Below are 144,179 nucleotides of genomic sequence, written 5' to 3'. Positions count from 1 at the left end.
ACAGGAGCTGAAGTGCTGCCCTAGTTTGGAAGCGGGAAAGGAGCACAGAGCAAGTTTGGCGGGTTCAACTTTATTTTCCCCAAACAGCGCCCTCAGTTAACTTGGTTTTGTTTATGGCTGTTGTTTATGAGTATCGTTAAATGGAACCAAGTCCTGTGCCATAAGACATCTTTCCTCCTTGCTCTGAGTCCTAATTTTCCTACTAGCTTGGGGGTGGAGGGGGGGAAAGGGGTGGGAGAAGATGTGAGAGAGATAAAAGGAGAAGATGCTTTAGAAACCAACCAAGAGACTCTATCTTTCTTGCTGTAATATTGGTTAAGCCCGTAGATTTATATCTAGATGAAACTTGATTATTATCCTCATGAATTATAATAGTCTTACGCTTATTATATATAATGTGTGAAAGCTGAGCCCCAGAGAAAATAAAATTCATGGCTGCTAAACGCTCGTTTCTTCTCTCCATCGATCACACTTTCGTTCTCTGTTGGTCGCATATTCTCGCTCTAGGGCACCGTCTCCTCTAGCCATCACCATGTCCTCTGATGCCAATGCGTCTGCCCTTGGGGGGGCCCAGCCTCTCCCTCCCGTGACAATTCCAGCGGTGATGTTCATCTTCGGCGTAGTGGGCAACCTGATCGCTATCGTGGTGCTGTGCAAGTCGCGAAAGGAACAAAAGGAGACGACCTTCTACACACTGGTGTGCGGGCTGGCAGTCACCGACCTGCTGGGCACATCGCTGGTCAGCCCGGTCACCATCGCCACCTACGTGAAGGGAGAGTGGCCCGGGGGCGATGAGCTGTGCGAGTACAGCACTTTCATCCTCCTCTTCTTTGGCCTCTCTGGCCTCAGCATCATCTGCGCCATGAGTATCGAACGCTACCTGGCCATCAACCACGCCTACTTTTACAGCCACTACGTGGACAAGAAGCTGGCCGGACTCACGCTCTTCGCGGTTTATGTCTCCAACGTGCTCTTCTGCGCCCTGCCCAGCATGGGACTTGGGAGCTCCACGCTGCAATACCCCAAAACCTGGTGCTTCATAGACTGGCGCACCAACGTGACCACCCACGCCGCCTTCTCCTACATGTATGCTGGCTTCAGCTCCTTCCTCATCCTCGTTACGGTTCTCTGTAACATTCTGGTCTGCGTGGCGCTCATCCGCATGCACCGCCAGTTTGTACGCCGCACCTCGCTGGGCACCGACAGCCACCACCACGCCGCGGCCGCCGTGGTCTCTGCTGCCTCCTCCGGTCTTGCCTCCTGCTCCGCCGTCCCTCGTCTCAGCGATTTTCGTAGGCGGAGGAGCTTCCGCAGAATTGCTGGTGCTGAGATCCAGATGGTCATCTTACTCATTGCTACATCTTTGGTGGTGCTCATCTGCTCCATCCCTCTCGTGGTGAGTTAGCCAGAATTCTACTGACTTAGCATCCCTAGGAATACCTGGAGTAGCAGGCATCAGCTAGACAAATCCGCTCATTTTACAGATCAGGAAGCCGGTTCAGACACATACACCGATTAACCTGAAGTGAGCGTGTTAGTGAACTAGACTAGACTAGAACAGGACTAGGACCCAAGCCTGCAGACTCACAGTCTGGTACTCTTTCCCTATCACCCAGCTGGCGCTGGGATAATTTGTGATCTTTACCTGCTGGTGGCTCCTCCCCTTATTTGCTCCTTTCCCTTTAGCAGGTATCTTATTTCCTTTGTTTTATCATCTCAACAAATCCCAAGGTTTTAGATACACTCCAATCCTCCTTGAATCAGTTTTGCCCTTATTTCACACCTCTTCATGGTGAACTTTGCCCACAAGGATTTGAGGGGGCTTTTCTACTTGTCATTTCTTTCTTTCAGAGTATTTTTTTTCCTTCCCTCTCCATGCCACTTAACCTTTCTCTCACTATCTTCTTGCCATTTGAGAAATACCCTACTCCGTCCTGTTGCCAGATGTGGGGAGAATAAAGTAGAATGCTCTTTTCCTTAGACAACACTCTTATCCCTTTCTTTTCCCACATTGTTAGGACAGAACCTGAACTTGGTAGTCTACAAAGATGGGGTTTTTTAAGAATTTTTTTAATTAATATCATAAAGAACAGTAGTTTTGAGCTTGAAAGGGACCTGATAGATCATCTGTAATTCAACAGAGAAAGAAACAGACTCAGACACCTGTATCCAACACAGAGTCAACACTCAAACCTGGGTCTCTTAACTGCCAAACTGAAGCTGTTCCAACTGTACCTCATTTTTCTCACAGAGAAAATTCCCTTAAATTTTCAGGAAGCACATATTTCAGCACTAATGCAAAACTGATCATTCACATACATCTTCTTTCACAGAACAAGTATGATTCCGACATCTGTATATGAATATCATTGGATTTTGGTATGTTTTATTTTTAAGAGAACAGGTTTCGTTTTTTTACCCTTTTTTTTTTTTTTGCCATGCTCACCTAAATAGGTGTAGATTAAATATAAACCTGTGATTTCACGAATAGGGAACTCCCTTCCAGGTGAAGGAGCTCCCTCTACAGATTCTCTGCATCTTGTAGCCTGAGAGCATTGTCTTGGAGAGACTTGGGAGGTTTTGTGACCTGTGTCAAAAGCAGGATTTGAACCTAGACTTTCTCGACTTTGAGGCTATCTCTCTAATTACCATACCACATAGCCTCTGGCAGATGTGGATTGTCAGGAAAGCTAATGCTAAATCTTAAAAATGATGAGATTTTTAAATAAGTGATTCTGTGGAAATTCGTCATCAGTTCCATCACTGGACAAGTCAGTTCTTTCTTGCACTGGTTGGAATGTATGATAATAAATATAATAAAATTATTATTATTTTCCACCAACCACTTAGGGATCTTGATTGTGAAAACAGAGAGTTTCTGATAAAGGTAAATGTAAATGGAAGTGACTTAAGAGTGAATGGGAGCCAGCTTACAGTAACATCTTATCAGAGTGTATAAATAGAAGTACAAAATGTGGCCAAAATGATCTATGACTAATGTAATCTGCAGAGTTAATTCACTTTTGCTATATAAATATGTTTCATAGTCCTTATCAGTAGCATGAAATGAAGTGAGATTTGGGGGGAACATTAGCTTCCTGCTGGAATTCTTTGATCTTTTCCCTTGAATTCACAGTATGGTAAATGACTGTAAATGGCTATTTTTTTTGGAACATCTACTTTCTAAAAGTAAGAACTAGAAAACTAAACACATAATTCAAAAATGTTTTGTGGTTGTTCTAAAAGGACATATATATAAAGAATAATGGTTTCCATTGGGATAATGCCTTCTTCTAAGATCTGCAAAGATCTAAAAATACTTCATCATTTTAATGGACACATTCCTGGTTGCTATAAATTTGAGAGTCAAACTATTTTCTGATACAGTTCTTATTCTCATTTGAAGTAACAAGGAAAAAACTCATAGATAGCAAACTACAAATGCACTTGGAGCACTCTCCATCCTGTTTAAGATTTTTAAAGAGAAAAGGAATTTCAGTCTGTCAGTGAAAGATATTTGAATAGGATAAGCAACTTTGTAAGGAATCTGTGGCTTACTTTACTTTAAAAAGGCAATAATGAAAACTAATAGGTTTTATTTACATTCATGATTTTAAAAATGAGACAAGCGATAATGAAAAAAAGTAACCAAAATTAACTATTTTGAGAGCTCTAAAAATTATTACAGTATAAGACTATGTACTGCTTGACAAGCTTATGAATTATGTAATGAGCCAAGGAGTAATCCCAAAGTGAATAATCATCAAGCCGAAGTTTCAATTTCAAGAAACCAGTAAATGACCTGTTGGGGTCAATGATGTCTGTCTGAGGGACAAAGCCTTCAAGTCATTTCAAGCAGATAATGGTGACAGGCAGTAAAAGTTTACTTGGATTTCCAAAAAGCTGTGACAGGATGAATCAGAATAACAAAATGCTATGAAATAAAATTATGCCTTGTATGGAAAAGTCGTTGACTACCAGAAAAAGATTAATAATGATAGTTTACTAGCTGTGATCTCTTTTGCTAGAGTACCAATGAAGAGCTGTTCCTGTTCAGGAGAATGGCTAGAAGTTATTCCAGGATTTAGTCAGGTCTTTGAAGGAATTTTTACCTGATAACAAACTGAACCTTCTTTATTAAACTGTAATAAAAAAAAAAAAAGCTACCTTTTCAGATACTCTAAGAAAACAACTGAAAAAATATTAGCTGTTCACACACTCTTGAAGAGATTCCAGTAAAATAATATGATAAACTAAATCTATAGAATCCTCTCATAAAAAGTTATAAAGAGAAAACAGATAGATAGTGGGGATGATACACTTATGATCATTTCATCCATTCCTCTATTTATAACCAGTTTCGAAACCCAGGAAGGTTTGAAGAAATGCTATCTCTACTCAAGGGATAAACAAAAAGAATTGCACCCTCTAGAAGGCTTTACAGAAGACTGCCACTGAAGGTTGCTTGAATGCAATAGCTTAGATCAGTTTCTGGCTGCTCATGTTTGCAGCTCTCCAAGCAAAGATAATCACTGTAATCAAATATCATGCTTCAGGGTATGAGCCAATTTGCTGGATCTGGAAAATATTTTTTTCATCTCCATGCACAATTAGTTGAATGTGAGGTGGTCTTTTATTTTCATTACTCTAAAATGGAAGAAAAATCCATCTCGCTATTAAAAGGATGGAGGTTGGCAAATTAGACAAAAGTAACAACTCTGCCTTGATATGTCCTTAGTCTAGAAAATGACTGGCCTTGTCTTGTTTTGTTTTGGGTTTACTCTGAAACCAATTGTCTCTGTAAAGCCTTCGCTGGCATGTGATTAGGAGAGGTTTAGAAAGACCGATGAAAACCAGGTAAAAGAATACTTCTTTGTTTATAGTAGGCTTACTATAAAGAGCAATAAAATGCCCTGGGAGGCGTTTCAGACTAGGTTAGATGGGGCAGGTTTAGGTAAACGAATAGCACAGGAACAAGCTTTGATGTTGTTCGAGCAGAACCTGAAATGTTTGGTTATTTTTCAAGTTTATTATCTCCTTAACTTGAAACATAGCACATTTTAAGACTGACAGTAAGCCTCTTGGTGTGTATATTTATATATTACTACGTTTCCATGACTAAGATGAATTTACACAACCTGTCTCAGAGCACCATGGTTGCAGTCCTCTCCTTTCTGCAAAGCTGAGTTTTACCCATCACTAGATAACTTGAAGCACTAGACGGGCTTTGCTTTAAAGTGGATGTCGATTAATTCATCGGTTAGAAATCAAATTTGGCATCATTAACCTTCTCCATCACATCTTTACTTTCTTCCTTATTGGTAAAGTCCATTGGTAATAATAATTGCTTTATCACAGTAGCATATTTGCTAATGACTTGATAACTTTGCAGTACTTTTCAACTCTTAGAGGCAGATATTTTTTTCAGATGATACCATACACTTGTATTATGTATTAGAGATTTCCAAAAGGTATTCCGATTCACTCTCTTTATCTTTAGCAGACATATTATTTCCATTATTTGTCACTTGAGTATCAAAGATTTAGATCTCTATATCTATGCCTCACATACTCAGATCTTGGATATATTCCAACCCCCTTTGAATCCCTTGCACCCTCATTTTACACCTCTTTATACAAACCTTACCACAGGTATGATTAACTTCATCTTACAGACCGAGAAGTTCGAGCTTAGGAAGGCTACCAAGGAGTGACACAGTCAGACTAGAATATTTGAACTCAGACCTTCTGGCTTCTAATCCAGTGGTCTTTTTGTACCACCACATGTATCCAACTGTGACATTTCTGTCAACTCTTTGGTGAACAAATACTTCCTAAGACATACTGACCGCAATATAATGGCTGGCATTCTCTTAGTGCTGAGGTAAAGGTTTTACTTAGAAGTATTTTTACAAAAAAGAATCTTTTTCAGGGACTTCGGTAACAGTTGTGCCAGTTAGCCTTTTCACAAGGTAGCTGGCTAGCTGAGCACACACATACCATTTCATGCTCTTTAAGTAAAACAAGTGCCACAGGACCTCAGTAACAGGCCACTCTCAGTCATTTGAAATCATAATTTCTTTGCTAGGTTATTAAATCATTTTAATTAGAATGTCAGCATCCTTTCTCCGTGCAACATTCCTTGCTTCCTGTTGAAATGATGCTAATTATGGACTGTTATTGTTACTTAGATGTTTTTTCAGTTGTGTCTGATTCTCCATGACCCCATTTGGGGCTTTCTTGGCAGAGATACTGAAGTAGTTTGCCATTTCCTTGTCCAGCTCATTTTACCGATGAGGAAACTGAGGGAAACAGGGTTAAGTGACTTGCCCAGGGTCATACAGCTACTAAGTTTCTCTGAGGTCAGATTTGAACTCAGGAAGATGAATCTTCTTGACTAAAGGCCCAGCACTCCATCCACTATGCCACTTAGCTCCCCAATAATGATGGACTGTCTATATTTTTGCAAATTGTGTTTCACCAAACCTCTGCTTTTTATAAAAGTACCTCTAAAAATTCCTAGAAAAGAAGCATAGTTATAGTAGCAGTGCTTTGTGACCATCCACTCCTCATCCCTACACTACCCCAGAGATTAAAGTTCAGGGACAGGGAAGGCAATACCAAAGCTTCAACAGATTCAACAAGTTATAAAGCTACTACCTGGCCATTGCCAAGAATAAACCACATGTATAAATCTGCAGTTACTTTAAGCCAGATTAATTTCTTAAAGGTGGATGGTAATAGCTTGTTTGCATTCTATTTTTTAACCTAAATTATTTCAAGATTTTTCTTTCCTGACTCAGACTGTTTTATCATTAGTGCACCTTCCCCACAATGAAAACTGCCAGAACATGTTTATTCTGCTTAACATTTAGGGCCTGTTAAACAGGAATCTCAGAAAAAAATGTTCTCAGTTTTCCCACATACATTGGATTGTTCCTCCAGATATATTCATTCTGATATAGGCTTTCTACCCTCTGGAAAAAAGCAGATCAAATAGCCATGAAAATGTATTTCTATAAGACACTATGAGATGCTATATCTTGAAGTAAAATCTTCACGGAAAGTAAGTTAGCGTGGAAATTTCAACATCAGCTTTGAAACAGTTCCATTAGCTACCACTTAGACGGTTTAGCAATAGTACATCCCCCTCAACTTTGACTGGTTTAACCATTCTTACCACAAAAGATTAAAATAGAAATGTGTTCTTAATATGACTGTCATCTCTCCATGGCCTTCTAGCACCATGCGGGCAGGCATTTATTCTAGACGTTACCACTGTAGTTTGACTACGAGGTAAACAAAAACACAGAGATGATACTCTCCTTGCCTGTGGTCCAGGTCAGTGATGAAAGGAGGCTTGTGTTCTGTGAGTTAGTACTAACTACCATCTTGCTAAACATTCAGTGACATTTCTAGTTCGCAAAGATAATGCAATGGATTTCAAAGAACTGTATTCTTTGATACCTTTATCTCTACCATAAATTTTCCAAGAGTTTGCCTTCTTTCACGAGTCTTTTGAGGTGGAAAGAGGGAACGCATGCAGCACCTGCAAAGGCAACACTCTTTGCTAGATACAGAGTTTACATTTAACGAAGGCGAATATTTTGGAACTGATTATCCTTAGTAGCTGACTTAGAAATTGAAAAACTAAGTTAGCTTTCTTTAAGGAGATAATTGGAGTAGCCCTGCCACCTAGTGGCCATAATTCTCCAATCTTGTTAAAAATCCTAGCCTACAAATTTACCACACACTAATATGTGTCACACACTAACAAAGCTTTTTTAAAAATTCAGTTACAGTATTTACAGCATTTACTTATACTTGGGCACCTAAGTGGTGCAGTGGATAGAGTACAAAGTCTCTGAAGTCAGGAACACTCACCTTCCTTCAAATCCAACCTCAGACACTAGCTGTGTGACCCTGGGTGAGTCACTTAACCTTGTTTGCCTCAGTTTCCTCATCTGCAAAATGAGCTGGAGAAGGAAATTGCAAACCACTCCAGCATCTCTGCCAAGAAAACCCCAACTGGGATCACAAAGAGTTGGACGTGACTTGTCAGTCAGTTTCAAAGTCAGTTTTTCAAATAATTGAACAACAAAAATTTATGTTACTTCTAGGTAATGGGTAGATAGGTAAACAAAAAGATACCTATAAATATATAAGTTGGAAGTGATCTGCTTTTCTGTCAAGAGCTTCAGTGTAGGGAAGCCATGGTAACATCTATCCTTATATAAATAAATAGACAGATAGATAAATGTGCCTGTCTTTTCATCAGTGGTGGGGAAGGGAGGAGAGAAGAGCTGGGGAACTGCCTCTATGGATGCAAATGGGAAGCTCATTTGTATTTGTGGTCTTAGTGATTGCTTGGGGATACCAAGGGGATAAGTGACTTGCTCGTGGTTACCCAGCTAGTATTTTTCAAGTAAGCCCTGAACCCAGGTCCTCTTCTCTCCAAGACTGGCCTTCTGTCTTCTTATGCTTCTAACAGTGACCAGGCTACAGACATAGTTCTGAGTGTTTTCTAAAGGGTTACTACATTACCTAGTTATTAAGGTTACTATGCCAAAGTCGCTGAAGTTACATGGGAAATACATGTTCATCTCTCTTCCAAAGATTAATTCTATATTAATCAGTATATCCATTTGGATTTTAGCAATAACGACAATAACTGACACTTATAAAAGCACTTAATAGTTAACTCTTGCCTCCCCACAGTCCCGTGAAGGAGGGCATTTAAGTTTCATTATCCTCATTTTACAAATAAGGAAGCAAGTCTAGGAGAGGTTACATGATTTACCCTTGGTCACAAAGCTAGTGTGCTGTAGTTTGGGGTTAATTTATGCTGAATGACTATTTAAAAACAAGAAATGTTTCAAATATATGGAATCTCATTCACTGACCTAACTGGGCAATCAGTGATTTTTTAAATTTAATTTTGTCAAAATATTTTTATCTTAATAACTTTGTGCAAATCTTTTAAAAATATATTTGCCCACTTCCCTGTCTTCCGAAGCAGAAGAAAATATCAAACATCATTTAATGCTTGCCTTATGATTCAGGGTCATTATTACGTAAAGTCGTTGCATTATTGTGCAATCCTGGACATGGAACAGACAATAACAGGTTCCTTGGCTACTGGAGATAATAGTGTGTTTGCCCTGATATTAAATAGTAAAATGTACTGTTGTGGGGTATTGAGTCCTTATGGGGTTTTTTGTAGTTTTTCGGTTGTCTCCATCATCCACTACTAATTCCTTGTTTTCAGCGTACTTTCCTCTAACAGTCTTCATCCAGCTTCTGTTTTGCTGCTTATAATCTGTTTTAACCTGGAAAAACTGGTTAAAATAATTCCTTACATATGAATAAATAGGCTCTGAGTATTTGATACACTGTGGCTTTTGAAACTTTGGTTATTAAATAAACTGTGTTTAAAAGATTTGGACAATCAAGGCTTAATTCTTTGTTTTTTACCTTTTCTTCTTTTTCTTTCTTTTTTCTTTTGCCAAAAGGGTCTCAAGTACAAATTACACACCTAATAAAAAATTATCACTATTTTAGGGTGTCTTTAAAATATTTATAATCAGATTGTATGTTCCCAAAAAATCCAGTCACCTTTAGAGAAAAGAAATACAAAATTCCCTTAAGTCATACTGGGTCCCAGATCACCGGGTCACTATGTGAGACAATTTTTTAAAAGCTCCATATTAGCCGTCCTTGTCATTCATTAAGCGGCTGCCTAGCTGATTAGTTCCAGTAAAGCTGCATTTGGAAGGATTAAATAGTTTCCTTGACATTTCAGGACTGAAAATTACAACAGCCATGGTAAACTATATATAAAAAAGGCAACTCTAGGCTTGTCTGAGAAGACATGTGGAACAAGAGTTTCATTTAAAATATACAATAATGAGAAGGGAGATCAGTGGTAAGAAAGAATTCACATTTCAGTGGTGGTAATAATGTGGTGGTAATAATGTGGCATGTGGGTAAGCCTCGCCCACATGTATTAATATAATAGAAGTGAAAGATAAAATCTCAAACGATTTAGCAAAAGTTTGATTGCACCAAATAGTGATCTAGAAATGACAGGATTTTAAACTCTTAGCTAAAAGGCAACACTGGCATAATGTGTACATTCTTATTTCTTATTTTACAAACCAAGTTCCTGAAGTTTTGGCCGGAACCCTTTGCTTCCCCTCCTGCTACAATGTGCCATGACTTAGCAAAGCTTTTTTTTTTCTTTAAAGTGCTTTTCTGTAGATCGAATTTAAGTTTGGGGTATATCTCCTTGTTTTAGGTGCGTGTCTTTGTGAACCAGTTGTACCAACCAAAACCTGAGACTGATGTCAGCAAGAACCCTGACCTGCAGGCTATCCGAATCGCTTCAGTGAACCCTATTCTGGACCCTTGGATCTATATCCTTCTCCGAAAGACAGTGCTCAGTAAAGCAATAGAAAAAATCAAATGCCTCTTTTGCCGCATTGGAGGAGGTCGCAGGGAGCAGCCAGGAGGCAACTTCAACTGTACAGGCCCCCGGACATCTGCTGGGTCCAGCCACTCAAGGTCATTCATTTCCCGGGAACTGAAGGAGGTCAGCAGCACCTCCCAGACTCTCCTTTATATGCCAGAGCTCAGTGAAGCCGGTAGCGGGGGCCGTAGTTTGTTGCCAGGCGCTGGGCCCAGGCTTCCCCCTTCAGAAACCACCTCACTGAGAACGATGCGCAGCTCAGAGACTTCAGACTCCTCCCAGGGGCAGGATTCAGAGACTGTAATATTAGTAGATGAAATTGACAGGAACTGTAGGGCAACTGGCTCTGCAGATAAGGGTGGCTCTCTGCAAGTCACTTTCCCTAATGAAACATTAAACTTTTCAGAAAAGTGTATATAGAGGCTATCGGACAAATAACCATACTGTTTTCAAGACCTTGTAAATAAGGTCCACTACACTAGACACACAAGGAGGGATTTGGTCAGGCTGTGAAGGGCTATTCTTGCCTTTCCACCTACTCCAGAGCAGTGTGTCCTGACTGTAGATCAGGTATGGCCCCTGAACTCCAGACATATTCAGTGCCATGACTGTGACATGTGACTGTGACATGGGACTGCTTCCAGGACTTGATGTCTAGAAGAGTCCACTCTTTGCCTCTCTCAAGATGGTAGACATTTTGTTATTCCTTTGGCACCAGGAACTTAATATCTGGCACTGAGCAATGGGTTAGATCCTAAGAGGCCTCCGTTCAGATAAACTACAAAGACTGTTTGGTAGACAATTTCAGTGTCTCACTAAAAGCATGAAAATGTGAATTTTTATTGCTGTATATATCATGACTGAAAATATTTAATGTATTTTCTTCTCTATGAGAAGGTTTTATTATTAATACAAAGTATGATGGAATAGCGGCATACCCTTTCCTCCCAATATTACCTGCTGATGTTACAGATGCTACAGGTGTATGATTTATTTTTCATGAGGCATGTTCAGGTTGAACTGTAATTGGTTGATTGTTGATGATGGAACCAGAAGATCTGAAATTTTAATGAGAGCTTTTAGCAATATCAGAAGGATAAAGAAAAAAAGTAGTGATTTGGCCTATAATTTTCAAATTTTAAAGTTCTTTCCAAAGTATATACTGAACATATTAAAAGAGAGAGAAATGTTCATCCTTCAAAGGAAATCGTTCTTTTAGGAAAGCAAAATATTCTGGTGAATATTTTCCCTTGAAATCCCCACTAGCACATTGATTTTGGCAGTGTGCTGTGAATCTGTATGTCTTAAAATGAATAAAGTCCAAACTGAAGTGTGTAATGTAAAAAAAAATCAAAATTTCAGGTCTCTTTTTTCCCATCAAAATAAAATGTACATAATTTTCACCTAGTTGCAGGAGGAAAAAAATCTATAATATTCATTAAGTTTTGAGTAGCAAATGTGTCATCTTTTAAGAAAACTTCTATTTGCCAGATGTGGAAGGATTGAATCATTTGGTCTTCCACAGAGAAGTCATGAAAATGTACCTGTGTAAGGAATGTAGAATGATATTCTTTCGGGGTCTCCTTATAACAGTTTATTGTATCACACATTAATCCTGTACAGAAATTTGGAGGAACCTTTTTCAAAGAAATATTAAGCATGTTCTGTTGCCTAAAGTGTTTTGTGAATTTCTTTATTGTAATTAAATTCTGAACCTGTTATTGGTACTGTTTGAGAAATTATTGTACCTAGTGAAATTTTGGTGATCACAATAAAAAAGAGCATTCAGTCAGATATGAACACTCCACAATTTTGAAGGGCTTGTGTAACTTTAGAATTGAATCATGTGGTTAACAGCTTGCTCCAAGTCATAGCTTTCAAAGCCATTTGGATCCTTCATTAATGAAAGTTCTTTTATCCTGTAAAGTAGATTTCAGGATACACAGACATCTATGATGTTTCTTACAAGTTTCAACATATTCTCAAGAGTATCTACAAACCAACTTATGAGGAAGTAGCATCAGTGTAGTGGGGAAAGCCCTGGGAAAGAGTCAGGAGGCTTGGATTCCATTCCTGGCTTTCCCACTAACAGTTAGGTGGATTTGGTCACACCCCTTCAACAGCCTGAGCCTCAGTTTTCTCCTCAATAAAATGAGTGGTCGAATTAGATGACCTCTGAGTTCTCTTCTAGCTCTGAAATCCTATACTTCTCTTATATCAGTAGAAAACAATATGACTGTGCCCATGTTTGACATAGGTTGGTACGCATAAAATATAAATGGCTTTCTGTACATAAGGCAAATTCTGTGAACATGTTTCTTCATTGTTATTCCTTGCATAAACATCAGTCATTTCTAATCAAGAACAGGAACCCAAAATCTCTCAGACATATCCCACAAGTGAAATACTAAAAAGACGTTTGAGTGCTTTAATTGAATAAACTACTATCTGTTGATAATGAGAGACCAAAAGGTTTGGAAAATGTGACCCAAAACCTCATAAATCATGTAACATGAAGTAATTAACAAACATTAGAATCAAAAACTGTATCATGAGAGCTTAAACTCCTAAAACTTTCCATTTTGCCAATCTAAAAAAATCCTGAAGCGATGTGTTTTCAGGCACTATCTTAAGTAACCAAGAAATACGAATATTAATTACTTTCAAAAATATTCTAACTCATCTGTACTCAAGTGACACAATGCCCATTCAAATGCAGGTACTACTAATATGCACATCAAATGACAATGAAGAACATCAAATTACCATTTCTTCATCCATTTCTGTCCAAAAATGTTTCATCTAAAACAAGCAGTAGTTTCATACCACTTAGAAAAAGATTTCTAAGGCAAAAAATCCCATGACATTTTAAATAATAACTCATTAATAAAATATTTCAAAGTTCACAGAATGCTTTCCTCACTTCATAACAATTCTGCAAAGCAGGTAGTGAAACTACTCCCATTTTGTAGACAAAGACACCAGTGGCCACATAACATATAAGTGTTGAGAACTTGGGTTTTAATTAAAATCTTCTAACCCTAAATTCTGTACTCTTTCCATTACAAAACATCAGGCTGTGCTTTAACTGTTGTTTTAGTAATATTTATTTATATATACACCAGTACTAAATCAGGCATATTAACATTTGGGAACTGATAAATCTGTATAATACAGACATATATATCATATATATATGTGATATATATGTGTGTGTTATACATATATAATCTGTACACAGATTATATATATATACATACACACACACAGGGGTATTTTCCTATGATATCTGAAACTGTTTTCAGATACTGTTGTTTTTTAGAAGACAGAAAGCAATAGCTATCACTTCCAGAAGAGTTCTGATTGGCTATTCCTGGAGTGACTCATGTATAAATGGTATGTAAAATAATAACCTAAAATCCAAAGCTCTGATCCATGTACAGAGTACTAGATAGAAAAGAGTGTGAACTTTGAGCCATCCTCTGTCCTTGAGAAAGCTGTTTCAAACTAACAAATTATCTTTAATTCCATCTCTATCTTTAATGCTCAAATCAAAGTTGGCATTGTTTGATGAATATAAAAATAGTCCTTTAAGAGTGTTAAAGCTTAGAATGAACTGAAGTTGGCAAGGAAAGTTAAACAAAACTAAGAGGAGAATGGAGACTTAGCTCAACTGGGAAAATGATGTTCAAAAATGAAATAGGACCACTGTTGGAATGGATGGAAAGATAATATCTGATAAGAAGAGAGAAGACAGAAGCGCTCAACTTTTATTTTGCTTCAGTTTTTTCGGCCAAGGAAAATGATGTAAGCATTGGAAAGGTCAGATCAAAAACAGCTAACAGAGTAGGATATATCAAAAAAGAAGGCAAAAGGAAAGCATCCAGGTGCACTTCATGAAAGTGACAGGGCCCAGATGAACTGCATCCTCAGGTCCTAAAAGAATTGTTTGTACAATTGTGATATTTAAAAGTTAGATCATTGAAAAGAGGAGAGATGGAAAAGTACTGAAGAAGGGCATTATCCTGATTTTCAAAACAGGGAGAGAGAAAACTGCAAACTGTAGGCCAGCTTGTCTTTGATTCCAGGCAAAATTGTAAAATATATCTTCAAGGTGTAGCACCCTCTTGTGCTGTGCTTTAAAGCAAGTGTGGATGGTTCTTGTTAGCTGTGATACTTTTAGTTGGTTGCTAAGCCAGAAGTCAGGGCTGCCAAGTCACACAAGGGATAGAGCACTGGGCCTGGAATCAGGAGGATCTGAGTTCAAATCCATCCTCAGACACTTATTAGCTCTGTGACCCTGGGCAAGTCACTTAACTTTGTTGGCCTCAGTTCCTTATATGTGAAATCAGCTGGAGAAAAAAAGGCAAAACCACTCTCGTATCTTTGCCAAGAAAACTCCAAATGGGTTTTCAGACATGACTCAATGAGAACCCAGAATTTAATGGATATATAGTAAGGAAGCAATTTCTGACCCTTAGGTTTCTCCTTCTTGACAGCTTTAAAATATATGATGACTCTCTGAGCTCCAGAGAATTGGTAAGTATTGGGGAAGGGAAGGATCCTCCTTCGACCCCATGCACCGCAACCATAGGAGCACATGACATCCTAGTCTGTGTCTGAGGTGGAGCCATCTCCTGTTTGTGTCTTATTTTATGCAGGAGCTTGTGAGATTTCAAGAGAGATGGCCACACACACACACACAGACACACACACACACACACACACACAGACACACAGACACAGACACACAGACACACACAGACACAGACACAGACACACAGACACAGACAGACACAGACACAGACACAGACACACACACACACACAGACACACACACACACACACACATACACACACACCCCCCTTCCTTTCCTGGACAACCAAGCAAAGAAGTATCGCCCACTGAAGCAACCCCATAACAATGGCAGTAGCATCAGAGGCAGATAGGATGAGAGGAAAAGAGATACCCAGAGGGGAGAAAACTACAGAAAAGAAAAGACACTACTTGGCTCTGATCTGCCTGCACTCAGTACAGATGAAATGTAAAATGCCCTGTCTGCACATGTCCCAAAGAACTCTGAATACTAACCTTACAACTGATCCTAAATCATTCTACAATTTTTTTTATTGCTCAGCCTTCCCTTTTCTGTGTCTTGGGAATAAAACTGCCTGTTCTATAACTGATTCATAGCTGCACTCTGAGTACCTTTTTATCCCCTCTCCATATATTCTATTGTGGAGGGAATTGTTCGTCAGGAATTTGAAGTGAGGGTAGAATTGAAGTATTAGAGAGCCTAGGTCCTGTGGGGGAGGGGAGGGGGGGGCAGGGAATCAAGACAACCCAAGAACAATGAAGCTAAGGCAAACTCCAGGGCAGGTAAAAGACAAGACAAGAATTAGCAAAGGTCACCTGGTGACCTAGGTCCTGGTAGCCTTAGGTTAGCAGTCTTAGGCTAGCAACTCTGCTAAAAAAAAGAATCAAAGATCACAAAGGGTCAACCTAGTCTCATCAAAATGTCAAACTGCAAACTGTAGGCCAGCTTGTCTTTGATTCCAGGCAAAATTTTACAATGTATCATTAAGATGTAGCACCCTCTAATATGTAAGTGACAAGAAAGATATGAACTTCACAAGATCACAAATTACAAATAACCACATGAAAATATACTATACCAGTAAGAGAAATTCAACTCAAAACAGCTTTGAGATTTTGCCTCATAACAAGAAAAATAAAGACTAAAAATATGAGGAGAACTGATGTTCAAGAGGCTATAGGAAGACAGGTACACTGATGCTCTGGTGATGAAGCTGTGAAATACTTTAGCTGTTCAGGATTTAACTATGCAAAATAAATGATTATATTGTCCATACCCTTTGATACAGTAATGCCACCCCTGGGCATAAACTTCAAGACCGAAACAAAGGTCCAATAAATATCAAACTCATTATAGAAGTATTCTTTGTGACAGCTAAGAACTGAAGCCAAAGGGAGTATCCATTGCCTGTGAAATGACTGAAAAAAAAAAGCTATGCTATATGAATGTGATGGAATATTATTATACAGTAAGGAATGGGATGTGAGGAATTCAGAGAAATGTAAGAAGAATTGCATAACTGATACAGAACCACAAGAACTATATATACACAACAATGTACATGAAAAGATCGATCAAAGGAAGTTTATTCTGATGAATGGAAAGAAACATGAAGGTCTTGGGTAAGAAATGATGAAAAATACCTCCTCCCTCACTGCAGAGAGAAGGAAGACTACCAGGATGGTTGGTAGTAATAGTAATTTGAGGGGAATGGACTAAATGGGCTCAGGTTCCTTTTAATTCTAGAGGTATTATCCTATTACAGTATTCGTATGCATCATTACATGGTCTCTGAATTTGATATTTTTGCTTGTTTTTCATAATTTATCACAAGGAAAGACAATATAGAGGGTGGAGTGGGAAAAGATTAATGTAAATTAATCATTAATGTAATGTAAATTAAAGTAAATGATTAATGTAAATTAATGTAATCTAATAAAGAAAAAAATAGGCATCAGGAATTTCCTTTTGGCAGTGACTAGAGGTAGATTACGGAAATGTGGTAGATAGAGTTTACTTTGATTTTAGCATTTGATAAAACATTTCTTGATATTCTCATAGAAAATATGTGAACTAAATGATAATACAGTCAGATGGACCAGTAAAGGTCAGGTTCAAAGTATAGTCATTAATGGTTTATGTTACTTGGAAGGTCTCCAGTGGAGTGTCCCAAATGTCTCTGCTTTTTTCAAACATTATTATCAGGAACTTACATAAAAGCAAAGATGATCTCCTTATCTGATGGGAAGATGACATAAAGTTGGGAGAGATAGCTAATACTGGATGCCTGTCAAAATTCAAAAAGAGAACATTGAGCCAAAATTGTTAAGATGAACTTCAAGTCTTACACTTGAATTCAAAAAGTCCACTTAGCTAAATCAATATTGAGTTCTAAAATAGTTTGTCTGAAAAAGATCTAGGGCAATTCACAGACTCCAGGTGCAGTTCAATGAATCAACAGGATGACAACAGCCAAAAAAAAATAGCTAGTATGATCTTTGTTCTTGTTCATTTGTTTTAGTCGTGTTTGACTCTTCATGACCCCATTTAGGGTTTTCCTGACAAAGATACTGGAGTGATTTGCCACTTCCTTCTCCAGCTCATTTTAAAGATGAGGAAACTGAGGCAAATAGGGTTAAATGACTTACCCAGGATCACAAAGATAGTGTCTGAGGCTGTATTTGAATTCAGAAATGAGTCTTCCTGCTCCAGTCCCAGTATGCTATCCAATGTCCCATCTATCCGCCCCAGTATGATCTTGGGTTTCATTAAGAAAGGCATGGCTTCCAGGAGTTGGCCCTAAACAGACCACATCTGGAGTATCATTCTTGACACCACTTTTTAGGAAGGATGTTGATAAGCTAGAAAATTCCAGAAAAGAGGAACCAGAGTAGTGAAGGGTCTCAAGTTCAAGTCATACAAGAATCAGTTGAATGTACTGAGGATGTAAACTATCTTCAAGTACTTGAAAGGCTGTTAGAAGAAAGAGGAGTTGGACTTTTTCTGTTTAGCCCTAAAAGACAACCAGGAATAATAGGTAGAAGATGAAAAGAGGCAACTTTGAATACCATCAGGAAAACTTCCTAACAATTAGAGCTATTTAAAAGTGAAATAGATTCCCTAGTAAGGTGTAGGTTCCCCCTTACAAGTCTTCAATCCGAGGTTCGATGACTACTTGTCAGATGTATTATACTGAGTATGGGCTAGATAAAGATGGCCACAGAAGTCCCTTTTAATTCTGAAACTCTGGGATTAAATCTATGTATGGTAAAGATTGCTGGGGTTGGAAGCTCAATTCCATGTGGACAGTCTCGGGCGGGTAAAGGTGGGAACTTCTAAATCTTAGAGTTCTCACGAGACCCCCCAGGAAACGACTGGGAATCAAGGTGAACCGAGCTATCTCGTGTATTTCCACCTCTTCCCGTGAGAAACGTGATGGGAGAGAGCTCTCCCCACCCTCGAGATTGTCCCGGATCTGGGCACACCTAACAGCACGGTATTCAGATGCAAACTATGCGGCTGGAGAACTTAAGTAGGATCAGGAAAGCCTGAAAGCTCTCTTGGGCGGAGGGGCCATGTGTGAGGACAACAAGGCTCCGCTTTTCCTCTTTCCTCTCTCCCCTCCCCCTCTCTCCCCGCTTATACTTCTACTTCCAATCTCTTATTGTAAGATCTTTGCCTCCTTGGGAGATTCTTCGCTCCCTCCTAAGGAAGAATTCCCCTGCACTTGTAACCAGAACCCTGAATAAAGCTCAACCCTTGTTCGACTCTGGAACGTCCTTTCTCTCATACGAGCATCCGGTTTGGCCAGCCGAAGACCTCCGATAGAGGTAAGGGAAGACTCGGGTAGCCCTCAGGCCTCTAGGCCTGGCAAAAGATTAATAATAATAGCTAACATTTATACAGCATTGTATGCCAGGCATTGTGCTAAGGAAGCACTTAACAATTTTTATCTCATTTGATCCTTATAACAACCTTACGAGATAAGTGCTATTATCATCTCCATGTTACAGATGACAAAACTGACAGATTGTGACTTGTCCAGTCACACACACACAGTAGGACTCAGGGGTCGGATTTTAGGTGTTCTTCCTGAGTCCAGGTCCAGTATCCACTGCACCACCTACCTGTCCCTATCCAACAGTGATTTGCAAAATGGATTAGAAGGGAAAGAGGGAAAAGAGATGGAGTAGGAAGCTATGGGAATAGTCTAGCTGAGAGGGAATGAGGTCCTGTATTCTAGGATGGTGGCATTAACAAAAACAAAATGAAGAAGAGGATTATGGGGGAAGAAGGAAATATAAATTCCATTTTTGACATGTACTTGAAGTGCTAGTGAGACATCCAGGTGATACAATTTAAAATGTAGTTCTAAGGCACCCTAATGCACAGTTGGTGGAGTAATTAATTATTCTGTTAAGAAATTTGGAAATATTCTTTTTTTTAAGTGACTAAAATGTCTCCTTTCTTTAACATAAAGACTTCATTACTAGATGTATACCTTCTTACTAGATGTATACCTTCTGAAGGTCAAAAATAGAAACAAATTATATATATTCATTAAAATATCCATAGGAGAACTTGGGATATTTTTTTGTTGTAGCAAAGAATCAGAAACAAAGCAGACACCTACTGATTAGGAAATAGCTCAGTCCCTTCCAGCTCTAATGATCCAACGGGTTGGAAAAAGAGCTTATGAAAATTTTAAAGAAGCATGGGGAGATATATGAACCAATGGAGAGAGAAGTAAAAAGAACTATAAAAATAACATACCACTGACTTCAATAATGGAAGTGAAATTAACAACAACATCGGATTGGGTTATGGAGAAGAAAATCTGTGGAAATGAATGTAACATAAAAAGATGACAATAAAAGTAAGGATTATTTTTTAAAGAAATGCAATTCAAGAATTCAGGGAAGAAATCTGAGTTCAAGCTAAAGCTTTGAGTCATTGACATAGAGGTAAAAATTGAAGAAATTGACAAGGTGGATTCCAAACTGGTTATGACTAGATGCCAGGAGTTGTCATTAGTGGATCATAATCAAGTTGATTTTGTACTCTAGTAGAGTGCCCCAGGGACATGTCCTTGACCCTATGCTATTTAATATAATTTATCAGTAAACTGGACAAAGGCATAAATGAAGTATTTATCAAATATGCAGATAATATAAAACTGAGAGGGATGCTGGATGACAGCAAAAAGGGCCTTGACAGGCTAGAATTATGAGCCACATCTAATGGGATGAAATTTAAAGAGAAAAATGTAAAATCCTATTGGGCTCAAAAAATACATATCACGCATGGGAGAGGTATGACAAAATAAAAGTTCCTATGAAAAAGATACAGGCAATTTCATAGACAGGTCAATGTAAGTCTCAAAGAAGCAAATGTGATTTAATACGTTATTCAAGACACAATTAATTGAACAATGGAGATTGTCCTACTACATTTTCCCTAGTCAAATCACATCTTATATGTTTTATTCAATTTTGATTAGGAAGAGCATTGACAAAATGGCTCATGTCCACAGGAGATTAGGACCAAGGTGAGGGGACAGGAGACCATGTCCTATAAGGATTCATTGAAGGAAATGGAGATTTTTTTTTTTTTAATCTGGACACTCGGTGAGGATATAGTGACTGTATTCAAATATTTGAAAAGCTGTCAGAAAGGTCATAGATTTATTCAGCTTTGCCCCAGAGACCAGAACTAGGAATCGCTGGTAGAGGTTACTAAAAAAGGCAAATTTGGGGATGAACGTACAGAAAATATTCCTGATAATTAAGAGTGTGCCAAAGTGGAAAGAGTTTCTCTGGGAAATAATGACTACTTCAGCGGAAGTCAATATTTCAAGGATCAGTTATTCTTTCTACCAAAGCAGATTGCAAACTCTCCATGATTCAGTTAAACAGAATTCAAGAATTCCTATGACTGAAGCAAGAGAGCAATTTATGTGACAATGATTTAAGGTAATATAATGTTTAATAGAATGCTTCTTGAGGGTAATGATTATTTCATATTTGTACTTAAATCCCTAACACAGTCCCTGGAACATTGCAGGCACTTAGTAAGTGTTTATTGATTCATTAAAAGGGAAACATTGAAAAATTTTAGAACTCTGATCAATGAAGAAGATCGCTATGACTTCAGAAACCTGATGAGGTGGCAAAAAGGTGGTGAACTATGGGTATGAAGTAAATGATATACACTTTCAGATATAGCCAATGTGTTGTCTCTTTCGCTTGATTGTATATGTGTGTGTTTTACAAGAAAGGGTTTTATTGGTAAAGGTCAGTCAATGAAAGATGACAGTAATGTTTTAAAAAAAGTCAATTAAAAAATTAATGTAGAATGTTTTAATCATCAGAATTAAATCATTTAGTTAAAAAAAGAACCTGGTAGTCAAACCAGTTATTAGCCTCTCTAAATTCAGCTAGACAACAGTCACTCACTGAACCCAAGCTTGGTGACTGCACCTTAGTGGGACCTGCCAGAGTTTGCGCTCCAGACTTTGGGAAGTCAAGGGTCACCTCCATATCACAAGGAGCCATCAGAATAAGTTGTCAGAGAAGGCCAGAGGCCCCAGCTGAGACAAAATAGGATACATTTAGGATCACAGAATTTAGAGCTTGGAAAGCACCTTAGAAATCATCATGTCCAACTCTTTCACCTTATAAATAAGGAAACTGTAGCCCAAAGCTGGGTGCCTTGCACAAAGCCACACAGATTGTAAAGAACAAGGAGTTATTTTCTCCTATGAGTCCATGAGCATCTGACCCCAAATTTCATGGAGTCTGCTGCCCCCTGGTGGGTTCCAATAATCATGGTATGATATGTGGCATAATCAGGAATAGCCCAGTATTTTTGGTGAAGACTAGAGCTGAAATACTAGTTCCACATTGTGATCTTATGAAAGTTACTTCAATACTTAATAAACTTATAGTTCATCTTTGCTTCTAATAGGTCTATACCACAATATCTGTGAAAACAACTATAGCAAACTTTTCTGGCATATTTGTAGAATATAATCATTTGGCTAACCAAATACTTTACTTAGAAATTGACATAGTTATTAATATACATTCATGTGCCTCTCTTCAAAGAATTAGAACATTTTGTATACTTCATACTAAAATTATACTTAACATAACTGACTTATTTTTCTGTTAATGTGATTTACTGGCAGTTTGGAAAGGTTTGTGTCAATAAATACTTTCAGCTGAAAGACCATTAAATAAATAAACTTTCACTATATCTAACTCTTACTTTATTTGAAAGAATAGGAGCATTCAGAAAATGGTGCTAGATACTTTGTAGACAAGGAAGTAAGATTTTCTTTTCACTTTGATCCTCTCATTTTCATATCTAGATTATATGGAATCACACATGCAGAAAGAAACCCGAAGTAAGAGTATGAGACTTTATTTGGCTAACAAGGAGAATAGCCCGCTTTGCATGCATAGGAAAAATGAAAAATTAAGTCTGGGGTTAATTTTTTTTTAATACGCTAGTGGCTATACGGCAGCTCCGTTGGTTGATAATTTATACTAAGAACCACATATCCTAGCAGAGGATGGCAGAGGTTTCACCTTCATGTGAAGGAAAGATTATAAAGCAACTTAACTGTTTACTCTCTGTCTTTACATCATTCTTCCCAAAACCAGAAAAAATAAATAAATAGGGCTAAATATCTACCAAAGAATTTGTTATCTCCTAAAAAAGGAGACATATAAAGGAAACAATAAAAGTTTATTATGCTGTGTTTATAAATCTACCACACTTTAAGTAAAATTAAAAACTTGGGACTGCAGAAAACCCCACAACTTTATTTATACACGAATTTTACAATAAACAAGAAAGCATATACATCCATCACACAAACGATATGTAAATTACAAGGCTGTTCACATCTATACTTACCCAATAAATTTGTAATTATTAATTATTTAAAACAAGTATTTTGTTTCTAGGCTATATTAAAACTTGCCATTCTACTTGGAACCACTTCCCTGACAGATCAAATACATAGTACAATACTTTTCTACAGCAAAACGAATCTGCTGATTTCTCCATCTCTGAGTAATGCACCCAAAGATCCTGTCAAAAAACCATCAAATGACCTGCCTCCAATGTAGATGAGGAAAACAAAATCCATATAATGAAGCAGATTATTCTAATTCCTGTCAAAGGTAATTGATCTTAACACTAAAAAATAACTTTCTGAGATTCAGGAATAGGATAAAACTTCTACTTAACGGTATATTACACTGGTGAATTATAAAACCAACTTGCATTAGCAAAGATGTTTATTTTTGTATGCATTTGATAATTTTCATTCAAAGATATCTTCAGTAATTCCTTATGGTTAGCAACATAAAGAACAAACTTTTAGATTCTAAGTTACAGACATGACAATGAGTTAGTGACCTAAGAACTAATAACTTCATCCTCATTTTTTAGGGAAGGAATCTACCTATTTTTTAATAGTAAGCCACATTCTTATCCAATCGAGATAGTTCCTATCAAGTTGCATAGGCTGAAAATAAAAGTCTACCATCTGATGTGATATTTATACCACATATTATAATAACCATAAAGAAAACTTAAGCTTTAAAATTAAGGAAAATATAGAGTTTAAACTGGAAAGGAGTATGCATATTGATGTGCTCTAACTGTAAAAAAAATTATAATTAATTTAAAAGTTCTCATTTTTAAAATGATTTATTTGTGGCAGGGATTACTTACTCTTTTTTTCTTACAACAAAAACATTTTAATGTCAAAATAATGCTTCTTACTATCAATTTGACACATCTGATAGACGTTGAAGGTAGAGGAAGCAACATCATAGATCAATAATTTTTTTCTTTCCTAAAATGGTTTTACAATTTGCAACAATCTAGTTTGGTTTTACAAAACCAAAAGTACAGATCCGAGTTAAGAGAAGTATCAGAAACTGCTTAGAATGTGCAGACATGCATAGGTTTTTTGCTGAAGTTTCCAAGATTCTACATGACATTCCTATATTCCATATTGCTGATGATACTTTGACTATTAACTCTCCTTTTTCATTACAATGCATAAATAGTTTTAGATTCTTCTTGGGTTCAATATTCTTTTCACCTAAACAACAAAATATTTGGAAGAGGGAGGGAAAGCCTGCCACATTTTCCAATTTCAAAAATAAGTATCAATTTGAATAGCCAATTCACAACAACGGCCTTCACATCAATCCACAAATGACAAAAGGGACCTGCAGTATTTTTAACAAGCTTTCGCTTTTCAAGTTACACATTAATAAAATGAGTGCTTTAATATACAAAAACCAAACAAAATGTGTTAATCACTCAACATTTTACTCATATTTCTTGAGGTTGCCATTCTAAGTCACAAGTCATCAAAATGCTGAGCAGACATTATGCAATGATTCTACCATTAAGTTTTCAAATTTCTCATCTCAAAATTATTGGTTTCACCCTGTTTCTTAAGGATGGATTTCTCTGCTGCTAAAACCTTTAAGTGATGCTCAAGAAGCTCAATTCCAATTACATTCATTGTTCTATCGAGCTTTTATAAAAACAGAACCATCCGGAATTGCGGCCCCTTCTTCCTTCTCGGTTACTGTCTCTACAGTCCCAGATGCTGACACAATCACCATCGTTTTATTTGCTGAAACCGTCTTCTGTTTTTCTGCGATAGCGGCACAAACAGCAAGAATCTCCTCACTTTCAAAGTCATAGTCTGGAATCGATTTTGGGGATAAATGCATTTCTTCAGGCGGCGTTTCAGTTCTTTTAACCCTCTGCGCTTCCTCCTGCTGCTTTTGCAATGTTCTTGCCCAGGATAGGTCTTCTTTCCATATTTCAGGATTCATTGGATAGATGTGCAAGGCCACTTGGAAACTTCTAATTGCCTACAAAAGAGAGGCTAGAGGTGTTCAAGTCGATCACTTTAATACTAGCCATATCTTTTCCATATTTTTCATTTGTGTTTTACATTATGAGTTTACTGGAAACAATTTATTGCCTAATATAAAGGATACTATTTGTTGACGATGACACTTCCCAGGGTGCAAGCTGGTGACTGGGCGAGGCTTTGGTAACAGTCACTGATGCTTCTCACCAAAGTCTTGTGCACCGAAATATATCAAAAAGGCATTGATGAATGAGAGGAAAGGAGCAGAACAGCAGGAAGTGAGGCCAGCAGCTGTTCTGACTCCAGTCATGCACACTCTCCTCACATTCACTCACTTTCTCACGCCCCACCACAAAGCGAGCCTGCCCTCTAACACGAGTAGAAGGATCTGAGCAGAAAGGGCCTGCACCTCTTCCGCCATATAGCCTCGGAGGAACCGGAAGTTCAGCAGGAAGGTCTTTAAGAGTGTATTAATAATTACGCTGCTCATATTTGCAAAATAGGATATTTTTAGCAGAAAATCTAGAATTTATTTCCCAAATGGTTTCCTACGGAGCCTAAACACTGATGGCTTTAACACTGAAAATCCTTGATATATCCACATTTTATCAGTACAGAATAAGAGGTTGTAATGAAATTGAGAGAAATGTAAAGAAATGAAGATAGCAGAAGGACTTTTCAATGAATGCTTCTGAAAAATGAGGGGGGCCAACAAAAAAGTTTGCTTTGAAGACTTTGCAGAATCCATTCTAGTTGATCCAAGAAAGTTATAAAAGGAATGCGTTAGTAGGCAATTTTAAAAAAATTAAAAACAATACACAACAAAAACACACTCAAGTTGTGATTTCCTTCCCTTCTTCCTTCCCTTTTTTCTTTCAGCTAATGTATTCAAGCATTTTCATAAAAATTTAGTGTAGCCAAGAATTTCTTTTAAAAAATACAGTCAGCATGGAGGGGAAAACCAATGAGTTGATCAGTTTTGTGAGGGACAAATAAATGCAAGTACCTGCTGTAAGAAAACTGAACAGGAGTATAAATAAATGTTACACAGATCACTGTTACCACAGATTAAGGGTATTTACCTCATGGAAAATGTGGCTTAACTAAAAACAAAATTTGTGCCACCAGAACTTCTGACAGATGAATATGTTGCAATGTACTATGATATGCTGCACACATCAGAAAGATTAGCAATTTCCAACTCTACTATAACTCATCTGAGTAGAAAAAAAAACATTATTTCTTACCAAACAGTAGCATTTTGGACTTCTCTCAACTCTCTATGAAACAATAAAGATTGTAATCAAACTACTAAAAAGAAAATAAATTATGAATTGGACTGAATTAGCATTTTTTAGATTGTAATTAGTACACGGAATTTGATGGAAAAAACTGACACATTTTCAGAAAAGATTATTGTGGTTTACGAAAAAGATGTCAAAAGAAAACAAAAATGGTCCCCTTTTCACAAGAGCAAATTTGTCTAGCAGACAGGAATTTTTTTCCCTATAAAACTAATAGCATCTTCCTATATTTATAGGTGAACTTTTATTCCTCAACAACTATTCAGAAAATGCAACTGAAATTTTTTAATAGGCCTTCTTCTAGGCTTACTTGGGACCTAGAAAGAATTTTCAGAGGAGGCCACTTATTTACTCAATTTAGGGTTTACTGTTTTCTTATAATACTAAAAAAACTTTTTTTGGAAAGTTATGTGATAAAATTTCAGTTATGTGAACCCATTAAAATAAGGTTTAACTATATAGAGCTGTGTGATATTGGGCTAATTCACTTAACCGGTTTGTATCAGTTTCCTCAACTGTAAAATCAGGATAATAACACCTACCTCCAGAGCTGTTCTGAGGATCAAATATTTATAAAGAGCTTAGCACATAGGAGTTGCTATATAAATGCTAGCTATTATTCTTACCACAATTGTTTTCTCCTTAGTATTTGAAGGTGCTTACTTCTAATGCTTCTGATGACACATCATTGGCTAGACATGTATTCCCACACTTAGAATTTCATTAGTCAACTAATTTAAAAAATTTTAGACACATTGATGCTATATAACAGGGTATAACACGGAAAATCCTGGAGGAGTTCTACAACCCAACATAAATGCCATTTTTGTTGGACTTCATGAATTTTGGTCCCTACTCAGAAGCGACAGGGTGCTGTAGATCCCATTATGCTACAAGTCAAGGTGTGATCACTATTTTGAGGGAATATGTTACTTCAGCCTGCTCAAAGCTACCATATGCCTGTCCATTGCCCTTTGAGTCATCCTCAATTTCAATCTTTATAGAGATTATAGTGCTCCATGAAAACACTAAGAAAAATATTGGTATTAAACAGAGAGTATTTGTTTGGGGTCATTTTTTAAAATTATGCAATTTCCCATGGGCAATTCAGTCTGCTCTCCTCACCTGTTCAATTCTCAGCCCACTTAATTGTCTATTTATAATCAACGGGTCTGAACTTTTAAAAAAAAATTGTGATAACTATTTCTTTGTAATCAGTCTCCTTCGTAATCTTATAATTTTTATTTTATACATCTAAAAATGCTATTCTGAGAAGAGGTCTGAAGATCTGACCTGATTGTCAAAGAGATCCATGATGCAAAAAAAAGGTAAGAAGACCTATATGAAATATCAGTCTAAAATGCAAATACATAGTGATGGCTGAGTGTTCTATATTGCCCATTTAGCTGCATATCATAGTCTAGACTGGAGTGAGGAACCTGTGGTGTCAAGGTCACATGTGGCCCTCTAGGGCCTCAAGTTCAGCCTTTGATTGAATCCAAACTTCACAAAATAAATCCCCTTAATAAAAGGATTTGTTCTGTAAAACTTGGACTCAGTCAAAAGGCCGTATCCAAAGACCTAGAAGGCCACATGTGACCTTGAGGCCACAGGTTCCTCACCCCTGTTTAGACCAAAGGTTAGCAAAGTATGGCCCACAGGCCAAATCGAGATCACAGTCTGCTTTGTTTGTTTGTCTTGGTATGGCCTGGGAACTAAGAAGTGTTTTTTATATTTGTAAATAAAGTTTTATTGTATTTTAAAATGTAAAAACCACTTCTAGTTCACAGGAATATAAAACAGGCAGTGGATAAGTTTTGGCAGGTAGGCCATTAGGGTGTAGTTTGGCAACTCTTAGTCTAGTCTATCAATAGCTTTGGGTTTCTTCATTCATTGAGTTTCTTTGGGTTTGGATTTGGAAGTTTTCTCTACATGGATAGTTAGGTGAATTCTTTGGAATGACTAATGATTTCATTGAGGAGGTTCTGCAATCTCCTAAATGTTCCCGGGCTTGATGTTATCACTAAATGTTATCCATAAACAGGAGCATCTGAGGGATCTCACCACTTCACGTACTTCCTCCATAACTTGCTTTCTGTCCTGGATCTGTTCCATGTCAGTAGTGAGTACGTTTGGAAAGGCTAAGCCTCCTTGTGCCAGCCTCACTTGATAGCTAGCTGGTAAAGTAGATACAGTGCCAGGGCTGGAGTCAAGAAGACCTGAGTTAAATCCTGCTCAGACGTTTACTAGCTGTGTGACCCTAAGCAAGTCACTTGACTTCAGTTTGCCTCAGTTTTCTCATCTATAAAATGCAGATAATAATAGCACTTACCTCCTAGAGTCGTGATGATAAAATGAGACAATAATTGGAAAACACTTGGCATAGTGCCTGGCCCACAGTAAACTGCTCTATAAATGTTTATTGTTGTTACTGCTTTTATTGGATTATTAAGGATCACAGGACTGGACACCTGGAGCCTCTTCAGCATGGAAGAATCTAGCAGGGCTACCACTGTGACGGCAGTTTTGGAGAACCTAACCAGATCTAACTCTACGATCCTATAAGCAATTCATATGAGTTACATAAATTGAAGGACTCTCATATTCAGGCTTACCCAATCAAATCTAACTTCAATAAGTGCAAGTCTCCAGGACTTTGATAATGTTTCCTTACCAAGACAATCTCCCCTAAGCCAAGCTGAGCACGTCCCAGAGTTTGCCACGCTTCCCACGAATGTGGATTTCTCTGAACAGCCATTTCTGCTGCATGAACTGCAGGGAACATTTCATGAAGAGACATCAGAACCTACATCAAAAAAAGAGAAAGAAAAAAGGCACAAACCCATCAGTTAGTGTCAAAAACTAACAATTCATCTGCCCCCTAAAAAACTAAGATGAAGCATCTTTTTGACTTTTTTCTTTCTGGATAAAATTTCTTTTTACACTTAAATACTGTCATTTTAATTTTTGTTCCCTCTCCTCTCCCATTCATGTTTTGAGTTAGGAAAATTTCCCCATCCTCACCCCAAATAACAAGAAATTTCTTATTTAAACATTAACATATATCATCTTTCTTCTTCTAATTATAAATTCTTACTGCCATAAAGACAAAAAAGTGAGGTTTCCATGGCCATACTTCCAAGGCAGTGATGCTGGTGATAAGAGTTACCTAAGATAAAACACTTCCTTCAAGTCACAGCCCAATATTAGGAGGACCAGCAGCTTTCCTACTCTAACCCTATGAAGTCTCTGCTCTTGTAGGGAGGGGAGAGGGAAGAGAAAGGGAAAGTTAAACTTCTCTCAGTGTTTTCTCCAGGAATTAATGAGTCCCTATCAATCTCACCAACCCAACCATACCAAGAAGTTCTACATGCCCACATGAGGTCAAGAAATCTGGCAGGACCCATTTTTAGGGTCCATAGGCCCAAGTTCTCCTTAGGTGTTAGGGAACCCAAATAATTCAGGATCACTGGTAGATTCGAGAGTTTATTTCACACAGGTGGCCACAAATCATAGTTAAATATACATAGATGTTTTAAAGCAAAACCTGAATTATAAAATAAGGTTCCCTATAGTGCATGGACAATTTTTACTTATGTTTTCCCTGGTTACCCAAAAAAGATTATAAAATACTTAGCCAGTTTCAGATCTTTATAACATACATGCACATACTTGTGTGTTAAGGGTTCACTTTAATGATGTTTTACAGCTATTCCCTAAAAAAAGCTTCCTATTTTTGCTCTTTTATTTGAGACTTTCAAATCTTGTAGTAAAACAAACCTGGTGCCTAGTACCCATGACTCCTTCTGTCTGATTTTCCCTTTTAAGTATCTTAAATATTTAAGTATGAGTATCACTTTAAAACTATTCATAAATATTTCTTTCGAGTGTATTTTAATCTGCTGCTCAGGCCTTTTTTTTTAGAGTTAAGCTGATTATCAAGAAGCAATGATATTATCTTGAAGGCAATAAAGCTACATGCCAAACACAGTTCCCAAAGAAGATTCCTAGTTTAAAATTACTAAAAAAATCACTGATGACTCTAACAAAGAGAAAGCTAGTTGTTTCACAACCATAATGAGTTTTAATAATAGCTGATTTAAATGAAAATTTAAAGAAATTTCGACTTTTATCCAGAAGTAGAAGCAGTGTGGCAGACTAAACAGAGTCAAGTGTCACTTCTAATACAAACTAGCTACCAAACCCTCGGCAAATGCCATCACCTCTCTGTGCCTTAGGTCTCTAACTCCCAAAGACCAGAGGCTGAAAAGCAGGTATCACTACGTTCTGGGATCAGAGGTCCAGAACACCACCAAAAATAATCCATGAGTAACTGAAGTATGCTTTAATTCTTTTACAAATAAAACTATCTTTAAATGATAAAATAAGAGTAAAGGTGCTGTCATAATTCACCTTGGCCCACCAAACAAATGCTCTGCTGGTTCACCATCGTCATCTGTACAGCACTTCAAGGTTTACAACGTACTGTAATATATTATCTTATCTGAGCCTCACAACAACCCTAGGAGGTAGGTGTTATTACTATCCCACTTTGCAGATGAGGAAACTGAGGCTTAAAAAGGTTACATGAGAGCTAAGAAGTTTCTGAGGTAGGATATGAATTCAGGTCTTCCTGACTCCATATCCAGCATTCTCACCCACTGCGCTATCTACCTGACTCATAAGTTTAATAGCAGAATACTCCAATTACCCAATGGATCTATGATCTCACTGCTGGGGGCATTCTTTCTAATAATACATATCATAATGTAGTTAGGTCTGCCCATCCTGTGAAATTCTTGTTTATGCTTATTAAAACACAATTCTGTCAAGTGAAATTGTTTTTGAACAAAAAAGCAAGACAGAAAATACCATTAGTTTACCTTAGCCTACCAAATAAAGACTGTAGTTACATAATGAACTCCAGCAGGTGGCATCACACAAATTTTGACAATATTATATTTATTATAAAACAAAGGATACATGCATTTTCAATATGATCCCATGATTTTAAAATGCACTCAATGAGATATCCAAAAAGAGTGGGAAAGATGTTATACACATAACACAACAGAGACCACAGATGGCTATTTAAAAGTCTCATATAAATAATTTTCTCTGCCATCTATGAAGTCTCAACCAATACTTCAGAGCACCTTTGAGAATTCAGAAAGAAACAAATCTTAATAATCCAAAATTTCTGATTAACAAGTTTTCTATGCAAGTGACTTTTAGGAACTGGAAGGCAAAAACTCAATAAATGTTTGCCAAATGAATAAATAAAACACTGCAGCTGTTTCTCCTTCCTTGGCTTAGTCACCAGCAGAGTCTGGACCTTTTATCCACAACTCTTTATCTTCCCACAACTCACCTCCTGTGACCTCTAAAGTCAGTGAGTGACCTTAGAGAAGAAAAGTACTTCAGAGACTGATGGTATAAATCCTAGCCCAGCCTGCGTGAGGCATGCTCTCATGCTATGATGGAGCATGCTTCTAACTATTTCCCAATAGGGAGGCACTCAGCAGGGCAGGGCATTCAGGCAGTCTTCTCGGTACTAAGTCAGGTCTCCTAAGCTTCCCTTTAACTTCCCAGTTAGCTGTTGTCATTGCTGCTTGTTCTTTGTTCTCAGAAGATCAATGACATCACAGGGGTGACGATGTCTTTCACATGAACTGGATCTGAGTGCAGCAGAGCTGCAGTCATTGGCCTCCAATGACATCTAATGAGGCTGACTTTGAGGGTAAGTGCAACACTGAGCGCGTGACTTCAAGGAGCCTAATTCCCTGAAGTAAGTTCTTCATTTCTAGAGGCAGAAAGGACAAAGTTTTCTCAATAATGATCCCTTCTGGAGGAGACGGGAGCAGAGATGATGGGGACAAGAAAAGGATCTAGTGAGTCTGCCCAGACGCACTCACGCTTCACCCGAGAATGTTAACCTGTCCTAATCCGCTGGAAGGAACCTAACTGGGAGTCAAGTTCTATTTAGCATTATCTAGCAAACCAAGTAGCTGTGTAACCTCAGATAAAACATTCATTCTCCTTGTGCCTCCATCCTCATCTGTCAAAGGAGATCATATCCAACTACCTATTTCACAGGGGTGTGGGGAGGATCAAATGAAAAGAGACTACACCCATGAAACAGTTAAAGCACAATATATCATTAAATTACAGTAACTGGACCTTAATTAGAGGCTTATATTAGTATCTTCTTTGCCAGATGATAAAGGAAATTGTCGAAGAGACAGTAATGGCTAGAAACAGGTTCAAAGCAGGTTTAGGTTTTCCATCCATTTTAAATAATAATATAACACGCAAAAATAATTTTTTTCAAATTCAAATCCAAATTTTAGGACTGCCCATTTTCTTCACTTGTTACCACTTTAAAATTCTAAGAGTACAAGTATTACCTGTGATTTCATCTCATACAGGGTAGCATCATCTGGAGTTAACTGAAGTGCTTCATCCCATTTGTGAATTGCCTCCCAGTACCTGCAGTTATTAAAACAACATTATAATTTCACTAGGCCCCTCAAAGTCCGCGGATACTATTAAATAAGTATTAAGAAATACGAACGGATAAGATTATTCTGGGAATGAGAGAAATGAAGAGCACAGGAAGATGGGAGAGGTGATGGAGGTGAGAATAGTCACAGAACCTTGAAACTCTCTCTGTGGTTAGACTAAATCTCATATTAAATGACACGCTCTAAGAACCTCAAAATTACTATGAAAAAGGACAATGTGGGGGCTATTTTCAAGGGGAGAAGCTATGAGGCACCTTAGTTAGATTTTTCTGGTAATTTCAATCAACACTTTTTAAGCGATCCACTATTTTCTTGGAACTGTACCAAGCAGGCCGAATTGGTCAAGGCCGAATAACAAAAAGTCTGATCCCTCGGTGCTCCCTGGAAGGACTCTCCTCCCTGTCCCAACACTCCCTAAGAGAGTCACAGAATCCTTGAACTAGAATGGCCCTCTCCCTAGGAATCATCTAGCTCCAACAGGTCATTTAAGGGTTCCACCTCTCACTTCAAGGAGCAGTTCCATTTGAAAGGCCCTTCCTTACAGAGGTGGTATAGGAAGGCTGAAATGCACCCAGAGACAAGACACTAATTAACTCACTAGACTGATCACTCCATTTTTGGTCTGATAAAATTGTTTGAAAGTTCTTCCTCCTAGTGCACTGAAATTCAATTTGATTCAATTCAACTTAACAAACATTTATTTAGTGCATACTAGGTGCCAAGCTCTGGGGATACAAGGACAAAATGAAAATAGCTACTGCCCATAAGAATTTACAGTTTTCTGAGGGAAAACAAGCATGCAGAGAAATACAAGAAATAGTCAAAGTAAGTTCAATATGAAGAGGAGTACACTAACAACTTGGAGCAGCAGGAAAGGCCTCTGAGGTCTAGCGAAGTGAGCTAGACCTTGTGAGCTAAGCCTTGAAGGGAGTTAGGGATTCTCAGAAACTGAGGCAAGAAAAGAGAACCTTTCAGGACTGAGAGACAGCTGGTAAAAGGCATGGAGGTGGGAACTAGAAGGAAACCACTTTGTCAGGAAGGTAGGGTGAATGAGAGGTAGTAACAGGAAAACACTCTGTAAAGAATGGCTGTAAAAGAGTGTAAATACCAAACAGAGAACTCTGTACTTTGTCCTGGAGACAACTGGGAGCCACTGCAGAGGATCTAGGAGTAACATGCATAAAATCAACCACATCATCGTGGCTAGCATTTATGCGGTACTTTGAAGAATGCAAAGCACTTCACACATTTCACTTGACCATGACAAATCACCCTCATTTTAGAGACCGAGAGAGGTAAAGTGACTTTTCTAAGGTTACACATTAGTGTCTGGGGCAAGACTGGTCTTAGTTCTGCCATCGGGAGATACACTAGGTAAGAAGAATCCTTCTTCTACATGACAATTCTTCAAACATACATTTTTAAAATAATAGCATCTTCTTTCTAATCTACCTCCGCCCCCAGATTATACATCCCCCCCACTTCCTTGACCCTTCACCATCTTGTTCACAAAGTTTTTAATATTACACGTAAAATACAGACCTCAACAAGGAGGACCTAACTTCCTTGATCTGGACACTATACTTCTATCAATGCAAGCCAAGACTTCATTTGCTCTTCTGGCTGCAATATCACTTTTCTGGCTAATGATAAACTTACAGATAACTGAAACCTTTTCCAAATGAACTGCCAACCGTCAAGTCAACAAGTATTTATTAATACTATATTCCAGGCACTATGCTAAGAACTAAGGATATAAAGAAAGGCAAGAACAGTCTCTACCCTGCAGGAACTCACATTCTGACAGGGGGGTCAAAATGCAACAAATTATATACAAACTACTACGTATAAACAAGAAAAATACAAAGCAAATGGGAAGCAAGCGGAGAGGCAAAGCATTAAATTAAACAGGAAACATTACTTGTCAAAGATAAGGATTTTAGCTAAGACTAGAAAGAAACCAGGGAATCCAGGAAATGTAGGTGAGGAGAGAGAGAATTCCCAGCAGTAACTGTTTGCTCAAGTCAAATACTGAGAAAAAAACACCTTCAAAAATGACCTATTTCATCTTCTTATTAGTTGTGGACCATCCCATAACTAGATCTTTATGAACCTTGATTCTGTCATCCAGTATGTTAGTAATTCCTTCCTGCTTTTATCATTTTTAAATGTCACCAAAGGAAATACAATAGCCCAAAGAGGGTATTTGGGACTCTAAAACAAATCAACATTACCTCTGGTAAGAAAACTATCCTATCACAAACATATCATCACTTTCAAAAATACATAAATGACACCATCCTGAAGGAAGGAGATATTCTCACTGATTCTCCCAGTTAAGAAAAGACCAGTGAGTGAATTAATAAAATGAAAATAAACTGCTCATTTGGAACTATGCCCAGAGGGCTACAAAAATGTGCATACCCTTTGCCCCAGTAATATCGCTTCTGGGACTCTATCCCAAAGGGATCACAGAAATGGGAAAGGTCCCACATGCACAAAAATATTTATAGCAGCACCCTTTGTGGTGGCCAAAACTGGAAATCAAGGGGATGCTCATCAATTGGGGAATGGCTGAATAAATTGTCGTATATGAATGTAATGGAATACTATTGTGCTGTAAGAAATGATGAACAGGAAGACTTCAGAGAGAGGTCTGGAAGGATTTATATGAATTGAGGCTGAGTGAAAGGAGCAGAACTAGGAGAACTTTGTACACAGCAACAACCACAGTGTGCAAGGAATTTTTCTGGTAGACTTAGTACTTCATTGAAATGCATGGACTTAAAAAATTTTTAATGGATTCTTGAAGCAAAACACCTTCCACATCCAGAGAAAGAACTATGGAATTGGATTGCACATAGAAACAGATCATTTTCTTTTGTATTACGTTTTGTTTTATGGTTTCTCTCATACATTTTAATTCTTCTGTGCAACATGTAATAAGAATGTATGTGTAGAACCTATATAAGATTGTATGCTGTCTCAGGGAGGGAGTGGGGAGAAAGGAGGGAATGAAGGGGAGGGGGGGAAACCTAAAATATATGGAAGTGATTGTCAAACACTAAAAACAAATAATTCAATTTTAAAAAAGTAAAAAAATAATTTGACTTAAAAAAAAGAAAATAAACTGATCACGCTATTATGTTCATTTAAGTAATTTCTACCCTTTTCAAGGAGAAAAATGCTAAAACACACTGAAAACTACTACGAGAAGCATAATTTACTCTCAAACGTGAAGCAGGACAATTAGCACAAGCAATCTACTGGTTAAACACAATTTCAAAACACAATACTCATTTAAGTACAATAAAATTATTCACAAAAACATGGGTAACACAGAAGGCTATTTAATTCTCTACTATACTTCTATCAAAAGTCACTTTAAGATTTTAGTTTTATTCCTGTAGAGGAAAAAAGAATCTAATTACTTGCTTTCAGCTCTTATCATTCTAAAGAATCTCTACTTGTCCCTTTGCTTCATCCAATATTATCTCCAAAAAAAAAAAAAAAAAAGCTTTTAAATATACAAGAAAAAAACCTTTTAAACTACTGGTTCTAAACTCTATGAAGCAGGACATCGTTAGTTCATATCATGAAGATCCACTGTCAACTGGTTTTTAAACCATGACCAAAATAATCACACACACATACCACACAAGACAGAAAATTTAACAGTCTGCCAACTTAAAAAAAAAAGCTAGAAATAACAAAGAGCAAATCTCCATAGTCGCACAGCACTTGTGAAGTATCACAAGTAGGAATTGTAGAAAGGCTTTCACTTCTCCAAACAGCTCTCTGACTATTCCATTGTGCCTTTGCAATAAATCACTAGAGTGAAAAATTATACATCTTACATACCTAATAAAGTAGACAAGTGAAATCTCATGTGATTACTAGCCTTGGAGGATGGGAGAGGTCAAAGAAGGCTTTCTACAAGAGATGACATTTTAGTAGGGTACTTAAAAGATAGAAAGGAATGAATTAATGAACGAATATTTATTAGGCACTTACTATATGCCAGATACTGTTCTAGGGGGAGGGAATAAAAACATAAAGTATGAAAAGAATCCCTAATCTGAGAGAGCTTACAAGTACACATAAAAGCATGCACATAATAAATACATATAAAATAGCTGGGGAAGGCTGCACGGCACGGGGGCTAGAGGCAGCCTCAAACGAAGCCAGGAAGACCTTCTGCTGCTCATTCAGTTTTATCTGGTTTTGTGACTCCGTAGACAACACACCAGACCTTCGACACTCCATTATCTCCCAACATCTGTACAAGTACATGCTTCCATGACACTACCTATGATGTCCCCTTCTCATTCTGCCTTCAATCTTTCCCAATATCAGGGCCTTTTCCAACTAGTCCTGTCTCCTCATTATATGGCCAAAGTATGCAAGCTTCAGCTTCAGTATTTGTCCTTCTAATAAGTAGTCTGAATTCATTTCTTTAAGTATTGATTTGATCTCTTTGCTGTCCAAGAGACTTTCAAAAGTCTTCTCCAGCACCACATTTCGAAAGTGTTGGTTCTGTGGCACTCATAGCTTTGATTATACGGACTTTCACTGGCAAGGAGCTGAGGTCAAATGCCACCTCTAGCTGTGTGACCCTGAACAAATCTTCTCAGTGTCTTGGACAACTCTCTAAGGCTTTACATTAAAGAGCAGGTACCAGTTTGCATTAGTAGAGGGAGTTTCTTCACCTGGAAATTACCTAAACTAATGAAATCACTGGTCCAGTTCAGTGAATACCATCTAGCAGGAAAGGTACTAGGAGCTGAAACAATCGGGAAAGGATTTCATGAAAATAATGGGGTTTGAGCTATGTCTCAAAGGAAGAAAAGGATCCTATATTTTGTAAGGTAGAAATGAGGAAGGAGTGTATGCTGGGGGGGGGGGGGGGGGGGGGACTAATTTAAATGTCTGAGGATGAAATGACTGGCAAGTGTGAACAAGAGAAAAGGCCAGTATGGCTAGATCACAGCATCTACAGAAAGGAATAACATGGCATGAAGACTGGAAAAAGAGGTCTGAGTCTGGTTGTAAAGGGATTTAGAAGCTAAACTGCAGAGTTTATATTTGATCTCAAAGGCTATGAGGTCACTGAAGGTTATTAAGAAGGAAAATGACAGGGTCAGACCTGAATTTAAGTCATTTTGACAGCTGTAGAAAGAATGAATGGGTGGGGGTGGTGGGGTAGATTTGAGGCAAGGAAATCAATTAATCTTAATGAGGGTCCCAACTAAGATGGTGGATATATAAAGAGAAGAGACCAGATGCAAGATATGTTGTGGTTGTAAATATGACAAGATTTGGTAACTGACTGGTTATGTGAGGTGTGAAAAGTCCAGGATAACGCCACAGTTACAAACACAGGAGACAAGAAGAACAATTGTGTCTTTAGCAGAAATAGGAAAATTCAGAAGTGGGGTGGGTTCTGTAATGGGGGGCGGGAGAAGATAATGAGTTCTGCTTTGGGACAGTTGAACTTGAATCAAACAGGTATGGAAATAGGTGGAATGGGGCAGGGAGTGAAAGTCAAGGGAATTTCAGGCAAAGGGAAGAATATAAACAAAGACATATATGGGTAATCAGCTTGGCTGGAGTTTAGAGTATCTGGAAGAAATAAGAGATAAGACCAGAAAAGCAGAACCTTGAATGACAAGCTAAAAAGTTTTAATTTTACTCAGTAAACACTGACTGGTTTCAAGTGGAGGAGTAACACAACCTATCACAAGGAAAGATGATCTAGCAGCACTGTGAAGGAGAGCAAACAGGAAGGAGAAGAGCTGTTAGGATGCTACTACAAATAGTCCAGAAAGGTGATAATGAGGCCCTGTAGCAGGATGATGGCAACAGAAAGAAGACTAAATGCAAGAGATATGCATTTCTAAATGCAGAAATATTCAAAAATAATGAAGAATAAAAGGCATGTTTTGGGGGAAAGAAAATAAACTCTATTTTGCAAAAAAGATCCCCAGGGTAACAAAGCCAAGTTAAGATTCCAAGCAAGGTCTTCTGACTACAAACCCAGTGCCTTTTCCATGTTACTACACTGTCTCTCATATTGAGTTAGAGGAGCCATTAAGATATGACATGTGGATACAGAGATGGGCAAAGAGATCAGGGATGGACCATCAATATAGAGATGAGTTTAAAACATAGGAGTACATGAATTTTTCTTAAAGGAAAGATTGAGAAGGGAGAAAAGCAGGCTTAGAACAGAGCCTTAGGAAATATCGAACTTAAGAAATTCTTTGCCTTCATTAAAACTTTAACACTTCTACCCCTCTATACTTTTTCAAGTGTTTATCCCTGATGTGACTTCAGTTTCTTCTGTCTCTCCAAACTCTGCCCAATAGTTTGCCATTAGACCTCTACAAAGTCATCTGCTATTGAATCCTCTGCCCTCCACCCCTGTCTTACTACCATTCTTCTCTTGCCAAATCTCAGTTCTGGATTACTCCCATCTGTTCCCTTCACCCCTACTCACAAACAACTAAATACAACTAGGAAGTCTCACAACTGTACTGGCAGAAAACATTACGAATTCACGTTATCCAGCCCTCACTGCAGTAAGACAGTCCTTTTATCCTCCCTAATTAATTCCCTACACTCCCTACAGAAGATATTCACACTCTACAATCCAGCAGTTCCTCAACCAGAACACTCAAACTCCCATTTCCATACCTTTATAATGACTGTTCATAATGCCTGAAAATTTCTTCCCTTTCACCCTTCCTAGTTTTCCTTATTTCCTTCAAAACTCAACTCAAATCCCAGCTACTCCAAAATGCACTTCCTAGTCTTCCCCACTCCAACACCCACTCCTGTTGATAATGCCTTCCCATTCAGATTGTCTTTCATTCATTTAACATATATATCCATATCTTATTTTTTAATAAGATATATATTACATATATATGTTTTACATATATATATAGATTTTTTTTTAAGTCCCTAGTTGTTTACATGTTTTCTCCCCAATTAGAGTGTAAGCTCCTTGAGGGCAGGAAAGATGCTTTTGTTTTCTTTATAACCTCAATGCTTACCACAGTGCCTGCTGTGTAGTAAATATTTAATAAATGTTTGTTGACGACTTCTGAGGGAAGGAAGACATACTGTCAATGGTTTCAGGGCCTATATTGGTAAGGAATTTGATCTTATAAGTGTGTATCTGTGTGTTTGGGGTTTAAAATTAATACTCAAAAAATTATTAGGCATTGACCACATACAAAACAGGCACTGAGGAAACAAGGACTAAAAAACCAAGTAGTTCCTTCCTTGAAATATAAGCAGCTTATATTTCAAAGGCTGTGACATGTAGAACTGTAAGCAAACACTAAGTAATCTGAAGAAGGGGTAAGCATTAATAACTGAGTAATTCCAGGAATTAACAGAGGAGGTAGCCCCTAAAAAAACTTTTAAGGAAGAGAAAAATTTTGATATGGAAATGACAGATTCCAACCATAAGGGATTGCTTATGAAAAGACAGAGCGGCAGGATAAAATAATGATTTCTGGAAACAGCAGGCTGGTTTGAATGGAATGCAGTGTGTATAAAGGGGAGTAATGTGACATAAGACTGGAGATGTAGGCTTGAGCTAATGGAAGACCATGAACATCAGGATCTTGAGTGTGTATTTTATCTTACTGGTAATAGATACATATTTAGATTTGCCTGAAGATTATTTTGGCAATTACATGGAGGAGCTGGGAACCAAGGTGAGCTAGATGTGGGAAAATAGGAACTGGAAAGATTAAATATCGACATTTCGAGTATCAGTGAACTCAAATAGATGGGAATGGGTGAATTTAATTCAGGAGATCATTACATACACTACTATGAAGCAGAATCCCTTAGAAGCAATGGAATAGTCCTCCAAGTCAATTATTGACGTGGTGAAAAGGTGAAAAAAGCAGTTCTGGGGTATAATCACAAAAACCACAGGACGAAATCTGTCTGAATCCAAGGTGAACTGTTCAACATCCCAGTGATAAAAACACTGATGCTGAAGAGGGCAAATCTGATCAGTTCTATGAAGACTTACAACATCTTTTAGAAACATCAAAAAAAAAAAAAGATGTCACACTCATCATAGGGAATTAGAATGCTAAAGTAGGAAATCAAAAGACAATTGGAAAAACAGGCAAATTTAGCCTTGGAGAACAAAATGAAGCAGGGCAGAGACTAACAGTTTTGGCAAGATAACTCACTAGTCATAGCAAACTCTCTTTTTCAACAACCCAAAAGACAACTCTATACATGGACATCACCAGATGGCCAATATCAAAATCAGACTGATTATATACTTTGCAACCAAAAGTGCAGAAGTTCTATACGGTCAGTTAATACAAGACCTGGAGCTAATCATGGCTCCCATCATGAGTTTCTTATTGCAAAATTCAGACTTAAATTGAAGAAAGTAGGAAAAACCATCAAACCATATCGATATGGTCTAAATAACATCTCTTAAAAACATGAAGTAGAAGTGATGAATAGAGTTTAGGGATCAGATCTGGTAGACAGAATGCCTAAAGAACTGTGCTGCAATTCTGTGTAGGAGGCAGTAACAAAAAATGTCCTAAAAAAAAAAAGAGTAAAAAAGCAAAAAGGCTGTCTGATAAGGCTTTGTATATAGCTGATGAAAAAAGGAGAGCAAAAGGAAAGGAGAAAAAGAAAGATGTACCCAACTGAATGCAGAATTCCAGAAAAAAGCAAGGAGATGGAAGGCTTTCTTAAAGGAGCAATACAAAGAAATGGAAGAAAACAACAGAATGGGAAAGAAAAGAGATCTCCTCAGGAAAATGAGACATATCAACCAAATATTTCATGTAAAAATGGGCATGATAAAAGACAAAAATCATAGGAACTAAACAGAAGTAGAAGAGATTAAGAAGAAATAGTAAGAATTACAGAATTATACAAGAAAGATCTTAACATCATCAGTAACCACAATGGTGTGCTTGCTGATCTAGAGTCAGACAACCTGGAAAACAAAGTCAAGTGGACCTTAAAAAGCACTGCTAACAATAAGGCTTAGTAAAGATGACAGAATTCCAACAAAACTATTTAAAATCCTAAAAGATAATATTGTTTAAGCGGTATACTCAATGTGCTAGCAAATTTGGAGAACTCAACAGTGGCCACTGGATTGGAAAAGATCAGTTTACATTCCAGTCCTAAAGGAGGGCAATACTAGGGAATGTTCAAATTATTGAACCGCTGTACTCATTTCAAACATCATCAGCAAGGTTATGCTTAAGATTCTACAAACTTGGCTTTAGCAATATATGAACTGAGAATTACCAGGAGGCAGGTTTTCAAAGAATTAGAGAAACTAGAGACCAAACTGCCAACATTAGCTAGATTATGGAAAAAGCAAGAGAATTCCAGAAAAACCTTTACTTCTCCTTCACTGATTATACTAAAGACTTTGTGTGACTCACAACAAAATGTGGCAAGTCCTCAAAGAGATAGGAGTATCAGATCATCTTATTTTTCTCCTGAAGAGCCTGTATCAAGGCCAAGAAGCAATAGTTAGAAACATTCATGGAACACCTGATTGATTTAAGACTGGAAAAGGAGTATGACAAGGCTATGTATTATCACCTTGATGTGATCACCAAGGTCAGCTACCACACTGACAGTAAACTATTTAACTTGAAAAGGCTACAAGCCAAGGCTAAAGTGGAGGTAGAATTGGTGCATGATTTTTTGTTCACAGATATTTGTACACTCAATGCAGTGTATGAGGCTGAGATGCAGCAGAATATGGATCTCTCTGCCACTGTGCTAATTTTGGCCTGACAATTAACACCAAGAAACAGAGGTTCTCCACCAGCCTCCACATCACCATCCACATGTGGAACCACTGGTTACAGCAAATGGAGAAATTTTGAACGCTGTAGATAAGTTCACTTACCTTGGCAATACACTTTTCTGGGATGTCCACATAGATGATGAAGTTGATACACACAGTGCCAGAACCAGCTCAGTGTTTGGGGAAACTCCAAAATTAAGTGAAGGAGAGAAGAGGTAATAGGCTGCATAACAAACTGAAGGTCTACAGAGCTGTTGTTCTGGCTTCATTGTTGTATGCCTGTGAAACCTGAGCAGTCTACCAGCACCATGCCAGAAAACTGAACCACTTCCATTTCAAATTGTATTAGGAAGACTCTGAAGATTACTGGGCAAGATAAGGTAGCAGACATTAAGGTCCTCTTCTTGAGCTGAACTATCAAGCATTGAAAATGTACTGCAGAGAGTGCAGCTTAGATGGGCTGGCCACAAAGCTCAAAGGCCAAATGCACGTTTACCTGAAAGACTATTTTATGGAGAACTTGCACAAGGCAAGTGCTCAAAGAGGTCAGATGAGGCAATACAAGAACACTCTCAAGGACCCTTTGAAAAGCTTTAGTATTGATTGTGAGACATGAAAGACATTGGCAGCCAGAACGACATGCCTGCATCAAAGAAGAAACTGTGCTCTATAAGAAGAATTAATAAGCCTCTTGATGAGGGTGAAAGAAGAGAATGTAAAAGCTGGCTTGAAGCTTAACATAAAAAAATAAGATCTTGCTAACTGGCCCCATTGCTTCCTGGCAAATAAAGGGAGAAGAAATGGAAGCAGTTTCAGATTTTATATTCTTGGGCTAAAAGATCACTATAAGAGGTGACTTCAGCCAAGAAATTAAAAGATGCTCCTTGGAAATTTCTATGGCAAAATCTGGAAAGCACGCTAAAAAGCAGAGACGTTGCTTTGCCAACAAAAGTTCATACAGTCAAAGCTATAGTTTTTCCAGTAGCAATGTAGTCAATGTAGAATCAACGCTTTCAAACCATGGTGCTGGAAGAGGCTTTTGAGAGTCCCTTGGACATCAAGGAGATCAAGTCAGTCAATACTTCAGGAAATTAATTCAGATTACTTACTGGAAGAACAAATACTGAAGCTGAAGCTTAGATACTTTGGCCACATAATGAGAAGATAGGACTCACTGGAAAAGATCCTGATATTGGGAAATACTGAAGGCAAGAGGAAAAGGGGACATCAAAGAATGAGAAGGATAGTGTCATGGGAGCGTTAAACATGAGCATGAGTAGTCTCTGGGATACAGTGAATGGAAGGGTCTGGCATGCTATGGTCTATGGAGTCACAAAGTCGGACATGACTGGACAACAACAACAAAAATGGAGCATGGACCAAGGAAACAAGAAGACCAATTAAGAGGTTTTTATAATAATTCAAGTAAACATTGTTAGAGTGAGGGAAGTGACATGACTGGAGAGGAAAGAATGGATGTTAGATACTGTGGATTTTTATATTACTTGTGTAGATCAAAGAAAAGGGATGACTCTGAGGTTTGTGAACCTACTAGTACCCATTACAGAAATAAGGAAGTTTGGTGAAAAAGTCATTTTAGAGAAAAAGATGATGTTCTATACGTATGAATTGGGTAAAATAAAGGGAAATTCAACTTAGAACAGAACCTTGAGAACCAAATAGTATGGAATGAATGGATGATTCAGCAAAGGGGACCAAAACATTTTAGTCAGACAGGCATATGAAGGACCAGGCATATGTGACCCAAGCCAAACAATTTGTAACACTATTATGAAACTGAAATTCTACAACCTGAACGAAAGGGATAATTTAAGTATAAGTAAGCAGGTAAAACCTTCTTTAGGTTAACTAATACCATCAGTATCTAGGCAACAATTGCAAAGATTTAAAAGAATGATTAAATTACTTATTTCAGATAATATTTTAGGGTAAATGTGTTTTTCGCAATCAACTTCCAGTATTACATACATAATTATACCCATTTAATAGATAATGACACTGAAACTCAAGAGTATATAACTGTCTTAAGACCACAGAGTTTTTAAGTGTCAGGGCCAGTATTCAGGCCTGGGTCTCCTAGTTGAAACTTGAAAGTCCAGCATTCCTTTAAAGGAATAACACAGTGGCAGAGAATAAAAGAGAGCTCCTATGTGTGGCTCCTCTACCTACTGGAAGAAAGTACAGATCTGGTACATTTAACCTATCTGCCAGAGGGATCAATGACATCATATCAGCAAAGCACCTAGCACAGAGCCTGGTAAATACTATGTAAAGACTTATTCCCTTCTTACCCTGCCCACCCCCAAGAGAAGTATAGTCAAGATGTCAGGACAGCAGAAAGAAGTACAGTTAGGCTCTACCCAACATTTCTCCTTAGAAAATGTACCACACTAAGTCCTGATCAGGAAATTTAAAAAAAAAAACAAAAAAAACCACAATGAGTTCTTTTTGCAGTCCATGTTGGCTTTGGGAGATAGATGAAGAGGTCAGGGCACAAGGTATAGCCAGGAATGGCTGCACAGAGTATTTCAGGGCAAGGAGAACCTATGGACCAGGCAAGAAGAGATCCCAATCCAGCACAAAAGAGCGAAAGCCATTTAGGGTGTAGGAATAGGTAAGAGGTGGGTACTCTGATGCTCGCTACCCAGTTCTAGGTCACACATCCAGGACAGGCTAAAGAAGGGAGGGTAAGGAATGGTCATGGATCTTCAGCTGCATATACAAGCAAGGAGCAAGTTCTGAAGCATGCAAGCTTCTCACTTCCAAAGCAAAGTATGTGGTTCTGACCCCAGGAACAGAGCAGGGTCTCAGTTCCAGCCTCAAGCCCACCCTGCTGTAGAACAATAATCATGACAAGAAATCCAAACCAAAGGGGAGCTTGCACTTCTGCTGCTCTGAACTGGCACAGCTTTCTAGCTGGCTGATAGCAGCTGACTCTAGCAGCAATCTATTGGAACAGTAACTAGGAATAAGTCCTCAGGCCTGTGGCACAGACAGACCCACAGAAACTACTGGTCAGACATTTGAAGAGCTCAGATCAGGAGAGCAGCCCTAGATCAGACCACTCTGGGAGCCCTGAGAGAGTTTGCAGGTCCTCAGCCTGGACTGTGCCTGAAACCCTAGAATAACATATTTAATAACCCAAGAAAGAAAGAGCAGTTCCAGCCTTAATATCCCCTCTAGAAATGTGCAAAGTTCAATCCCACATAAAGCCTGAAGTCAGGAAGTAGGCTGAAAAAATAAGCAAACTAACTAAAAACAAGACGCATAATAAAATGCTAGTGTGGTATCAGGGACACAGAAATAATCTCACTGGTTGACCGTGTGTGTGCGTGTGTGTGTGCATGTGTGTGTGTGTTCGTCCTTCGTTGCTGAAGAACACCATGCCATTAGAGAAATAATGACATGACTTGCACCTGACTTTGTTTTGAGTGAGGGAGGGCTGTTCAGGTCACCAGCCTCACTTCTCCTCCAGAGCCACCTGAATCCAGTGACCAGATATTATCAGGATGACTGGAGATGACCCAGGATGAGGCAGTTAGGGTTAACTGACTTGCCCAAGGTCACACAGCTAATGAGTGTCAAGTGTCTGAGGTGAGATATGAACTCAGGTCCTCCTGACTCCTGCACTGGTGCTCTATCCACTGCACCACCTAGCTGCCCCCAATCCCATTGGTTACAGCCTGAAAGAAACCCCAAGATGAAAATTTCCAAGAACAACCAGAATCAAGAGGTTCTAGGTTAAATTTTTAAAAATACTACCAGCAGCTAGAAAGAAAGAAATTCAAGTTCTAAGGAGTCACAAGAAAAACTGAGTATAATCCTACAGGCAAAAACAATTTATTTTTAATGAATACAGGATTTTCAAGCATCGTGATGAAAAGACCAGAGCTGCATAGAAACTTTGAAGTACAAACACAGTAGTCAAGAGAAACATCATAAGGAATTAAAAAAGGATAAACTGAAACATGTATCCCCCTGTCATCATTAAGGGTAACTGAGGGAGTCTAAATTAGATAAATTAGATAAAGAGTTTGGAATTAGTTCTTTTATGTTTTGATGATCTTATAAGAAGAACAAAAAGGGAAGGGAAGAAAAATGAATGGGGGCAAAGGGTAAGGAGGTTAGGAAAGAAGGAAAAGAACAATGAAGAAATTACCTACATAATCAGAATGCACAAGTACAAGTCTAAGCAAAGAAGGAGGAAGGAGAAAGGAGATATGGGAGTAATTGATATTGGATCCTCATTCTCATATGAACTGGTCCGGGGGGAAAAATTACACAACACATATTTCTGTTAAGTTCAAAAATACATTTCCACTCAAGAGGGAAAGAAGGAGGAGGAAGAGAAACAAGAAGAGGAAATAAGAAGCAAGATAGATTAAGGGAGACATTAATCCTAAGAAAAAAATTCTAACATAAGATATGCAAAAATATTTACAGCAGCTGTTACTGTAATGACAAAGAACTGTAAACTGAGGGGATGCCCACCAATGAGGGAATAGCTGAGCAAGGTATGCTATATCAATGTGGTATATCAAATATTACATCAATGTGATGTAATATTAGTGTGTTATAAGAAATGATGAAGGAGATAGTTTCAGAAAAATCTCACAAAATTTGTATGAACTGATATAGAGTGAGGTGAGCAGAACAGAAGCAGGAGAATAGTTTATGCAATGACAATGACAACAATATTGTAAAACAGCTTTGAAAGACAGAAATTCTGGTCAATGAAATAATCAACTATAATTCCAGGGGACTCATAATGAAAGTCATCTCCTAATGGAGAGGTGACAAAATTCAGAGTACAGATGGAGGCAATTTTGTTCTTGTTTTTGGGCATAGCCAATGTGAGAATTTGTTTTGCTTGACTATACATGTTTGTAAAAGGTTGTGTTTTTCTTTCTTTCTCAAGTGGGGAGGGGAAGTGGGAAGAAGAAAAGGTAGACTTTTACTGATTGAAAAAAATAATTTTAAAAAAGGTTGCTAGAGAATAGTGAGCCTGAGTATTCCTCTGCTACAGAGTATTTTTATCTAACTAGCCACTAGAGAAAAGAAGAGATGAAGGGCATAGCAGAAGTCATCCATCCCTCAGTGCTTCTCACTTGCTCCTAAGTAGGTGGGAGTTTGCCTGAGGTTTGAATATACAATCACACTTTCAGTTCAAGCTGTCTTGCCACACCAAAGGATGCTATCCCTTCTTAGGGACAGGTTAGCTTTGAACTGAAAAGGTCCCATTTTGTTTTTAAGTAAAAAGCTGCTGTTTCATTTCAACTGTTCTTATGGAAGTCAAGTGGGGGAAAGGAACATTATGATCCCTGCTTCCCATTCAGAATAGCTACAAGGTAAAAAGGTGCCAACTGATGATTCTAATATTGCCAAGGAAAGCTAAGCAAGAGGACTTCCCTCCCAGTTCACTATATGTGTGTGTGTGTGTGTGTGTGTGTGTGTGTGTGTGTGTGTATATATATATATATATATATATATATATATATATATATATATATACCTTTTTCAATTAGTTACAAATTCCAAATTATGAAAACAAAATTGAAAACTATCATCCAATTAGATTTATAGGAAAAGAGTAAAGATTATGAAGGTCCTGCATTCCATCTCCTTCTACTAAATATTTTCAGATTTCAAATAGTCTTACTTAGCTGTTTCCAAGTTTGTTGGCAACATTTTTCTTAGGAGTTCATGCTTTATTTTTTATTCCATTGTTTGCTGAACTTATTAATGAAAATTTTATGGTAAATGGCCTTTTACCGACTCATTTTTAAATTCTGACTCTTACAGATGGATTTCTTTTGTACAACATTGCAGCAATATTTAGAAGTTGTTTTGGTTAATTTTTTAATTATGCAGGGGCTATTTTGGAGATATGAAAGTACTTTTTGATGGATCTGAAAAGAATCAGCCAAATGCATTTTTCTATGGAAAAAAATCTTGTTTTAGCAAAAACTCATCTCCTTTCCAAAGTAGTGAATTAAAATTCTAAATTAAATAATCAATTAGATATAAAAATTTTTCTTCAAAATTAAACAAGGTATCTAGATTATGAACTGTTTTGTCCCTCAAATAGAAAATAGCTGTCTGAAAAAGACCAAACCATCTTAGTTTCCTCTTCCTCTATAAAATAAGGAAATTAGCCTAGATGATCTCTTAGGTCTCCAACAGTTTTAACACACTGTGAAATAAAGAGTATAAATTTCACACATTTTGTAACTCAAATGAATTCAAAATAAACTAAAATAACAAAGACTTTGGAGTGAAAATTATGAAAAAAACTGAATTACAACATTGGTCAAAATATAGGCTATTCCAGAACATAGGTCACACCTCTAAAATGAGATCTCACTGAAAGGAAATGCGAGAGATCTCTTCCCTTACTTTGCAGCACCAATAGCAGAGGTGTCAGGTACAGGATCCTGCAGCAAGAGAGAGGGAGGGAGAGAAATCAGTTGTACTAGTTCTGTTACTTCTAGAAAGAACAAGAAGTACTTAACTGTTTTTCCACTAAGAACATAATACGTCATTAAAGTTTTATACATTTTAATTCTGTTCCTTCTTTAAGGCTCAGCTCAAATGCCATGACTGATTTATTTCTCTGATTCCCTCCAACTCCCACCCCTCTTCCTACTCTGATAGTAGGAACGCTCTTTCATGCCAATGTTCAGCTTCTCCTATGCACTTTATCATATCTGTATGGCAATTTCTGAAACACAGCTAATTGCCCCCAACTGTTAGCTCCTGACTCCTTCCCCACTGCTATGGCCTTCTGAGGTTCCAATGCACCTTAAAGAAAACCTACATGTGTCTAAGTACTTTAGTGAGCACACATGGCTTCAGCTAGAAGGCATGGGGAACAGATTTAACACAGACAAATGATCCAAGCCTACCTGCTATGTCTATACACAGATCATTAAGTACATGCAAGTCATATTCTACTTTCCCCCATTGGGAAAGCATTGGGCTTGAAAGCATTCTTCAGGCTTCTCCTTAAACACTACTCAGTCATTCCTTCCAGATATCCGGCCTCCATTAGCCTTTACTGTAGATTTTTGTTTTGTTTTCTTTTTAAGCAGCCTTATACATGCCTAATGTAAGCCCAAACTCCTGGGATCCTTTCATTCTGGATTCAACTGATCGGGCTGCTGATTCTGCTCCTATTTTCATCTTCATCCTTCTGGTTATTTTTCTATCAGTATCTGCCTTACAAGTATTTGATGTTCATTTTTAAGATAAAGAATCCTATTTCTCACTTTGTCTTATCTCTTTCATGTCCTATGGCAGTTTTCAAAAGAACATATACTAACCATGAAAGTGGCAAGGTAAATAAATGTGCCATTGAGGGGCCCTTTCCTTCTATCCTGTGCCTGAATCAGCCTGTTTTCTGGCCAATTCCCTATCCCCAGTCTTTAATATTTATCAGTAGACCACCAAAATATCAAACAAGATTGTAATCCCCATAAAAACAAGAACCCTGTCACTTTTCATCTTTGTATCCCCAGAACCTGGCAGAGTAATAATATATGTTTAACAAATGTTTGCAAAGCATGAATTTATAGAATTCTGACTGGGGAGCAAAATATGTACTATATTCAGACAGATATGACAACTGTGGTTTTAAAAACTGAGCCAAAGATTTCTTGATCCCTTTTTTGCAAAGGAAAAACAATACAACGTATCATTTTTAAAAGTAAATCTTGAAACTATTCAGAGGTAGTTTTAAAAACTGGCACTTAAATAAAATTAAATGACCTACAAGATTAAATAAATTTGAAATTTTACTTTTTCTAAAAAGTTGTTTATTCTCCTATAAGTAAACCATATTCTTTTTTCTTGGTGAGGGGGTAATAGTGAATGCATGTAGGGAAAAAAGTTGCACCAATTTAACTAGTTATTAAATAAAATATTAAACTAAAATGTGTAATTTAGATAATTAGGCTTACATGAAAATTTTAGATCAAATTAGTTTTAGAGAATGTGAAAAAGAATGTTTTTTTTAAATCACCTTTAAGTACAAGAAAAATTTAAATTAAAAAAATTTTTAAATCAATTAGCAAATCCTATTGCTTCTGGCAATTTTCTTTCAAAAATCAGTCACACCTTCAAAATTCTTCATTTTGATTTTAGGTACTCATGACGTCTCTACTTCTCTTGTCATTTTTTTAAAGTATCAAGAGATCCTACTAACTACGTTTTTATGAAGGTCTATAATAATCTGCACAATAAGGAAATAGTTATGTGGATATTATACTAGAAAGTTACTATAGAATGTCAAATTTTATTTTAATGCAGAACATATAAAATACACAAAAAGGTAACAACATATTGAAACTGGAATTGAGCCTTATGCATAGGCAACTATCTGTGGTATGATTTAAGAGATGCTTTGTAGGTCTCCCTACCCTGTCAAGTCTGAAATTCCACCACAATAAATTAACTACATTGGTTCCTTAGACTTTTCAGTGTTCAGGATACCCTCTTTAACATACAAGGGCCCTGGATGATGGAGAAGTAGGAAGCAATGCAGTCAGGCTCCCTTCCACAAAAACTTTTCTAATATGCCTAAAAAATGCACCTAATAGGGAAATCCAGAAAATGTTCAAATGAATTCTTTATCAGGCTAACTTGGCATAGAGAAACAGAAAGGTCTGCTGACACTGGAGATAGGGTTGGGACAGGAACACACTGGTATCCTTGGAGTACTCTACTGTCCAGTTTAAGAGTAAGTGCCGGCGGAGCCAAGATGGCAGAGTAGAAACACACAAATATGCTAGCTCCGAACCCACAGCCCATGAAATATCTGTAGAAAAGAGCTGCCAATAAATTCAGGAGCAGGAGAAGCCACATAACAGCGGAGCGGACAAGATTTCTGTTCCAGAGAGCCTGAAAACCTCTCGCAAAAGGTTCTTCGTGCCACGGACTGGAAGCTGAGCACAGCCCTGTCGAGACCGCCCGGTGCCAACAGGAGCAGATCTGAGCGGGGAGCAGATCCGAGCAGGCTTCAGGGACAGAATCTCCAGCAGCCGCGTGGGTCCCTCCACCCACAGGTGACAAGGGTCGGTGAGAGGCTCTCTTCGGCGAGTCGAGAGGGGAGTGGGGAGCCCCCATGACTCAGGCCCCCTTGGGAGGCACCAGCGGAGGTGGGAGCAGACCGGGGCTCCCCAAGCAGGCAGGAGCCTGGATCCATTGTTGAAGGTCCCTGCATAAAGCCCCTGAGGGAACTGAGCTCGTGAGACGGCCCTGCCCCCACCTGAGCACCTAAACATAATCTCACACTGAATAGCAGCCCCACCCCCGTCCAAAGCCCTGAGGCTGGGAAGCAGCATTTGAGTCTCAGACCCCAAGCGCTGACTGGGAGGATCTGGAGGTGAGGTGGGTGTGAGGAGAATATTCAGAGGTCAAGTCGCTGGCTGGGAAAATGCCCAGAAAACGGAAAAAAACCAAGACTATAGAGGGTTACTTTCTTGGTAAGCAGGTTTCTCCTCCCCTCCTTTCTGATGAGGAAGAGCGGTGCTCACCATCAGGGAAAGACACGGAAGTGTCTGCATCCCAGCTCACTCAATGGGATCACACCTGGGAAAAGCTCAAAAAGAGCTCAGAAAATTTTGAAAATTATGTTAGAGAGGTGGAGGAAAAACTGGGAAGAGCAATAAAAGACTTGAAAGCAAAGTATGAACAGCAGATCAGCTTCCTGCTAAAGGAGACCCAAAAAAATGCTGAAGAAAATAACACCCTGAAAAATAGGCTAACTCAACTGGCAAAGGAGGCTCAAGAAGCCAATGAGGAGAAGAATGCTTTCAAAAGCAGAATTAGCCAAATGGAAAAGGAGGTCCAAAAGCTCACTGAAGAAAATAGTTCTTTCAAAATTAGAATGGAACAGATGGAGGCTAATGACTTTATGAGAAACCAAGAAATCACAAAACAAAACCAAAAATGGAAGAGAATGTGAAATATCTCATTGGAAAAACAACTGACCTGGAAAATAGATCCAGGAGAGACAATTTAAAAATTATGGGCCTACCTGAAAGCCATGATCAAAAAAAGAGCCTAGACATCATCTTTCATGAAATTATCAAGGAAAACTGCCCTGAGATTCTAGAACCAGAGGGCAAAATAAATATTGAAAGAATCCACCGATCACCACCTGAAAAAGATCCAAAAAGAGAAACTCCTAGGAATATTGTGGCCAAATTACAGAATTCCCAGGTCAAGGAGAAAATATTGCAAGCAGCTAGAAAGAAACAATTCAAGTATTGTGGAAATACAATCAGGATAACACAAGATCTAGCAGCCTCTACATTAAGGGATCGAAGGGCATGGAATAGGATATTCCAGAAGTCAAAGGAACTAGGACTAAAACCAAGAATCACCTACCCAGCAAAACTGAGTATAATACTTCAGGGGAAAAATTGGTCTTTCAATGAAATAGAGGACTTTCAAGCATTCTTGATGAAAAGACCAGAGCTAAAAAGAAAATTTGACTTTCAAACACAAGAATGAAGAGAAGCATGAAAAGGTAAACAGCAAAGAGAAGTCATAAGGGACTTATAAAAGTTGAACTGTTTACATCCCTACATGGAAAGACAATATTAGTAACTCATGAAACTATTCAGTATCTGGGTACTGGGTGGGATTACACACACACACATGCACACGCACATACACATAGAGACAGAGTGCACAGAGTGAATTGAATAGGATGGGATCATATCTTAAAAAAAAAATGAAATCAAGCAGTGAGAGAGAAATATATGGGAGGAGAAAGGGAGAAATGGAATGGAGCAAATTATCTCTCATAAAAGAGACAAGCAAAAGACTTTTTTAGTTTGGGGAAAAAGAGGGGAGGTGAGAGAAAAACATGAAGTTTACTCTCATCACATTCCACTAAAGGAAGGAATAAAATGCACACTCATTTTGGTATGAAAACCTATCTTACAATACAGGAAAGTGGGGGAGAAGGGGATAAGCAGGGTTGGGGGGACAATGGAAGGGAGGGCATGGGGAGGAGGGTGCAATTTGAGGTTGACACTCACGGGAAGGGACAGGATCAAAAGAGAGAATAGAAGTAATTGGAGGCAGGATAGGATGAAGGGAAATATAGTTAGTCTTATACAACACGACTGTTATGGAAGTCATTTGCAAAACTACACAGATTTGGCCTATATTGAATTGCTTGCCTTCCAAAGGGAGGGGGTGGGGAGGGAGGGAGGAAAAAAAGTTGAAACTCAAAGTTTTAGGAATAACTGTCGAGTACTGTTCTTGCCACTAGGAAATAAGAAATACAAGTAAAGGGGTATAGAAAGTTATTTGGCGCAATAGGACAGAGGAGAGGATGGAGACAAGGGCAGAGAGGAATAATGGAAGAAAGAGCGGAGTGGTGATGGGGGCAATTGGAATGCTTGGTGTTTTGGGGTGGGGGGAGGGGACAAGGGGGGAGAAAATTCAGAGCCCAAAAATTCTGTGAAAATGAATGTTAAAAGTGAAATAAATAAATAAATTAAAATATTAATTAAAAAAAAAAAAAGAGTAAGTGCCAAACCCATATGAGAGTGCTGTGTAAACTCTAAAAGCACTAACTTCCTACTATTGTAGGCCTACACAATTTGCAATCTACATTTCCTTTCCATACAAAGGATGTTTTCCTCTACATTTTTCCCAGACCTCCTGAAATCCTTTGGCATGCTGTGAGTAGTCTGAGGGCTGCAAATTATGTAGGCCTGTACTACTATAATAGAATAATCTAGATGAAAACAACTCAGATTTTTATGGCACTTTACAGTTTACAAAGTGCTTTTTGTACAACCTGACAAGGTAGGTTGTAAATATAAAGTAGAGAGATTATATGTGTTTTTCTTACCATTTGTTGTAACAAATTAACTAATATTTGAATCACAGACTTGTCACAGTAAGGTAATTAAACCATATTCTTTTTCCTGGTGTGAGGGGAATAGTACGTGCATGTAGGGAAAAACTATTTATTAAACTAGTTATTTTCAAATTATTTTAATTTGCTGTTCATTATAACATTGATTTTTGTGATAATTCTGCACTAAATGTTCAAAAGGATGTAAAGGCAACACCCTGCCTAGTCTACTGAATTTCAGACATGCTAAGTTTTTCAGTAAACAGGTTTCTCACGTTTTATGCTAAGAAATGTTTCATTTCAGCATAATCTAATTTAGAGGTAATGGTAATTTCTAACATTGTTACTCCTTTCACAAGGAGAAATATGCTAATGTGGATTATCTCCTTGATGTTATCTTCTTCTCCACAATTACAAATATACTAATGAAAGTAGAAACTCCTGCTGATACATAATTTTATATGAATTTATTGTTACTAATTAATATGAAAATAATAAGTTGGTCCATAACATGAAAACAAATTTTACAAGCAATTTTTAGAATAAATGACATCATTTGAAACTTGGAAATAACTTTCCCATGAAAGCAATACTATAAATGGTGGTCAGGTTCACAAAAAAACCCACAAAAGTCTCTATTTTACCCATAACAAAACTCAAATACTGTACTCTTTCAATGAAAAATTATGGAAAGCAACATGGCTATCATACCAGTAACTAAAATTTTTTTTTAAATTATAAAATTTAAAAAAGTTTTGTTTTTATTTGGAATGCTGGAATTCAAGGATATATAAGATGATTTCCTTTTCCTCTAAGATGTCTTTTTTCCATGAGCCCAAGGCAGAAACTGGTCCATGTTGGCTACCTACATATACATCCATATCCGCACAACAATTAACCAACCTCTCTGTTCCAGATCACAAACTCTCTACTCTAGAGCAATCTTAGAGTGTGGCGAAGGTTCAATCCTTATTACTCCACAGGTAAAGTGGGAACTGTCACATAAGGGAATTCCATCTACCAATACAGGTTAGTCCCTTCTTTGTCATTTATTACCTTAGCTTAGAGCACTTAAAGGTTGAGATATTTACCCAAAGTTACATAGTGAGTGTGTATACAAGAGGCGTAACTTTATAGAAAGAGAAAGATGGAGTCACATTTTTTATTTTTCTTAATATTTGTATGTTTTCAGATACATTTTTTTGTTTAATGATCTACCTCTGAAACTAAAACTAATATATCTATAAATATACAAATGTTAAGACAAGTACTAATGCGTTTCCATTCTTTTCTATTTCTATAAGATTCACTAATTTGTGACGTCAGGAAAAATCTTGTTTCTCATGTCATCTAATGCTTTATCCAGTTTGACAAATATCTTAAAGAATGTAACTTCTCTTGCTTTTCCTTCAGAATCTAGTTCATAATGTGGCTTAAGTAACATAGAGTATTTGCCTCTTAACCTAAAAATTTATTTTCTTAACTGACTATCATTCTCGCAAAGTATATAACTTTGTACCAAGGTAAGTATTTCTTTCCTGCTTTGATGATTACATTCGTCATCTACTTGCAGGCAATTATGTAAACTTTTGTTTGTCTAACAGCAGCCAAACTAGCTTATTCTACTAGCCTCTAATTAATGTTTAGTTATTCTATGAAACCATGTATACATTATGTCAAAACAAATAGCTGAAAAAAAATCAGCTAAACATCTGGTTATTTTCTGCATTTGACGTCAAACGAGATCTGACTCATTTTTCATTAAATTAATAATATGTGGGGACTATGTGGGCAGGTAGTACACATCTTGTTTATCTATATGGCTGCATTTTCTGACAACTACACACAGGAAATTTGGGGGGATATCATAAAAATGATTAATTTACCTTTCCCTCTTGTGTAGTTTAGAGAAAGAACAATAATAGTAAGTTATTAAATGGCACTTACAATTCCTGAAGTTTTGTTTTGTGGATGCTTAGAAAGTGATTTCATAAATGTGGAAATTTACAGTTAACCTTTTTTGTTTTCAAGACATAACAGCCAACTTTGTAAAGTCCTAGAAGAGGACTGTTTTTGTATTAAGATTGTTAATTCACAATCTATAACATATTAACACAGGAATTTCTGTTTATTCTTCTTTTAATAACATTTAAACTAAAAGAACTAGAAGAACTAAAACGAAACTAAACTAACAAACATTTAAACTAAAAGAATTTGTTTTCTGTTTATATTAGAATTTTACAAAAGATTGCCTCCTAAATCAAAAATTAAAACAGGGACAAAAAACCCAAAAATTCCTTAATATCTATGATGCATCTAACACTATATTCTACAAATGATTAATGCAGGAATGTTACAGTTTTCTCAGTCTATCAAAGGCTGTTTTTTTAAAAGAAATTTTGTTTTCGGGAAAGGCAACTAGGTGTCATGGCTAGAAACGTGAACCAGGAAGACATCAAAAACCTCAAGTCTTATCTCTGACGTACACAGACTGTGATTCTGGGTTCTCTGTGCTAAAGTTGTCTGTGCTCTGAGAAACTCTCTAGGACAATAAGTTAAAGAGAAAGCACCAACCCACAATGGAAGAGGGTGTTTCTTCATCCAGGGAATTCTCTATACCAATGAAACTAGTAGTACTGATCCTATCTCTCTCTTTTCAATAGATGCCAAGCATCATGAATGTGCAAGGATGTGAATTAGATTAGTTTCTAATAGCCACAATAGCAGTGAGCCAGTCATAAGGGTAAACCAATCCTCTTTCATCAAAGACTTACTAGTAGATCTCCTAAACATAACATCATGTTGACGGTAAGGAGTTAAAAGGTGGCTGTAACATTAAAGGGAGTAGTAAAAATGCAATGAAAGGCAGAATTATGCCCAAAAAACCAGCATAATCTTCACAGCCCATTAAAGAGAACAAAGATAGACTTGATTTTATTTTCCTCCTCTCTTCACTCCCTGTTATTCAGGATCTTCTTTGGCTCATCAACTCATGCTCTTACCCTACTCCTTCCATTATTACCCCCTCTGCATTCTCATTATCTTATGCATTTCTTTGATAGAATAAATAGAGTGGATCATGGGAGGATAGGTTGTCCCAAGGACATCATAAAACACAGCACAGAACACATCTACCAGCTGGCAGCTGCTCTCAGGGTAGCCAGCATTCACATATCCCTTCCAAATTCTAACCATAAAACTTCTCTTCTATGTATAACATGGCTCTCTCTCATTATAGCTGCAAAGCCTAGAGCCACCACTTACTGCTTCAATCAGGATGTCCCCAGAGTGTTTGGTTTTCACCATCTACACTTCATTATATACTACCGTGTTTTATAATTGTATCCTATGTACATATTTGCTACATTATAAACTCATTTCCAGTAGGGACTATGACTTACACCTCTTTTGTATTCCTTACAGACACAGTAGGTGCAATAACTTAGAAACCGATTGATTCAACACCACCTAAACTTACACACTAATATTCTTGCTCCCCACTTCCACACATCCCACAGCTATACTCACCAGCACCGCTGCAGCTAGAGTTGCAGAACTAGAACGGAAATTGGGAGACTAGGCTACTAGATTTAGTTCCATTATCAACTAATTATATTATCCTGTGCAAGTCAGTTCACACCTCTGTGCCTTTTTTTATAAAATGGGACAAAAGAGGAAGAATATTCTACCATCTAATCTTTAAGTTCCCTCCCAGTTCTGACATTCTGATTCTACGATTCACCATATTAAAGAGATTTGAGATATATGGCACTCCTATCCAGATAACTCTGACAACAGATTGAAGATAACAGGAATTACCAGACTAAACACAGAGGTTGCAATTACAGGTGCAAGAGGGAACAAATAAATACTCTTCAGTTCTCCCACTGGTAGCAGAAATTACAAAAACACTAAGGAAAGGGTTACTGGAAATAATGAGGAAGACTGAAGATGGCAAGAATTTCATATACTCCACCCTTTAGTTTATTTGAAACAAATGAAACCGCAGAGGTCTAAGAGAGTTAGGGCTAGGAATGAAGAGGGGCATGCACCCCGTGCCCTCCCCCAAAGAGACATGAGATTGGTCATGTGGAAGGAAGTGCTGATTACAGCTTACAATGGAGGAAGGGAAGTTGCAATTCTTAAAAACTTGCCTCAAATATAAAACTTCCAGTTCATATTTTACCTTCTTTCCACTATCATAATTCCTTTTCTACCTCCTTCTAGTCTTTAATTTAAAAAAAATGCATTGGAAAAAGAGAAAAAGTTCTAAAACGGTAAAACAAAAATTATGAAGTGTTGTATATTTTGTACCGGATAAACATTAACAAAGCACAAAAATAGCAGTCTTAGAAAATATAAAAAAGATATATTTATATCTTTTTCTTCTTAAGCCTAGGTCTCCCAGGTTGAAGCACAGTGGTTACTCATGAGCTCAATACTACTACTGACTAGCACAGGAGTTCTGATCTGCTCAACTTCCAATGTGGGCCAATTCATCATTCCTTTGACACCCTGGTGGCCTCCTCCTCCCACCTGATACCAGACTTGATTGGCTGAGCTCTCAAAACTCCCAAGCACAATAAATCCACCAGGCTAAGCCTGTAGCAGCAGTGATTATAAGTATGTGATGCTACATCTTGTAATCTAACTCTCCCCATTAGCTGTACCATGGACAGAAACTCCCTCCTTGCTTTTTTTTCCCACAAAATAAAGCAATAGTGTAGAGATCACTAACAAAAGTGAATAGTATAAACTCTTAGAACAGGGATCATTTACTAAAGTTTACTTAAAACTCAGAATTTTGGCTAAGATAATTAAAATTAAAACTGAAGTCCTGCTGGCTACTCTGGTAGCAAGATTGTATGTGATCAGTTGCTTTAGTGGTGTCTGACCCTTCATGACTCCATTTGGGATTTTCTTGGCAAAGACACTAGAGTGGTTTTACATTTCTTTCTGCATCTCATTTTAGAGATGAGGAAGCTGAAGGAAACAAAGCTAGGTGATTTGCCCAGGGTCACACAGCTAGCATCTGAGGCCAGATTTGAACTCAGGGAGATGAGTCTTCCTATCCAGGCCCAGCACTCTATCTACTGTGCCACTTAGCTTCCCCTTAAGTGTGTAGAGACCTGTAAGTATGTGTTTATGCATATGCATACATGCATGCATGCATACACACACACACACACACACACACACACACACACACACACACTTCTGTTACTGCTCTTTACCCTGCATCCTCTAGTTACAGAAAGTAAAAATATTTCAATCATTAGATAATAATCTAGCTATGCCCTAACAGCCATCTGGAAATGTTGCTATTAGGCTATTGGGTTTCCCAGTTCAAATTTAGAAGTTTCTCAAAGAACCTGTGAATGAAGATGTAATTAGTATCTCATGCTCATTAGCCACCATCTACACACTAACAGGTCTATTCTAGGATGAAATCTTCAATGAAATACAAAGGATTTCTTATAGAGAGGGACAGCAACCTCTTTAGGACAAACTACGTGGGAGCAAGGAAGCCTAGATATACTTAGTACAATCTAATCTTTTTACATATTAGGACATTTAGACCCACAGTCATTCGTGAGGCCAAATAATGGTCATAGTGGGACTACTACTGGCCAGAATCAGCAGGACAAAATAAAAGAAATCAGAAAGGAGAATAAAAGAAGAGTAAAAGAAGAAAGGAAGGAGAAAAAGAAAAAAGGCACTCATAGTGCAGTGATAGTGGGCCACTAAAAACTATCTCAGATGCCACTCCACTGTACCACTGTCTGAAAGTTGCCTATCCCTGACCTAAAGAAAATGGAGAATTTAATTCCCTACTCTACTAAAGTTTTTATTTTTTAACTGCCAAATCAGAAATTTCATAGAGTAGATTAGAACTCTCAGAGGAATATTATAACTGAATCTCCCACTTGGGGATACCTTGGACAAGAAGAAAGGTTATAATGAGATTATATACTCCCAAAACTACTATAGAGTATGCCAAATTTGCCTAGTACTGATTCAAAGTTGTTACTGCCATAAGTCATCAAGCATTCCAGGAGAAGTAAGTCTGATGTGCTTCATCTAGTATAAGCTGCCTTTTTAGATGAAACCATAAATGGTAGCAGAGCAAAATGGAGAAACAGTTCTGAACCTGGGAAATAATATAATCAAAAGTAAAATTTTTAATCTACACTAGTCACAGGAAGCTTCACCTTGGCAACCTATTATTTATCTTATAAATTTAAAATGTGTGAATACATAGATCTTCATCTAATGACTACATGGTCAGAAAATTAAACACAAACTCCATTCCCTGACACAGAAAAATATGTAGCATACCTCCTGTTTTCTGCCAAAACTGCACCTTCATCCTTTAGCCGTTTACTCTTCTCGGCACAGTCTTCTAGGAGAATTGCTTTCTTTCGTTTAATTGCATGAAGCCAGTTAGCATCATCATTCTCCACTAAGCCCTTCTCATCAGCAGCTTCAGCTTCAAACTGCTGGGATGTGACTTTTGAGACCTTTTCACCAATTTTCCTCTTCCATCCAAAGGAAGCCATTCTGGAAAATCATAGATGACCAACTTTAAACATTTCCCTAAAACTTTAAGATTGCCTGGAATGGTGGTGAAGGACTTGCTGAGAGCGATATGTTCAATAATGAAAATCAGAGGGAGGATCATGGTCTAAGAATATTAAATCTGACAATGAAGCCCCTAAGCAGACAGCAGAAAAACATCTGCCTGTGACATTTCCCTCTCTAATGAGAATCTAAAAAAAAGAGGAAAAACTGTGCTAGGCAAAGGCAACTAGTTTGGAAACCTATGAAGTAAGATAGTACTTCTCAGTTTGTTGGACGAGGACTCTTAAAGGGCCACTGAGCCCATAAGAAGTCTGAGAATCAATATATCTAACAAACACTATCATTTTTCTTCTTTATTCAACTCCAACAAAACATGCCACATAAACTGTGATCCGAAGATCAAGTGAGTTACTATTAGATTTGATACTAAAAACCTGAAAAGATCGGGAACCCCTAAGGTAAAACACTGAGATCTATTAAGAAATTTCTAGAGAACTCTTAGTCCACTACAATGAGCTATTGGGTCAAAGACTGGCCCTTAAAGCAACAGCTCATTTCACAGACTGAGTTCCATTCACTCCCTGATGGCTGATTCACAAATGAGTATTATTGGTCATACCTACCAGAAGAATATGAATGAATCCATGTAACTAAAACAATACTCTTAGAAATATAATTTATGGATGCATGCCCTACTGACTGTAGATCAATAGTGATGTCTTCATGTATGAACAGGAGATTATTTTAGTGTCATTTTTACTATCTCTTGTTTTTATTGAATGTGCCCTTTTTTCCCTCCCTACTTAGCAAACTATTCCTTACTTATAACAAAGATGTAAAAAGAGAAAAGACCAGTTTAATAAATCAAGCATGTCTGACAGTATATGCAAAATTCCATACCCACAATCCTCCACCTCTGCAAAGCAGAGAGGTAGTAATACCAAAATTAAGTAAAACCCAAATGAATGTTATTTATTATATTTCTAATAACATTATTTTTATTTTAATTAAACTAGATAGATCTGGTAACATTAAAAAAGTAGGCCCAAATTCAAAGAAAATGTAAGCTGGGAGATCAGTGTCTTACTTCTACATTTAGAAAAGACCCATGTAGCTCTTTTTGTGGTGGCAAAGACTTGGAAACTGAGGGGATGCCTATCAATTGGGAAATGGCTGAAGAAGTTGTGGTATGAGAATGGAATGGAATACTATTGTGCTATAAGAAATGATGAGCAGGCAGATTTCAGAAAAACCTGGAAATACTTCTATGAACTGATGCTGAGTGAAGTGAGCAGAACCAGGAGAACATTATACACAGTAACAGCCACACTGTGGATGGCTGACTTGGATGGACAGCTCTTCTCAGCAATGCAAGGTTCTAAGACAACTCCAAAAGATTCGTGATAGAAAATGAGTCCACATTCAGAGAAAGAATTACAAAGTCTGAATGCAGATCAAAGCCCACCATTTGGTCTCTCCTTTTGTTGTCTGTTTTGTTTCTTCTCTCTCATGGTTCCTTCCATCAAGTCCCTCTTCTGACTCCTACTGGCTCTGGGACTATGGGGTCAGTCATTTAACTTCTCAGAGAAATAAGCACTGACTCTACTATGACAAAAATGAAATAGTCCCTGCCCTCAAGGAACTTACATTCTAATGGAATTTCAAAAAGTTATAAACCCCGTAAATTTAGAGAAATTAAAACACCCATTTGTAATTATTTTAGAACTTGATAATTTTCAAAGCAGTTTTCTTAACCAAAAGAATCCCGAGACATATTATAACTTTTTCTCCATTCTCCTACTTTTGGTTAATGAAGATTTTTTTCAGAATGATATAATAACAGTTCCTTAATTTTAATAAAATTATGACCATCCAGGCCATCTGAACGCCACTGAAGTACTACAGGTAAGGTCTGAGAGCGGGCTCTGTCTTGGCCTTTCTCTGTATCTCGTATACCCAGCTCTACGCCGGGCACGAAGCTGGCACTTCATACGTTTACTGCCTGGTCTGCCACACAGCAGCGCACGGCGGGCACACATTTTATCTGTGGATAAGCTACCTCTTATTCAATCCTGAGGCCTGGCACTGCATTACCGAACCCCCAAACGTCGGCACGAAGGGCGGACGCCGCAGCGGACCCTCCCCGCTTCAGGCCCCGACCCCTCCCCAAGCCCGGCGGGGGCCGAGGACGGCGGGAGCCGTGCCCACGGCCGTCAGACAAGGGGGCACCGCTCAGCTGAGGGCTGAGGTCACTCGCTCCGGCCCGCTCCCCCTCCTCCCATCTCCGGAGAAAGTGGGGCTGGGAGCCCGAGGGCGCCCCGACCTCTAAGGGCCACACGGGCCTCCGGGGCCAAGCTGCCGGGCTGAGGCCCCCCACAGCGCAGAAGGGCCCCTCCCCGACTCCTCGAGAGCCAGGGTGCCCCCCCCCCCCACACCCAGGTCACCCCGAGAGCCCCGGGTTGTTTACCTTCCACTCTCGCTCCCGTCCACGGTAAGCGGAAGCGGCTCCGTTCGCACTTCCGTCTCTCCGGAAAAAGCGAGGGGAGGGCGTTTCCCAGGAAGCGTCATGAGGTCTCCTAGGAAACGGAGGTCGAGGAGTGCGAGCGTCAGGGCGGCCCCCTGCTGGGCCCTGGGCGCGCTCTCCGGGGCTCGGAGCCCGAAATCCCCCCAAGCGCAGCAGAACACGGGCTCCGGGGGTCGGGACGCGTCTGGCAGCGTCCGAGATGTGCCCCTTCAATAAAAATAACCTAAAATAATCCGTGTGCTGTTCGTCCATGAAGATAGCGCTACTGAGCTGCCATCGCTAGGGCATGCGTTCTGTGGCCAAGCCTGACCGGCCTCCCTTCGTGGCATCTCTAGAAGGTGCCGCCTTCTTTCCTCTGACATCGCCACCACCCTCCTCACCTCACGCCTGGATTACCGCCACAGCCTGCTGGTGGCCGACCTGCCTGCCTCCAGTCTCTCCTCACTCCGATGCGTGCTCCACTGCCACCAAAATGATTTTCCTAGAACTCAGCTCTGACAAGGACAGTACCTTAGTCAACAAATTGCAGTAGCTCCCTATTGCCTCCAGAAGCAATCGCAAAATGCCCTTCGTTACGTAGCCCCCTCCTGCCTTTCCAGTCCTCCTACCCCTTACTCCTCAACCCAGTGACCGTGGCCTCCCGGCAGTTCTGTGAACGTGACGCTTCATTACCTTGCCTCAGTATTTTCTCTGGCTGTCCCCAAGCCTGGAACGCTCCCCCTCCTCATCTCTGCCTGCTCCCCCTCCTCATCTCTGCCTGCTCCCCCTCCTCAACTCTGCCTGCTCCCCCTCCTCATCTCTGCCTGCTCCCCCTCCTCATCTCTGCCTGCTCCCCCTCCTCATCTCTGCCTGCTCCCCCTCCTCATCTCTGCCTGCTCCCCCTCCTCATCTCTGCCTGCTCCCCCTCCTCATCTCTGCCTGCTCCCCCTCCTCAACTCTGCCTGCTCCCCCTCCTCATCTCTGCCTGCTCCCCCTCCTCATCTCTGCCTGCTCCCCCTCCTCATCTCTGCCTGCTCCCCCTCCTCATCTCTTCCTGCTCCCCCTCCTCATCTCTGCCTGCTCCCCCTCCTCATCTCTGCCTGCTCCCCCTCCTCAACTCTGCCTGCTCCCCCTCCTCATCTCTGCCTGCTCCCCCTCCTCATCTCTGCCTGCTCCCCCTCCTCATCTCTTCCTGCTCCCCCTCCTCATCTCTGCCTAGGGGCTTCCCTGGCTTCCTTTGTTCCAACTAAAATCCTATCTTCTATAGGTCTTCCCCATCCATTCTTAGTTCTAGTGGCTTTCCTCTGTTAATTATTTCTTATTTATCCTGTACATGGCTTGCTTTGTGTGTGTATGTATATATATTTTGTATGTACATTATATATATATATATATATATTTTGTATACATACGTATTGCCTATTGTCTCCCCCCTTTGATTGTAAACTGCTTGAAGACAGACTGTTCTTTGCCGCCAGTGCTTAGCACGGTCCTTAATAAATTCTCCTTGTTGGGCGTGATTGTGTAAGCTTTTTCTAGAAGGCTGCACAGATCTCTCTCCTTCCCCACCTCACCACACCCCTATGGCCAGAGAAGGATGCCGCCCAATCAGCCAAACTCTGCCGAATGGGAGGATTCAGAAGGGCGTCATAAAAGGAACTCTAAATTTGGGTTAAAAGGATATGGGTTCAGATGTTAGTTCGCCCTTCACTCAACTTATGGTCGGAGGCAGTTATTTAACCTGCAAAATACGTTTCCTCCTCTGTAAAAAAGAGGAGATTAGGTCATTTTTTCTTTGTAAAAGAGTGTCTCTTCGTTGGTGGAGACCTGGGTGAGGGCCAGAGACAGTCTTGTCAGTCTCCCTAGACTTTCTTCTTCCCATCTCTGAAGTCTTTGGGCTCTAGGATTGCTTCAGGCTCTTCTGGCTTCTAGCTTTGAGAGACAAAATGGGCAATGTCAATCCCACTTCAGATCGCTGACATCAGAAAAGACTCTGGGAAGAAGACAAATGAGAGTGTTATAAAGAATGACCCCAGACTTAATTCTGAAGACTGGTGTCTCAAAGTTTCTTTATTAGAAAGGTTGAAGTGCATTCCGCTTCGATTCTGTAGAATGGGACACAAGCCCATAGTAAAGGGAGAGTGTGTCAATACAAAAGCAAGAACAAGCTTTATAGGGTTAATAATCCTAACTCCTGCCTTCTGGATCAGGATTAGTCCTAATCCTTCCAGATTATATTCTTCCTCATATATTCCCTTATATGTTTCCCATTCACACGTATTCCCTCCATCATATGTCACATGATGCTCTAATGAGGTTTTAATTTTATTCAGGGAGTTTCCCATTACATGCATGTGGTTAATTAAGCATGAGCTGTAGTAAGAGAAAACTGATCATTCATGACTCCAAACTGGCTTGGTTCAGTTTGCATAGAACCCCCAAGTGTATGGCTTCTGAGTCTCCTTGGTTTGCTGCTGATTGGCTGATAACTTTTCCTTATCTAAACAACTTGTTTTTCCCAACACTGATGATTTTAGCTATTTCAAATCTCTCACAAGAGGAGCTTGTAGGCTGTATCATGTCCTATCCCTGGCTTGCTACTCTCGAGAGCTCAGGTAATTTCCTTGGGTGAAATATGGAATTTTCTCCCTTGGTTGAGCTGAGTTATCTTGCTCTCAATGAAAGAGCTCTTTTACTCTGTCAGCTATATAGTCACTAAGGTACACTTTCTCTTACTTATGTTTTACTATCAACTTGAATAAATAGGTTTCTTTGCTACTTGCTACTTTGCTACTTGGTATTTGTTGGCAATGCAAGCATTGAATGGGGCAGGGAGGTAGCACAGGGGATAGAGTAGTGGGCTTGGAAATCAGGAAGATCTAAGTTCAAATCTGGCCTTGGGTATTTACTAGTGACGATGGACAAGTCACTTAACTCTGCCTCCATTTCTTCATCTGTAAAGTGAGCTGGAGAAGGATATGGCAAACTATTCCAGTGTCTCTGCCAAAAAAAACAAAAACAAAAAGGAGTCACAAAGTTTATAACACAACTAAAAAATGACTGAACAACAAGTCTTGAATATAAAGCTTGGGATTTTGCTTTCCTCATTATATTATTAATAACCTCCTAATCTGTAAATCGAGTATCTATTTCAAGTCCTTATCATCAGTGGATAGAGTGCCAGGCCTAGAGTTAGGAATACTTGATTTCAAATCAAACCACAGACACTTTCTAGCTGTGTGACCCTGGGCAAGTCACTTAACCCTGTTTGCCTTAGTTTGCTCATCTGTAAAATGAGCTGAAGAAGGAAATGGCAAACCATTCCAGGATCTCTACCAAGTAAACCTCCAAAAAGAGGTCACCAAAAGTCAGACATGACTGAAAAAAACCTAAACAACAAAGCATTTAACACTGTTGACTACTCCCACTTAAAGCCTGTTTAACTGCCTTCTCCTACCTCTCTTCTTACCTCTTTGATCTGTCTTTCAAGATTTCTTCAAATGACTACACTCCCTCCTCACACCCCACACATTTAAGTCATCTCCAAGGTTTCTCAGTCTTCTTGCCTTTGGCAATTTCCTTTAGCTGTTACTTCTACGTTATTGATTTTTAATCTTTACGTTTGTTTACAATATTGGAACTCTAATCACACATTTCCTACTAAGCATTTTCATCCAGCTATCCTGCCCAATACCACAAATCAAATATCACAAATCAGATTCATTATCTTATACCTGTCTGCTCATCTCCCCTACTCTCAAACCAATTCTTGTGACTTAACTATTTTTACAAAAGACAAAAAATGTAAAAAATATATATATAATGATCACATACTGGGTCACAGCAAAGAGGTAAATAAATTTACAAAAGCATAGTTTTTATAAATCATATTTTTAGAGCTTAGTTCAGTAAAGTCAGTAGTAAATAAAGGCTCTATCTAATTTGACCACGAGTCAGAAAGACCTGAATTGTCTGAAGTGTCTGCTTCAGACACTTACTGGCTTGGGTGGCCCTAGGCAAATCGCTCGATCTTTGTCTGGCTCAGTTTCCTGTTAAACAGGGATGACCATAATAGCACTAATAGAATAACATAACAGAACACAACATAATAGAACCCTCAGAACTGTTGATATGCTAAAATGAGTTATTTACAATGTACTTTGAAAACCTTAAAGTGCCATATTATTATACTCAATTATTATTGTAAACTTTAAAGTGCTAGCTATTAAGAAATAGGTCCATGTAAAAAACAAAAAATAAGTAACACGGGTGAAAGAAAGAAGAAAAAAACAACCAGATGATATCAAAGACAATTATAATTCAGAGAGAACATATCAAAATCTATGGGATGCAGTCAAAACAGACATAAGTAAGTTTGTAATGAGCTCTCCAAGTCACCATTCTGCATCTGATAAAATGGATTAACTAATTTTTAATTAAACTGAATGTTTAAATAAATTTTCGCTTTAACAAAAACAGATATAAATATTCCTAGATAAAAAGTGTCTCCAGCGCGGTTAAAAAACAGGAAAGTAAAAGTAGAAAGCAAGGATATTGTCAAAATGGGTAACTATCACCCACTTCTGTTGATTCACATTAGTATGCCTGATACTCTCAAAAGATTTCAAGAAAACATTGTCAAAGATTATATGAATTCTTGGACAAGAAACTGAAGATCATAATCACCTATCATAATTGTCCTTTCAGAACCAAAAGCAATAATAATAGGTAACAGAAGGTTACAGTGTATTTGTACAGACAGGTGAGAGAAAAGCTGATTTTGAACAATTGACTAAGAAGATAAGAACAGGATTTGCATTTCGGGACCACAGTTTAAAATATAGAAATGCCAGATGCCTGGCCAGGGGTAGATTCTCTCTTAAACAACAGTAAGAATGTTGTCTGCTTGGTGTCTTGCAAATCAAAAGGGTTCTGAAAGACATCCTAGAAAGTTATATTGTTATATACTCAAAAAGAAAAGGAAATTAGTATGTATTCGTTGAAGTTTCACATTTTTCTGTGTTATTATTTACTTAGCTATAGCATGGGAAGGAAACCAGCAAAGATAAAAAACTGGGTTTGGGTAGACAGAACACTCCTGGTCTCCAGAGAGAAACTCATCTAATCAACAAGATGTGATAACGTCAACAGCAGCAGGAGGACATCAGCCAAGTCTGTGGGGCAAAATGACTCCTTAAGGCTCTGGCAATGAGGATGTCATGTCAATGGCTTGAGAATTAGTCCCAAGGACCAATTATGTCTTGATTTTCTTGCTTTTTTCAGAGGGAAAATTAGCCTAACCATATGGTTGACACCTTGGCAGATATTTCCATCACTCACAGATTCCTCAAGGTTCTGGTAGGACATTTAGCCCTGAGGACTTTTGGCTTTGGCTTCTCATCTTCTTCACCTTGGCTCACACTTATAAAATAATACAAAGATATATTCTAGTCTGTCTTGCTGCTCCCTTATCAGTCTTGTCTTTTTGCTTGTTTGTTTGTAGAAATGAAGCTAGACATGTAATTTGTTTCACAAGACAGCAGTAAAACTACAGATGAATTACTAATATTAACATAAAACTGCCCAGGCCATAAGGTAAACTAAGGATTCTAAAGCTTCTTACAAATATATCCATATCAGATTAAACAAGCCTAATGTGTCTTTGAACACATTAATCCTGAATGTCAAATGAGACTAAACAGAAGGAGTCAGGGGTCACACTGATGGATATTCATCAGTCAATCCAGCTGTCTCTATTTGTATGACCCATTTCCTTCCATAGGTGAAGAGGCATTGTCTGAATGCCCTACCTCAATAGTACAAGAATTAACCATTAAAATTTGGCAAAATTCACCCAGGAATCCTTTGGGTCCTACTTTCTTTTATTTTATTTGGATTTTTTTTATTCCTCACACAGACTTATTGACAAAGCCCACTTAGGACACATTGATGTGTATTTAACTAGATAGCATATGAACAAATGCACCATATGACTGCACGCCAGTTGAATTCAGTATTGCATTAAGGGCCATTAGGCTCCTTTCATGTGGCAAAGCACTTGGTGCTGATTCTATTCCAGCTGAGATTTACAAGGTAGGGGGACCACTGCTCATACAAAAGCTGACTGAAATATTCCAGGTTATATGGCAAAAGGAGGTTATCCCCCAGGAGTTCAAGGATGCCTCCATTGTCCATCTCTTTAAAGGTAAAGGTAAAGGTAAAGGTAAAGGTAAAGGATTGTCCTGTGACAATCACAGGGGGATCTCTCTCTTAGTCATTGCTGGCAAGATTCTTGCTAGAGTCCTCCTTAATAGGCTAATCCTTCACCTGGAAGATGGTCATGTACCTGAGAGCCAGTGTGGCTTCAGAAAGGGTCAAGGAATAGTCAATATGGTGCTTGCTGCCCAACAACTCCAGGAGAAATTCCAGAAAAAGAACAGGTCTGTACACAACTTTGGTAGATCTGACCAAGGTCTTTGACACTATTAGTCGAGGGCATATGGAAAATTATGTCAAAATTTGGTTGTCCAGAGAAGTATTGTATGTCAATTTCATGATGGCATGTTAGCCCAGGTTCTAGATAGTGGACAATGTTCCATGCCTTCCCAGTCACCAATGCAGTGAAACAAGGCTGTGTGCTGCTCCCATGCTTTTTAGTATGATATTTTCAGCCATGTTGTCAAATGATTTCAAAGAGGATGAACACAGCATCAAGATCAGCTACCACACTGATGGTAAGTTCTTCAATTTGAAAAGGCTACAAGCCAAGACCAAAGTGGAGGGAAAGCTGGTACGTGATCTGTTTGCAGATGATTGTGCACTCAATGCAGCCTCTGAAGCTGAGATGCAAGAAAGTATGGATCAATTCTCTGCTACCTGTACTAATTTTGGCCTAATAATTAACACCAAGAAAATACAGGCACTCCATCAGCCACCACTACACCATTCATACGTGGAACCATCAGTTACAACAAATGGAGGAATTTTGAATGCTGTGGATATGTTCACTTAGCTTGGTAGTGTACTTTCCAGGGATGTACACATTGACAATGAGAGACTGAATACTAAACTTAAGGTCTACAGAACTGTTGTGCTGACCTCATTGTTGTATGCCTGTGAAACATGGACAGTCTACCAGCACCATGCCAGGAAACTGAATTGTTTCCATTTGAACTGTCTTAGAAAGATTCTGAAGATCACCTGGCAGAATAAGGTAACAGATATTGAGGTCCTTACTTGAACTAAACTGCCAAGCATTCAAACTATGCTTCAGAAAACGCAACTCCAATGGGCTGGCCGCATTGTTCAAATGCAAAATGTACACTTCAAAAAAAGACTATTTTATGGAGAACTCAAATGGGGCAGGTGATCACATGGTGGTCAAAAGAAGTGATACAAGGACACTTTCAAGAACTTTGGATTTGATTGTGCAACATGGGAGACACTGGCACAGGACCACTCAGCATGGCATGCCCACATCAGAAAGGATGATGTGCAAAGCATAATTAAAACAGCACAAAGGAAACATAAGATGCACACATTTGGAGTATCCACCCCAAATGTTCACATGGACTATCTGTACCCACTCTGTGGTAGAGCATTCTGAGCTCACATTGGTCTGATCAACCACAGTCATTCACATTGAAACTTCACTTTATCATGGTGTTGTCATTTTGGTCCTCTTTGAGAACGAAGAACCACCACCACCACTATTGATATCAAAGCAAAATATCATCTATCTTGCATGGCTACTTCTGCTGACTTTAATAGAATTTTCCCAGGACCTGTATCCCAGATTCTGCCCAACACAAGATGCTGGACCATCTCTGAAAAGAGAGGTAGGAATTTCCATTGTTAGTTGGACAGGAGCTCTATATTTTTAAGGAGAAGACCTGTTTCTGGGGACATATACCTTGGTTTCCACTATGAGACTTTACTTGCTGGGGACCTGTGATCTTGGAAGAGAATTCTTTGTTACGGGAGTGTATGAAGAAATCTTTGTTTGTTACTCAACCACTTCCTTCTCCCAAAACAAATAAACAAAGAAAATTAGAATAACTGATCAAAACTTCAAAAGAAAAGTCTGAAAAATATGTGTTATGTATAATAATTATGGGTCTCCCACCTCTGCAAAAGGTTAGGGTTAGAGAATTTTCTCATCTCTACTTTTAAGATACACTTGCTCTTTAAATTCTTTGGAATATACCCTTTTGGCTTTTTCTTTGCCGGGGCGGGGGGGGGGGGGGGTGTTCTGTACATTTACATTGTTCATATTGTTTTCCTTGGTTCTATTTACCTCACCCTCGATCAGTTCATATATATCTTTCCATGCTTCTCTGTATTCATCTCATTTGTCATTTCTTTATGCACAGTAATATTCCATTATATTCATCTGACAATTTCATTGGCCATTTCCCAATCAATGAACATCTATTTTGATTCCTTATCACAAATGAGTTGTTACAAATATTTTCATATATATATATATATATATATATATATATATATATATATATATATATATATATATGGAGAGAGATAGAGAGGAACTTTCTTCTTATCAATAGCTATCTTGGGGTATAAGGCTGGTAATGAATATCTGGACCAAAGAGTATGGACATTTTAGGAACTATATTTTCATACTTCCAGATTGCTTTCCATAATGGTCATACTGATTCACTGTTCTACTCAGAGTGTACCACTCTTGGAGTGTTCTTTCATAGGTTGTTAATACTTTATAATTCTTAAGAACTTTTCTTCACATCCTTTGATCACTTATGGGTAATGGCTTTTGGTTTTCTACATATTAAATCTTTACAGATTTTACAAATACCAACCTTATCAGAGTAATCTGATATGTAAATTTTCCATTAGACTGTGATTCTCTTCTTAGGTGTATTAATTTTGTCTGTGAAGCTTTTCAGTTTCATGTAATCAAAATTATCAATTTTATTTTTTATAATTGCCTCTGTGTCTTATTTAGGAGCACATCTCTTCTAACCAAAGCTATGAGAGGCATACAATTTTGCTTCTCTTCTAACTTTTTTTTATACTATGATCTTTAATATTAAGGTAACATACTATTTAGAATGTATTGTGGAATATGGCTTAAGGTATTGATATATGCCAAACAGCTTTCTACTTTTTCCAGCAGCTTTTAAAAAATCAAATAGTGAGTTCTTTCTGAAATAATTTGTTTTCCAACTTTCTTGAAAAGTTGAGGTCCCTTGTTTCTGCTTCATGCTTGTCCAGTCTGTTCCATTGATCTACCTCAATTTTTTAACCAGATGGTTTTGATGATTCTCACTTTGAAATATAGTAGGAAGTCTAGAAGTGTTTTCTTTGTCCCTTCATTTCCCCTGATATTTCAGACTTTTCATTTTTCCAAATGAAATTTGCCAAATTCTGTTAAGTATGTCTTTGATAATTTGAGGGGTGTAGCATTAAAAGCACTTTAACTAACTTTAGTCGCATTATCATTTTTATTACATTGGCACAGCCTTGTCATGAGCATTCAATAGTCTTCCAGTTAGTTATTCCTTATTCCTTTAAGAAGCATTTTGCAATTAAATCAATAAAAGCCTTTTGAGTGCTTTGGTAGGTTGGTCACCAGATAGTTCATGTACTTTGTAATTATTTGGAATGGGATTTTTCATCACTGCCTCTTGGATTTTATTATGTAGAAATGTATTGATTTTAAGGGGTTATTTTATTAGTTTATTATAATTTTGCTGAAGCTGTTGTCTCAGAATCTTTGATAAATCCCTAGGACTTTGCATCTTTGCAACCATCTTGTCATCAACAAATAAGGAATAGGGGCGGAGCCAAGATGGCTGAGTAGAAACACGCACATACGCTAGCTCCGAACCCACTGCTCATAAAATATCCGTAAAAAAAGAACTCTCAGCGAATTCTGGAGCAGCAGAAGCCACAGAACAATGGAGCAGAGATTTCTGCTCCAGAGAGCCTGAAAACCTCTTGCAAAAGGTCCCTCGCCCCCGGGACCCGGAGCAGAGTCCAACCCTGCCTCGGCGGCGCTGCGCCAAAAGGAGTGGATCCGAGCAGGCTTCAGGGACAGAATCTCCAGCAGCCGCGCAGATCCCCCCACCCACAGGTGACAAGGGTCGGTGAGAGGGTCTCTTTGGCAGGTCGAGAGGGGAGTGGGGTGCCCCCATAACTCAGGCCCCCTCGGGAGGCAGCAGCTGAGGCGGGAGCAGACCTGGGCTCCCCAAGCAGGCAGGAGCCCAGATCCATTGTTGAAGGTCTCTGCATAAACTCCTGAGGGAACTGAGCTCGTGAGGTGGCCCTGCCCCCACCTGAGCACCTGAACTTGATCTCACACTGAATAGCAGCCCCACCCCCATCCAAAGCCCTGAGGCTGGGAAGCAGCATTTGAATCTCAGACCCCAAGCACTGGCTGGGAGGATCTGGAGGTGAAGTGGGTGTGAGGAGAATATTCAGAAGTCAAGTCACTGGCTGGGAAAATGCCCAGAAAAGGGAAAAGAAATAAGACTATAGAAGGTTACTTTCTTGGTGAACAGGCATTTCCTCCCTTCCTTTCTGATGAGGAAGAACAATGCTTACCATCAGGGAAAGACACAGAAGTCAAGGCTTCTGTATCCCAGCCCACTCAATGGGCTCAGGCCATGGAAGAGCTCAAAAAGGATTTTGAAAATCAAGTTAGACAGGTGAAGGAAAAACTGGGAAGAGAAATAAGTGACATGCAAGCAAAGCATGAAAAACAAGTAAACACCCTGCTAAAGGAGACCCAAAAAAATGCTGAAGAAAATAACACCCTGAAAAATAGGCTAACTCAACTGGCAAAAGAGGTTCAAAAAGCCAATGAGGAGAAGAAGGCTTTCAAAAGCAGAATTAGCCAAATGGAGAAGGAGGTTCAAAAGCTCACTGAAGAAAATAGTTCTTTCAAAATTAGAATGGAACAGATGGAGGCTAATGACTTTATGAGAAACCAAGAAATCACAAAACAAAACCAAAAGAATGAAAAAATGGAAGAGAATGTCAAATATCACATTGGAAAAACAACTGACCTGGAGAATAGATCCAGGGGAGACAATTTAAAAATTATGGGCCTACCTGAAAGCCATGATCAAAAAAAGAGCCTAGACATCATCTTTCATGAAATTATCAAGGAAAACTGCCCTGAGATTCTAGAACCAGAGGGCAAAATAAGTATTCAAGGAATCCACAGATCACCGCCTAAAAGAGATCCAAAAAGAGAAACTCCTAGGAACATGTGGCCAAATTCCAGAGTTCCCAGGTCAAGGAGAAAATATTGCAAGCAGCTAGAAAGAAACAATTCAAGTATTGTGGAAATACAATCAGGATAACACAAGATCTAGCAGCTTCTACATTAAAGGATAGAAGGGCATGGAATAGGATATTCCAGAAGTCAAAGGAACTAGGACTAAAACCAAGAATCACCTACCCAGCAAAACTGAGTATAATACTTCAGGGGAAAAATTGGTCTTTCAATGAAATAAAGGACTTTCAAGCATTCTTGATGAAAAGACCAGAGCTGAAAAGAAAATTTGACTTTCAAACACAAGAATAAAGAGAAGCATGAAAAGGTAAATAGCAAAGAGAAGTCATAAGCGACTTTACTAAAGTTGAACTGTTTACATTCCTACATGGAAAGACAATATTTGTAACTCTTGAAACTATTCAGTATCTGGGTACTGGGTGGGATTACACACACACACATGCACACGCACATGCACACACACATAGAGACAGAGTGCACAGAGTGAATTGAAGAGGATGGGATCATATCTTAAAAAAAATGAAATCAAGCAGTGAGAGAGAAATATATTGGGAGGAGAAAGGGAGAAATGGAATGGGGTAAATTATCTCTCATAAAAGAGGCAAGCAAAAGACTTATTAGTGGAGGGATAAAGAGGGGAGGTGAGAGAAAAACATGAAGTTTACTCTCATCACATTCCACTAAAGGAAGGAATAAAATGCACACTCATTTTGGTATGAAAACCTATCTTACAATACAGGAAAGTGGGGGAGAAGGGGATAAGCAGGGTGGGGGGATGATGGAAGGGAGGGCATGGGGAGGAGGGAGCAATTTGAGGTCAACACTTATGGGGAGGGACAGGATCAAAAGAGAGAACAGAAGTAATGGGGGACAGGATAGGATGGAGGGAAATATAATTAGTTCTTACACAACACTACTATTATGGAAGTCATTTGCAAAACTACACAGATTTGGCCTATATTGAATTGCTTGCCTTCCAAAGGGAAGGGGTGGAGAGGGAGGGAGGAAGAGAAGTTGGAACTCAAAGTTTTAGGAACAACTGTCAAGTACTGTTCTTGCCACTAGGAAATAAGAAATACAGGTAAAGGGGTATAGGATGGAGACAAGGGCAGGGAGGGATGATAGAAGAGATGGCAGATTGGCAGATAGGGGCAATTAGAACACTCAGTGTTTTGGGGTGGGCGGAGGGGACAAAAGGGGAGAAAATTTGGAACCCAAAATTTTGTGAAAATGAATGTTAAAAGTTAAATTAAAAAAAAAACAAATAAGGAATAGTTTTATCTCCTCTTTCCCCATTTTTATGCCTTTAATTTTTTCTCACCTTACTGCTATTGCTAGCATTCCCCATCGTATCCTCTTTTGTTCTACTAATAATTTAATGTTCAGATCTGATTCCTACCCCAGGATTCTATTCATTTATCTAGTTTAACCTTACCCCTCCCAAACTTTTTGCTAAACTAACTACCAAGTCCCTTGGTAATCCCTGTTATATTGTGAGGAAATTTCTTAGATCCTTAACCTTTTCTAGAAGCTTTCCTTATACCTTACATTAACTAAAGCGTTTTTTTTCCCTTAAAGGGAGAAGCTTTAAACTGCTGCTTCTAGATATAGCACCACAATCCTTTAACAAGCTCTCCTCTTTAAAGTTCATACCATTCTCTTAATACAGTTTTGTGACCACATTTCATTAATGCTGTGTATGCGTGCATATGTGTGTGTAACTATTCTTAGCCACTAATTCCCTATTCACTCTCCCCAACACAGATATCCCATCTTCATAGAAAATAAGAACAAGGAAGCAAAACAAGTCACATATTTGCATTGTTTCATTCTATACCTCTAGTCTACCATCTCTCTGGTAAAAGGTGGTAACTGACTTCATCAATCTTCTGAAGTCATAATTGTTCTTTGTCTTGATCTAAGTCTTTCAAAATTCTTTACAACATTGTAGTAATCATATATAATGTTTTTCAGCTTTTCCTTACTATGAACATCAGTTCATAAAAGCCATCCCATGTTTCTCTCCATCACTTTCTTAATTCTCAATGTGCAATATTTCCTTATATTCACATAATTTATTCAGTCATTCTCCAATTGATGGGTACCCACAGTTTCTAGTTTTGTAAGACAAAAAGTGCTGCTATAAATATTGTATAGTATATATTTTCCTCTCTTTGACTTAGTATATACCTAGTGTATACCTAGTAGTATTATGCATAATTTAGTGCTTTCCAAGAATGACTGAACCAATTCAGATATCAGTTACCAAGAGTGCTCATCCTCCCACAGCCCAACTCAGTATTAATTGCCATTTGCTGTCTGATACCAATCTGGTGTGAAGATGAACCTCAGAGTCGCCTTAATTTGCATTTCTCTGGTACTTGGCTTTTTGGAACAATTTTTTCATATACCTGTTGATCTCTTATGCATTTAAAAACACTATTCAGAGTGGTCCATAATTTTCACCTTACTGCCCAACCTGACCATGCCACAAAAAAAAGTTTAACAGGCCTTTGCCTTATAACAAAGCTAGGGTTTGTTTTTTCTTAAGTTCATCAAAGTCAATCAACACACCACAAATGTCTGCTATTCCTTATCAGTTTTCCATGTTAAATCCTATTTGGTCATAAAATATTTTATGAAATATAATTAATAAAATGTTTTATAGATTGAATTTTGCAGAACAAAATTATTTAAATTTAATTCTATTCTAAAACTTTATACATTTTTACCATTATTTCTGTCTTATTGATACATTTAGTAGTATTTCTGTCTTAAGACAAGGAATGTTCACAAACCTGTCAGAGTTTCTGAAAAATATGTTCCTCCAAATTTCCTACTTTCTTCTTAATCTTATTTGTAACATTAGGCTCTGAATAGTGTTTTTAAATGCATAAAGTGAAATACATAGAATTAAAAAGGAAACAAATTACAGTGAAAAGGTGATCAAACTATTTTTAAAAAACAAGTTCACAGACCCTAGGTTAAGAACTCTTCTTATAAAGGATCTCTCTAAGAGAAAGAGAAAGAAATACATTTGATGTAAAAACAAATGCTATCAATAACATTTCGTTTAAAAACAGAATAAAGGAGAAAAGGAATAGCTGAACTACACAGTTAAGCTAAAAAACAAAGAAAATTTTGACAGAAGTTTCCTCTGTAAGATATATAGGGAACTGATTCAAATGGTCAAATGGTCTGAGGAAGAAATGCAAGTTATTAATAACCATATGAAAAAGTGCCCTAAATTATGAATAGGAAAATGGAAATTAAAGCTGAGATTCTATCTCATATTCCTGAGATAAGCAAAATTTACCACAAAAAAAAAAAAAGGATGACAAATGCTAGAGGGGGTGTGAGAAAATAGATGCATTAATGTACTGTTGATAGAGCTTTTAACAGGTATAGCCTTTCTAGGAATCAATTTGTAACCATGTTTAAAAAGTTATTAAACTGTTCATAACTAGATCTATAACTCCAATCAGTAAACAAGGAAAAAGACTCACATGTCCAAAAATATTGATAGCAGCTTTTCTTCTGATGGTAAAAAATTGGAAACTGAGTGGGTATCCATTAATTGAGGAATAGCTGAACAAAGGGCAACATGAACCATGATATATGGATGGAATACTATTGCACTGTAAGAATTGAAGTGGGCTATTTTAGAGAAACCTGGGAAGACCTGTGTGAATCGATGCAGAGTGAAGTAAGCAGAACCAAATTTTTTTCCAACAGTACTGTACAAAACAACTTTTAAAGATGCAAAAACTATTATAAGAGCTATGATCAACTATGATTCCAGAGCAGAGGTGTCAAACTGGACTGCAAAAATCCTGAGTACAGCTAAAACCTGATTAAAATGTAACTGGAAAATGTTTAAAAAAAAATAATACAGTACAACAGATAAATTTGTGGTTTTCTAAGTCAGTATGCCAGCAGGGATCCATTTCTATTTAAGTTTGACACCACTAGTACAGAGAATTCAAGATGAAACATGTTACTCACCTCCTGACAGAAAGGTGATAGACTCCAAAGAGAGTAACACCTGGGAAGGGTGAGGCAGTGTTACCAATGCAGGAATTTGTTTGGAGGAAGGGAAGGTACAGGTGGGAGAGAGAAATGATTTTTATGATTGAAAAAATAAATAAAAGCATAATCTAAATTAAATTTGAATGTAGTCTGATGGATAGAGCCAAGACTTAGTTGTCAGCCTTACCCCAAACAGTGGTTTTAAGAACTCAAACCTTAAGCATCATCCTGTTAAGGGATGTGATTTGTTCGAATTTAGAGGTAGATTTAAAGCAAAATATATTGTTATATTTTGACAATAAAGACTCTACGGTGGATCAAGCTATCATTTTTTTCTCTAAAAATTCAAAAACAGTTCATTTACTTGGAGGTTGAAATTCTCCATTTATCTTTCCTTCTTTGAGAAGAGATAACCTTATGTTATTGGGGAAAGAAGGGAAGTCTTCAACATAAATTATAAGCTAATGGTAAACTTACTTTGGCACATACATAATTCTTATTTGTGGCAGTAGTTGGACTTACTATTCCAAGGCAACATCATGGCATGGAGGGGACCTTGGGTCATTTCGAGGCTAGGCTAGTAGAGCGCAAGCTTTGGAAAATACAGTACCAAGCTGGAATGGCTTCAAATACTGCATGGATGACCACCTGTAGGCTCCTCATGAGATGACTTGCCATGAGGTAATTAAATTTTTTGTATCACTGAAGAACACTGCCTTAAAGTAAATAAGCATACTTTGGAATGGCATGTTAACAAAGGTCAATCTTATACAGTCACATTAACCTCAATAGTTTTTTCTCATAACATAGTTTCATTGTAAAAAGCTCACTGACCAAAGATGAATAATGATTGATCTCCTGGGTCTTTGAAGTGGCAATCCCTCACAACCAACCTGAATTGTTACCAAAGGCTCTCCAACAATTTTCTTGCCTCTTCTCTTTCCTCCAAACTGTTACCAGTTATGATTCTTGTGCACATATGTGACTCCTTTCCTTAGACTACCTACTGAATAAAATTCAACTCCTTAGCCAGGTATTCAAGACCAAATCTGGAAGACTTTCTAGCCTTATCATATACTTCCTTCCAAATTTGGAAACTTGTAAAACTGGAATGTTTTTTCTTTCACTCAACTTGTACTTTTGTGACTGAAAATAGAAACCATATATTGCCAAGTACAGACTCTCTAAACTTTTTTAATTTTTACACATTCAAGTTTTACCTTGTACTTACCATATAAACCAAACCTAATGACACTGTTTGCAGCAATAGTGACTGATGGTCTGGAAAAGATTCCTCCACTACCAGTGGAGGGCAAGACCAAAATTATCATTAGCAGGAGCAGCAAAATGGTAGGAGTTAGCTGCCAGGGTATCAGCCTCAATTTGGAAGAATTTTTTTTAACCTGAGTAAAATTTACCATATGCTGTCGAGGAATATGAAGTCATATGCTAAGAATGATGGATCTTATCTAAGTATATATCCACTCTTTCACATGCTGGATGAAAGGTCAGTGGCATATTAACAACTATTTAAATCCCTGTAAAATGACATTTAACTCAAATCTACTGTGATATAAAACTAATGACATCTTTATAATACTCTACACAAAGCTCACGTCATAATAGTAGTATTGCTATGAATAATAAACTTCAAGAAGGCGAACACTGAAGTATATCTAGCACAAAATTTTAGTGCTTATTTTAAGAAATATATATGCATGTGTGTATAGTGATGCAGATTATGTCTCTTTTTATCCGACCTAGTCACCCAACATATGCTAGATATCTGCAGCATTCAAAGGTGGTTAATTCTAAAATTTGAGACAATATACAAATTGTCCTAAAAGTCTTCTTGCAGTTTAAAGAAATTAGAGTTTAACTGAACTGCACTAAAACTTTTGGGACACTAAGTATTGTAAATTAACAGCCATTTAAATCAATTTTTAAAATACAATTCCTAGTCTTCTTGTTCACAGATGAAATTAAATTTAATATACAGATTTATTTCAGTGACAAATAACAGCCATTTCCACCATTAATCTCAAGAGATGTTATCATTTAATTACTGATTAATGTACCTATAGTATCATTAGGAATACACCAAGAAGCCATTCAGATGAAGAGAATGATATTCTTTGTCCCTAACCTTGCTTTTTACGGGTAATAATATTATGAACAAGGATACAATGTTTGAAACAAGAGAACCACATACATAATTTTAAAAGGTAAAGATTAAACATAGCAACTCAAAAGTTGCTACAAGGTTAAAAGGCTGGTACTGCATGTTAGATATGGCAGTATATTTAATACAAATCTTAATAAAAATCAGAAGTCTATCATTTCTAGGATTGTGGCTGACAACTAATTAGCACAGACTCCACTGGGCAACATTATTAAAAACACAATTAATAATAATTAAAAATACAGCAACCTAAGTACTAGTGGTTAGCAATTCATGGTAGTTGCTGTAACTTCATTCTACATATTTCTAATGTTTTAAGGTTTCTTGATTTAGAATGAATTAAAAATTCACTGCAATTTAGTTACAAGGGACATCATTTGCACACAACTTTAAAACCTCAAAATAATAAGTACTTTATACTTAGATATCGTATTTTAAAAAATATTATAGTTGCACAACTACAAACAAGTATTTTTCTTCCCCATTTGGTATTGCCAGATATTTTGAAAGGAATTAGGCACAATGTTCTTAACAAAAGAAAAATGATCACTGTGCTATAATGTACAGTAGCTCTAAAGCAGAGTAAATAGTTTATTTGAAAATTTATACTGAAATACACTCCAGTCAAAACATACATGAAAATTCTCAGAATATTGCACCACAAAGATCGATTTCTACCTTACTACCAGTTTATAAAATGCTGCATGTAGAATTTCAGTTTATCATTGAATACGATGAGAAATCATAATAAAAAGGAAAGATCTGTCAAGGTGTTTTCATACTAGTGAAAATCTGGGAGAGGGAAAGTAAGAAAAAGATACATATAAACAGGATATACTTGACCAAATCTTTTCTGTTTTCATTCCCAAAAATGTCAATCTCTGAAGTTTAGTGAAGCCTGCAGCTTATCCACATTATCATAGCATCAATTCAACATGCATGACATCACTATAATCTCAAAGACAACAGTGTATAAAAAGGGGAAATTATTGTAAAAAAAAATCATCCAAAATCTTGAACTATAACACTTCAAGAAAAAAGTGGAACAAATAAAAGATGGAGTTATATTGTAATGAAATCACATTTAAATTAGGTAAGTAGTATAAGCTTCTGTTTTCCCCAAACCCAGTATAAAAATTCCTTTCAATGAGAAATCATCTATTTTAATGGCAAAATCTTTACATGCCAGAAAAATCTGCATTATATTTAAAACTATGTATACAATACATTTGTGGCAAAAACCTATACATCTTCCAGCTGTCAAGACAAAGTAAAAAATATGGTTGCATTAAAGCACAAAAAAATATAAATTGCTGAAAAGATATAAAAAAAGATTAAAAACCATTTGCATCTTGACTCTTTGTAGGTCTTCAACATTAGTTAGAATTTGCAGACTATAACAGATTGTGAAAGTTTTGATACAACCTTGACATATACAACCAAAAATTCATTTCAAAAAGATCCCAGCTTAAAAAGTAATATACTACAATAAAGTCTGTGCATTTATTATACTATTTGTACAAGTGCAATATTAAAACATCTTCAAAATAAAACTCAATTACTAGAAGGGATCACAATAACTTAACAGAATATATTGGAACTGAATTTTTTAAGATTAATAAAGTATTTTAGAAAGTTCTATTTAATTGGTTCCTCTTCCTCTAGCATATACAGACATTATAGTAATGTCCCCTGTATTATATACATACCCCAAAATCTTTAACTTTAAAAAATACAATCTTTTGCTAACTTCCAGGGACATTATGTTTCATTTGAAGAGCATGTGTCAAAATACCATTCTATATGAAGGGCCATAAAGAAAATTTTTAAAAGAAAATTTAAATTTATATTAAGTGGATATATTAATACTTTGTACAGAGTCAACATTTAAAGTTAAATACAGCAACCCCGGACACAGAGCAGTGTCATGGTTCTTTTCAACTCAGTGCATGTTACTAAACTGTTGGAGCTGGACTCACAACTACAGTAATCATTTGTGTAAGTTATCATGATATTTAAATGGACATACCATCATCTGATTAAGCAAATATGCATTGTATTTGCCTAGAACAAATCTAATAAGTAAAGGTATTTAAATAAAGGAAAGAAATACTTGGGGATATGGAACAGTGCTATATTATTCACAAAATAAATCAAATTGAAAGTAACATATATAAGGCAAGAACATTAGATTCAGCATTTGTTTGTATTTATTAGCATACACATGATATCAAATTCCTCTAAAATGGCTTTAAATCTGTATTTACCACAGCTATATGACACCATTACTGAAAAGAAAAAAAATGAATACTTCCAGCTATAGAGACAGGTCTCTAAAAATCAGATCTTGAGGTGGCTTAGCATTTTCTTCAGTTCATATAACGCTATTTAAAAAACTAATAAAAAAACCTGGAACTAGTTTGGGAAATGTGATCCTTCAGAAGACTGTATTTTTTCATGCTAAATTTTATCAGAGAAATAAACCCCCCAAATATCTGGGCACTTAAATACTCTGTGTAGATGTTATCTGCATTGTCAAATTAAAACAGATACATAATCAACTGGCTAAAGAATCATGCTTAATTTAATAATGAATTGTCAAGATATGTTATAAAAGGTAAACAGAATATTTTTAAAATTGAAGAGCACTGCCCAATGTCTTATTTACAGTGTATGCCAACTCATCCCTTATGACAAAAAGAACAATTTACATATAGAACTAGCACTTACTATTAGAATAAATTTAAGTGCCAAGGGTTTCTGAATGAGGAAGCACTCTGTGCTCAGACTTCTCAACCTTAACTAAAATGTGTTTACATTTTATGTCTTTGCAGTAACAATTTTCAGTTATATTATAAGATAACGGAAGAGACAGATACAGTCATTCAGACTGTTAAAATTGTTGGATGATTACTTAAAGGACAAGCACTTAAAGGAGTTGAAAAACAGTCACTTCTTTAGTTTTCTAGAGACTAGTAGGCAAGTATTTATTGACTTAAATTTTGAAGCAAAAATTTAACAAAACACAAGAGAAATATAAAGGCCTTTGAGGTAAAACAGTAATATTCTACAAAGCCCAGTGTGCAGTAAAATATCTAAAACTCAAGTGAGCTTGAGAGACTTAGAATTCATTGTGCCTTTTGTATTATATACCATATACCTGTTGAAAAATGGACAATAAAATAATCACAATTCACTTCCTCATGTTAGCCTATTAATCACGTTCCAATCTCTGTGCAAATTGCATTCAGAAAGGGCTATTCTTCTCAGTGCCATAATTATAACTTGATTACTAATGGAAGCATTTGGCTATGATTTCTGCATGCTTATTGCTATGAAAGAAATAAGCAAACTTTTATGTTTATTGTGCAAGAATTTTAATAAGATTTGCACACATCTCAAAAAACTCTATTGTGTGACTTCCTGGCCTTGGGGCTAAGTCAACTGTAGAAGAGTCAAGTGAAGTCACTGATGAGGTAAGGGAAACATCTGAGGATCTTCCTTGGGCTTCAGCATCTGAATCATTCTTTTGGCAAGATCGATAATTGCTCACAGAACCCGATCTTTGTGGAGTAGTAGTTCCAGATTTGGCTTCAGTAATTTCATCTAGAAAAGGAAACACTTGAACTAAGTTTCAATTCATCACATTTTGAAGATGAAAAAGTTTTTGTAAATCAAGATTACACTTAACAAGCTTGTCATAAAAATATATGTTTTTGAATTTGAAAAAATTATATTTTTTCTGAGTCATCCTCAGCTCATCAATGATTTCCCCTTCATGACCCATGGAATGCATTTTTGTAATCACTAGCCAGAGTCAAGTGTAGCCGGTAGCTACAGAATATTTGTGTTCTACACAAAGCTAACTGGGATTGAACACACACTATGGTTTCATGAGAACCCAATGAATTCTTGAACATTCCTAGCAGTAACATCATTTGTACTGTAAGGTTTTTTTGTAAGAACAATTCCAATTTCAACTTAAATTAACTAAGGAAAACCTAGAAACAAGAAATATAATTCTTAAAAAACCACAACAGAACAAAACAATTACTAGCGATTCAATTTCACATTCATTTACTCAGCTGTTCCTAATAAAAGTAAAGTTGAGAGTGAGAATGAAATGGGGGGAAGAGGGAAATGAGGGGGGGGAAGTCTTCTAGAGTCAGATACTTCATTCCTTACCGGGGTCGTCTAGCATGTTAGACAAGCAGATAATCAGATGACTGGATTGTAGCCCATCATCCCTACTGTAAACTTAATTTTAAAGGTCATAGCCTACTGGTGGCAGACTACCAATGTAATATGTGCATGGAAAAGACTGCACATTTCTACAATATACAACCCATTATATATTATGCTACATATAATCTGTACATAATATGTCTTATATAGCAGTCTTGCACAAGCTTAGAAAAAGACATTATCAAGTCTTTTCAAAATTAAATTGACTAATGAAAAGTTTACATTTTCAACTGATGGGCTAATATAAGAGCACTTTAAAATTAAAAACATCTTGATAATGTTTAAGATAGAAGACAAAAATCTATCACCTACAGGCCAATTATACAACCTATTTTGGAGGACTAGAGTGCTACAAATTCAGAAAGGAGGACCTAAATTCAAATCCCACCTCTGATACCAACTTTCCTTCCCAATTGTGCCCCAAGTTCAACTTTACTCTGTTTTCTACTTCCAAAACCACATCTCCCCTTTCCTACTGCCATTTATATCTTGCCAAATCCCAACTTCAGATCATTCCCACCAAATGCCACTTCCCCATGGAATCCTTACTCCAGCAAAGCAACTCTTTTATTCCTTCCTAATTGATTCTCTATCCTACTCAAAATAGCTGTTCCAAACCTGTTCTCTTCAAGCCTCATACAGTATACCATTTCCCACTCTCTCATATGAGTGTATCACCTAATATTTTATCATGAAAACACAAACCATTACCATGCACTCCCCCCACTCCTTTCAAATCATATCTGGACATCACCCTTACTATTTTCTCCTTTGCTCTAGCTTCTAATGAAGAGGTGACCCTTCTCTCTAAGGACAAACTCTTAACAACTATCCTTAATCCCATCTACTCCAGTCTTCTCTTGCACAGAGCTTCTTAAACTTTTTCCACTGCCTTAAGTAGCATCCCTTGGAGTTGCATGGCCTGAGGGGATGTGCAGTGCAGAATGTGTATGCTTTGTGTTCAGAACCAAGGCTGCAGTGAAGTTGCATGATCCAACACAGCTCAAGAGCTGCCAAAAACACCTCGGATTCATTTGACTTTGAATTTTTGGTCATTGTCTGTTTAGAAATCTTTTACTGTTGCCAAATGTTTTGTGACCACAGTTTAAGAAGCTCTGCTCTAGCAGAAAGCCTACATCATTCCTTCTGTCTCTAATCTTCAACATTTCCTTATCCACTGGTTCTTTCCTTGATGCCCACAAACATGTCTAGGTTTCCCCAACCTAAAAAGTCCTCACTGCGTCCTATCATCACTGCTAACAACTGTCTTTATCTCACCTCCCTTCCTCACCCAAATTCCTTGAAAAGGTCATCTACACTCAGTGTTTCAATTTCCTCTCCTATTCTCTTCTAAATCCACTGCAATCTGGTTTCTGACATCACTCAAATGAAAATTCATTGTCCACTCCTCAGTCTCTTTTTCTGGATCATTAATCATATCACTCTCCTTTTGCTCTCCAAGTCAGTGTATTTCAAGTCTCTGTTCTGGTTTTCTATTTTCTCACGTAGCATCTCATCAACTCCCATGGCTTCAATTTTCAGATGATGTTCAGATCTACGCATACACTCCCCTACCTGGTCTCTTTCTTGAACTCCAGTCATATATCACCAACTACCTATTGCTCATCTAAAGCTGACTATTCCCAAAAGCATATCAAAAGCAGCACAGCCATGAAAGAACTCATTCTACTTCTCTTCCAACCTACCATTCCTCCAAACTCCCTATGAATGTGGGCACCATCAGCTTTACAACCTTGCTACAACCCTCACTCCTAACACTCAACCACTCTAGTTTGCACTCTCATCACCTCTTACTGGATTTTACTGCAACAGCTTATTTGGTCCCTAAGTCTCTCCCCATTCCAATTTGTCCACTGTAAAGTCCCAAGGTCATTTTCCAAAAGTCCCATTATTTAATAAATTCCAGTGGTTCCCTCTTCCCTCTAGAATATAATTTAAACTCTCCTTACACCCTGGCCCCTTCCTACCTTCCCAGTCTTCTTACACATTACTTCTCTCCACATCCTCTATGGTCTAGTGATACTGCCTGCCAAGCTGGTATGGGATGCTGCTCCATTACCTGTCTGTCCCAAATGCCCAGAATCCTAAACCTCTTGAAATCCCTAATTTCCTTCAAATCCCTGCTCAGATGCCATCACTGTCTATGTCTTCTCTCTGTAAACTACAACATCCCCTATAAGAACATAAGCTCTTTGAGGGCAGAGATTGCTTTGCTTCGCACCTAACGACCTATTTAGTTTTGTATTATTATTACATTCTTACTCTTTTGTCTGCAAAAAACTTTGAAAATCTAGGCTCCAAACCCACGTTTCCATTGGCTGCTACCGAACTTTTGCTCAGCAAAAAGGATACTGTTGCAAATACTGTTGCGCAACAGTTAAAACTTCTTTAACAACTAATAACTAAAGTCTGTCATTTCACTTTTGTTGATTTGCCATTTTTCAAGATCAATAGCTGTTACATTCTTATGTTACCTTCTCATCTTTATCCTTTCTAATCTGGTTTTTACTTTGACCTTTGTCCTAAGTAACTGATAAACTGCACAATTATTTCCAGACCAAATGATATGTGGAAAGCACTTTCCACACTGTGAGGCCCTTTATAAACTTTAGTTATTGCTACTTTGTCTCAATTTCCATCTTTTTTAACAGTATCATTTGTCAGTCATTGCATCCATCACCTTCTGGCATTCTTCTTTAAGAAACTGTTCATAATGTTAAGGCATGAAGACTCTGAGCAATTCTGAGCATTCAATAAAGCTATGGTCTCTCCCAGTTCTATGAGTCAGTCAACATGCATTTAATTAAGTACGACAATGTGCCAAGCACTGTGGTGAGCACTATGAATACAAAGAAAGGTCAAATCAGTTCCTGCCCTCTAAGACCTCACACTCTAACAGATTACTTGACATACAATCTAAATTATCCAACTGAAAGATAATCAAAGAAGGAAAGGCACTAGTGGGTGAAGAGAAAGGCCTCTGATAGTAGCTGGGATTTGGTCTGAGTCTTGAAGAAAGTCAAAGAAATCAAGAGGTAGAAATGAAGGGTCAGAGAATTCCTAGAATTTTGGATAGCAAGTACAGAACCATGGAAACAGGAAATGGAGTGTTGTGTTCAATGAACTGCAAGTAGGTCAGTGAAGCTGGATCATAGAGTTTCTGGAGGGAAAGGCAGGAAGGGGACAGGTTGTGAAGAGTTTTAAATATCAAAGTGAGGGATTTATAGTTTGTTTCGAATTAAAAAGGAACTACTGGAGCTCACTGAGCATACATAGCTAGGTATGTTCTTTAGAAAAATCACCCTGGAAGCTGAGGGGAGGGCAGATTAGGGTGGGGAAAGACATGAGAGTGGGAGACCTTTTAGAAGATTATTGCAATAGTCCATGTGAAAGATGTTATCATCCTGGACTGGGTTGTGACTGTGTGAATTGAGAAAACAAGAAATATTGTCAAGGTAGAAATAATAAGATCTAATAAAAGACTGGTTATGTGAGATGTCTAATTAGAGAGATGAGGAAAACAATAAGATTAAAAGTATGAGAGACCAGGATAGTGGCACCCTAGACAATAGAAAAAAAAGTAGGAAAAGATAATGAATTCTGTTCTGGACATGTGGAGCTTAAGATGCATATAGGGTAGTTGCTGATATGTGAGAGTAGCCCAAGAGACAGATTATGCTAGATATAAAGACCTCAAAATCATCTAAATAGAAATGATTATTGAACACCACAGGAGTTGATGGAATCACCAAGGGAGAGAGTAGCAAAAAAATGAAGAGGGACCAATGATTAGTGGGCATAACATAGATGAAGATTCAGCAAAAGTGATTGAAGAACTGTAAAACAGTGAACAAGACAACAGCAAAAACAAAAAAAATAGAGCATCTGTGAGAATGATGATGACCAGCGTTAAATATGACAGGGAAAGAAAAAAAGGCTATTAGGTACGGCAATTATGACATGATTGGCAACCTTGGAGAGGATGGCTTCAACTGAATGATGAAGTTGGAAGTCAGACTGTAGATTCTAAATTAATTTGAGTGGAATTAATTTGGAAGTGGAAATACGGAATATAGGAAGCTTTCTCAAAGAGTTTAGTCACACACGAGATGAGAGAGAGGATAACAGCTGAGAGGTAGGGTGGAATTGAGTCAGTCTATTACATTGAAGGAACATGGACATGTTTGTAAGCAGTAGGGGAGGAGTCAGAAGACAGGAAGAGACTGAAAATGATAGTGTGGCAAATCTGCTGGAGGATTCGGGAGAAGATAGAATCTTCTCCTGTACCTATACAGGGGTTGGCAATCTAAATCAATTATACTGAAATACAACTAAAAAATATTGTTATTAAAAGGCTAAGGAACCCAAGTTAAGAAATCCTGGATTAGAAACATGCAATTCCCAAGTAATTAATGAATTGCTTATTTCCTTATTTGTCCCCTGAGCTTAAAGGTACCAAGGAAAAAAATGACCACAGGAGATTTCTCAGACAAAAATCCTCCTTCATATTAGTTCCCTCTCACAAATCTTAGATGGAAAATAGCTCTTGAATATACGAGTTAATCAATTATAGCTACAATGCACTTTTATCCAGTTTCAGAAGTAGGTTCTAAAAGAAGGAAAAATAGAGGAAAAAAAAACAATGAGAAAGGGTCCCACATGTACAAAAATATTTATGGCAGCTCTCTTTGTGGTGGACAAGAACTGGAAATTGAGGGGATGCCCATCAATTGAGGAATGGCTGAACAAGCTATGGTATATGAATGTAATGGAATACTATTGTGCTGTAAGAGATGATGAACAGAAAGACTTCAGAGAGGTTTGGAAAGACCTATATGAACTGATGCTGAATGAAAGGAGCAGAACCAGGAGAACTTTGTACACAGCAACAACCACAGTGTGTGAGGAATTTTTCTGGTAGACTTAGCCCTTCACAGAAATGAAAGGACCTAAAAAATTCCCAATGGACTCTTAAGGCAAAATGCCTTTCATATCCAGAAAAAGAACTATGGAACTGGATCGCAGAATGAAGCAGACCATTTTCTCGTGTGTTTTGTTTTGTTTTCATGGTTTCTCCCATTCATTTTAATTCTTCTATGCAACATGACTAAGGTGAAAATGTATTATGTATATGTAGAATATAAGATTGCATGCCATCTCAGGGAGGGAGAGGGGAGAAAGGGGGGAAAAATCTAAGATATATGGAAGTGATTGTAGAAAACTGAATACCAATAAATTAATTTTAAAAAAAACTAATATAGCAAAGTAATTAAATTAAAATATATTCAAAGTTATAAACAGAACTCCGGAGAATATAACATTTTATTTCCAGGTACAGATAATTCCCAAATTTCAAAGGGTTTTGAAATTTATAATTGCTTGTTTGGAACTTGGAATTCATTTTTTCATAAGAATAAATGTCATACATACCATCAATGCTTCGGAAGTCCAGTAAGTAAGTTCTACTGTCCACCTGGTATAACTGTAGACTCATTTTTGAATATGTGCTTGTCACTGGATTCTTCCTTCGAACACGTAAATAATATGGGTTTACAACCTAGCATACCAAATGAAGAGGAAAAATGATCATATACAATTTTTCATTTAGACAATTTGTATAATTTATTAGACACAAAAAGTATACAAAGCAAATAATGTGGGTACTTGCAGATCTATTGAGTCTTAAAGTTTTGGTTCTTCTACAGCAACAGAAAGACAGTATGACGGGATTTTCTGTACTCATCATCTAAACATCTGTGACTCATTTGATAATATAAATCTCATATTTTTGCCATATGAAAAGTATCTTTTTCTGTAGAATCTCACATCCAGTTGTAATTTAATCTTGGAGTGTGAATTTTCTGTTGGATTTTTGCTTTTAGACAGAAACTTTATTGGCCTTGTTAAATAAATACCCTGAGGCAATTGTCGTTTGGGCTTACAGATTACTGTTACTACTGGCTCTTCCCCTCCTCCATGTTGGCTTGTGAATATGCCTATCCTTCAGTGCAGCCTGCTGCTTTGGGACTACTACCAACTAAGTTCTTTTTCAGATTCACTGAAGAGGGTGGGAAGGAAAGGAAGAGAGTGAAGGGTATGTTTTGGGGACTTCATGAGAGAGTGGCTTCCCTCTAAACCATACATGCATCTCAACCTTTAGCATTTCTTTGTGACTTTGTTTTTCATTATAGGTATCAAAAGCAGAAAAAGATGTTTGCTAGATTTAGATCCAGCTAATAATAGAAAATTTTAGAAGGGCTGCATTATAGTCTTTCATGGCCTAGGAAATGAGGGAAACCCTACTTTAAAACATTACACTGTAGCAGTGGAAAGGAAAGAATGAACTGGCCTGTTGAAGGAAGAACCTGTTGTGACCAAAAACTTTGCCCTGGAATTTTTTGCTTCTTGGCAATCTTAATCAATAGTTAATAGCCGGCATTATACAAGGTTTTATTGTTTGCAATATGATTTATAAAATGTCCTCCTGTAACTCAGATCCTCTACTTTATAAACCACTACAAATAGCTTAGATCTAGAAATCTTAGCCATAGCAGAAAAAGAAGTTTTTCTACCACACTGCAAGGTTCAGCATATACTTTTTGCAATTCCATACTGGAAATCTGTTTTGCTGATGTAAAGATGCTTAAGATATATTTAATGAATGAATTTTTTATAGAAGCATTACACATGGTAGTTAGTTTCCTTACTATGTACAGTCAATACAGAATAACTCAGTCACACTGTGAAAATGTAAGCTAAAAATAAAGAATTCCTCTCACCTTCCATTCATAATCCAGTTGTTTAATTGAGCGACAGACTTCCGCCATGATATCATTTGGTCTACTTTGACTTCGAATTCCCAAATGCCATTTTGCCCTTCTCACACCCTGGTGTTTGGATTTTTGAGGATTTAATTCATCCAGTGTATGGCGTGACCTTGGTGTTTCAGCAACCAAAAATGGCACTCTTTCAGGATGTGGGCGAGAAAAATGGTGGTCATCTAAGAAAGAATCTGGTGGGCTTGTAGCCAAGTAGAAATCTTTGGCCTCATTCATTATTCTCCTATTATCTATTATGAGGTGATAAGCGACTGCCAAAGGGTCCTGGTGGTTTCTGCTATACAGACAGCTGAGAACCTCTTCCTCTGTACATTCAAATTTTTCACATACTTCTTTTAAGGCTTCATCGTCAATCATGGTTGAACTATATGATGGATCCTCAGGAAAGAGATACTTTGGAAGGTCTTGTTTAAACCACTCATGTTCCCTATGTCAGAAAAAGAACAAAAATCAAAGGTTCAAAAATTCTGAGTAGTTTGCATGGTATATACAAAAAGCAATTTGGGACCATTTCAAACATAAAAGGTCATGCATAGACGTAATTTAAAAAACAACTAAATTTTTTTAAAGTACAAATTTCATAGTACATTCAAAGAAAATGCTTCTATCTTCTATTTGGAATGGGAAAAATAATGATTTTGGAACAGAAATAGAAATGCACACAAGTTAAATACAACTAAGAAAACAAAAATGTTCTTTTTTTTCTTTACAAAGAACCATAGCATTAATGAGCAAAGCAGCTAGGAACTGATCAGATAAGAGTCTTTTAAAACTAACGTGTAATTTCTGAATGCTAAAGCAAAATATTATTCCTTTTAATTGAAATTTTAAAAATATTCATCTTAACTATTATTTTTAATTTTTTCAAGATAACAACTGATGTTAACACATCACTTTTTAAACATTTGCAAAGTACTTACTTTATCTCATTTGGGTCTTAGAACAATGAAAGCCCCTGGACTTGGAAAAAGGAAGACCCACTTAAAAGTTGTGTGATCTTGGGCAAGTCACTTAACTGCCCTCAGCCTTAGTTTCCCCATCAGTAAACAAGGATTGGAAGTTATCTCCCAGGGTTGTGGTGAGAATAAAAAAAATTAACACTTGTAAAGTGCTCTGAAAACCTTAAAGCACTACAAAAATACTAGCTATTAAAAGTCTAGTTGGTATGTAGTACAACTATCATTACCCTTATTTTTCTGATGAAAAAAACTGAGGCTCCAAGAAGTTAAAGGTAATTTGCATGCGTCACACATCTAGTGAGCGTCTGAGACAAAATTTAAAATAACTTATTTTTTGCCTTAAGACTTTTGATCTGAGGTTTTTGGAGAATGAAAAGAATCATTTTCTAAGTATCACAGGAACTGAATGATTTTCCCTTTCCATTCATGTCCTTCCAACACTTTCCTATTCACTCCTCCCAATCATGGACAAAACTTTCCTCTACACTTTTGACTTTCCCAAAGAAACACTTATTCTCATTTGGAAAGATGAATAAGGTGGATGTTAGCAGAGGACAGAAATGAGAAGGTGACAGAGAGAAAATCAAAGACTACTATGTATTCAAAAAGATTCCCCAAACAACATAACTTATGACAAACACTATTCTGATCTTCAGAACCAAGTATAAACATGATGGCAATACAGGAGAAGCAAGATTTGGTGGTAAATTTTTCCATTTTATATGTACTTAGTATAGTCAAAAATAATGTTACAGGGAAGCTATTGTTTAAATTTTATTTTGAAGACTACAAAGATGTTTCCTATTAATTTACGAATCAATATTTGCAGATACAAGCAACTCATCAATTAATAAACACTTAAGAATATACTACCTGCCAAGCGTTGTGCTCAGAACCACAGATATAAATACAAAGAATAAAGCAATCTCTACTCTTCAGAAGCTCACATTTTTATCATGAGAGACAACATATACATACACAAATATATGCAGAGTAAATACAAGGAATTTAGGGCACTAGCAGTTCAGGAATAAGGAAAGATTTTGTACAGAAAGTGGTATTTGAATTTTATCTTAAAGGAAAAGAGGGATTCTATGAAGTAGAGGTAAATAGGCAGTATATTCAAGACATGGGATCCATATGGCCAATGCAAAAGCTCAGAGATTTGAGCTGGAGTACTCTGTATAACCAGAGGCCCAGTTTGGTTGGATCATCGTGTGTGTGTGTGTGTGTGTGTGTGTGTGTGTGTGTGTGTGTGTGTGTGTGTGTGTGTGTGTGTGTGTTTGGGGGGAGGGGTTATTACAGGGTGAGAGGATGTAAAAATGAGGCTGGAAAGATAGGAGGAAGCCAGATTTTACAGGCTCCTCAGTTGAGGAACAACTGAACAAGTTGTATACGGTATGTGATTATGATGGAATACTATTGTTCTATAAGAAATGATGAGCAACTAAATTACTAGTGATTAGAAAGATGCAAATGAAAACAACTCTGAGGTACCACATCACACCTATCAGAGTGGCTTACATGACAAAACAGGAAGATGATAAATGTTGGAGAAGATGTGGGAGAGTTGGAACACTAATTCTTTGTTGGTGGAGCTGTGAGCTGATCCAACCTTTCCGGAGAGCAATTTGGAACCATGCTCAAAGGGCTACAAAAACGTGCATGCCCTTTGACCCAGCAATACTGCTTCTGGGACTCTATCCCAAAGAGATCACAGAAATGGGAAAGGGTCCTATATGTACCAAAATATTTATAGCAGCTCTCTCTGTGGTGGCCAAAAACTGGAAATCAAAGAGATGCCCATCAATTGGAACATGGCTGACCAAGTTGTGGTATATGAATGTAATGGAATACTATTGGGCTATGAGAAATTATGAACAGGAAGACTTCAGAGAGGCCTGGAAGGATTTATATGAACTGATGCTGAGTGAAAGGAGCAGAACCAGCAGAACTGTGTACACAGCAACAACCACAGTGTGTGAGGAATTTTTCTGGCAGACCTAGTACTTCATTGAAATGCATGGACTTAAAAAATTTCCAATGGACTCTTGGGGCAAAACATCCTCCACATCCACAGAAAGAGCTATGGAATTGGATTGCAGATAGAAACATATCATTTTCTTTTGTATTGTGTTTTGTTTTATTTTATGGTTCCTAACATTCATTTTAATTCTCCTATGCAACATGTATTTAATAGGAAAGTACATGTAGAACTATATAAGATTGTATGCCATCTTGGGGAGAGAATGGGGAGGTAGGAGGGAAAGAGGGGAAGGGAGGGGAAAAAAATCTAAACTAATATGGAAGTGATTGTCCAACACTGAAAACAGGTAAAATTATTTAATTAAAAAAAAAAAAGAAATGATGAGCAGGATGCTCTCGGAAAAACCTGGAAAGATTTGCATGAGCTGATACAAAGTGAAATGTACTGTATACAAAGTAACAACAATATTGTAAGATGATCAGCCACGAATGACTTAGCTATTTTAAGCAATATGATGATTCAAGACAACTTTGAAGGACTTATGATGAAAAATGCTACTCATCGCCAGAGAAAGAACTGATGGTCTCTGAATACAGATTGAAGCATACTTTTTAAAAACTTTATTTTTATTATCTTTGTTTTCTTTTACAACATGACTATTATGAATGTTTTGCATGACAACACATGTGTAACCTATATGGAATGAGGGAGGAAGGGACAGAATTTGGAACTCAAAGTTTTAAAAAAAATGTTAGCAGGACTCTTACGTTACATGTCATTTTGACTCTTCCAGAAACAGACTCCCTGCCAAATTTCAAATGAGTTATATTTTAAATGCTCATCTATGAGCTGCTTCTGATTGGCAAATAATATTATAAATAGTGGTAAGCATCAGTAAAATCACATACATTTTAAAGTATTAAAGTACTAACAATAACAACTCATATTTGTATAACACTTTAGGTTCTCAGGCTACCCCTCCCCCCAAAAAAAACAAACCAAAAAACTGATACAGCAGCATAACTGAACTATAATACTATAATACGAGAAGGAAGGAAGAAACACTCTTTAATTAGGTGCAGATTCATACTGAAGCGAAAATGTTGAAAGTAGTCATATCTGTCTCTGGCACTCTTGTTCCCTCCTTTGCCGCCTCTTTGAGTCATTGTCCCTTAGGTTTCTGGTGCCAGCGTGTTACTCTAAAGTCGTCCCACTGGCTCAACACTGAGGCTTGCCTAAGCCCATCCTGAGAAGTGCTCTACATTCCAAAATCCTATACCTCTCTTTTCACCACACAACCAAATCATTATTCTTTCACTCTGCTAGTTTAGAAGAGGATAATATGTTTGAACTCACAGATTATAATCCTCTCAGATGTATTTCTGTTTTACCTTTAATTCCTAGAATTTTAAGCAATATAAAAAGTCCCATTATTAATGCTTCACTAAAGTATGGAGGTCACTCTGAGTTCTCAAAGGTTTTGCCAGGGAAATATAAACAGGTACTATTGAGATGAAAAAGCTTTGAGAACAGAGCTCATGAAGAATTGTAATTTAAGTACCTACTTCTGAGAGATACAACACCAGAAGGATGGTTTCTGAGGGAAGAACTTTTCTGGTCACAGCAATTCATTTACTCATCATCTGAGTCATAAAGAAACTGTGATCTGAATTGTTAGGAACGCCTGCATTGGTTTATATACCTTTTAAATGTAGATACTAACAATAACTCATTTGTATAACACTTTAAAGTTTACAAAGAAGTAACAAAGTGAAGTGAAAAAAGTCAAACAACATTGGAATAAGAAGCGTCAGATCCATCTGGCAGTCTTCTCCAGAGTTACATCTCTTAAGATTTTTTTATGCTTCATATAAATTCTTTTCTTTCACTATTTCTATAGCCACTAATTCTTTAAAAGATTCAAGTTCTTTCACAATCCTCTGTATCTGGGAGCAAGGAGTTGGATCTGGAGGAGAAAGAATGGCAATCATTTGTATATTTAGATAATCTTATAAGTTACAAGTTTTAAAAGTTGGTATTTACATTATAATGTACAAATTTAGAATTGTGAAATGTGATATAACAGGAAATTTTTCAAACCTGCTGACTGCTATGCTTCTAGAAATTCTTGTGGCAATCAATGATACTACAGGAAAGAATTTGGAAAAGATATCTAAGGAATATGAAGCTTTTGGCAGGCAACTAAAGGACATTATGACACAGTTATCGTTTTACTCACTATTTCCAATTTAAATGGAGATTTCATTTAACAAAGGAAAACGCTGGAAGAGAACACTGGCTAAGAAGACAGTGCCAGAAGATGATAATTCACTTTCTAAGACCATGGTTTAGATGGACACCAAGGACAGAATGGATAAAGTAAAGTTAAGGAACAATGTAATTTATCTGGAGTCTTCTTCATCTGATTAAGAGACTTTAGACTGGAAATGGAGGGGGATCAGAGAGAAATGACCACAACAAAATGCTAAATGAGATAACAGAAAATAAGGAGTATGGAAACTAGAAAAGAGAAAAACAACTGATGTGGTTCAACAATTTGAAGAAAAAATATGTGAAGGGGAAAAACTGTGCTCACAGGATTCCATGTTTATATAGCAATGAGCAGAATACAGGTAATAAAATAAACAAGATCAACTTAAGATCTTAGTGCAGTGAGCCAATATTTAGAAAAAAAAACTAACAGCATAACGGACCATATAAATACCAAAACAAACAAAAATCATAGCTGTAGAAAAAGTTTTTGACAAAATACAACATTCATTGCTATTAAAACTCTAGAAAGCATAGGAATCAATGTAGCTTTCCTTAAAATGACATGTAGTATTTACCTAAAACCAAGAGCAAGTATTATCTGCAATGGGGATAAACTTGAAAACTTCCTTATAAGATCAGGGGTGATGCAAGGATGTCTGTTATCACCACTATTATTCAATATTGTACTAGAAATGCAGCTATAGCCATAACAGAAGAAAAATAAATTGAAGAAATTAGAATAGACAATGAGGGAAAAAACTATCACTCTTTGCAGATGATATGATGGCATACTTAGAGAATTCTAAAGAATTAACTAAGAAACTAGTTTTAACACCTTTAGCAAAGTTGCAGGATATAAAATAAACCCACACAAATCATCAGCATTTCTATATATAACCAACAAAGTCCAGTAGCAAGACATAGAAAGAGAAATTGTAGTTAAAATGACCATAGATAATATAAAACACTTGGGAATCCACCTGCCAAGATAAATCCAAGAATTGTATGAACACAATTACAAAACACTTCTCATAAAATATAAAATCTAAACAACTGGAAAAATAGTAATTGCTCATGGACAAACTGAATCAATATATAAAAAAGCAACAATTCTACCTTAATTGATTTACTTATTCAGATACTAATCAAACTACCAAAATTATTTTATAGAGCTAAAAAAAAAATAAAATTTATCTGAAAGAACAAAAAGTCAAGAATATCAAAGGAATTCATGGAAAAAAAAAGTGAAAGAAGGTAGCCTAGCTGCTCTAGATCTTAAACTGTATTACAAATTGGTTATCATCATCACAATCATTACAAAGTACTGGTACTGGCTAAGAAACAAAGTGGTGGATTAGTGAAATAGATTAGATACAAAATATACAGTAGGAAACAACCATAGTAATGTCATGTTTGATAAAGGCAAAGATATAAACTTTTGGGATAAGAGCTCACTACTTAATGAAAACTTCTGAGAAAATTAGAAAGCAATTTGTCAGAAACTAGGTATAGGTCAATATCACAGGCCATAAACCAAGATAAAATCAAAATGGGTACATGATTTAGATATAAAGGGTTATTACCATAAGCAAATTAGGAGAGCATGGAATAGTTTGCCTGTCAGTTCTACAGAGAAGTGAAGAATTTATGACTAAACAAGATATAAAGAGCATAACAGAACATAAAATGAATAATCTTGATTATACTAAAAAGGTTTTGCACAAATAAACCAATATAGCCAAGAATAGAAGGAAAGCAGAAAACTGGGGAAATTTTTTTTACAAGTATCTCTGATAAAGCCTTCATCTCTCTAATATATAGAGAACTGAGTTAAATTTATAAAAGTATGAGTCATCCCTCAAAAGATAAATGGTCGAAGCATATGAACAGGCAGCTTTCAGATGAAGAAATCAAAGCTATCTATAATCATAAGAAAAATGCTCAAAAATAACTATTGGTTACAGAAATGCAAATTAAAACAACCCTGAGGTACCACTTTTTACCTACGATTGGTTAATATTACAGAAAAGGAAAATGACAAATGTTGGAGGGGATGTGGGAAATTGGGACACTAACACACTTGGTAGAGTTGTGAACCGATCCAGTCATTCTAGAAAGCAACTTGGAACTAGCCCCAAAGGGCTATAAAAACTGTGTATACCCTTTGACCTGACAATACCACTATTAAGTCTGTATCAGAGATTTTTTTAAAAAAGAAAGAAAAGGACCTATTTATACAAAAATATTTATAGCTTTTTTTTTTTTTTTGTAATGACAAAGAATTAGAAATTGAGGGGATGCCCATCAATCGGGGAATGGCTGAACAAGTTATGGTATGTGATTGTGATGAAATACTACTGTGCCATAAAAAATAGTGAGCAAGTTGCTATAAAAAAAAACTTGGGAAGACTTCAGCAAAACCAGGAGAACATTGTACATGGTAAGAGCAACTGGAATGACTTAGCTATTCTCAGCAATACAAAAATCCAAGACATTTCTAAAGGACCTATGATGAAAAGTGCTGTCTACCTCCAGAGAAAGAACTGATGGAATTTGAGTAGAGATCGAAGCATAGTATCTTTTTAACTTTATTTTTCTTGAGTTTTTTTGTTGGCGTTTTCTTTCACAGCACAACTAATATGGAAATGTTCTGTATGACTGCACATGTATAATCTTTATCAAACTGCTGCTTTCTTAATGAGGGGAAAGGGGAGGGAACTTGGGAGAGAACTTAGAACTCAAAATTGTAAAAAACTAAGGTTAAAAATTGTTTTTACATGTAACTGGAAATTAAAAAAAAAACTGAGCAAAATCAACTGACACACAAATCTTATGATACTACAAGCAACATTCCATACCTATAGCCCCCCTCCTTTCTAATGAAACAAAGGATCTGCATTTCCTCATCTCTTCTCCAGAGTTTCGCATGGTCATTATAATCATATAGAGTTGTTTTATCTTACTGCTGTTTACATTTTGGTAGACACTATGTACATTGCTGTCTTGATTTTGCTTACTTAACTCTAAATCAGCTTATCTCAAGTTTCCCCATGCTTTGCTGAATTCTTTATAGTGATTGTTTCTTACAGGACAATATTACGCCATTATAATTCATATTACAGAATTTAGCCATTCCACAAATGACAGGCACCATATTGTTTCCAGTTTTTTGGCATCACAAAAGTGCTGTAATGACTATTTTGGTATACGTGGGGCCTTTCTGTCTGTCTTCTTTGAGGTTGTGGCCCACCAATAGGATTTCTGAATCAGTCTATTTTTAGTTTTCAAAAAAAACCAAAACAAAATATAATTCCAGATTGTTTATCAGAACGGCTAAACCAGTTCATAGTTCCATCAATAATATAGTTACTATTTCCCCTTCTATCTTTTCTCATCTTTGACAGTTTGCTGGATATGAGATGAAAATCGGGAGTTGTTTTAATTTGATTTCTCCTCAACAATGATTTGGAGCAATCTTTGATTTGGTTAAGATTTTTCAGTTTTTCTTTTGAGAACCATTTACTCCTATCTTTGACCACTTAACAATTACAGAATAGCTCTTTTCACATTTATTTGAGCTAGTTTTCTATATATCTTTAATATCAGAACTTTATCAAAGGTATTTGATACAAAATTTTTTTAACCAATTTACAATTTTCCTTCTTATTCTAGCTGCATTGATTTTGTTTCTGGAAAAGTTATTTGATTTCATGAAATTAGAATTTCCTGTATTAGCTCTGTGATCTCTACTATCTCTTACATTGTTTCTTTTGAGATTCTAGAACTTTTGCTTCTCCAAAAGAATTCTATTACTTCATCTAGCTCTCTACAAAGTAACCCCTTGGAAATCACTTGGCAAAGCACTTGATGTGCACATCAATTTAGCTTGCACCATCATTTTAATTATACTGGAGTAGTTAGGGAACTGACAAACTCAGAGGCCAGACTGAAGCACATTTTCTTTTCTTTTTTCTTCTGGACATTTCTATAATGGAGTAATTTGTTTTGTAAGACTGTATATATTTTAAATAGCTGTTTTTTTCGCCTTCTCACTGAGTGGAAGAGGGAGAAAGAGAATGCAGAACAGAAAATAAAATGAAACTGAATGAAAAAAATTATACTGGAGTGATCCAAACATGAATAATAAATATCCTTCCAATTATTTTATTTCTGTAAAGAACATTACACAACAATACTTACAAATCTTAAGTGTCCCTTGGAAGACTGCCTCCTCAGATAATTTATGCATCTTGTAATAGTGTTGAATGAAATTTCTGTATTATTTCTTCCTGATCTTTGTTACTGTAATGTTTTTCTTACACAGAAATGCTGATTATATTTTGGTTTGTATGCTGCTACTAAACTGAAGTAATGTCTCAATTTCTTCGCTGATTTTCTGGGATTTTATAAGTAATACACTGTAATCTGCAAAGATGATTTTATCTCTTCTTTGCTAATATTTATGTCTTTAATTTCTTCCTCCTGTATTATTATTACTAGTATTTTTGGTAAATTAACAGTGGTAAGAGATAACATTCTTGCCTTACTCCTATACTTATTAGGAAATCTTCTAGTATTTTTTTTCTGAAAATCACATTAGCTTCTGGTTTTACACATACTTTTATAGATCATATTAAAAATGGTTCTGTTACATCTATGTATCAGAGCATTTTAGCATAAAAGGATTGTCCTTTACCATAGGATTTTTCCTGACTCTACTGATATATTAATTATGTAGTTTGGGGAAGGGTACAGTTTTGGTTGTTGTTTTTTTTAATATGATTAGGTTATTTTTCCCAGGCCTTTTGTCTCCAATTCTAACAATCTCTCTACTTCACAGTATGCCTTATTGGGAAGTACTGGATTGAATCCATGGAATATTAATGAAGTACTTCCTCTTTCCTTTCTCCCAGTTCTTTAGGATCCCCTTTAGTCTTTCCCTCCTTAAATCCTTCCTCTTTCTTCTTTCAACCTTCAATCCTATTTCTTTCTTTCTTTCTTTAAACAATAATCTATAAACATGACAATTGTTTCATTACTTAGGTCTTTTTTTGCATAATTTTACTATTTTCTTATGTTTCTCTTATTTGAAAGGTTTGCGATATGAATGTTCTGTTTCCTTTGATTTATTTTAGAGTAATTCCTTAAATGCTTCTTTTTTTTTCCTGCAAGTCCATGATTTTTCATTGGTGATTACATTCAGCTTTGCAGGTTATGCTATTTTTGCAATTTGAGCTACTTTTTCGAGGGGAAAGAGTAAGGGGAGGAATATTCTATTTCATTCTTTTTCTCCAATTTCTCATAACCATAAAGCAATCTTTATGTGAATTTGAAGTCTCTAATCAAAGATATCTTTTATATATTTGTAAAAAGTTCTTAGCATAGTGCCTGGTACATAGTAGGCACTATATAAATGCCTATTTCTTTTCTTTTTCTTTCTTTCCCCTTTTCTTCTCACTGCTTGTAAACATGTTATCTAGTGCAGTAATTCTGAAATTCAATTATTAACGTACCTTTAAGCTTGGGGTTTTCTCTGGCAAGGATTTATGGATCTGAATGATTACTACATTATATTCAAAAGGTCTGAATAGTTTTCTTAACTTAATGTATGATTTTAAAATCTGTCAATTAAAAACAATTTTTGAAAAATATATCTGTTCTTCTAGGAGATCCTTAAATTAACATAGCACACTCTTTAAGATGAGTCAGTTTTGCTTGTACAGAATTCATTTGTTCTTTCAAAGTTACTGTATTTTGCTTCTTTTCTGTCAAATCACTTCACTTCTGTATTTTTGAGTTCCAAATCTGTCATTCTCTTTTCAAAGACTTTAGAGAGATTCTCCATCATATGACATTTTCTGAGTTGTCTACACTGTTGATCATCTTCATTACTTTGCTTTGAGAGCTCTGATTACTGACCAAATTTCTATTCTAATACCTTCTTTAATGGTTCTTTGAACCATTCTGGAATTTCTTACTAGTTATTCTTACTTGTTCCAAACTCCTCAGAAAACTTACAAAATTATTTTTCATTTAGAATTTCTGGTTGACTTTATCTCATAATATAATATCTTTTCAATATATCTTGGCCTTTTAAAAAATTTTCTTCATTTTTTTTCCTCTGCCTTTCTGAATAACATTGTTCACTCAAAAGCTAGGCCTTCACCCAGAATTGAACTTTCTGTCTTTCACCCTTTACTTTCGTTCTTCCAGTAGCTTATCTCTGGCTGCCTTCTACTTTTCGCCATTCTTTTCTCTGTAGCTATGAAAACCTCCCATAAATACTCCTGATGCTTCCCCAAACTGAGGAGAAGTAGTGTCCTCACTTTCTTAATCACAGAAATAATCATATCTTTACTGGTTTTTCTTTGGAAAAACTCATGATCTAGAACCCCTGATTCTAAAGGAAATATTGGTTTCAATATATTATATTATATTGTACTGTACAATATTATATTATGTTATATTCAAAAACTTAAACTCCAATCGTATTTAAGCCTTATTTTCACTATGATTTATTCAAATTTAAAGAGGGTTAGACGAGATCTCTCAATTTCTTTTTTTTTTTTTTTTTTTACTACTGCCTGAAGATAAATGACATAGGCATGTCAGTTATTGAAGGGGTAGCACTCTAATGTCTTGAGTTCACCAACAGGATGTAGTATATAGCATTAAGTAGTTCAGAATCCAAAAGTCTTTTACCTACTCTCAAAAAGTATTAATTCCTCAGAAAACAGATATATAACACAGCATATATATCCAAATATTTTGAAAAAGTTCTCAAGAAAAAAAAACTGAAGAAATACCAGTCCTGGTATTAAAGTTGTTAAAAAATTCTTGATGCCCACTTATACCCACTTGACAAAGAGGTTGATCAGTCATAAAAAGATAATGAAGGAACAGATGGGCAGCTCAAGTATAATATTAGCCAAAGAAGAAAGCTTCTAGCCCACTGGAATAGATCCTATGTAGAGGTTCTCTGGTTAAACACTGACAAGAACTGCACAGGAGAAGGCAGTGCGTGGGACTTGAGATCTGCATCAGCAGAAATCATGAATCCACCCCCTAAAAATTAAAAATCCATCAAAATACTAAAAAAAAAAAAAAAAAACCCTATTATTAAATTAACACTTTTCATATAAAGCTCTATCTAATCTTACATATTGGGTATTATGCATTCAAGACTATATAACTTAATATGGCCTCAGTTTCAAAATCATTCTAATTCCCATCACATTTTTATCGCAATGTTTGGCTGAAGATAAAAACTCAGAAATGCTCTTCCATACTCCCATCAATTTGCAAAGAATAAAAGAACTTTAGAGCAAAAGAGGTAGAGATCGGTCAGTGTCCTAATTTTAAAGATAATGATGGCTCTCAGGAGATGTGTAGTTCTGCCCTACTAGCAGCTGGTATGTGAGAACCGAGTTCCTGGCATGTCAAAAGGGCTCCCAGTCACTGACAGCATCCTACAGAAATGTGTCTCTACTTACATGAACCGGCAACAGCTGCAAAGCCCTGAGAATGATGACTAAATGTCCAGAAGAAAAAAAGAAAAGAGGTGCTGCTCAGAGAAATCAGGAGAAGCAGACCCACAAAGATGATAAACTTCATGAGGAATAGCAGAGCTTGGAGCAAGAAAACACTTCACTTTGGAGGATCTGAAAGCTGACAGAGGAGTGAAGCACTGAAGGACAATGAGAATGTACATCCCTTGCAGAGCTGCTCTATCAACTTTGTACTGGCGGCAGTCCATGTCATGACCCCATCACCAACTGCCTGCTCAAATAAGGCCCCAAGACTCTCCTTCAGTACAGGGTGAGGAAGGAAGCCTGGCTATTTTCATACCTGGGATGAGAGGCTTTCTTAATTTACACCTTCACGTACCCAGTGGTAGTGTGAAACCCCCACCAATCTCCTAATTCTCTGAATACTTAAATGGATCAAGTCTTTAACTCCACTTTTTGTGAATTTGGACATTACAGTAGCATTTAACTATAAACTCAAGATACTCTCCTCTATTCCAATTAAGAATTTTGGTAATATAAATTATTTTTATCTCTTAAAAAAAGATAATAATATCACTCAACAATAGTAAAATGTAAACAATGAATTCAAAATTAGTTTGTCTGAAGAACTTCTAAACCTATGAAGGAAACACAATGCTGCCTTTTTACCTGATGTCTTTGATGGTGGCTCTCTTCATGGGATCCACCTGCAGCATGTGTTTCAGAAGGCTAATCACAGAAGGGTTCAAGTATTGAGGGGTATAAAAGATCCCATCACATATCTTCTTAAAAAGGGTCGGCACATGATCATCATCAAATGGAAGGGTGCCACATAATAAAGCATAGAGAATAACACCACTGCTCCAAATGTCTACCTCTGGACCTGCATACAACCTGGAAAAAATATGCCATTAAATAATACGGAATTTGGTATGTTTAATTATTATCTAAAAGAGAATTAATCATTATGTTAAGTTTGCACTGTCTGAAAAAAATTATATTAGTCAGAAAATGGTCTTTGCAGGCACACCAACTAGAACATAATTGCTATCAGTATTCTCAATTTTTAAAACAAAGAACATCAAACTTATAGATTGTTCAAATAACCTAGTTCTGTTCACATAATCTCATTCTGACAAGCCTCTTAAACCTGCGACAAATTATTACTACAGCACTGTTTTCACTTTAAATTAGTGAACTGTGAGCACCAAAGTGCACCCTTCAACAGCAACAACAAAAAAATGTCATTAGAGATACATCATAAGTAGTGAATGTGCCTTAATTTTTTTTTATTTATGATGACACTCCTGAACTTTTTATAGCCATACTCTCACTTAAGTTCCTTTGTGACCAAAGACAGAGAGTTCTAGGTCAAGCTGACCAAGATTAACAATAATAAGCACTCACATAGTGCTTCTTGGTTTGTACTTTACAAATATTATCTCATTTTATCTTCACAACCACTGTAGGAGACAGGTGCCATTATCATCTCCATTTTACAGAGTACATGATTAGTGTAATGTGCTAAAGAAATGAAGAAAATCTAACTAGCACATAGAGGGAATAACTCTAAGAATTTGACATCACCAACATGATATTCTAAACATCTGAGCTAACTAGTCACAGACTAAGATCAACATAATATATCTTGTTATGAATATTACCCTATTAGCATATAGTAGGGGTTTAATAAACATTTGCTGAATTCATTATTATTAAATTATTAAAACCAGTCATTTTTACCACTTTTTGTTTCATGTCTTTTTTCCCCCAGGATCAATGCATTAACATTGTAGAATGGTTTCTCTCTATTTAAACTGATAAATGTTAATTACTCCACTTATTAGAAAATTTTTTCTTAAGTTAAAAAACTTTTAAGTGTTGCCAGAAATAACTGTTATTCATCCTAGGCTTGGCAGAAAAAAACCTGTCCAAAGACAGAGAAAAAGATTCCAGTAATATTCCATAGCTTAAGAATATACTATTTTTAATATGATAAACCAATTATTTAATGCTAAGTGTCCATAATGTCTAAGTCCTAACCACCACTGCCTTTCCCAAACATGGTTACAATATAACAAACTGCAACAGACAACAGACAACAAACAACACAAATGAAAGCCAGGGGAAAGGAGTCAGGGATTTTGCACATCATGTTGCTATAAAGAGGAGGTGATGAAGCTTAGTAGATTTAAAATTAGATCCACCTGCTTTATTCAAAGAAGGGCAGTCACACAAGCACCATTTCTCTGGAGAAGTAGATAGGCATATAAATATTGTTCATGCAACTACTCTTCCTCAGTGATTTTTGAAGTAATCAAAACATTGCCATAAAAATTTTGAAGAGCCAGAACACAAGAGGTTTTTAAAAAAAAATAAATTTTAGATAGGTTACTAAAAATTAATGGGAAAAAACTAGTGAAAATAGTTTTGCTTCCATAATATTCAATTTCATGTTTTCTTTGCCTCCTAATCTATTAAAAACAATTCCATCTGCTAAGTGTGAACAAAGCAAGAATCCTGAACAATATTTAATGGGGATTGTGTTTTTAATGCTGTGGACTTAACATGGCAGGTATAGTTTCAGATGCTCACAAGATTTGGATTTTTACATATAAGCAAACTGAGGTCCACAGAGGTGAAGTGATTTGTCCAAAGTTAAATGAAAGGACACTTTAAACTGTCACAAGTTTTAAGCAACACTTAAAGCAATTTCTCTACCTAGTACCATTTTCATGAAGCTTAAGTAATGCTTATAAAAATGTTTTGAACTTGAACTTCATTTTTATTAGATTCAGATCATGACTAAGGAAAATTTTCTAAAACATTACATAGGTCTGCATTATTACGCTCCTATGCCTTAACGTACTTTAAAAATGTACCATTACTTCATGTGTTTTAAGAACATTAGGTTTCTTTGTTAGGGAAAAATAATGAAAATGAAAATATATACTATATTTATTTTAGCAGAATTCTAGCTTGTACCTCAATTCATGTTATCATAAATGGGATTATTAAACTTATCAAACGTTCTATAAAACCTATTTGTATCATAAAATAAGGTACATCTTATTTTATATGGTTACATACAATATAACTAACAACATTTCAAGTTAACAGATTTGAAGAAAAGTGAAATTCTAACTACCATCTTCTCCTTCACTAGGAATGACATTTGCAGACTAACAAAAGTCTAAAGGATAGGGGCTGTAACAACAACAACAAAAAGGAAACACTACCTTCCTGAAATTACTTCTGGTGCAGCATAGTTGGGAGAGCCACAGCTTGTTCTTAAAAATTCGCCATCTGACATCATATTTGAAAGACCTGAAAGTGCACAAAAGCAGCTACTCAAGGATTTCCCAGTGGCACCAAAATGTTTTTTAACAACTGAGGGTTTGCATTTAATGACTAAAGCTTCATCCTGTACTCTGCTTCAACAAAATCAATTATCATCAGTACTATCCCCAAACATTTAAACATTTTAATCATTTCAACATGCAAAATGAATAGTTTTACCTTCAATGTAAAGCTAGCATTTAAATAGTAGACATGTAAGCTATTGGTTATTTTGGTTAATAGGATACACTGTGTATGTAAAAAGTTTATCAATCAAGAAAAGACCAGAAAAACAGGAATCTAGAAAAGCTGAGTATAAGAATGGAAATTCAAACATATCTATTAATCCTGTCCTAGTTCTCATAAGAAACTGCTATAACTATCTCAATGATGTCATCGGCTCCCATGCATTATTTTCATTGCCTTCTCTATGACCCAGACCTATATATCAAGTCCATATCCCCAAGGGAAAGACAAGTACAATTACATGTACTATAGGTGTCCAAAATAGAATGGATTATTTCCCCCACAAACCCACCCCTCTTCTGAACTTTCCTATTTCTGTTGTGGGCACCACCACCCTTCATGTCACTGTGGTCCACAATGTGTCAGTCATCCTACATTCTTCACCTCATGTGGCCAAGCAGTTACCAAGTCTGGCCATTCTACCTCAACAGTGTCTTAAACTTGTTGCCTTCTCTCCCCCTCCTAGGACATCATCCTAGTTTACCTCTTCATCACTTTTATCCTGGCATCCTTGCTTCAAGTCTCTCCACTCTAATTTGCCTGCTACACAGCTGCCAAAATGATAAATAGTAAGCCACAGATCTGACTATATGACAGTTTGCTCAATAAACTCCAGTGGCTCTCTATTACCTCTAGGATGTGTTTGACATTTAAGTTCCTTCACAACTTGTCTCCAATCTACCTTTCTACTCTTCTCATGTATTACTCCCCCTTCCTGTCCTCTGAGGTCTAGCCAGACTGGGCTTCTTGATGCTTCTCAGACACAATATCCAGTTTCTGACTTCCTTGACTTTTTGCAGGTTGTCCCTCATACCCAGAATGTACTGCCTCTTCATCTCAGCCTACTATAATTCTGTTTTCTTTAAAGCTTATTTCAAACTTCTACATGAGGCCTAACTATTATGCAATCTCAACAATTTATATTTTATTATAGTATCTATATCAATGTTTTGTTCCATTACTGACTATAAAATCTGTGAGGACAAGGATTCTTTCTTATATAAATCTGATATCTACTTCCTGCTACAGGTATTATGCCATGCATATGTTAAATGTTTTTTGGTTTTGATTTTTTTAATTAACTGAGGCACAAGGAAATAAACTAATTTGCAGTTACACAACAGTACAGTGGTCCAAATTATAGATTTTAATCAAGGAAATCACTGGTAGGTTGTCAGACTCAGAGTTGAAAGGGACCTCAGAGGTCATCTAATTTGAACAATACTGGAACATAAATAACATGCCCAACAAGTGATCATCCAGCTTCCACTTGTGAATCTTCCATGAAGGGAACATGCTATTTCCCAAGCATATATATTCCACTTCAGCTAACTATTAGGAAATTTTAAACTTATATCGAACTTCAGTTTCTCAATAATTTTCCCCTATTGCTTCTAGGAGGGATGCACTTTAGGGCTAAGCAGAACAAATCCAAGTTGTCTTCACCAAGACAACTCCTTATACTTGAAGACAGTCATGTTTCCCTTAGGTCTTCTCTTATCTAGCTTGGTTCAACCACCCCTGGTTTTGTGAACCAATCATTGTAAGATAGGGCATAAAGTCCCACAACCACACTCATCTGGGTAAGTTTCAACTTGATGTCCATATGAAAATGTGGCACCAAGAAGTGAAATCTCTGGATTATCTGGCCCAAACAAACCTGAACAGTCAGCTCCACCACTCTGGACATGTCACACTCCTAATAAAAAAATTTTTCCATAGCTTCCTATTGCTTGACAAATAAAGTTTAAACTTCTCTATCTGGCATTCAAGGTTCCTCTACAAACTTATTCCTTTGTCTTCCCCACTTATCTTATATCATTCCCCTTCATTCACTCTATCCCAAATTTAATCTGTGCTTTCTTTCTTAATGGCTCTTGTTCATACTGATCCATGCTCCCCTGATTTTTAAAGTTTTCCAGTTCAAAACTAAAGAAAATGCTTGAGCATTTTCTTGGATTTGAATGATTTCTTCCATATATTCAATGATCAGTAATAAGGTATTCTTTGCAAGAAATATAATTCTCTCAAAATGGTGACATATATTTTGACCTGTACCCTGCTATACCTATGACCTTCCTCTCTTCAAATTTCTGTAATTTTTCATAATTTTACATGGTCAGTTATTTCAAATAATGTTCTTTTCATGTTTCAAAGTTTTACATAATTTAGTCCCATTCCACAACATTGCCATATTAGCTTTCTTCTATGTTTTCAATGAGTAAAAACACAAAAAGAAAAAAAGGTTGCTTCCTTTCTCTTTTATCAAGTGACCATTAAAAAAATACCACTTAATACTCAAAGATCTGTTCATTAATATATACTCTCTGTTCTTCCCATTTCCATAGCATCAAGATATATCATACACATATACACACTACATACCCTTTCACTAATACTACTTTCTGTTTTATAAATGCAACATTTTAAGTGCCTACTCTGCACAGTCTGTAAGAGGAGAATGCAAAAACTGAGGGAGACATAGTCCTTGTCTTCAAGATGTTTGTACTCTAGGAGACAGATAAGACACCAAGACATATCTATAATATACATAATAGGACACATTAAGTATATAAAAGTTACAAAGTAAAAGGAACTACATAGGAACTGAAGAGGAAGATCATTACTAACAGTAGGAAATAAGGGGAACTTCAAAGAAGGGACAGCATTGAATGGGGCTTTCAAAGATGAATAGAACTTAACAAGCAAAGAAAGCAGACACAGAAAACATCTGAGCACAGGCATGAGAGCAGTGAGCATTCAGAAGACTGAGTTATCTCCATGCTTTTTTATTGACAAAACCCCAATTCCTTCCCTGCCCTAATGCCTAAAACACATTCTTTCTTTCTCATCTCTTTCAGAATCTTTCTTATTTCAAGGCTCAGATGCCAAATAATTCACGACTCCTTTAATTTCCAGGTTAAAGGGATTTTTTCCTCAATGTGGCTGAAAAATGGAGGAAAACAAATAGAGCTAAAACTGGAAAGGGAAGGTAGTAACGGGATATGCCTTGAATGATAGGCAAAGGAATCTGAACTTCCTTGGGAGGTCATAGAGGAAAATATGAGTGGAAATGCTATGACCAAATGTATCTATGAGAAAATTATTTTGCTCACAAGATGAAGGAAAGATTGTGGGGTAGAAGGAGGGAAGTGGAAACAGAAAGACTAATTAGGAGTCTACTATAACAGTCCAGACACATGGTAATGAGAGCTTACATAAGAGTAGTAACAGTGGGAATCAAGGAAGAGATGAATTTCAATGATGCTACAGAGATGGAATTGAGAAGCTAGAATTACATGTTAACAATAACATACACTGGACACTGTATGTCTTTTACAAGGCTACAAATTCTTTCAAGTGGGAATGTAGTACACTGGAATATATGTAAGTTACCTGAAGAAAACATCAGTGTACAGTTATTATTCTACATATGAGCACTGTACCACATTTCTGCAATTTATTTAAAAATTAAACTTGTTTTTCTGTAGAGATGAAAGATATTAAAAGAAAACACCCCATAGAAATATCATGGTAGAACATGATGTTACAAAGATATACCATTCATTGTTCCATATGTTTAGGATTCACTTTTTTAAAATTTTTAAAGAAAGTCATATTAGTACCCAAAAGATAACTGCACAAAATATATTTTAAATATTTTTAATACACCAAATTGTCTAAACTGATGCATACTGGGAGTCCCAAAAATCTTGGTGCAGTTTTTAGCTTAAATGGTTTTAATAGCTTAAAATTGCACTAAGACTTTTGGGACACCCCGTATAAATGTTTACTGCAAAAAAAGTTAAAATAATAAATTATTGGACTAAAAATAGTTAAGAAGTTTATTAAGCAGAACAATTCTAATCAAGTATTGAACAAGAAAATCAAAACAAACTGGGTTATTTCCTCTGCTATTTGTATCAAGAATGTGAAAATTCCTACAATTAAGTAGGAAAATTACTTATTTAAAAGGTTATGACACAAATAATTGAACATGGCATAACAGAGTACATTGTTTAAAAGATCCCTCAAACAGCATAAAAAGAAAAAACAGGAACTGAATATTAATGAAATATAATTATCTTATAACCTCTGCATTGTTTGCAAATATAATTTCATAGAAATTCCTGGCAAACTGCTATTATACAATCTAACTGTCATAATATTCATCCTAAATTTTTAAGGGTTATAAAACTGAACAGGAGGAGAGAAAAACTCCTTTGACTCCTCTCTGCTATCTTAATTAGTTGACAACTGAAGAGATAGATTATGGTCTTAGATGACTAGTCAATACTCTATATGAGTAAAAGTAATCTAAGATAGCATAAATAAATAAATAAATAATGGAATTGACATTTTACATTTTAAAACAATCTTACCAAAATCAGCAATCTTTGCATTCATATGTGCATCAAGCAGTACATTTTCAGGTTTCAAGTCTCTATGGACGACCATGTGCCTGTGACAATAATCCACACCAGAAAGGATTTGTTGAAATAAACGCCGACTCTCTTTCTCATCCAGCTAAAGAAAAGGAGAAATGAATTTTAAGGGATCTCTTCTGAAAGGAAACTATCAAGCTATATGAATCCTTCCATATATATACTTCCCACTAGCAGACACATGGATACTTTCAATTAAAACCAAAAAACATTTATTATTAAACACCTATAATACAGGCAATGTTAGGGATAAAAAGATTAAAAATGACATTGTCTCTGCCCTCTGTGAGCTTACAGGAGAGAGCAAATAACAGCTTCTATTCATGATTCATAAATTTATTTCCTCACAACAACCCTGTAAGGTTGGCAATCTAAGTATTTCACAGACATCCAGTTCAGCAGCCACAGATGATAAATTTCTACGTGAATAAAATTATACATCCATTGTCACACTCCCTATGGCAGCTCTTCCAAACTTTCTCCCCACAAATCCCTAATACCACCCTCACATTCTTCTCTGCAGTAAATAACTTTGCCTCCTACTTTACAGAAGACAGTTACCACCATGCTTTTTGTATTGACAAACCCCAATTCCTCTCCTACCCAAAGCCTAGAACTCATTCCTTCCCTCTTCATCTCTTAACTTTCAGAATCCTTCTCTCACTTCAAGGCTCAGATGTCAAATAATCCATGACTCTCTCCAAAATTTCCTGAAGCTTTCTGGCTACATCTCCTTTGAATTACCACTCCCTACTTTGGGCTATCTCTGTACATGTCACATCTCCCTAGTGGAATAAAATACCTTAAGGGTAAGAGGGTGCTATTTTATCTTTGTATTTCTAGCACTTCATACATTGCCCTTTTCATGGCAGAAACTTAGTGTCAAATTCTTTTTAAAAAATATTTCTACATTTTGTTTTTATACAGCTTTGATTTCCAAATACTTCTCCCCACTTTCACAATTCCTTGTAACAATTTCTTTTTTTTTTTCTTTCTTTCTGGAGAACCAGTTGCTAAACGTATTTTTTTTTTATTTTTTTATTTTTTAATGTTTAACAATCACTGCCATACAATTGTGATTTTATCCCCCCCACCTACCCCCCACTCCCCCCTCCCCTCCCCACGACTGCATACAATTCTGTATAGATTCTACATATACTTTCCTATTGAGTATATTTTCACTATAGTCATGCTATGTAGTCAGACTAAGATAAATGAAAGAAATCATATAACAAATCAGAACATGATACACAAACACATACACATACACAAACATGATCTGTTACATTATGTGAGTGAAACAATTTCTTTAGAGAAACAAAAATACAATTTAGCAAAACCAACTGTTAATTTCATTCAACTAAAGTCACAATTACTAAATTTCTCAGCTCAAAAAAAAAAAAGAATAAATGTGCTATGACAATACTTGTGCTATAAAGAAAAATGAAATTAGGCTGTTTTGTTTGACAAAATTGTACTATGGCACAACTATTTGAATTATCAAAGCATCCAGGTTTTTTTTTTCTGACCTGTCACTGATATACCTTTAGAATATTACTAAACGTTGATGTCTTCACTGTTTTTTATGAAAATAGTAATAATGCTTATTTAACCCCATCATCTTCAAAGATACAAGTTAATAAAACTGAAATTGGCAAAGGAAAAGTATAAGCCCAAAATAAAAATATAAGTATATAGGAAGTGGTTCTCCATGATCCTATTTGGTGGTGAGATTATTTACTATATACCACTATTATATACAAAATGACAAGACTGAACAAAGCTCCTTTTGCCAAGTAATTACTCTACATATCTGAGATCAGCAGTAATTTGTAGTAAGCAATAAAAAAGGATGATTGTGTTTATTTTACTAGTGAAAAGCAAATGCAAACAGCAAGTAAAATTTTACTTCTTAATTCTTCAAGGAAGCAACAAGCTGACAGAAAGAATTTTGAGGGGCGGGGGGAAGAATTTTGCAAATCTGGAAAGATTACTTCTCTGTAACATTGACCCTATGGCCACAATATTCACATAAACACTGGATCCTCCTGGGTCTCACTGAACTCTTATTTGATTAAGATGTTTTATCTTAAAATTAAGAGACAGAGACTAAGATAATACAACAAACAGGGTAAAATCATAAGATGTGGATTACTTACAAAAGTGAAGAACCAGGGAAAAGAACTATACTTTTCAGCAAAAAACAATGTAACAACTTTCTTCTCTACTCCCACCCCCCCAAAAACACCACAAATCTACAAAACCAGTCTGGAAAATAACTTTGTAGGTGTGATCCTTTCAAAGCAATGATAGTACTTGAGGAATAACTTCTTTTTATACAAGAACTGCTAGGAAAACTGGTAAGTAGTTTAGGAAAAATATCACACCACATATTTCAGTAAGTTCCAAATGGATATGAGATCCAAATATAAGTTCCTTTTTTTGTTTGTTTTTTAAACTCAGGGGAGTAGAAAGAGCTATTTTTCAAAACTGATTAGTTTTGAAACTGGTTAGTAGGAGAGTACATAAAAAATAAAATGTACAATTTCAATTTCCTGAAATTAAAAAAAAATTGCACAAACAAAATCAATGAAGCTCGGAAAAAAGAGAAACTGTCAGGTAGGAAAAAAACTAGCATGCTCTCAAAAGGAAAATTGAAAACTATCAGCAGACACACAAAAGATGTTTCCAAATCACTGATAAGAGAAATGAAAATTAAAACAACTCTGGGTTTTTACCTCACACCAAGCAAATTGGCAAAGATGACAAAAGATTAAAATAGTCAATGCTAGAAGGGCTGCAAGAGCACAAGCACAATGACATACCACTGGAACTATAAATTGTTCTTCCCATTTTGGCAAATAATCTGGAATTATGTGGGTGAAAAAAAAAAACTAAAATACCCTCTGACTCAGAGTTCCAACTGTTAGGCATATACTCTCCATCGAGGTAAAGACAGAAAGCTCCCATTTATACCAAAATATCCACAGAAGCATTCTTTGTGATAACAAAAAACTGGAAACTCAGTGGATTCCCATCAACTGGGAAATGGCTAAACTAATTGTGGTATATGAATGTAATGGAATATTACTGTACCAAAAGAAGACAAAAATATGAAAAATTCAGAGAAACATCAGGAGACTAACATGGGGTGAATTATGCACAATGACAACATAAGTGGAAAAAAGAAAAATAAAAAGGACATGAGAACATGTACCTCTCTTTGCAGTGAAAAGATCAGAGAATATCAATGTCTTATGTAGGGCTGATCTTACTGAAGTGGTCTGCTGCTTTTTTATCTTTGTTATATAGGAAGGTTTGTAGCAAAGGAGATGAAGGAGAGGCATATTAAGAAGTGAATGCGAAATAAAAAAGGGCAGCAATAATACTTTTAAAAGTAACCATATAAGAAAAAAAATCTATGTTTAAATGGTCCAGCTGAATAACTAAGGGTCTGGAGTTCATAAATCCATTATACCTTTGAAGGAAAAAGAAAGAATGAATAGGAAGTTAAAAGGCAATTGAAATGCTACTTTCATTACACTACAGAAACATTTCTAGTTGTAGTTTAATTACATTATCTATTGCTTCTACTATGCCTCTTAATGCAAAAGCAGCACTGAGCCATCAGTAAAGAAGGACACTTTACTTATAGCACATTACAGGAGTGCTGATGAGAACTATGGATCTGTAATTTGGGGAGGGGAAGAAGTTCAAGCATTTTTAAAGGCTGAAATTTTTTTGTCTTTTGATTTCATTTTATTAGCATGACTTTGCTATTTAGCAATACACTTTCAACTGACAATATATATGGAATGGGAAATGCTGTCGCCTATGGTCTGTGCATCAATTTGTTTTAACTGTACTTCTTGGTTACAAGAGAAGGTTCTACTGGGGGGAGGGATTGGAAAAACACAGCATTATTGATATTTTTAAGGCATCGACAAAATCATAGCTTTTTTTAAAGATGATCTATTTAAATATTTAGATTAAAAGAGTTCTTATTTGCATTGGAAAGTGACATTATTAATTCAGAAAATGAATAATTGTTTTAGGAGGACCAGAAAGAGTAATGATTATACTTTTCACTAATGCCTACATTCTTTCTGGTCTTTATTACATACATTCTTTCTAATCTAAATGCAGAAAATGTTAAATACATATTATAAAAGTCACCATATTATCTGTGCTTACTAAAAAAAAAAATCTTTATGGAATAACTCATACCATCAAAATCTTAATGAAAATTTTAATGTTCATTAATATTTTTTTCTCATCTATTCACATTTCCTGGCTTACCAATATTTCCCCACAAATTTATCTGTGATAGATGACAGATACTGACTGCAGGATGATGTCTGTTGCTATAATGCCCCATTTAATAAGTAAGTTATTAACCCTCACTTCCAGGGGATTTAAGTACATTCTTAAATAGGTCAATGTGTTAAATATTCTAAACATAAACTTTTCCATCTTAAATTCTATGAAGTTTGAAAACAACAACAATAAACTAACAGGTTATTTTGAAAGAAGAAAAAAATTAAGAATTATGATATCCTTTCCCTAAAGACTGTCAATCTTTAGGTAAAATTACATTCTAAGAAATAAAAAACTGGCCATTCATCTTAAAACATACATGAAAAAAGCTTTCCTAATGAATGCATAGGTGGAAAGATTAAGGAACTCCTCAAGGAGAGTTAACTGGAAAAAATCTATAATAAATGGATATTATGTCACACAGAGAAAAGTATGGTGCAGTGGAAAAGTTTGTAAATGTAAGGTTAGAAAAGAAAAAGCAAGAGAAACATTCAATCCAATAAACATTTAATAAACATCTGCTACAAACTGTATACTGAGAAAGGCACTAGGGAAACAGATAAAATCAGACACTGTCTGATAACTACTGAATGTTGGTCCCAGGCAAGTTACCTAAACTCTTTGCATCTCAATTTCCTCAAATGAAACATAGAATGAAACCCACTTCACAGAATACCATAAAGATCAAATGACAAAAGAAAGAGAAAAACACTTCTTAAAATTACAAAACATATTTTTAAAAATCTTTTTACTTTATTTTTTAATATCTTTATTTCCAAAATAATCTTTCCCCATACTCACCTACAGAGCTATCCCTTAAAATAATTGTTTTTAAAGACATAATGGATAAAAACAGGAAGGAAAATAAAATGTGATTTTCAAAAAGAAAAGATTATGATGTATGATAACCTAAAAGCCAAAGGCTCTTCATTATTTTTTAACCTCAACCTTTATTTAAAAAAAAAATCAAAACGTGTTGGAAATAAAAACGGTAAACAAATGGAATAAAAAGGCAATAGCAGCATATTACGCATGAAAAAAGGAAAATCTAAATGTGTATGCATACAAACACATAGAAATACACAAATATGTGTGCTTTACTAACTTGAATCTGAGGATACTTAAGACACGTGCCAAAGTTACTGAAGTTATACTTCTGCAAATTAGCATAGCATTTGAAAGGTTCCTGAAGAATGAAGTGAGTCACTGTATTTTCTCTATTTCCATAATTATCATTGAAACTACAAACTTGAAAGCTTTAACCTCAATATCCATAAGTAAAATATAATTAATAGATGCTGAAAAATGGACTATTTGGATGCTGGTACATAGTAGGCACAATAATTTCTAATGATATCTGACCTAGTAAGTAAAAAGGAAATAGAAAGTACACTGGGTTGGGAGTCTAAGGTCCTAAAGGCATAGTCCAGAGGTGGGGAACCTGTGGCCTTCAGGCCCCACGTGGCTCTCTAGGTCCTCAAGTGTGGCCCTTTGATTGAATCCAGACTTCAGAGAACAAATCCCTTTAATAAAAGGATTTATTCTGTAAAACTTGGATTCAGTCAAAAGGCCACATCCAAGGACCTAGAACGTCACATGTGACTTCAAGGCTGCAAGTTCTCCACCTCTGGATAGTCTAAATTCCATCACTTACTACCTTTGCTGTCACCAGTCAAATCTCTGCTTAGCTTCCTCTTATGACAAAGACAGATAATATCTTTCTTCACTCTTACAAGGTTACTACAGAGGATACAATTTAATTCAAGTCATTAAGTATTTGGAAAGTGCACACTTTGAGCCAAGCACTGGGGATTCAAAAACAAAAACAAAACAATCCTTGCCTACAAATTCATCAGGAGCATTAAAAGAGACATGTGTCAACTCTGAAAAGTAGAAAGTACTATCTATTTACATGTAATACACACACATACACATATAAGATATTAGATTAAATCACTGATTAATTTTCATCAGATTGGGAAGGAGCTATGGTATAGCAGAAATTATATTAGATTTGCAGTTAAATGTTCTGGATTCTAGTCCTAACTCTAGTCCTAACAATTTCCTAATTGTATAATTATGAAGTAATTGAACTGAGATTTAGTTAACAATAACATAATAACTCAATTTCACCATGTGTAAAGTGGAGATAATATTTATGCTACTTAGTTTATAAGGTTGTTGAAAGATGAAAAGAGAATTTATATAAGTGTTTTATAACCAAAAATACTGATTAAATGCTTACTTTCATTATAGAAACAGAAAGAGGTCAGGCAGAATTACAATTCTACAAGTGAAATAAGCGCAGTATGGATGGAAAGTTCTCAAGAATGAAATTCTGATGAAATACTCCTGATGAGGAAAAAAGAGAATGTTGCCTAAAGAGATCAGTGTAGGTACACAGGGAATTCAGAGATCAGGATTTTTTTAGCTGTTTTTTAATGTCACTGACTCCTTTCTTAGAATGTTTCACTGCCTACATTCATAATTAAAGGAAATGGTAAATTTCAACTAGAGGTTAATGAAAATAAAGATTTAATTTTTTCCCCCATCCAAGTTAATACCACTCTCCCCACCCCCAAATTAAAACATAGACCTGGAGAGGTTCAAGGTTAAAAAAAAAAAAAGTCCAGATATAGGCCAATTTAGGTTTGGAAAAAAAAAAAGCTAACCAAGGCAAATATCTCAAATTAAGAAAGGAGGGGTTTGGAGGAGATAGAGGGAAAGAGGGAGGAAATAAGGAGAAAGAGAGAGAGAGAAACAAATGTTATCAACTCTGAAAATTATAAGGGACTATGTAAATTACAAGGTATTAGATATAATTATTGACTTTGTTGTTTCGGTCATGTCCAACTCTTCATGAACCTACTTGAGGTTTTCTTGGCAAAGATACTGGAGTGGTTTGCCATTTCCTTCTACAGATCATTTTAAAGATGAAGAAACTAAGGCAAACAGGGTTAAGTGACTTGCCCAGGGTCACACAGCTATTGTCTGAGGCCTGATTTGAACTCAGGAAGATGAGTCTTCCTGACTCCAGGCCTGGCCCTCTATCCACTGTACACCTAGCTGCTCAATTACTGACTAGTTTTCTTTAGATAAAAAGGAAGCTGTAGTATAGTGGAAAGAATACTAGTGTAGTCTATTACAGGCCAGTGAGCTTAACTTTGATTTCTAACAAAACTCTAGAATATATAATTGATGAGATAGTGAACAAACAAAAAAGAAAAGTGTTGATCACAAAGGACTTTTTCAAGTACAGGTCATCTCAACTTGATTTCATTTTTTTTCTGACAGAGTTCCTAGATTGGTAAGTTAGAGGAACGCCAAAGATATATTTTACCTAGATTTTAGCAAAGCACCTGACAAAGTCACTCATTCTATTCTTTTAAGCAAATTGGAGGAGATACAGTCTAGATAATAACACAATTAGGTGACCCAAAGAGCTGTCATAATTGGCTCATTATCAACTTGAAAGCAAATCTTCACAGCAGTGTCCCAAGGATGTATTCTAGACCCTTTACTGTTTAATATTTTAATTAATAACTTAGATAACTGTCAATGTAAATAACACACTATCAAAAGTACAAATGACACAAAGTTAGGAGAGTGAGCCAAAATAATGTGTAAGAATCAGGATTCAAGATGTCAGCAGACCAGAATCCCATCTACTAAGATGGGATAAACATAAAAACTTAATTGGGTCGAAAAATTCTACTTCAAAAATACAAGATATAGAAGGCATAATTAGACAAAAGTTTGTCTTAAATCTGGGAGGTTTAGTGGAATTAAACTTCAATGAGTCAACAGTGTAATACAGCAATCAAAAAAACCTATGTTATCTGAGACTATATTAACAGAAAAACTATCCAGGACTAAGTGATAATCCTATTGTACTCTGCCATCCACAATCAGGCAAGATCTGGATTATGTTTAGTTCCAGGCACAACATTTTAGAAGTACAATAAACTGGAAAGTAAGCAAAGGAGGGCAACCAGATGGTGAAAGGCCTCAAGATTATGCCATATGAGGACTGGCTGAAGGAACTCTAAATGTTTAGCTTGGAGAAGAGATTTAGAGGAGACAAGATAGTTGTTTTCAAGTACACTAAGAACAATGACGAAGAAGAGATTTATTTGTTTGGTCCCAGAGGGAAAACTAAATTACAAAAAGTCAAATATAAAAGGAGCAATCAGAGCTCACTGTATAGATGAGGAAATTGAGGCAAACAGGGATAAAGTATCTTGCTCACATCACACAGCTAGTGTCTGAAGCTGCATTTGAACTCACGTCTTCCTGACTCCAGGCCCAGGGCTCTATTCACACTGGGTCACAGAACTGCCACAAATGGAAGGGAAATTTTCTAAAGCTTAAAATACAAACTGAAATATTTACCAACTCTCCTAGTAGAATGGCCAGAAACACCAAGGAAGGAAAAAAATCCATGAAAAAGCCAACAATTTCTTGCTTATTTTAACCCAGCTTCATAGAAGTTATCAGGAGTAGAAAGAAAAATATGGCATGGGAATGGCAGTATTTTTTTTACCTCCAGAATGTGTTGACATTTTTACTGTCTTAAAAATCTTAAATTAGTTTTGATAGCTTTGATATCTATTTCAAATTCTTTCAAAAGCATAACATCAACTTGGAAGCAAAAATTTAAAGGCATAGTTCTAAAACTGTCTATTCAAATTTTCTATTTTATATGAAAAAGTATATATTCAATGTTTACCTGCCATATTGTGTATATATGGAAGATTTATGCTTTACTATAAGCCATTTAATTCTTAGAGTCCATTTTACTCTCAATATTTAATTTTCTTCCTGTAACACTGCAGAAACCCTTATCGTGGAGCCACACCCAAACAACTACTGCAGGCTAATCTCACTCCCCTAAATTTACTGATGCAGATACAACCTGGAAAAAAATCTGAAATGAAACACGTAAAACAAATATTAACAAAAGAATCAACCTGAATTAGCTGAGAACAAAACAGACAGTGGTGTGGGAAGCAGTGGAAAGAACATTGAACTAGGAATCAAGTATCTGCATTCTAGTTTTAGTTTTGTTGCTAAATGTGTGATTTTAGGCAAAGTACTTAACATCTTTCTTTAGCCATAAAATGAGATTAGATAAGATGATTTCTGGGGTGCCTCACAATTCTAAAATTCTATGATTCTAAATCTCTTCTTCTTAATTAAATAATTTGTTTTCGGTTTTTTACAATCACTTCTATATATCTTAGATTTTTTTCACCCTTCCCTTCCCCCTCCCTCCTCTAGACGGAGTGCATCTTATATAGGTTCTATAACATACATTCTCACTAAATACATTTTCACCTTAGTCCTGTTGCATAGAAAAATTAAAATGAATGGGAGAAACCATGAAAACAAAACAAAACAGAACACAAGAGAAAATGGTCTGCTCATTCTGCGATCCAATTCCATAGTTCTTTCTCTGGATGTGGAAGGTATTTTGCCTCAAAAGTCCATTGGGGATTTTTTAGGTCCTTTCATTGCCATGAAGGGCTAAGTCTACCAGAATAATTCCTTACACACTGTGGTTGTTGCTGTGTACAAAGTTCTCCTGGTTCTGCTCCTTTCACTCAGCATCAGTTCATGTAAGTCCTTCCAAGCCTCTCTGAAGTCTTCCTGTTCATCATTTCTTATAGCACAATAGTATTCCATTACATTCTTATACCACAACTTGTTCAGCCATTCCCCAATTGATGGGCATCCCCCTGATTTCCAGTTCTTGGCCACCACAAAGAGAGCTGCTGTAAATATTTTTGTACATGTGGGACCTTTTCCCATTTTTATGATCTCTTGGGGATACAGTCCTAGAAAAAGTATTGCTGGGTCAAAGGGTATACACATTTTTGTAGCTCTTTGGACATAGTTCCAAATTGCTGTCCAGAATGGCTGGATTAGCTCACAGCTCCATCAACAATGAATTAGTGTTTCAACTCTTCCAATCTTCTTCAACATTTATCATCTTCTTGTTTTTTCATGTTAGCCAATCTGACAGGTGGGATGTGGTATCTCAGAGTTGTTTTGATTTGCATCTCTCTAATCAATAGTGATTTGGAGCATTTTTTTCATATGACTATAGATATCTTTAATTTCTTCCTCTGAAAACTCCCTGTTCATATCCTTTAACCATTTATCAATTGAGGAATGCCTTGTATTCTTGTAAATTTGACTCAGTTCTCCATATATTTTAGAAATGAGGCCTTTATCACAGACACTAGTTGTAAAAATTCTTTCCCAGTTTTCTGCTTCCCTCCTAATCTTGGTTGCATTGGGTTTGTTTGTACAAAAACTTTTCAATTTAATGTAATCAAAATTATCCATTTTGTACTTCACAATGTCCTCTATCTCTTGTTCGGTCAAAAATTTCTCCATTCTCCATAAATCTGACAAATACACTATTCCTTGCTCCCGTAATTTGTTTATAGTATCAGTCTTATGATTCTAAATCCTACATCTATCATAAAGCCTGTTCTAACTATTGTAGGCTATCTGATTTCTGCTTTCTCAATCCTATGTGTAGTAAACTGGAAAAAAGCATTGCACTGGGAGTTAGCCCCTCGTACAAGGGTAGGAAGGAGAAGACTGAGAAAAGAAGGAGGGAAGAAACAAAGGAAAAAGGAAAGAGGAAAACAACCTGACTCTACTACTAATAAATGGTGTGTGCATGTGTATGTGAGTATGTGTATGTATGTGTGTGTGTGAGTGAGAGAGACAGTGAGAGAGAGAGATATTACTTGGATAAATCAGTGTCTCTCAGAACTAAGTTTTGGACTAGATCTCTAAGATCCTTCCTGCTCTAAAAACTATATGAGGCCTCCATGATTCCAACGAAGAGTGTGACTGAGGAAACTGCACTCAACCATTTGGACAAAATGATCATGGCACCTGAGTTAAATCAACCTATGCAAAAAATAAACAAACAAAAAAAACCCCTCTCCAAATGACACTCTTATACTAATAAGGCATAATTACAAAACATGCCACTGTGGTATGAAGTTAGAATCACTTACCCTTCCATTTTTACAGATATAATCAAATAGCTCTCCCCCAGAGACATATTCCATCACCATGAAAATGTCAGATGGTGTACTAATGACCTGGTACCTGATGAGAGAAATAATTACCTAGTGAAATTCAAAACAAATAGTAGCAAAAAGTTCAGAATAGATTTCAAAATGTTTAACAATATAATGTAAAGCTATCTTTTAGTAATTAATGTTATCAGTTACCCCTAAAATATACTTTTTAAAATCTGTAAACACACTAACATAACAATGTTCCATGGTGAAAATATTTCATCATTTCTTCAGCATGACTCTGTAGCAGGCACAGTGTTATCTAATGGAGATATAAAGACAAAAGTGAAACAGTCCCTACACTCAAAGAGCTTACAATCTAGCTAGGGAATTCGTTCCAATGAGACTGAGAACATTTTGAGTATAACATGGATTCCAAATTAGCTTCTGAGTAATTTCTTCAGCAAGAAATAATGACATAGTCAGAAAATTGCACCATTTCACAATAACTCACAAGCTGCAACTCTTCCAATACCTACTTCCACAACTAATCTTCAGGTCTTTGTAAAGTGCCATTGTATATACTTGGGTATAGTAGGACTTGTCCACCTACCTATATACTCCCTTCCTTCAGGTTCTCTAGGCCTGAGGCCCAGAGTTGAGGCCAGCCTAACTTGTTCCAAGGGCAGGCAGAACAGTAGCCACAAGGCAGGGACAGGGTCACTACTGCAGCATTTATGTATTTCTTAACCATTTATCATGTATAAAACTGTGCTACCTTTTTTTCATAAGGTTCCTATCTTTTTTTTTTTAAAGTGTCACTAACAAAGTTTTTGAGTGTTAGGTCCCAAACCTCATTTTCCCCATAAACAAGGTGATTTAGAGGGAAAAGGATCAGAAGCTGGGGTGGGGTGTTCAGGAAAGGTTCCATGAGGAAGGAGGCAGTGCAGTTGAGTCTGGAAGTTTCAAAGCCAGGGATACTGAGAGATAGAGGCAAGGGAGGGGATGCATTTCAGGCATGTGGCACAAGTTGTACAAAAGCATATGACCAGATCATGGCATGAAACTACAACTCAGATGCCCTTGGTCCAAGTCCTGGCTCCTTCAGTTCTTTATTATCTACATCTCCTTGAGAAAGTCACCCACTCCTCTAAGCTTCAGTGTCGCCTCTGGTAAAAGGAGCCTGATTCATGCCTAATTTCCTCAAAAACCTACATTAAAGTGCTTTGTGCACAGAAAAAGTACATATTATTAATGAATAATAAAACAAAGACAAAAAAGAGGGAATTTTAACCATCTTTCTTACTTTTTAAACAAAGAAATTAACAAAAGATGACAGAAAAAAGAGTGGATCTAATTTAACACAATCCTAACTTACAGTTTAATGATATGAGGATGTCTGAAAAGCTTGAGGTTCTGAATTTCTCTGCGAATTTTTCCTACCACATCAAGGCTTCGAATTTTCTGCCGATTTAAGATCTTCACTGCAACTTTGTGGCCAGTCAACTCATGCTTGCCAACTGTAGGAAAAATAAAATTTGGTAAAATAAGGACTCAGTTGCACTAATAATTCTATTAATCACCTTCTACAAGGACCAAGGATACTCAGAAAGATTATTTAAGGCCCTCCCTTTATTGCCTTACTTCCTCCTTAAATAATTTTGAATCAGCTTAAAAACACTTCAAGGCTTTCACTTTTGAAGAACAGAAAATAATTTTCTTTTCATTTCAGAGCATGATGGGTGGAAAAAAGATGGAAGTTATTTATTTATATGTTGGTCTTGCTAATTATGGATTGAAATTCAGCAACTGTAATAAGTTAACTCACGGTAAAATTCATGCATAGAACATATTCAATAACTACAACCCACAAACAAAGGAACTAGTAGCCTAGTCTTTATTAACCCAAGAACATAAACTACTAGGAAAGTTCCTATTCAACAGGAACTATTGGGAAAACAGTTTGACTGAAATTATATTTAGACTAACGTTCCACCGTTTAAAAAAATAAGCTCCAAATGTATCTAAGCTGCCTTAACATAAAAGGTCACATAATTAAAAAAAAAAAACAAATTTTGAACAAACCCAAAAGAAGAGAAAGACCTTTAAAATCTATGGTCTGAGGGAAAAATTCATAACCAAACAAGGTGCAAATAACAAAAGATGAAATATTTTGCTAATAACTTTTTCCTAGGACAAAATCAACCGAACTAGAATAAAGAAAGAAACTTCCATGGGGATTGGGGGGTACAAGGGAGGAGGACAGACATCTTCCAATGAAATATCTGAAGCCTGATAATCAAAATATAAAGGGGCCGCTAACATATAAACCTAACAGAAAAGTAGCCAAAAGATATAAAGTTTTTAAAAAGAATACAAACTACCAGCAGTCCTATTTTTTAAATGCTCCAAATCACTAACTACAAGAGAAATACAAATTAAAGCATCTGATTTCACCTCACACCCATCAGAGAAAACGGAAAATGACAGCTCTTGACAGTGGACCTATAAAGTAGTCCAATCACTGTGGGAAACAATTTGGAATTGTATCCCAAAAGTCACTAAACTGTACATATCTTTTGACTTAGCAATACTACTTCAAGACTTACACCTCAACAAGATCAAAGGTCAAAGAAAGGGATCATAAAGAGCTAGTTAGTGTACTAGCCAGAGCACTCTGCCTGTCTGGAAAACCTGAGCTCATATCCTACACCAGACACTTACTAGCTGTGTGAACTTGGGCAAGTCATTTAACCTTTGTCTATCTCAGTTTCCTCATATGTAAAATGAGGATAACAGCAAATACCTTGCAGGGTTTCTGAAGATAAAATGAGATAATACTTATAAAGTGCTTTGCAAACTTATAAGGGTCATATACGTTCTAGCTATTATTGTGTACATAAATATTTATAGCAGCACTTTTTGTTACACAAAAGAATTAAAAATAAATTGGGTGCTGGAACGGCTGAACAAATCATGGTATATCAATGTAAAGTAATTCTATTGTGACTTAAATGAAAAAAAAAGATGAATTCTGACAAACTTATTGTAGAGTAAGGTGAGCCAGGAGAACTTTACACAGTAAAAACAACATTGTAAGGATAAACAACCTAGAAAGACTAAACAATTCTGATTATTGCAATGATTATTCACAATTCCAGAAAGGTGAAGATAAAGCATTCTTCCCACCTCCTGTTAGAAGTGATGTACCACAGGTATGGAAGAAGACACATTTTCAGACTCTACCAATATTAATTTGTCTTGATTGACTATATTTGTTACAAGAGAAGGATTTTATTGAAGAAAAGGTGAGTGCTGGTTTGGTGGAGAGTACAAATGGCCTTGTCTCTTGCATTTCTTTGCATCTGAAGCACTTAACACAATGTCTGGGGCTTAGTAAATGTTGAATGAGTGATTAGTAATAGTGATGCAAAAGAAAAGAATAAAAGTGCATCAATGACACAGGTAAAAACTACATAGTAGAGAGTTCACAGCAAAAGAGAAGGACAGTGCTGGTATTACCATGTTAGTTTTTGTTGTTCAGTTGTTTCAGTTACATCTGACTCTTCATGAACCCATTTGGCAAAGATAGTGGAGCTGTTTGCTACTTCCTTTTTCAGCTTATTTTACTGATGAGGAAACTGAGGCAAATAGGGTTCCATTCAGGATTCCACAGCTAGTAAGTGTCTGAGGCTGAATTTGAACTCTGGAAGAAGTTCCAAGAGTTCTTCCTGGTTCCAAGTCCAGTGTACTACCCAGCTGCCCTCAACAGATTCCAAGAGAGCATATATTCAATGTTCAAAAGAAAAACACTAACCAATATCAGAAATCAAATTACGTACAAATCAAGTTGCCTCTAGAGGCCTAATAATGAAATATAACTCTTCACTCATTAAAGAGGTGGTGGGGCTACAGAAGTGAAATAAGCGCAGATGCTGTCAAGACAAAGTAAACCAAGTAAAAAGATTTTTGCTTTGCTTGTCAAAAGGGAGGGTTTTATTGAAAAGCTACAGTGAAATTTAAAAAAATCTCAATAAAATGCCTATTTTTTTACTTAAAAGAGAAAAACAAAAACCCTAAGCACTTTTATTATATTTCAAGTAGGAAAATACAATATTGGGCAAAAAAATTCTTCTGTCTGAGCATTATTTTAAACACAGAGCTACTGGCTTGCTCCAAACTTCTTGAGAGTTTTTGGACAACACATCAAAAGATACTGGAGTAGCATACAAACATTCAATTTTTAATCATAAACCATGATCAAATGAGTTTTCATGATTAAAATTATTATTTGCTAAATACTGCCTGCATTTTACCAAAGTATATTTAAGTTCCAATTTACTCTTGCTATAGACAGTACACCATTTGCTTACCTAATATGACGCATTCAAAAGATAAATTAGGTTGCTATTGACTAAACGGAGGCTATTATCAAAGCCAATGGAGGGGAATATGATAAAGAGAATAATTTTTAAAATGTACATCATCAAAAAAATCATACACTACTTCCCATCTTTAGAGCTGGTGACAGGTAGGACAAATGGTTACAGGCACATGCCAGGTATGTCTGCATGGTATGACAGAGGCCAGCAGGGAGTGCAATAGTGGCCAAAGCAATCCGATCAAGATTTATTAAGGGCCTACTATGCGCAATAAATAGGACAACCATAAATTACATCAACAATAAAGTTCAGAAGTAATCAGGAAGTGAATATACAAGAATCATCAAGTCCTTCTGACCATTTCTTTTTAGCAAAAGTTTGTCTTTTTCAGTTACAACAAACTTTTATTCACCTTTTTCCTTTAATACAACAAATGACAAATATTTCACAAAAATTTCATGTAATATAAAGGGCACGGGTATGTGTACATGTGCATGTATGTGTTATATATACTTGTTAACTAAGAGGCTCACAGAATCATTCCTGACCTAATAGGCTACATATATTAGGCTGCTTTCATTTAGCCCTACTAGTTCATTCTTTGAATAATTTGCAAAACAGTATGTTTTGTGGTCCCATTTACACCAAAATAAACTAAAAACAAACAGTGCTTATCAGGTGAAGAAAAACAACAAGGTGTGGTAGGTGAGCATAGTCTAATATCATTACACAATCAGAGATGATATATATGTGAAATTTAGAGAAACAGGGAAGATAACTATGAAGTGAACACAACGACTACAACAGTGTAAATGAAAACAACAGGCAAAATTAACTGCAATAACCAGTCTTGGCCCCAGGGCACAGATGATAAACCACACTTTGTCCACTAGGTAGGAGTGGGGGATTAGAGGCAAAGAATGCTGCTTACGTAACCACATGTGCAGGCTCAGTAATACTATTGGCCAATTCTATTTAACTGTTTTTTTGTTGTTGTTTTTGCAAGGGAGTATTCAACAAGAAAAGAGGGAGCATATGGAGAAATGACTATGTTTTTAAAAGGTAAAACTTTTTTCTTTTTTCTTAAGAAATAATTATAATTTAACCTACATGTCTAATAGTTTTTTAAAGTTTTCTTTTTGATTGTGAATTGAATCAATAAACATAATCCTTCCAAGGGTACAAACAACAGGCAAGATGATTGTATCAGAAACTTTTTGGTACTGTCTTTTTTTTTTCAATCAATCAACATTAACTGTTTACTATACGCTAAGCACTGAAGATAAAGAGTTCAATAAAGTAATAAGAAAATTACTATATCTGTTTCTCCTTCCACTCATCTTTTTTCTTCCGTGTATTTTTCAAAAATGCTTTGTCAAACACTGGCCACATCTCAGAATGCTTGTCTCATTCTATGCCTGCCTAGACTGGAAACTGGTAAAGGCCTCTTACACAAAGTGGTGCTTGGGCTGAGTTTTAAAGGAAATCAGAAATTCTAAGGGATGGAATGTGGGAGAGCATTCCAGGAATGGGGAACAGAGAGTACAAGGCATGAAGATAGGAGGTGGAGTGGACTGTGCAAGGAACACTGGAAGGAGGGGAATAAAGAAAAGCGGAAAGGCAAGAAGAGTACAGGTTGTGAAAAGTATAAATACCAAACAAAGGACTTGATATCTGATACTTGAGGTAATAGGAAACCGCTGGAGTTTACAGGAAAGGGGTGTGACCTTAGTCAAACCTACACTTTAGGAAAATCACTTTGACAGATGCATGGAAAGCAGATTACATTGGTAAGAGACTTGAGGGAGGGAGATCAACTGGGGCAATAGTTGTGTGAATGATTTGGAAACAATGGAACACATATAAGAAATGTTATGAAACTAGAAATGACAAAAGTTATTAATGATAATAATGGTGAAAGGTACCATTTAAATAGTGTGTTATGATTTACAAAGAGATTTACACATTTGATCCTCATAACAACCCAGTGAAGTAGGTACTATTATTATTTCTGTTTCATAGATGAGGAAACTGAAGCGCCAGATCACACCTTTAATCACAGGCGTCCCTCAGAGTACTCTCCTGGGCTTTCTTCTCTTCTTCCTCTATACTATTTCACTTGGTGATCTCATCAGTTCCCATAGATTTAATTACCATCTCTATGCTAGTGACTCAAATCTACCCATCCTACTAAAAATTCTCTGCTGACCTCTAATCTCGTATCTCCAACTGTTTTCAGATATCTCAAACTGGATGTCCAAAAGACAACTTCAACTCAACATGTACAAAACAACTCATTATATTTCCCCCAACCCATTCCCCACTCTTACCTCCCCTATATTGTAGAAGACAAAACCATCCTCCCAGTCCCTTAGGCTCACAACCTAACAATCATATCCAATATGTTGCCAAGGCCTATCAATTTCACCTTTGCAACATCTCTTCCATATGCCCCCTTCTCTCTGACACTGCCACCACTATTGTAATAACCTACTGCTGGGTCTACCTCAAATTTCTCCCCACTCCAATTCATCTTCCAATAAGCTACCAAAGTGATTTTCCTAAGGTACAAGTCTGACCAAGTCAATCCCCCCATTCAATAAATCCCAGTGGCTCCCTACTGCCTCCAGATTCAAACACAAAATACAGTATTTAGAATTCAAAGCTGAAGCCCTTCATAACCTAGCCCCACTTCTGTCTTCCCAGTCTTCTTAGACCTGATTCCCCAACACATATTCTTTGATCCAAACACACTACCTCCTGGATGTTCCATGAACAAGACATTCTACCTCTTGGTTCTAGTCATTTCTCTGGCTGTCTCTCATGCCTGGAATACTCTTCCTCCTCCACTCTAGCTACTGATCTCCTTAGTTTCCTTCAAGTTCCAGCTAAAATCCCTTCATTTACTATGTCTTCCCCAACCCCTCTTAATTCTGGGGCCTTTCCTTTGTTAATTACTTCCTAATTTACCCTATACGTAGCTTGCTTTTTGGATGTGTTTTGTGCATGTTGTCTCCTCCATTGGATCATAAGCTCCTGGAGGGCAAGAACTCTTTTGCCTCTTTCTGTATACCAGCACTGAGTACAGTGCCTAGCACTTAGCAAGCACTTAATATAAATATGGACTTACTGAAGCACAAAGAAATTAAGTGACTTACCCAGTCACAAAGCTAGTGTCTGAGGTAAGATTTGAACTCAAGTGTTCTTGACTTTGAGACCCATGGTCTATCTATCCACTGTGCCATGTGGATGACTATTTTGACAACTGACTGGATGTCCAAAGTGTCCCAAAAGTATCAGAGCAGTTTTAAGCTTTTATAACTTTAAAATTATACTAAGACTTTTGGGACATGCTGCATAAGGTGAGTGAGGATGACTAGAGAATGACGGAGAAGGTGCAAACTTAGCTGAGTGAAAAGAATGCAACTCTGGACAATAGCATATGTTCAAAAGATGGGGCAATTTGAGAGGAAAGTTAGTGAGTTCTGTTTTAGAACTCATTAAATCCAAAGTTCTAAATGGTAAGTTTGAGATATCTACAGGACAATCAGTTTGAGAGGTCCAACAGACAGCTGAAGATAAGGAACAAAAGCTCAGCGGGGCTGGGTATGTAGATAGAGGAGCCATTTGCATCAAGATATTAAACCCACAAGAGCTGAAGTGACTAAGAAAAATTGTAAAGGTTCTTAATCTGGCATCTGTGACCTTTTTAAAACAATTTTTTATAACTTTTTCAATATAATTGTTTCCTCTGTAATTCTGTGGATATTATGTTATGCATTTCTGAGAAGTCTATAGGCTTTATCAGACAACCTAAGAGGTCCATGAAACAAAAAAGGATTAAGAAGCCTTGGTGGAGGACTACAGACAGTGTCTTATGAGTACACCTACAGTTAGGAGGCACAGCATGGATGATGAACCAGCAAGAAGGACTGAGAAGGCAAGACAGACAAGCAGGAGACAAACAAAAGGAAGAGAACATAATCAGGAGGAAAGGGTGGTCAGTACCATTAAATACTGCAGAGAAGTCAAGAATTAAGAAAAGACTATTAGATTTGGCAGTTAGGAGATGAATGGTAACTTTTAAAAGAGAATGAGAAGAAAAAACAGTCAAGATAAAGTACAAAATGTTTTCTGCTGTGGAAGGGAGGAATTATAGGATGATAGCTTGAAGCAATGATGGGATTTTTTTTAAGGCTGGGAAAGATTTTTAAGGTAGAGAAAAAGTCAATAGAAAGGAAAAGATTGAAAGAAAAGAGAAGGAATGATTATGGAAGCAATATGCAGGAAAAGATGAAAGGGAATGGGATCAAGGATATATGCAGAAGACTGAGAAAAGACACCAGAGGCATCTCTTCCTTTGTTGTTGGCGTGTTAACTCTCATCCTGTGTTTCTTCTCAACACTATTCTTTTCTTTCTGGGTCTGAGGGATGGGAAACCAGGTATTGGAGAACTGTATCCAACAAGAAAACGAGGCTCAGAGTACAGGCCTGAGTGCCTCTCCTATGGCAGGCACACTAGATTTCAAGTTAGAATTGCAAATTAAGAGTTCAAATCCTAGCTCTAGTGAGATTATTTATTTGCTACATTTGTGACAGGGCAAGTCAGTTAACTGGGCTTCTGCATCTTCACCTGCAAAACATGAGACTAGTACAACCAAGAAAAAATGATTGTTGCAAAATTACAAAGAATAAGAAGGTCCCAAAGGAAGAGAGAGGAGAAAGCATTCCCCACCACTCTGCAGAGCTACAAGGTAGATATGGCAAATATTTTCATTGCATAAATTTTCAAATATTTTCAATTCACTAATCACTTTTTCTGATTTTTTTCCCATTTCTTCCTCTTTTTTCCTTAAAATATTCTGTGTTATATGGAATGGCTCTCCGGGAGGGGGGAGGATTAGAGAGACCAGGGGAAATGTAAGCAATGTAAAAACAAAATATATAAATAAAAAATTTTCAGTGAAGGAGTTGGACAAGATGACCTCTGAGGTCCTTTCCAGCTTTAACTAGTCACCTGGATTTAGAGTTGGAAGAGTTCTTATAAAGGCCACCAGGTGGCTCTGTGGGGAATAGAACACCCAGGGGCCTGGAGTGACAAAGGCCTGAATTCAAATCCTCCACCTCAGTCACTTACCAGCTGTGTGACTCTGGGCAAGTCACATAACTTTTGTCTGCCTCAGTTTTATCTCAACTGTAAAGGGGAGATAAAAAGAACACCTACACAGCAAGGTCGCAGTGAAGGAGAAAATATCCGTAAGGCACTTAGCGGTGTCTGGCACATAGTACGTGCATAATATATGTTTGTTTTCTTCTTTATAGGTCATCTAGTACTCAATTTACAGATAAGGAAACTGAGATCCAGGGAAGTTAACTGATTTTCCAAACTCACATAGCTTTTAAGTCAAGATTCAAATACAGTGTTTCTGACTATAAGTTCAGTGCTATTTTCAAGTCAGAACAAGTTTCTATAAAAATTGAGCTCAAGATTCTTCTGTCATCTATAACACACTAACAGCTCCCTAAGTGGCTCCATCCTCAGTCACCTGGGTACTTAAGAAAAATTTTTATCTGAAATTTGCATCACTAAGTACTCCTCTCTTCATTCAATACTTGATAATCTTACTCCAAAAGCTCCCAAGAGCTTTACTTATGACAATGCTCAGCTGGAATATTCAGCTTGGAGTCCAAACCAGAAAGACAAAAACATATGTTTACTCACAGCCACAGACAATTCTGTTGCGGTTCTCTGCAAGTCATAATGGCAAAGGTCCTGACACTCAAATTTTCCTACTTCCAAAGCTGCAAAACTGTCAGCTGAATAACCAGTAAGACCAAGTTATCTGTATCTCTTCCACAAGTAACTTTGTCTAAATGCATTGGAACATTGTAACAAATGCTTTTCCTTAGACCAGATGGATGATCTTGATTTTATAAAAGATTAAAATCTGATGGAATGTGATTCTAAATGGAATAAATGTCAGGTAAAATAGTTTCTAGGCACCAAATCAAGGCAATTTTTGTCAAGCACCTGTGCTGAAAATGTGTCTCCCCTCCATTTTCCCATGCTTCTACTTACATTGACAATAGAGTGGTGACCCAATTATGCTCAAGCTGGGAGAGGGGAAGAAGTACTTTAAAACAAGAACCAGTACATATAATTTTTTAAACAAAACATCTAAAATTTTTACTATGTCAATCCATTTTGACCTAAAAGAAACTAGTTTTATTTGGAAACATCTACTGTCTCAGGTAAAACATCATTAACTTGGAATTTAAATTTTAACAATTAAAAATACAGGAAATTCACATCTCACACACACAAAATTAAAAGACTATCTCTTACTGGTATTGATGGCTGAGCAATCAAGAACAAAAAGAGCCATTATAATTTTAAGGAACAACAGATTCAAAACTGTGGTATGGGAGGCAAAGTGCTCTGACCTTGGTATCTGAAAAGATCTGTGATTGTGTCAGGGCTCAGTGACTCACTACTAACATACTACCCTTGACCTGGAATAAGGTCCATAACATCCCAAGCCTCAGTGTTTTTTCACCTATAAAATAGGAACAATACTTGCACTACCTACCTCAGATAGTTGATGTAAGGATCCAACAACAAAAAAGTACTTTGTGCAAACTGTGAAGTTTTATATAAAGGAAACAAGATTAAAATGTTTTTTCCAGTGGTTCTATCTGTATAAAAAATAAAATCATCCAGACAGCTAAAGGTGGAAAAAAAAGTTTTGAGTAAAGTTAACACTCCATTCACTTAACACCTACCAACTATGTGCAAGAAGACCTCTTCCACTAACAATGATGTTCTACCCTGCCAATCATAACAAAAAGATCTCACTGAATTCACAACAAATTGTTGCTTGAGCAATTCATTTATTCTGCCTTCCAATCTCTGTTTTCAAATCTTAAATGAATATGACTATGTTTGAAATCTTTGGGTGGGGAGGCAGGGTGGTGTCTCTACAATGACAAAATGAAAAATCATGTTTCTGTTAGGTAAATGATCTTAGTGTTAATTCAAGAAGAATTTCAGGTGAAATAATCAAGGATAGTTTAACATCTTTTTAGGATGCTAACAAGTATTTTTAAGAGTACTAATAAACAACACATAAGCTCTAATTGATAGCAGAGCCACAATTCAGTCAGGATCACACAAATCTAAGCCTAAAAGAGACCCACCCTAATAACTATCATTAACCCATTCTGTCATTTTGCTTAAGTTTCTTACATTTATTCAACTTATTGTAGCCCTTGCTGATTTTCACAAGTACTGTTAGGCAGTTTCTCCCTGTGAGCTACACAGCAACTTTCCACTTCTATGACTCAGAAAGGGGCAAGAGAAAGGAGGGTTCTCCTCTCCCCTCCCAAGATAAAATCAGACAATGTTTATTTAGCTCTAGAAGAGCAAGACTTATTTATTTATTTCATCATCCAAACTTTTAAATACTTTTCAAATCAAAACAGTAAATACTGAGCATTTATGTACCAGGTAGGTTGCACCCATAAAACTATTGTAACAGAAAAATTATAGGAAAGGGAAATAAGCTTCCTATCACTATTTATCATAAAAGCCATCCTTATTTCTTCTATTACTCTACCCAGTGGCCAATATCAAATGTTTAAACAGCACCTATTTTGCAATGTTTCAGCATTTGGTGAAAAACAGGAGACGGAAAGTTCCTTGATACTTCATTTCATAAACATGGTGTTGAAATAGGACTGGCAGAGAGAACTCCGGTACAGTTTTTCTTCCAATTCTTTGAAAAAAATATACTTCGCTTCTCAAAAAGTGAATGACACCATGTATGGTAAATGCTGTCATTAGTACCTACAATAAACTAAAAACCTTATTTGGGGTAAGCACGCCAAATAGCTAACAGCTTCGGCAGACACGGAATACAGGACACTTGCTGACTGTCCAAAAACAGTTGAAGGCACAGAATACAGGCAGAACACAGACCTGGCAATACATCATAATAGAAGGAGCGGTTCCAAGACCCCTGAAGAAGGGGTGCTCCAGCTAGACCAGGTGACTTGGTCTACACAGCACCCCCAAAGCTTAACAGGCTGGGGTTCGTGTCACCTGGATTAATTCATTGGCTCGGCGACAGCCAAGAACATTCGCCTCGTCAAGAGGACGGAAATAGTGCCGGGCACGGAGGAGATCTGGGGAGAAGCAGCGGGGACCGGGGGGCCCCCCACCTCCCTGGGGCTCGCTCTGCCTGAAGCCACGGCACGGGACTCGGACCTCCGGCCAGGCGCCCAGCATCTGGCCTCGCCGCCCGGGGCGGACCAGGTCCGAGCCCCGCCGCGCGGCCAGGACGACCCGGGTGGGCACCGGGGGTTCTCCCGGGCTGCCCCCCGGACGCCGCACCAGACTTCCCGGGTCCCGGCGCGCGAGGGAGAGGGGGGGAGGGGGAAAGTGGAGGGATGGAGATGCGAGGAAACGGGGGGTGGGGGGGAGTCCCCCAGCTCCGCGGCAGCGGGACAGCCCGGCCCCAGGGCTCTCACCCTTCACTTTGCCGAAGGTGCCGACCCCCAGCGTGTCCCCCAGGATGTAGTGGCCAATCTTCACCCGCCCGTCGTGTTTCTGCTTCTCCGCGGCCGCCATCTTCCTCCAGGAACTGAGCCTGCGCATGGCGCCCTAGGGGGGGAGGGGGAGGGAGGAGAGGAAGGAAGAGGGCGGGGACAGAGAGGGAAGGGAAGGAGAGGGAGGAGGGGAGACTGGAGAGGCAGAGGGGGGGAAGGGGAGGAGGAGGGGGCCCCCCGAGAGGCAGAGCTGGGAGGGGCCCAGGGTGGGTCACCTCCGCCCAGGAGCCGGCTGTCGCGGCCCGCGCCCCCGCCGGTCCCCTCCTCCTCCTGCGCCGCGCCGCCGCCGTCTGGCCCCAACCACTCTCCGTGGCGGGGGCGGCCGGAGGGGACTGAGTCCGAGGTGCTGGATGGAGCCGTCCCCGGGCCCCGCCACCCCCTCCGTAGCTCCGGCGGCGCCCCCTCTCGCGCCCGGGGAGGACGCCCCGGGCTGTCCCCCCTGCCCGCTGGGGCCGGAGCGCTGGCTGCCAGCCCAGGCGGGCGCTGTCCGAGCGTGGGCAGCCGGCCGCCCGGCGCGTGGCTCTGCTCGAGTCTGCTCTGCAGATGTTTGGGCATAGGCTGGAAACTGCAGCGAGCGGAGACGGGGGAGGGGGGCTGGGCAGGGGTTCCGACTCCAGCCCCCCGTCCGCCCGCCCTGCGCCCCCAGCCTTTGCTTTCCTTCTCCACCGGAGATCTAGAAGTGGCGGGGACCCTGCCTTGGCAAAGCCCGTGAAGGGGCTCCTTGCCCATCCTTAGTCACCCACCAGAATCGCCGCTAACGTCTTAGCCGACCCCTTGAGCCTCTTTCGTATCCCTGGAAAAGTCTAATCTTGTTGCAAACAACTCCAACGTGGCCGACCCAAGGAATTTGAAGTTCTTAAGATTTTGTTGGATAGAATTTTGATTTGCCGTTTATTTAATTTAATATGTATTAAGCCATGTGGTGATGATATACGATCTGTGAAAAATGCAAAGATCCCTGCCCTCACAATGATACAGGGCATACATGAATGACCAGGGGAAAATTCTAAGTCAATATTCGAACTTCTTCATTTTCAATAGAGACTGCATATAAATGCTTGAAGGAATCCAAAGCAATGAAAAGGGGATAATTGTTGCTGTTCAAAGATGGGGGAGCTAAGGGTGTGTGTGTCGCATATCACATAGTTCGTGGGATTTAGCTAAACTTAAAACAACCCGGAAGTATCAATAAGCTATCAAAGATGTAAAAAGATGTGACTGTGGGAAGTCAGGTACTATGAATTGATTGAAACATTCTGAAAAACAATTTGGGGCTACGCAAGAAAAATTCATATTCTTCAATACCCAGAAGAATCCCCTACTGAGACTATTATTCCAAGCAGGTTATTGACTGAAAAATCAAAACAAAGACCCCGCAACTCTATATGTACAAGAATGTTCGTAAGTCGGCCAAACGTTTATTAAGTGGCTGCTGTGAGTCAGATACTTTGCTAAGCACTGAGCATACAAAAAAAAAAAAAAGTGGGGGGAAATCCCTTCTTTCAAGGAACTCAGTCTAATGAGGGAAACAGCATTCGAACAACTACATACTAACAAGTTATAGACAAGATCTATTGTACATGATCAGCGGAGGGAAAGTACTAGATTAAGGGGGATGGGGAAAAGTTTTCCGTTCAAGGTAGGGTATTAGCTGAGACTTAAAAGAAGGAAGGAGCAAGGGACAGGAGAGAGAAAGCATTGTAAGCATGGAGTGGGGGGCAAGGGGGACGAGGTAGAGCCAGTGAAAATGCCCAGAACGGGGAGATAGAGTATCTCATTTGGAAAAGAGCAAGGAAGCTAGGGTCTCTGAATTCCAGAGTATCAAGGGGGTGGAGGTGGGGAAGGAATGATTATAAGAACTAGAATGGACAGGAGAGGCAGGGAACCACAGATTAAAAAGGGCTTTGGATCTGAGGATTTTATATTTATGCTTGGAAGTCATAAAGAGCCACTGAAGTTCATTGAGTGGGGGAGTGGAGGGGAGTGACATGGTCAGAATTATGCTTTAGGAAGATCACTTTGACAGCTGAGTGGAGGATGGGCTGAAGTGGAGAGAGATGTGTAACAGGCAGAACAGTAGTCCAGTCATGAGGAACTGAGGACTAGGTTGGTGGCCGTGTCAAAAGAGAGAAGTGGGTGGATTTGAGAAATATTATGAAGACTGAGGTAACGGTTCTTGGCAATAGTATTGGATTGGGGCAGGGAGGGAATTGGGGATGGAGAGAGAGTTGAGGAGTCCAGGATGACACTTAGGTTGAGAACCTGGGTGACAGGGATAATGGTGGTACTCTTCACAGTAAGAGGGAAGTTGGAGGGGAGGACTTGAAGCGAGCTTTAATGAGTTTAGTGTTGGATATGTTAAGTTTAAGATGTCTATGGAATATTCAGAATGTTCAGGGGACATGGAGATGCAGACTGGGGGTCAGTAGAGAGATTAGGACTGGATAAGTAGATATGAGGATCATCAGCAGAAAGATGGGGTCCATGGGAGATGCTGAAATAGCCAAGGTAAATAGTATAGAGGAAAAATAAAAGAGGGTCCCCAGATGGAGCCCTGTGATACACCTGTAGTTCATGTGTGTTACCTGAATGAAACAAAAGAGACTGAGAAGGAGTAGTCTGGCAAAAGAAGAACTAGGAGAGAGTAATGTCCCAAAAGAAGAAAAGAAGGTGATTAAATGTCAAGGCTGCAGAGAGGTTCAGAAGAATGAGGACTGAGAAAAGGCCATTAGATTTGGCATTGAAGAGATTGTTGGAGAGAGCACTTTTGTTTGAAAGATAAAATTGGAAGGAAGCAACACTGTAGGAATGTAAGAGTAAGCATAAAGGCAGTGGAGGCATCTATTGTGTAGATAACCTTCTCAAGGAGTTCAGCTGCCAAAAGAAGGGGAATTATAAGATAATAGTGACTAGGGATGGATGGAGTTTTTTGAGGATGGGGAAGACTCAGTAGGGAAGCAGCCAGTAGAGAGATTGAAGATAAGTGAGTGGAACAAACCTGAAGAAAGGAGAATGGAATAGATCATTTTTGCATATAGAGAAGTTAGCCTTTGCAAGGAGAAGGGCAATCTCATGTGAGAGAATAAAAGAGGAGATAGGGACAGAAGACATCTGGGCAATGTTTAATGAGGAGGGGAGAAGAAGAAGATCTCAAAGATTTTTTTTTTTTTTTAGTAAAATATGAGACAAGGTTCTTAGGTAAGAGAATGGGAGGAGGGAAAAGAAGAGAAATAAAAAAAAGTTTGGAAGACTTGCTAGGGTGAGGGGGATAGTGAGTTAATTAGGGAGATATAAAAGGATTGCTTTGCAACAGTGAGGGCCCAGTTGAGGTTCTATAACAAATTTGTAGTGAATTGCACTATAGATGTCAGCACTGATTTTCTTGAGAAGCATGTATATAGGAACAAAAGCAGCAAATGTTGGGAGACTGAGGTTTGGGGCATGGTAACTCAAAAGGATGGTGTAGAGTTCACCAAGGGATCACTATAGGGAAATAAGAAGAGGTCTATAAATAAAAACATGCAGAGTTTAAAAATAAAAATAAAACTGGACAAGTACAACAGATAATGTTAGTACCATACAGTCAGAATTAAAAGATATATCCTTTTTGTCAACAATTGATAACTTTTTCAGTGAAAGTATTTCATTAAGAGGTCTGTTTGGGTAAACGTGTTAAAACATATCAAAATTTTAAAAATTAAGTGATTAAATGAATTTGACCTGTTCTCTTTTCTCCCTAGATTTTTTTTAAAAAGCCTTACCTACTTCTATGAGTTTCTACAGCTCTAACCCTGTTCTTCCTGGAAAAGACATTACTTCCTGCTTCTCATTTGAGAAGATAGAAAATATGCCACTTTTCTTTCAAATAACCTCTTAAATTTTCTTTCATGATTAGAGTTGTCAGGTTTTTCTTTTTCTTTTATAAAACCTCAAGATACCAACTTAGCTTGTATTTTCTAATGGCCACTGGGAATTGTGTGAAAACAAAGAACAAAAATTAAGTTACATTATACACACACACATACACACACACACACATACGTGCACACACAGTTAACACAATTACAAGCACTAGTCTTTGCTACCTACACTCACTGAAAATAGTTTAGAATATGAAACTTTGAAAAGAAAAGTAGATGGAAATCTTGCTTTCCTCTTATTATAATCTGAGCCTGGATTATTGCAGTTACTAGTGATGTGACTTTGGACAACTCAGTTAATCTAAGAAACCTTGGTTTCTTATCTGCTAAATGGGGATAATAATAATAAATGTCATAACTATCTTAAAGGATTGTTGAAAACATGACTAATACGGAAATATGTTTTTCATGATTGCACATGTATAACTTATATCAAATTTCTCACTCTCAGGGAGGAAGGAGGGCAGTAAGGGAGAGAGAATTTAGAGCTCATTTTTCTTTCAAATGAATGTTAGAAGTTGTTTTTACATGTAATTGGGAAATATTTTTTAAAAGGATTGTTGTGACACAAATAAAATATGTAAAGTACTTTGCAAACTTTGAAGTACTATAACTGTGTTAGTTATTCTAAATCTCCTATAATCCTTGCCCTTAAGAATCATATAATCTTTTAAAGGAGATATAACCTAAAATTATAGAAATTAGATCGTTTAGTCCAACAAAATGGAAGGGCTTTCATCTGTTCTATAGGATCCATGGCAGGGGCTCATTGAACTTCTGCTTACAGCTCAAATACTTCCAGTGAAGGTCACTATCCCATTACTCAGTCTGTTGTTGGACAGCTCTAATTGCAGCATTGGAAGCTCATTCTTGATTTGCAACTGAAACCTACATGCTTACAATTACTACTCTCTTGGATTCTGTGGCATAATCTTCTTCTGCATGATAATCTTTTAACTCTCTTATGACAACCTACACTCTGCCACTTGAATGAGGCAGTAGATATAACCATACAATACTTTTGTCAGTCAATCAATATATGTACCAGGCACTATATTAAATGCTGAGGATAAAAAATAGACAGGACATTCCCTACCCTCAAAGAGCTTATAATCTAATGGAGAAAGCAACAAGCAAAAAAAAACAAAAAAACAAAAAACCTGTACAAAAATTTTATATAGGGTAAATATGAAATAATTAAAGGAGGGGAGGGACTAGAATTAAGAGGAGTTAGGAAAAGCTTCCTATGGAAGACAGGATTTTAGTGTGTGTGTTCGTCCTTCATTGCTGAAGAAGACCATGCCATCAGAGAAATAATGACATAACTTGCACTTGACTTTGTTGTGAGTAAGGGAGGTCTGTGCAGGTCACCAGCCTCACTTCTCTTCCAGAGCCATCTGAATCCAGAGACCAGATATTTATCAGGATGACTGGAGATGACCCAGGATGAGGCAGAGTTGGGGTTAAGTGACTTGCCCAAGGTCACACAGCTAGTGAGCGTCAAGTGTCTGAGGTGAAATTTGAATTAAAGTCCTCCTGATGCCTGCATGGGTGCTCTATCCACTGCACCACCTAGCTACTCCAAGGTCTTAAAGGAAGCCAAAGAAACTAATAGATAGAGACGAGGAGGGAGAGCATTCCAAACATGGGGGACATAATACTTTAATGTACTCATACTTATGTATGTATATATTTATATATATACATATATACATATATGTAAGTAAAAGTACTTATATACTTTTAATACTCAGCTGAGGCTGTACTGGTATCAGGTAATCCCTGTTTCCTATTGTTTTTCCCACAGAAATAGCTTCAACCATGTCCTCTTTAGTCACCAACTCCCACACTCCAACAAATGAATTCCATCTTTGAGACAGCTGGAGCCATCTAATGGGAAATTCTTCACTTCACCTCTTCCAGTTCTCAAAATTATCAGCATTATCACCCAATCTTTTCTCTGTTTTGCTCATTGAATCTTTACTTGCATCTATGATAACGTTCCCTCTCATTTCCTCTAGAATTTTGATGAACAAACAGATAGACTAAATGAAAAAGCATTTAAATTCTTTCTATAGTCCAGACATCTTCCACATTCTCATGCATCTTCATTTTATCCCTCTCCACTGGCCCCTTCCAGTTTGCCTAGAACATACTAAGGTCTGCCCATTCCTAAAAGAGGAATATTAAATTCCTTTGATCCTTCTGCTTTCATCCAGTTACTATCCCATTTCTCTTCTTTTTACTGTCAAACTTCTTTTTAAATGTCTACATACAATGCCTCCATTTTCTCACCAGTCTACTGAAATTGTTTCCTCAGAAATCCCCAACAACCCACAAATTCAGTGTCCCTTTTTAAGTCTCAATGCTCTCTGACCTTTCTACATTTTTCTTCCTTCCAGATACCATCTCTTCTTTTTGGCTTAAAAACACCAGATTCTCTTCATACTTTTCTATTACATTTTCTTGACACTGCTTTATATTGATTCTCCTCTTGCCTGTATAAATATTGCTTCCAACCTCTTTTGCTGGATCACCATCCTACTCCTTCCCATTAAGTATGAATAGCCCTCAAAGCTCAATCCACGATGAGTACTCTCCAGAGAAAGTATTCTCTCTCTTTGCCCTTTCTCTCTCATCAGCTTTAGTGAATAAAATTATCCTCTCTTTGGAGATAACTCCCAAATCTATATGTCCAGCTTTTTCCTCTCTCCTGAACTACAATCTTACACAGCCAAATGCCTGTTGGTCATCTCCATTAGGCATCTCAAACTCAGCATTTCCAAAATAAAACTCCTACACTCCCACAAAAAAAAACCCCTCATCCTCCATACTTTCCTGTTTCTCTTGGGAGTACCATCATCCTTCTAGTATCCAGGTTTATAATATTAGAGCCATCTACTACTCTTTCCCCCTCCATAATCCTCAT

At 37.1% G+C, this 144,179-nt stretch overlaps 3 protein-coding genes across 6 annotated transcripts in view; 1 reads left to right on the top strand and 2 right to left on the bottom strand.

The window, feature by feature from the left end:
• The window catches only part of PTGER4 (prostaglandin E receptor 4), a 12,905-nt gene extending 643 nt beyond the window's left edge, over positions 1–12,262 (top strand). Inside the window, exons 2-3 of one of the 2 annotated variants that reach the window (XM_072605750.1) lie at positions 508–1,396; positions 10,298–12,262. In XM_072605750.1, the coding sequence (XP_072461851.1) occupies positions 533–1,396; positions 10,298–10,888 (1,455 nt within the window). In that variant the 5' untranslated portion in view covers positions 508–532 and the 3' untranslated portion in view covers positions 10,889–12,262. Of the gene's footprint in view, positions 1–297; positions 1,397–10,297 lie in introns of those variants that run through there. The other variant, XM_072605751.1, reaches the window with a different exon arrangement.
• A 10,613-nt stretch (positions 12,263–22,875) lies between these two features.
• Positions 22,876–63,760, bottom strand: TTC33 (tetratricopeptide repeat domain 33). Its single transcript, XM_072605749.1, has 5 exons — positions 63,588–63,760; positions 60,878–61,099; positions 32,694–32,775; positions 28,961–29,092; positions 22,876–24,980 (listed from the first exon to the last, which is right to left on the bottom strand). Exons 1-5 carry the CDS (start codon positions 63,686–63,688, stop codon positions 24,627–24,629), a joined length of 891 nt encoding a protein of 296 aa, XP_072461850.1. The 5' UTR covers positions 63,689–63,760; the 3' UTR covers positions 22,876–24,626.
• A 19,547-nt stretch (positions 63,761–83,307) lies between these two features.
• On the bottom strand, positions 83,308–137,574 carry PRKAA1 (protein kinase AMP-activated catalytic subunit alpha 1). Of its 3 annotated transcripts, none has more exons than XM_072605746.1 (9): positions 137,253–137,574; positions 125,720–125,861; positions 124,336–124,429; positions 112,916–113,060; positions 108,188–108,275; positions 105,618–105,842; positions 92,161–92,647; positions 90,812–90,938; positions 83,308–84,721 (listed from the first exon to the last, which is right to left on the bottom strand). In XM_072605746.1, the coding sequence occupies exons 1-9, from the start codon at positions 137,377–137,379 to the stop codon at positions 84,477–84,479; spliced, it is 1,680 nt and encodes a 559-aa protein (XP_072461847.1). In that variant the 5' UTR covers positions 137,380–137,574; the 3' UTR covers positions 83,308–84,476. The 3 variants fall into 3 exon arrangements, with proteins under 3 accessions (XP_072461847.1, XP_072461848.1, XP_072461849.1); XM_072605747.1 differs by lacking the exon at positions 137,253–137,574 and adding an exon at positions 124,594–124,663 and having other exon boundaries at positions 125,720–125,797; XM_072605748.1 differs by lacking the exon at positions 108,188–108,275 and having other exon boundaries at positions 137,253–137,367.
• Positions 137,575–144,179: the final 6,605 nt, after the last annotated feature.

The sequence above is a fragment of the Notamacropus eugenii genome, chromosome 4 (genome assembly GCF_028372415.1).
Source record: "Notamacropus eugenii isolate mMacEug1 chromosome 4, mMacEug1.pri_v2, whole genome shotgun sequence".
NCBI lineage: Eukaryota > Metazoa > Chordata > Mammalia > Diprotodontia > Macropodidae > Notamacropus > Notamacropus eugenii.
This window is presented reverse-complemented; position numbering and strand designations above follow the sequence as displayed.

Excerpts from the sequence above, each read along its gene's own strand:
- TTC33 (XM_072605749.1), bottom strand. The coding sequence starts at position 63,688 with ATGACGCTTCCTGGGAAACGCCCTCCCCTCGCTTTTTCCGGAGAGACG. Across the intron at positions 61,100-63,587 it reads GACGGGAGCGAGAGTGGAAG|AATGGCTTCCTTTGGATGGA; the intron begins GTAAACAACCCG and ends ATGATTTTCCAG. Across the intron at positions 24,981-28,960 it reads GCTTAGGGGAGATTGTCTTG|GCAATTAGAAGTTTCCAAGT; the intron begins GTAAGGAAACAT and ends TCTCTTTTGTAG.
- PRKAA1 (XM_072605746.1), bottom strand. The coding sequence starts at position 137,379 with ATGCGCAGGCTCAGTTCCTGGAGGAAGATGGCGGCCGCGGAGAAGCAG. Across the intron at positions 125,862-137,252 it reads CACCTTCGGCAAAGTGAAGG|TTGGCAAGCATGAGTTGACT; the intron begins GTGAGAGCCCTG and ends TTTTTCCTACAG. Across the intron at positions 113,061-124,335 it reads ATATCTGTAAAAATGGAAGG|CTGGATGAGAAAGAGAGTCG; the intron begins GTAAGTGATTCT and ends CCTTTTCTTTAG.